This window comes from Daucus carota, chromosome 7 (assembly GCF_001625215.2).
Source record: "Daucus carota subsp. sativus chromosome 7, DH1 v3.0, whole genome shotgun sequence".
Taxonomy (NCBI): Eukaryota; Viridiplantae; Streptophyta; class Magnoliopsida; order Apiales; family Apiaceae; genus Daucus; species Daucus carota.
In genome coordinates, this window is record NC_030387.2 from 5,732,736 (window position 1) to 5,837,223 (window position 104,488).

The following is a 104,488-nucleotide window of genomic DNA, read 5'->3' on the forward strand; positions in this document are numbered from 1 at the left end:
TTGCAGGCAGATACATATAAAAGAGACTATGCGTATAGATAATTGAAATAAGGGTAGAGTTGAGAGATGAAAACTTGTCCGCTCTATTTAGATCTGAATCGAAATTAATTAATGTATCCACAAATTCATCAATCTTCATGATATCGGACTCAAAATAATTCAAGCATTCCTTGTCAAATGGAGAAGAGATCAAAAGAAATATATACAATCGTTTCACCCTCATTTTTGATGACATCCATTATACTTTGAATATTTGTTTCTCTCTCTCGATTGATTATTTTCATTGTAAATAGTATGGTCGAAGTCCCTGTTATGGTCTTCCTAATATATTAGGACGCAAAAAGTATACGATCCTATGATTTCCAAAAGATAAGGTTAGTAAAGTGTGGAGTGCTGGAATGACAAATTAATTTCGAAGTCAGGAAGAGAAGTCTTAATTAAATCAGCTGCTTAAACACTTTCCAGTTACACAATGAGTGTGTTTCTACTTCCATTGGAGATTACAAAAGATATAGCTAAAAAGAACAATCTTTAAATATTGGTGGAGCTCGAATACTGGTTATGGAAAGGGAATACACCGGATGAGTTGGGACTAGGGCTGTCAATGGATCAGATATCCAGTCTAATTCAATCCACGAGCTAATGGAGCGAATATGGATCATCAAAAATAAAATCCAACCCGAAAAAAATCCGATCCAATATATATAGGATATGTATTTAATACGATCGGATCCGAAAATAATCCGATCCAAAAAAAATCCGATCCGACTTTTACACACACATATTATATATATTCACACACACACACACACACAATACTTGATTAACATGTTATATAAAATTTAATAAATAAAATCCAGGATAGAGCATTTGAATTTGAGTAGTTGGGTTTTTTAGACATTTGATTTGAGGGTTTTGTACTGTATTAGCAAGCTGTTTAAATTTTAAATTTCCATATTTTATCGGAGGAGGGTTTATAATATTTTAAAGTTATTATAGTGTTTCTAAATTCTAAACTCTTAAAATTTATTAATGACCTGTAATATTTGAACTGATGTGTTTTGTATTTTAAAACGTTGAATTTTGATTTTATAAATTGTTATTATAGGTGACTTCAACCGATTGTTTATAGGTGAAGAATTTGTTTTCGTTTAAATATAAACGGAGCGGAGCTCCTATCCGAAAATCTGTGATCCTACGAATTAGGATATGGATCATGTTATAAACATTTTAGCTAAAATCCGATCTGAATTTGAATCCGATAAATTAAACTGATCAAGATATGGATCAAGCCTGATCCGATCCATTGACACCCCTGTTTGAGAACATATGAGTAGGCACAAATCTATTGGTGGTATAAGATTTAGGAATTTTTGGGATTTCAATTTAGCGTTGCTTGGCAAGCAAGGATGGCGGTTCCTTACTAAACTGGATAGCTTGGTGAGTAGACTATACAAAGCTCGATATTTTCCATCAAAAGAAAGCATACATATAATTAGCCAACCTTGGTTGATTGAAGAGCATAATTCATATATTACACCTGTGTCACAAGCTTTTCAAAGCAAGGAAGTCTCCTCAATGTCTATGGATCGCAATGTTAGAAAATGAAAAGTTTAAGGCATATTTTTGATATGTTCTTGATATAATTTTCGGAAAGTAATAGTTGGAAGTTGTTCCTTGCTACGAGGACTTAAACTTTCATTTTTGGATCTAATTTTCTTAGTGAAATCAATTAAAAAATTGAGATGAAATGGCTAACTTGAAATGAGTGTGTGGTTGATTAAGTTTTGTAAAAAGTTGAATACCACATAGATTTGATAATTAGAGCTGAACAAAAGGACCGGCTTGCTAGGCCCAGGACCGTTCCTAAAAAAGACCAGGCTTTTTTTCAACAAGCTGGACCGGGCTTTTCCAATTATCGGGCCGGGCCTGATAAATTATCAAAAATGAAGGATCAGAGCCAGCCTGATAGACTGGCCCGGTCTAACCGGGCTTTAACCCGGGCTTTTATTTTGTAAAAATAATTATAAACATATCTCTAATATATCACCGTTTCACCGACTCAAATACAGTCTACTCCGCTTCTCGACCTCCACTCGTCCGCTCACTTCCAGCAGCGTTCCGGTCACTGAAGCTCCGACGAAGGGCGATCTACTAGGCTTGCGGTCACTGAAGATCCGACAATCCACCGACAATGAAATGGGGCGATTCATCATGTCGGTCGAGCTGATAAATCACCCGATCTTCATCCAATTTCTCAACAAGTCCGCTCAAGAGCACGATTACGAGCAGAAAGCCGTGCTTCGGACCCCTTGCGTCGTCGTCGACCACCTGTTAAATTAGGGTTTGTTTTTGTGTTCATTTATCACTCTATCTTTTCTAGGGTTTTATTTCTCTCTTTCTTATTTGCTGATTGTTTTATTTAGGGAGTTAAGAAGCTGAATGCATCTAAGTGAATGGTGGGATTCTGGTGTGCCATTTAGGGATGGGCATCGGGTCACTTCGGGTCGGGGATTGCTATATCCGGCCCCGATCCCCGAATCCAATCCTAATACCCATCCCCGGCCTGATTCCCATCGGGGATTATTTTTCGATCCCCATACCCGGCCCGATCGGGATTCGGGGATACCCGCGGTGATTCGAGGATTTTTAATTTAAATCAAAATTTATATTTAAATACTTAAATTCATAATTTTTATTAGTTTTTAGTATGTCTAATTAATACCTAATTTTTAAATTTAAACAAATCTTCAATGATTTAATTATAACATGATAGAATTAAATATTAAAATTTATTTCAATAAGCAGGTGATGTGAAAATCCATGACTGAAGTTGCACATAAAGGGGTATATAAACATATTAATAAATAATATATATATATATATATATATATATATATATATACATATATAATATATATAATATAATTATCGGGTCGGGGATCGGGCCGACAATCGGGGAAAATCGGGTAGGGGATCGGGGATCGGATCGGGGGAATGTGAAAAACCGTACCCAGCCCGATCCCTGATTTTTTTCCAAAGTCGTCCTCGTTCCCCGGCCCGTACCCGAAAAAATCCCCGAATCTCCACACCATTCGGTGCGGGGATCGGGTCGGGATCGGGCGGGTCGGGATTAATGACCATCCCAAGCAGCCGTGCACATATTCACATAATCACATGGAGCAGCAGGCCATCAGTGCATTACATGCATTATTTTATATTTGTGTAATAACTATAGACGTGTTATATATTGTTGTAATAACTAATAATTGTAGATTGCACAAACTCGATACAATGTAGTATATTAAATGTAAACAAGTCAATTATTTAAATTGAGCAACTCCTGTTTTTATGATATTTTAGTTTTATTCCCCGGCTTTTGTCCAGGCTTTTTGGGCTTTTACCTGAACTTGCTGCCAGGCTTTAATCTGGGATTTAACTGGACCAGATTATTTTCCGGGCCGGGCCGGATCAGGTTTTTTTTTTTGTAAAATTAAGGCCTTGTAAGGACTTGCAGGCCAGTCCTGGACCGGTTCGGGCTTTTTATCGGGCCTATCCAGACGGGTTTTTTAAGCCCAGTCTTTTTGTTCAGCTCTATTGATAATGAGAGATTGGTTGCTTTATAGTCCATCACATCCTTAATTCTTCTCTCAAGCTCATCACATTTTTATCTGCCTTAGCCTAATTAGAATATACTTGCAAAATGTAAAAGAACTTGGGATAAGATCTCACGGTTATCTAGTACTTTACAGAGTTTAATCTAATGAAAAAGAATTTTTTGTGTTGGTATATACTTGTAGATTGTAAAAGAATTGGGATAACATCCCATAGTTATGTAGTCCTTTCTCGAATGTAATCTAATGAAAAAGGGAAAGAATCTGTTATTTAAAATTTTGTGCTTCCTTAGTTGGATCTTGTAACTGCCTTTAAGAAGAGGGTTCCCAGAATCTATGTTTCAAATTATATTTTAAATAAGTTCGCTACTATGCAATACAGCCTCCGCCCCTCGATAGTATTCATTGGAGACGTGGACACGACACACACTTCCTCTCGATAGTATCCATTGAAGACGGGGACGCGACACACACTTCTTGAATTGTATACATCGGGGAACGGGGATGCGGACATACTTTAATATTCTTGTAAAATATAGTTGTGTAATTTATTTTTAAGATTTTATTTTTCTGAATTAAAATTTCGATGTTAAATTCTTATTCAAAAAAAAAATTAAAATTATAAGTCACGAAAGCATATTTTATAAGAGTATTAAAATGCGTATCGAGCAGTTAAAAACGTATAGAATCAAATGAAACAGAAATCCAAATTAACAAAATTTGATAGTTTGCAGCCAAAATGAAGACTTCATAAACCACACTCAAATAAACACGGTCTTTTATAAACATGTTATCAGCCAGGCCAAAAGTTAAAGAAGATTCAAGTATATCTACACTTCCATCCGCGAAAAATGGAAAAACATCAGAACAATAGATCCCATTACATCTCAAACTTGGTAATTAACCATAAACCGAAGTAAAATAAGTTTAGACGATTCAAATAGACCATTACTGCAATAGTCAGAAGTGATGCCAATCATTGTGGCTGTATTATTGAAGCAAAGTCGCAGAACCATGACCATACAACTCTTGATTTCAACAAACATACCGACACGGCAGACTAATGTGGCTAAATTACATTACAAACCGGACAAGACCCTACAACCATACAGCAAATACAATTATAATAATCAATACACAGGTAATATTTGTTAACAAACTATGATGTTAAAGCTACACTTCAGGTTTATATCCTAAACTTTAGGGGTAATTGTTAAAACGCCCAATAACTGCACAGGCAGAATCTTCAATCCTATATTGTACAACAGTGAAGACACACTTGAGAAGATTCATCATCTTTCGCAAAACAGAAGGATGGTGTTTATTTTACTCCCGTGGTCGGGCAAGCCAGAGAGAGCTAAGAGCTCGGAGTCTAGAGAAATAATCGCTAATAGCTAGGACAGCACGAGCTGACTGCCGAGTAGTTAATATACCATGCAATTGTTGAAGGGTCTGTTGTCTCAAATTATCTGCCTGTTATTAACATAAATCAATTTCATTACTTTTTTTATTGCATTAATCTTTATATCAAAAAGTCAAAAACGTGTGTGCTTGGTGAAAAATGCCAACCTGTCGAATAAAATTTTCAAGAGTTCCTAGCTTCCCCATGGCCATGGCCATTTGCCCCATGTAATTTGCAACATTTTCTGATGAATTCGAGGGTCCAAGAGATCCAGCTAGTGTGTCAGCCAATGACTGCTGCAATGCTTCCATCCCTTGAGATAGAGCATCTTCAGCCTGTTGAGATGACTGCTGCAAGTTGCTGATGGACAATAACTGCTGCTCAGTCAGAGGCTCTAACTGACTTATAAGCAGCTACAACCATAGTAGTTCAGATTTTAGAAGAATGTCATAGATAGAATTGACTCAAGTAAAAGTGGAAAAAGTAAGGACCGTGCAGTATTAAAAAAGGAATGACCACATCCAATTATACACAACAATAGTTACAGTTGACAGTACAATTCTTTGAAGCATACAAGTAAAGACGTAGTAATAGCAGTAAATTATATATATAAGCTAAATGTTAGTAACAGAACTATGAAAGATACAGGACAGACAGTAGGACCTGGTCATGTCTGTATGTTGCACGATATCAGCTTCTGACTTGACCCAGAAGATGAAAAGACTAATGAGGCTTGAAATTTCTAGGGGGGGAAAATGAAGTTTCAAACCACTTGTTCTTCAAGAGCAGGGGATTCACCAGACCAACAAAATGCATAATGAGCAATCCACAAGAATATTGATTTCTAAGTTAAGGAAAATTCCGTAACTTGTACTACAATATTACAAGGAAAGCACATGAAAGGTGGACAAAGAGTACAAGCTCATAGAACAAGACCTAAGAATTTTAAGAGGGATAATTCTATCAAAGCGAACAAATAGAAGGCGTGACGGAATGGCCTAGTGGTTAGGGCTAGGTCATGGGATCAATTCTTGCTCACCCCGAGACATATCAGAATAGATACTAATTTGTAAGGCATACAAGTCCAATTTTCAAAAAATAGACACAAAAAACATAACTTTAGCAGTCACATACAGCCTCTGGAACCTGGCCTACAAACACTCACCTTAAGGATTTCAGATGTACGAAATCCACCAAGCCACAAGAAACACCTCTCAGCAGGAGTTTTCCACATTCCTGACAAGATATGGAAGACATCCGCTTTAGCAGCATCACCTTTTATCCTAAATATCTCATCATAATGTGCCAATACTCCATCAACGATAATGCGAAGTTCAGCATCGCCCGCATGGGAGTTCACGGCTCCTCTCAGTTCATTGACTCGCCTGTTGTGCTCTTCCAACCATCGAGCATATTCTACATCAAATGCTAAGGCTCCTGCAACATGACATGATTAACAAAACCATACATATCAGGAAATTATACGGAATCAAAAGATTTGTCGCTGAAACCATTTTCCATGGTCCAAATTAGAGATCAGATGCTGAAAGTTGTAAATTTCGAAAAGAGACAAACAGATAAACCACTGCTTATTAATTGGCAGTTCAGCAGGAAGGTTGTACAATGGAACCCACTAACTAGATACTATTTCACTATGCCCTAAGGAGCCAAGTACACCCACTAGTACATCATTCTAAGAGAGAGTAGTTAACAATGGTTTTAATTCCTTGCAGAAATAACAGGTGCACTACCAAAACCAATATATAAATTAGAAGATATTAGAGCTTCATATGCGATTAAGAATTAATGGCCAACATCTGAGCATTAAATTCCTATTTGATTCTTCATTAAAAGAAATATTAGACAGCATGAAAAGACAGCACATACGGTATGGATTGGGTGGAGGAGAAACTGCAAAAAGTTTGGAGGGCTTAACAATCAAGGATTTGCCTCTATCTAATAAATCAACGAGTCCATAATGGTTGAAAAGATTCACCTTCAAGATCAACAAGTGATATATTATGGCAACACATATTTGTATAGAGAGCTACTGGTTTCATTGGATTTTCTTATGATGCACACCTCCCAAAAGCAGAGATAGCAGTACCGACACTCATGAGAAAGTCTTGTGCAATAGGACACACCAAACATTTTTGAACTGGTGGATATATTGGCTTGCAAAAGAGATCTATCATCTCAGGTCTCACCTCAGACATTAGAAGATGCTCTTATGTTCACACATATGCAGATGATGACAGATTAAATGATTTTTTGGTCCTAAAATCCTTCGCTAAATAAATAAAAATATACAAAACCAATGTTAGCAAGTAGTCTTCAACTATATTGCATTGATTGATTAAATGTTCATTTGGTATTTTGAAAAGTTATCTTGGTTGCTGTAAACTAAGGTTTTGTATCGGGCTTGATAATTATGTGCATGCCCCTCCCCCTCCACGTCGCCTTCTCAATCTTGCAGACAGGGTGAATATATTGTAACCCCATGCCAGTGATTGGACGGAGCTAATTAACTCTTTAGCACATTTGCAATGCTTGTAGCTTTATTGGTTTTTCCAACTCTTTTAATCTCAAATCCTTACCTATGCATTTCCAGAATCATTTTTGGTGATGAAAAAGGAGGATGGGTAACCATTACAAATACAAACTGTGCAGTGAGTTTAAGCTTAAACATGTCCATATCCGTATTATATTTGTCATGTGAGTACCTTGGTCACAACTCTTTTAATCCTATCCTTACATCCATTCATCTGGATGTTGTTAATATATACATGTCAGCTTTTTCATTGGCTAAAATATATATAGACCATATTATCTAAAGGAAATAGATTATTTCTAATCAAATTCAAAGAAAGGAAAGAAGTTTTTCATACCATTACCACTCATCGTTTGAGATTGATCTCCTGAACTTGAAATGAATATGCCCTTCAAGAAAGAAATGGATGATTGATAAATTAGAAGATAACTTAAGATAGTGAGAATGAAACGAGTTACGAATCATACCTGCTGCCTAGCTCGTTGAAGTTCTTGTTCAAGCTGGGTCAGCTTCATCCTACTGCTCTCAAGCTGCTGGACATAAGCCTGAAATAACAAGAATGTATACATAAGAGGCAGAGGCACATTTCATCACTTAAAGAAACACATAAAGTCACCCACAACACTTTAATTGGATAGCAGATAACTTCGTGAAGCTACACCTTTTCAAGGGATCAGTATTCCTAATCATCGTCATAAAATCTTTGCTGAATAATATTCTTTACACTTGACGATACAACCATTTTAGAATAGTGCATGTATATAAGATTTTAAAATTCAGATAAAATATCCAGGAAGCTAGAAGGGTATAAAGAATGGCTTACTCTCTAGCTTAATGGTTACAATTTTAACCTGATTTTCCCATCACAGTTCAAGCTACACAAATGGTTCTCACTCATTGTATAATTTCTATAACTAGCCGAAAGACACTTACAAGTTAAAACGACCTGTAACGACTCACAAAGCAAACCAGGAAACAAAGAAAGAAATATTCGAATGACAAAGCCAACCATAATGTACTACTCTCAATAAGTAGTGTTAAGATCATTCAGAAAATAGAGTAATCTTGATAAGATGGTGCAATTGCTAAAATTCAATTTCCTGTTCCGTAGTGGTTCTTTTCAAACACACAAGAAACAATATTCTTGTCTGTTCATTCCTGCAAATATGTTCCTTTGGTAACTGACATGTGAGAGTTGTTTTCAACAGCTATTTAGTCTCTACTCTCCTTGCTCGGGTTTAAATACATATTAAGTTAGCTGATGAAATTCTCTCATAATACATGTAAAGGCCTTTCTGTTAACACAATCAAAAGATGTCTAGATGTGCCCCTTGGTACAAGATGATTGGACATGTTAGATGAATTATTGCATGTGGAAAGGACATGAGAGCTGTGTTCTTGGTTTGAAGGGATGATTGCTGAGGTCCCAAAATTAGTTTCCTCGAATATAAACATACAATTTACTCATTGCAGCCTTCTGAGTGGTGTCCAAAACCAAATCTGCACAAAATTGACCCAAAGCATACTGTCCGACTTAAGGTGTGTTTGTAGCGCAATACGGCAATAGACTATTACAAAGGAAAAAACAAACCCTCATGCTTAACATCAGTACTAAACCGGCAAATTTTAAAGGAATGATATAACTTGCTTCTCTAGTAAGCACAAGAACAAAACATTTACCTCGTGGTACCCCTTCTAACCCTGAGTTATTTTTCTCTTTCCACCATGAGTTATAATTCTCTTTCCACTTTCCATCTTCAACTGAATCTATAATTATCGATTTTTCAGATTTAAATATTCTTAATTCCTAGAAAACAGATCTTTTTTATACACAAGATTTTTACTTCCAGAAGATGGATACAGCAATAATCTCCCAGAGAGTTTGTCCCTCTACAGACTATGACTAGTCGACTACAGATCTGTTTGTTCCAACTACGAATGAAACTCGTGCTGACCTGAAACGGTTACTAGTGATGGAGGAGATGACTACTTGACCAAAAAGAATAATAAAAGACTGTGGTTGATCCTTTAATACAAAAAAAAAAAACATGTTTGTAGTCACAAGCGCTGACAATAAAGGTAAGGTGGAAAAGATAAAGGAAGTCTCATTGTTTATAAGTTCACTTTAGCTATGGAGCCGATGACCTTTGTTCTGGTAAAAAAAGGGGTTTGGTTTATGGATACAAACTGGAAACTTAGAGACTTGGAAAAAGAACAAATATAAATCTGTCATTTGGACATGAAGAATGACTTGAGTTGATAAGGGCTGCATGTCATAAAGCTTCTTGTGTGGTCTTAACTCTTAAGCAATTGCATAACATGGTTCACGCGATTCCTGTCAAACCAAAATGATCTCCCGGATATTGGAACCATGGTTAAGATTTGATTTGTATTTCTCCCAAACCAATGTAAATGCATAAATCTCAAGAAACACTGCAGAGAAGGTAAAATTATAGTTTTATGATAAACGTGAATGGTATGAATGCTTTCTCAAGAAACTGTGGCAGAGAGCTGCTCAATGGTATGAATGCTTTCTCCTGTCTTGTTAGACTTTGAGACAGTTCTCTGAATCCTAGGATACCAGAAAGGTGCACCTAGTAAGAGTTTATCGTTAAAGGGAGGGGGTAATACAAAGAAATGCTTGCACAACTGTGTATCAAGCAAAGGTCTATAGGGCAAAAAATCTACTTTTTACGTCAGAATTATTGGAAGCAGACTTGCCACTTGGGGAATTGGGGAAAAAAACTGTAGTGGTAAAACAGCAGTATATTTCATACTAGTTGCTCATGATGACCGGTAGACACTGTTGATAGACTAATAGAAGACGTAAAGATCTCCACACCATCACCTATCAAGGTTAAATGTAATAACTAATAAGGAGGCATCCCTCTATACTGCTCATAAACTGATCTTGCACAAAATAACTACACACGCAGAGATGAACATATGGTTCTACACATAATGGGACAATTGGCGTTCAAAAGAGACAATTGTGTAATATAAAGGGAGAGCCGAACGAGAAAGAAAATTATCACTCCAGCTGGGCAGGAGTGTTCAAACTGTAATAAAAAATACAGACAAATACCAAATTCCTAGAAAATTGCCTAAGCAGCATATAACACAAATCCTAGTGAATGATTACCCAGCCACCACCATATTTGTTTCGGTTCACTCATTTTTCGCTTGAAGCCATGCATGAGTTATGAAGCAATTTAAATCTAAACAGGGAGGGAAAGTAACAGTGACTTTTCCTAGCGATACTGTGATATTTCATTAGACTTGTAATCACTATCCCTATATATTTAATTGTAGTCCCTGCAGAGATGATTCATTTCGATAATAAATCTTGAGACTCGTACAGACATAAATATCAAAGCCAAATAAAAATCTGGGAGTGCAGTAATAACTACAAACTCATGCCTAAGTTACAGAATCAACATCTTTGATGCTCTCTTTCAATGACTGAATAAAATCGTAATAGTAATAACTATTAACTACAGAAAATCAATTGTTGGTTGTAACATAGTGATGGTTAAATATGGGTATCATGCAAGATCTGGAGATGTCTTTAAAAAATAATCCACAATCTTACTAATATTTGGTGAATGGTTACACGCTGGCCATGCAGGCAGAGTGGAACTGGATATAGAAAGAAAGATAAACTTAGGACAAATAATCAAATCCTCGGCGTTCATGTTGCAAAATTATTGACACATACATAGATGTGTTAAAATGTGAGATACAACATTACATTTATGCAGGTACATGAACCTGAATAAAAATCAATTTAATAGTCAACTCTTGACATATACTCCAGGACATATCTTCTAATATCAAGAATCATACATAAAGATCGTGTTTGGCTATGCTTTCTTAAACAAAATAAGAAAAAAGCGCAACACAAAAAGGAATATTTAGTAACATCCTAATATCATCCTGAATGATTAACTAATCACATGTAATATATCAACTAAAAATCACATATAACTGTAACATTTCTTTCCCTCAACACCTGACACCAGATCATTAACTAACATAATATCTTACAAATTTCAAAACGGAAGTACCTATATTAAAAATCAAATCTCTGCACAATTTAAATGCTTACAAAACTACATGCTTCTATATTATTTATTAAAGGATGTGCCTTATTATCAATCAAGGAGAGTCGCAACATTCTACTTATTTAATCCACCATAATTAGGTCATCTTCCTATTAACTACTTTTCCTGTTTTTGTCCCCTTCATTTTTCAACATATGGTCTCAGTTAAAAAAGATTCCTACTTCGGAAAACACTGACATAAATCCGGAAAAAGCACAACGATTTTCAAAGAGATTTTGGACAACAAAAAAACTATATGAACTAACCTTTTTCCGTAACCTGCTTTTTCTTGCAGCTTCACGATTTTGAGCAAGCCGACGAAGAGTCTGCCAAATATATTATTTATTATTTAGCAAGTAATTTGAATTAGTATATAAAGTTATATACTAATGTGCATACATCTATCTATACATTTTAGAGGAATTTAAAAATATACAATATTATAATAACCAACAATGGAACAGCGAAAACCTTTTGATCCCTTGACTTGTCACTGGCATCAGAAACTACAACCCCCTGACTGTTGTGGAACTGAACATGAACATTCAAAATTAAGAAGATTGTATCGTCTATTAGTAAAAAAATATAAATAGGAACACCCAAAATAAAGCTGGAACAGAACAGCTACTCATAATACTGTGATTAATAGAAACATATCTTTAGCAAAAATAGTATTTATCTAAAGCATCAAGTGTGATGCATAACGTTAAGTGCAGGGACCATTACCCCCAATGCCTTATCATCGGTGTCTCCATCTGTAGAAGAATCGCTTCTAGGACTTGCATCTGCCATCATGGATTCAAAAGATAATGTTGCCCAAGATTAAGTGAAATGTCGTAATTAAATCCTCTAAGATGGGCCGAACCAAATCCCAATCTGACTGCAAAGTAAAAAGTACTTCAGGGTTGCTAACTGACTCTGCAAAGAGATGTATAGTAAAAGAAATTACAGCAATAAACAAATCCCTTTTAACTCAAAAGATTCAAGCGTGAATTCAATAATGAAAAACCTGTAGCTAATGCTTTTTCCTTAATAAGTTTGATAAGACAGAATGCATAATCATTTAATTACACAAGGCAGCAACATCTTGAGATTCTCTTAAATGAAGCTAATATAGGGAAACACAATAAAGCTTGCATATTTAGAACAGATGTGGTTCCTTAATTATGCATATAGCGAGGGAGGGAGGGAGGGAGGGAGGGAAGGAGAGAGGAGAGGGAGAGAGGGGGGGGAGAGAGAGAGAGAGAGAGAGGGAGAGAGGGAGAGAGAGAGAGAGAGAGAGAGAGAGAGAGAGAGAGAGAGAGAGAGAGAGAGAGAGAGAAGGTCAGATTGATAGCAGAATCATTTCAACTTACAGAAATATACACAGACTTACAGTTGTGAAGTAAGAAGTAAGCAGAAGGTGAAGAATTGCAGAGGCAGCTCGGGGAAGCACTTGCAGATATTGAATCACCCGAGTATGGTGCCCAATTTTGACTTTTGGTCTTTATTATTTTCTGGATTGCAGTTTTGTATTGGGTGCCTGTATATTACTCCCACTGTTTTTTTTATATGACGCTTTGATTTTTGGCACACACTTTTAAGTGCTTTGACCGGGTAGTTAAAAATATTATTTTTTGAATTTTCTTTTTCTGAATAAAAATTTTGATTATATATTATTATTCAGAAAAAGAAATTTTAAAAAATAATATTTTTAACTACCCGGTCAAAGCACTTAAAAGTGTGTGCCAAAAGTCAAAGCGTCATATAAAAAAAAAACAGAGGGAGTATAATTTTTCTAACCTGCTTCACTGTCATTGAGCAATATATACTCCCTCTCAATTTATAGGTCCATTTTGAAAAAAAAAATTGTCCCAAAATATTTGTCTCTCTCTTCTTTCAATACAAATTTATCTACATATTAATTGTGATTTTTTTGAAATTCAACATTATTCTCATTTCTCAATACACTAAATCTCTATATTTATTGTGATTTTTTTGAAACTCAACTATATTCTCACTTATCAATGTACTAATTAATGATACATGAGATAAGATTCTATCTAACCAACTTTTTTCTTAATATGCGTGTTTATTCCAAAATGGACCTATAAATTGAGACGGAGGGAGTATAACATAAAAATTTTGCTTTCATCCTTCCTCTCTCTTTATTCTGGGGTTGGTAAATGCCTAAAAATAAAAGCTCTATTCATGGGGTCAAATTTACAATTGAAAGTAGTCAACACTTTGACTTTAGATTTCTGAGCAGCTGTTTATCTCCGGCTCTGTAGAGGCAAGTATTTATCATTTTAATTTTTCTGTGTATTCCGTGGAAATGAGTGTCTTTTGTCATTTTTTTTCTCAAAATGGAAACTTATATAAGCAACTGATAAAAAAAGGATTATATAAACTTTTATTTTCAAAATCGTTGAAAAATGTTATAACATTATCTTTTTATATTTTATTATAAAACAAGTATATCTATATCTATATCTTCTATCTATATCTATATATCTATATATCTATATATCTATATAAAGGAAAATCTCGGGCGGCTGACGTGGCTCTTCCCTCCTTGCTCTTAAACTGAATTCTCTCCTCTCAGCATATCTCAATTATTCCGCTGCCTCTTTTCTTCTTATTTAATTTTTATTATATTTTATGCTTGGCTCCCTCCTTGCTCTTAAACTGAATTCTCTCCTCTCAGCATATCTCAATTATTCCGCTGCCTCTTTTCTTCTTATTTAATTTTTATTATATTTTATGCTTGGCTGATCGGTTTCGTAACTGAAGCCTCATCATCTCCTCGGACGGTTGTACTGAAGCCTCATCATCTCCTCGGACAGTTGTTATAAATGATCCTCCGGCAATCGTTACTTTTCGCTTGATTATTTCTTGCTTGAAAATTAGCTTCGCACACACTGTTGGACCTCTTTGTTGGGCTGGCTTGGCTATAGCGATTGTTGCTAACAGCTGTTATTCTTCCGGTGGGCGTCCTCTTCTTCTTCTCTAGCTTAGTCGTGAATCTTCTTCCGGTATTATTTTCTCAGATTTCTACTCTTTCTTTTTGTGATTTACCAAATGTCCATCTCAATTTTATATATTATACATTTCATAGGGTATACTTGCCGAAAGATTTACAGGGTGGTTGCGAAGTTGTTGTGGCTGGAACCCTGATTGATTGGTGTGCTGCTGTTAAGGTCGGTTTCGGGTAGGGTGAGTGTTTGTTACTTGATTACACATAAATAAGATTGGTAATAAGGTGTTCGATCAAATGCCCAACTGACTGTATTATCACCGATTTCATTAGAATGTGATTTTGTTGTGGGCATCAAGTTGAACATGTTTATAAGAGCCACTTTCTTGCATAATCTCTCATTTTTCAGCTCTGCTTTTCTACGATTACACTGATTTTTTATATTAATGTTTCTTTGGATTAAATTATGTTTAGTGATGATTTTAACTCGAACGGGTCACTGCAAATGTTTGTTGTTATCAATTCTTTGTGTTTTTTTTTTTGGCTTTGATTGTGTTTCATTATGTCTTCACCTCAAATGGGTAACTGCTAATTTTTGTTGTTATTGATTCTTTGTGTTTTTTTTAGTTGAATACTCTGATGGTCTTCTGCACCCAAGGGGGTCCCTGATCAAGATTTCTGCAAATTACAGGGTTTGGGAAAGAGTTCGGTATGCTTTTATTTCATATCTTATCATGTTCTTGTGTGTGCTATGGTTTTTTAGGTGACGAGGGAGCAGTTAGGCAACAAAATGAGAAACTGTTTTTAGTAGCTTCTTGTACGAACAGTTTGGTAAATATGATCAGAAGATCCATAATGCTAATTCATTTTGTTTGGTTCTTTGTTCTCCTGCGGCTTAATTCTCCTCACTTTAATTATAATTTTAACTCGAATGGGTCACTGCAAAAATTTGTTGTTATCGGTTCTTTGTGTTTTTTTGGCTTGGATTATGTTTATTTATGTCTTAAGCTCAAACGGGTCACTACTAATTTTTGTTGTTATTGATTCTTTGTGTTTTTTAGGCTGAATCCTCTGATGGTCTTTTGCACGCCAGGGTGTCCCTGATCATGATTTGAGCAAATTACAGGGTTTGGGAAAGAGTTTTGTATGCTTCTATTTATGAATGTTTTACATATTTTATCATGTTCTTGTGTGTACTATGGTTTTTTAGGTAGGTTAATTTATCTGCTTAGGTTAACTTTCAAAATATCCATAAATTCTTGAGGCGACTCCAAATTGATCTACTTCTAAAATGATGCAGCCTGGACATTTGCTCAGGTGTAGTAATTATAATTTAAATGTCTTATAGTCTCTTGCAACTTGGTTTAGCCATTTATTATTTTTTCTAACATATGACCATTAATGTTTCAAGAAATTGCCCTTAATAAGGATATGGAGCTGAACAAGGAAACAAGGTAGGATGTTATGCCCTTTGTGTGTTGTGACCATTTCTTTTCGGTCTGAAATATGTTCTCTGGAAAAACGGCAGAACTAGGATAATCCATTTGAAAGAGAAACTAGCAACACTCTTAATGCTTGATGATTAACAATTTCTTGACTTAATATGTGAAAATTTGCACTGAAAGTTGTGCAACTTACAGGAGTTAAGGAAAGCAGTTGCAGATACATTTTACGGAGATGTAACAGTAAAAGATACTGAAGTTTTTATATCCAATATCAAGACTTTCCGGTATTTATATATTCCTTTATTACTTTAGAAACAATAGCTATAAGTTGCTGGGACACGAGGGAGTATTAGTCAGGAAGGATATATTTGTTTACAGGTACTAAAATCAATAAATTATCAAGAATTTGCTTAGGTGCTTGATGTCACGCAGTTTGGCTACTTTAAGGTGCTGGGGAAGGGCTCAGGGACGAAACCGATTGTGGTAAAGGCCAAGCTGGTGTCGAAAATTGCGGAGAAGAAGATTGAGATGGGCGGCGCTGTTGTGCTTACTGCTTAGGATTGATTGTTTTTGTTTTAATTGAATTGGATTATACTGATTGTAATGGTTATTATTGATTCTCACTACAAGAAAGAGGAATCCAGGGATTACTTTACCAGCAGCTGAAGTTGGGTTGGAAGTGTTGTCAATCAATCGAGTGGAAGTGCAGTGTTGATAAAGAGATTCTTTTCCCCTATTGATCATGTCCATTCCTGCGTGGAATTGTGCTCAAAACTTAAAAAAAACTGTTGTTCTGCTTGGTTTATCTATCCAGTTGTCACTTGTGACACACAATAAAATTTAAGCATTTTCTAGATATAATTAGTGCAGGTGGTGGTTTTACTGATTATGTTTACTATTGCATGCTTGCTAAAACGTGACAAGTATTTCCGTGTTTTTTTGGTCTGTCAAGAGTAGCTTCTGAACAAGTGTTGGGAACTCCTTTCGGATATAGCCATTTAAATAGTGTATATGTGCTGTAGCTGAATTAAATGTACACCTCCAGTTGGTTCATTTGATATCTCTGCTTCATAGTGGAGAACTTGTATCAGAAAATTTTGTATATTATTATTCACCTTTTGAAGTTTTGAGTTTAGCCATGTAAGTAGATTTCTCACTGAAATATAGCTAAATATTATTATTTTTTTTGGAAATCAAAATATAGCTAAATATTTGATACACTCTCTTACACTCTTTATGACTAACAATATTTTTTTATATTTCAACAATAAATAAGAAATTAAAAATTTCAGAAATTATGGACTATATAAAAAATATATTAAGTGCACTCTTTTTCTTCAGAATAAAACCAGTTAACATTATGAGATTATGGAGGCCACTTATATTATTTTCTCTTCATCGCTATCTCACGCGCAACACTTACAGTCTTCATGATATTTTCAGTGCCCGCGCGAAGCGCGGGTTATACACCTAGTTTAGTAATAAATGTCATAAAGTGGAGGAAATATTTTGAAAAAATTATTCTCCACTCATAACTCATGCACTTAACGAAAAGTTAATTTATGAAAACCAAAAAAGTCTTTTGTCGACAAATATTAATTAAGTTCGAGGTAGTACACTAAAGGGATCTTTTTAAAAATACCCATCTGTAAAATTATTTTTTTAAAAATACTACAATCTTTTTCATTGTTTTCAAAAATACCTTTTCATAAATTTTTTTTTTCAAAAATACGGTTTGTAACTGTTGCAACCTCATTTGCAACCTTGGGCGGCGCAGCCGCAAAAGTTGCAACTTTTGCAACTGCAGTTGCAACTTCATTTGAAACCTCAGGTGCAACTAAATGCAACTGAAAACTGTAAGTAACAACAGATGTATGGTGTGCCCCTGGCGGGGCCATTAGATTGCAATAGAATCAACTGAATGCAACCATATGCAACTGAATACAATCATATGCAACCATATATGCAATTACAAATCCTGATTTATATATTTATATATATATATATATATATATATATATATATATATATATATATATATATCGATTCCGAAAATGAGGTCGAAAATGACATTTGAAAACTGGAACTTGAAATCAGGAATTCGGTTGCATATGAAGTTGCAAAAGAGGTTGCAACACGGCTGGCGTCGCCTGGAGTTGCAGATGAGGTTGCAAAAGTTGCAAACCGTATTTTTGAAAAAAAAATTTATTAAAAGGTATTTTTAAAAATAATTCTGGAAGGTAGTATTTTTGAAAACAATAAAAAAAAAGGTAGGTAGTTTTGTAGATTTCCCTACACTAAAGTATAAAAAATGTGGTTCACTGTCAACATAAAACCATCTTTGCAATATTATTAAAATCAAACATCTAAAAATTTGATTATTGTTTATAAGCCGGCGGTGAAGTTTATTATATTTTTTATATTATTTAAGCTAATCGACTGAGAATTTTTTTTAAGCAAATAGATTATTTACATGAATTTTACAAGATAACCGTTCGGTATATACAAAAGTACTTATATAATAATAATGAGTTTTCTCTACCCTAAAATTTTTGGAGTGATTTTTTATCCTAATCCCTAAATCTTGTCCACATAGACTAAATATAAGTAAGGAGAGCTTGTATTAGGGTTGCTTGAAGTACCAACAAGCATACTGGCAAACAAACAAAAAAAAGTACCAACAAGCAATTCATCACAAATTAAGGCCGCGACTCATGCCACACTCCTCAAACTGGAATAAAATTCAAATAAATACTCATGCTCTATTTCACATAATCACATAATATTATAATCAAAAATTTAGGGTCGTTACATCAACAGAGGAGTTGTCTTATATCTCAACATAATAGGAAAATGCTTTTTACTATCATCACCACGTTCTAACATAATGCATTGCACCTAAAGTTTGACACAATGCGCTCGCACACACCTATTAAGAGTTTGACCAACATGCATTTAGCGTTCTACGTTGCTTAGGCTGTGGCCAATGTTATCATGCCTATGCTTTACATAAAAATGCTTTCTAAATTACCTTTACTCTGTGCAGAAAGGAAAGAAGAAGTTGACACAACTCACCTGTTTCAAGGGTTGATTACTATATTATACAATCATAAATCAATGGTCTTTCCAATTGTAATAGCATTACCGGATATCATCTCTGCTTCATTACAATCGAAAGTGATAACTGTCATAATCACAATTGGTTTTGGCATAACATTCTGAATGAAGTACAAACAATGTAAAGCCAGGATTGCAAGGTATTAAATGTTGTTTTCAAGTTTATACATGAACTATGATGCTGATGATTACAAATTGATATACCAATAACCCAATTATATCTACAACTTAAATCCACATTTCTTTTGAATTAATCCTAGGCTAAAGCTCTAGGCTTAACAATAACTGATTATATTTTAAAACTATAAGATGTAAATTAGAGAAGAACCTAATCTTTAAGTTGCCACTTTGTACCGTTTTACTGGAGCTTTTAGAGAGGAGATGTAGTTTTCATCTGCTTTATCGATTCCAGTAAAAAGATAGCTGTGAGGTGGCATTTCTATGTACTTGCCAGACCCCGGGACGACGTTCAAGAAACCGTTATCCCAGACAATTCTTCCACCAGCTATTGTTACCTCAATCTTTCCCTGAGAAGTAAAATAAATATTATATGAACACACAAAAACCCTGACAAAAAACTTTAAAAAAAAAAAAAAAAAACTCACAATCTAATAGAAACCAGATGTGCTCAAAGGAACTAGATACTTGCAAGTGGTAACTAATAATCCTTATGTATCAATAGGTTGTTCTGAGTACGAACAAAGTGAACTGTTCCTATATAATATATCCAATCTATTACTTATAATTGAGGAATCTATCCCAGTTCCAAATCTGCGAACTGTGCTGGATTCAAAACCCATTTTCGGCTTTTTCAGTTTTACATTGTTTATGCAAAAATGTACAATCTTCATAGGGACTGAGACAAGATGGTAAGTTTGCGGGGGCGTAGATATTTAACCTCTATATCACGTTTAAGAATAATACAAATAATTTATGCACTGAGCACGATTGGATAGCCCAGTGGTGGGTTTATCCTCTGTTGACCCGGGGCACCCGGGTTCGACTCTGGCTCACCCCGAGAATTATTAGAACAGATACTAAGTTGTAAGGCATATAAGCCTGCATTGTCAAAAAAAAAAAATAATTTATGCACTCAAAATAATCATAAACTATAAAAATTTACAGATATATACTAATACTAAGCAAACACTCACTAACTCAAAAAACTGCCAAATGACAACTTGAAGAGTTTTTCTGCCTCTCTCCATATTAATACAATCATAAATCCTACATATATTTCAATGATTCTATCTTTCAAAAAAAAATTTATTTGATTCCATTTTCAAATTTTAATTTCCACTTGCTTATTCTAATTTTAAACTAATATTAGCTAAATTTTGTCGAACAAGTTATTTATATTTTACATTTTGTGTAATTTTTTAATATATTTCAATTAGTTACATAATAAATCATATATATGTGTGTGTGTGTTTTAATATAACAATAATGTATATGTATATTTAATAACAATAATGTATTACTAAAATGCATATAATATACTAATGCAATTATAAAAATAAATTTAATAATATTGTGCATGGCACATGAACTAATCTAATATGATACTCCCTCCGTCCCCTCCAATTCTTATCATTTGGAGGGGAGTGTTCGACACGCATTTTAAGACTCATTAAAAATATAGTTCTATAACTTATTTTTAAAATTTTTATTTTCTGAATAAAAATTTAATGCCTAAACTTTTATTCAGAAAAAGAAAATTTTAAAAATAAGTTATGAAGCTATATTTTTTATGAGCCTTAAAATGCATGTCGAGCATTCCATTTCAAATGATAAGAATTGGATGGGACAGAGGGAGTATGATTTGTGGGAGATATATTCAAAAATTACCAAATTTCACTAATAAATTAAGATTTGAATAAATTCTATTAAATAATTTAATACTGCATTCGTAGAAGTTCCAGTGTGGCAGGAGTTCCGGAATTTGGGTGGCGGAGATACTGGCACGCCACCTCCTTGTTCTATGCTCTCAATTGTTGTGTGTCTTTCAATTTAAATCACAATATATAATCCTTCATCAAATATTATGTTGCACCATTTTTCTGTTTTTCCACTCTTCCGGTACAGATTTTACGAGTTAACTACAAGTCTGCAATTACCCCTGTTTGCACTTTAAATATGTTTGCAACATAATTGATGAAAGAATATTATATCTTAAAGAAAATCAAATGCTTACAGGTGTTTGGTGTCAAAAATAAGTGTGTGTGTCAGTGTGAAGAGGAAGGAGATCTAGCTTATAGCCTCTCCCGTCCGTCGGTTACTAGTTTTAAACAACAAAGTGACTAGTAGGTTGAGGATTCAGGCCTAGTCAAAGTAAAGCGTAAGCGAGTATGTTGTTCATATAATAGAAATTAGGAGAATCAAAAAATATTTTGCAATAGTTTCTCCAATGATGCATATCCACACATCAATAAGAATTGAAATCATACAATTGTGGAATCCAGCTCTCCCAATCATGCATAAATAAAACAGGCTTAGGAAACCAACCTTCCCTTTACGTCCGTCATAGACATTTGTATCCGATCTTGAATGGTGGGAACGAGCACTTATTTCAAAGCTTGAACTAGGATTGAGTATAATTATATCTGCATCAGATCCAGCAAGTATTGCTCCTTTTCTTGGGTAGATATTAAATATCCTCGCGCTGGAAAAATGATGTCAGATATATATATATTTAAGAATACCATATACCAAGCATCCTAACAACTTATTTTATAGAGGTATATACATATCTTTATAAAGATTCGACTTTATTAAGTTAAAGATAGAGGATACCACTCGGTGCTTGTTATCCGAACATAGTCAGTAATAGATATTTGGCCAGATTCCTATACGAGAAGTAAATTTGGAATTAACTTAGCAGTACAGGAGTACAATAAAGGTATCCGATAAAGAACTTTTATTGAGAATAAAGCAATCACACTTACCACCATGGTATCCCAAACTAGATGCATCCTTTCCTCAATACCTATCGTTCCCATGAGAGAAATTAATTTGGGTGGAATAACTTATAGGTATCTTAGAATTAGTTTAGAGATAAACATCACGACTTTAAAGTACCATTGACCCCATTTGGTATCTTCCTAAAATCATCAACACCAATAGCTTTTTGTGTGGAATTAAAGGTACAGTGATCAGTTCCCACCAGCTGCAACAAATGAAATAATTCTAAGTGTTAATAGGGCAACTAGAAAATGATTAAGTTATTGTTTTACATAATGGTAACTGGATCGTAAAACTCTTTAAAGCACATAGCATCGAGCCCTTGACTTCCATATTATTAAAGGCACAAATATCATGTGAAATTGCTGCACAATCTATAAACTTCACACTCAGCACTCTCACCTGCAACATATAATCTAGAGGGCATACTTAAACCACATAAATTAGATATAATTAAGATTCAATCTTAAATCCCAAGTCCATTGAGAAGGTTGTTATTAGAATGCTGCTAAGCTTTAATGACTACACATCATTCACTAACATTTCTGACTACTACCTTGCTGCATAATAGGTAATGCACAAATAATATAACATTACAAGTAAAAAACCTGCAAAACCCCTGTTGACAATGCTTGTTGAAGCGCTTTGCCATGTCCTGATTCACGGATAGGGGGGCTCATGACAAACCTAAGACATGCAAAATCATCATAGATTGCAAGGCGATAAAATTAAAAGGATTTTAGTCCTTCTGGAAAATAATAGACGTGCTTACTTGGCAGCCGAGATGAAATCAGGATCCCAAAGGCTGGAATCGTCAAGGATTAAACCTGATACAACTGGCTCCCCAATAACTCGTTGCCCTGCTATCAGAAAATTTTAATCACAGTCAGAGAACATGATTTGTTGTTTTGTTAAATAAGCTTCAAAGAGTATAACAATGATTGATCACAGATATTGAGAATGTTTCTATAACTAAACGGAGGTAAATATCACAAGACATAACTGATTATTTATTTATTATGTGCAAAGACAAATAGCAGGGAATATAGCGTTAATTATGTAGTAATAAATAATTTTGCATGGATATATGACTGTAAAGTGTGATGAGTTGTTAACATGAAATTGACAGTAATTTGAAACCAAAGCACATTTTTTAACTAATATAATGTCAGCATTTATGTGCTCCATATATACTTGCTATGTTCCCGAAATTCAGTTCTGAGAGTAGGACACGGGAATGGATCCATTATATTGGACCATACTTTAATTTTAGGACGTGCATACAAAGTTGAACACGAGTTTGTAAACTGGCATGTAAGAATGGATCATAAAATTATATAAGATCTTTATATTTTTCAGTAGTGCATATATTCAGTTAATTAGATTTAAGTATTTATCTTTGAGTACTAATAGCACTGGATCAAATGTATAATCTTAAAAAAATCCGTATAGATGTTTTTGTCATATGGAATAAGTTGCCTAGAGACCTTAATTTTTACTTTTGGATTGAACAACTTGAGTGTGAAGTGTCCGGTGACTGGACTCGGACTTCAGATTCACGCCTCTGTCATGTCCGATACGGGTATTATAGAAAATTGAAGAGTCTGGCTAAAAGAGTATATATTTAAAGATGTAAAAAGTTTTAGATTGAATACAGACAATATGAAACCTGATTTTCGAGCTCTTGCTATCTCTTCCATCGCGTCACGGCTCATGACATGAACAACATACAAGGGAGTGTTAACAAAATGAGCCAGACGAATAGCTCGAGCAGTTGCCTCTCCTTCTAGCTACATAAGGAATAGAAGTGAACTATTTGCAATAAAAGGCTTACATTGAAAAAGAGAAAATAATAGACCAAAAGTTAAGTGCATCTTAAAGTGTGAATTAAACAAATAATATAACATATCATATTATGAACATATCATATTTATCAATCAGAAAAAAAATGGGAAACATAGATAAATTCTCTTGTAATATTCCAAGAATTTGAAAAAACAAATGTGGAAGTAAAACCATATATAACGCAATCACATTTCTAGGCAGTTTTGGCAAATTTCACTGTGGCATTTATGCTACAATCACATCATCGTAGAGACTTATTTGTCATTATCTTCCCCATTCTTAAATTTGTTTACTTTTTCTATTTGAGGTATAAACAATCGGGATTTCAGCAAAAAAGGCATAAGAATCCATAATATTATCGAGGAGACTTGTTTGGCGTTATCTTCCCCATTCTTAACTTTGTTTACTTTTCCTTTTTGGTCATACATGCTGGAAGAGGCTAGGAGCATCAGGGGAAACCACCATTAAATTTCAGATATGATCCCAAAAGCTAAGATGAACAACTTTTTATGCACTCTATAAGTAGACAACGGGTATGAAGGAAATTCAATGTAGTCCAGAGAATTTAGGTCAAAAAACCAGAACAACCTTAGACTCGTTTCTTTATTACCAAAAGAAACTCAAATCTCACTCTATAACATAAGTTAAAAAGAAAGAAAGAAAGGTTGGATAGCAAAAACAAAAGAAAATGTAATCCTGTAAGCCTTGTAACATAATTGAAGGTTACCACTGGAGGCCTTGAAAGAGCATGTCCCTCTGGACCAGTAATGCCAAGTTCAATCATTCTTTTCTGGCCTTCAAATACAGCGTCTCCATTTTCAGCATGAACCATAGCCAAAGCCCCAAGAGATTTGCATTTTTTGAATCCCTCCAGTAAAAGCTCGTCGTTAATCATAAGAGAACCCTTGTATGCCATGAAAAACTTGAACGAGTTGATACCTTTCAGTCAAGAAAAAATTCCAAAATTTTTAGCAAAATCATGATTGAAACATTGATATAAATGCACCACTGCTAATTCATGTTATACAACTCAGGTCTCAGAATGCTCGAACCTTTTTCCTTTACCATAATTTCCATATCCTTTGAAACATCATCATTCCATTTTGTGATTGCCATATGAAATCCATAATCCATGCAAGAGCTCTTTGCTTTTTCGACATAGGCTTCAAAGCCTGCAGGCAAGCTCCCATTTACAGGAATAACAAAATCAATATGCATTGTTGTTCCACCAGCCAATGCAGCAGCCTGACCACTAAAGTAGTCATCAATAGTCTCAGTCCCCATGAACTCCATGGCCAAATGGGTGTGAGGATCAATTCCTCCTGTCAAATCACAACTAAAAGTAAGGATGCGTACATGCAAAAGTTAAAAGTTACAGAACGAGGCTTGCAGCTAAGGACTTGGCAACATTCAAAGCATAAACATCTTTATTTAGCCGTGAAAGGGTATCTAGGTGCAGTATCCCTAGGAAGAAAGCAAATTCTTCAAGACATCAAAACTCCCCAGCATAAAATCCTATGCTTACATGAAATATGGGTGGGGGGGGGGGGGGGGGCACTTTGTATACATCATGTTGATTTAAAGACAAGAATTATTTCTGAGAGCATAGAAAAGGGCGAGTAGCTTTGGAAACATAGTTTAACAGTCTAGCTTCTCAGACCTGAGAACCATATTGCAAACAATGTAAACAACTTAAAATAAGTCACGAGCCCCTTATGTGTCCGCCTTCATGTACCAAGCTTATCCTGTGAGATAGATCAATATTTTTAACTAACATCTAATTACCAATAATTGGAATTCCAGCAAAAGCACAAAGAAAAATTACACTAACTATCTGAATTCAGGAATGTATTACGAATACAGAGTAGCATTAACTACATCAAGAATGCATAAAAGGATACGTTTTACAGTGTTTAGTGCATAAGAAAAATTAAAGATTCCCATTTTTAAAGTGATTGAACACCATAGATCTTGATGCAATATGCTCACCTGGCATCACAAACTTTCCAGTGGCATCGAGAACAGTAACATCATCCCCAACCTGCAGATTGACACTTATGAGAGTCAAATGTAAGTAACAATGAACAAGAAATGATAGTAAAGCAGGTTAATATGATCGATTCTAGCGAGAAAAAAAAGACACCGAATCTTTCATATGGTAAATATCTGCACATGTATAATATGTGAAACAAGATAGCAACCGTGTGCAACCTGATAAAATAATCAACTCCCTAAGTTTCAACTGTAGGAAATGGAAAGGTAAACAAAATAATGAACAACTAATTCAGCTAAGCCTACTCGTCAAAAAGGCTAATTAGCATAACACAAAGAAACTTACAACTAAGAGCATCTCTAATGGGACTCTTAAATCACTCTTTAAAATATAATATAATATAATATGTGGCTCCTAGTAAGTTAAGACATTGAAAAAGATGACAACTCTAATGCTCCTCCTTATACTTGGTCTCTATTCATATTTTATTCATATAAGTGAGAGGGGAAAAGAAAAAAAGGAGAAACGTTGGAGGGAAACTAATATTATATTCATAATAAAAAGTTAAGAGCTACTAGATGCTCTTTAAAAGAGAGGAGAGATGATAAGCCCTTAAACTTTTAAAGAGCTTCTAGGAGCCCATTGGAGCTCTAATTTTTGTCTTGCTCTTTAAATTTGAAGTTAAGAGCTTGTTTAGAGAGCCCCTTAGAGATGCTCTAAAACCTATCCTAATCTATAAAAATCTCGGCAAAAAGGCTAATTACCTTAACACATAGAAATTTTCAACTAAAACCTTTCTCAATCTATAAGTTCTCAAGGGAAACCCTAAATGCCTATTGAAATGAAATATAATACAGCACCAACAGAGAGGCAAGTAATATTTTTGTTTAGCCACTGGTTTGGTGATACAGTAACCTGTCAAGTCGCAGGAAGTCTTATAAATCAAATTACATGAAGCTTAAATATTCATTTGCAGTATATTTTGATGACAATCCATTACAGAAGATAGGAAACAAAGACTAACACAAGCACGACTTGAAAAGTGGAATTGGCAGTAATGAAAACATTATTATATAGGACTGAAAGAGAGCACATAAAATCAAACATAGTAGAGACAATACTAGGAGTAGCAGTACCTTAATATTGGGCTGAACTGCAAGAATTAAACCATCTTCAACATAAACATCAGCAATTTGTTGATGATAAGCATTGACTACAGTTCCACCCTTGATCAATATTTTGTTTGAGGCTCCACAACCAGATTCTGGTCCATACCCAGTAACCCCAGCATCACAAAACTGCAACATACAAAAAAATTTATATTAATTTATAAAGATATTTATTAGTTGTGGTAGTGAATGTGAGAAAGTTAGTACCGAGTGAGCTTGTGAACAAGTGGTAGACCAGAAGAGGTAGATTAGTGAAATGAAGTGATAATACATCTTGTTGTTTGATTCTACTCTAGTTGGAAGCAAGTGAAGCAGAAGGAGATAGATTGATATAACGATGGTATAATATGGATCAAGTCAACTAGTAGGCTAGGTTGAGAGAATCATCCACGCAGGAATCCTGAAATTTTAAACTAGAAAAGTCTGCATATCTATCACCCAATTAGGAGGAGCCAGGAGGAGGTGGGGGACTGGGGGCTTCTAATTATTGCTTTCCGGATTACGATAATAATTAATATTTGTCTATTTATTTATAAACGGGTTATGCGCTGTTCTAAAAGACGATTAATCACCGATTAATCTCTGTTCCGTAACTCGCCGAACTGATTAAATATCCGATTAATTCTCGATTAATCACTCATCAATTCAATTAATCTCCGATTAATCCTTGTTCCGTGACTTCGCCGATTAAGTCCGATTCCCGCTTTTTACAACATTGGTTATGCGTGAAAATTAATAAAAATATATAAATCAGAGAGAAAATTCCTGCATAAAGATTAATAAATATATATATATAATAATAAGGAAATAGAAAAACGATTAAAGTGATGTGATCTGTCAAATTTAATTGATAAAATTGAAAAAGTGGATTGATTTTGGGATTTTAAAATTTTTGAATTCCAAAAAACTAGATGAGACATTCATAACATTAAGTGTGAAAAATTATTTGGAACAAATTATATCAAACACTAACTTACTAGACTATGAAGAATTGGAAATAAAATTTATCATTGTTATAGTCAAATTTGTGTACTTGACTAATAGGTTGGACGTTGGATGTAATTCCCAAAATATAGTCAAGGAAGGTAGAGAGGACAAACGAGTTGTTTATGAGACATGAGAGGACGTGATTTTTTAGAAAAATATGATCGTTTGTCCTCACGGGTGTATGTTGAAGAAAGATAAGAGAGAGAAAGAGAATCATTCCGGCAAAGACCTCTATACTCATGATAGACGCGATCCAAAAAGGTATGACATCTATGACTGAACTCTTTCTAGTGTTTAAATATTTTGCCAATAGAAACAATGAAAAAGAGATTTATATAAGGGATGGTGCGCCCTTTAGAGGCATTGTCTTTGAACAATCATTGAGTAATTCTCATATTAAGAGGAACAATCATTAAATAGTCTTCTCTCTTGCGAAACGTGTGTACATTAAAAGTTTTCTTGAGTTTGCACGAAGACCGTGACTTCCAAAATATATTCGGTTGTGATGTACAACCTTCAATACTGTATTCTGTCCGAATATCCTCATGCGGGGATTTAAAATGATCATATCATATGTAGAAGGCCCCCCGAGACAATTTGAAGAACGATTTAAAATGATCATGTCATATGAAGTGATCATAGCATTTTTAAAATGATTATCCTTCTTAGAATTTGGTTTTTTCGTTATAATAAAATTGTTATCGTATGCAATACTATACCTTCATCTATACGCACACTACAACATATTAACGAATAAAGGCCTCAAATGTCACAAAACATATTGATAATACCTAGAATAACATAATTGTGAAAATGACCCCAAATACCAGTTATTAACACTGGATAATCTAGCATTTTGAATTTTAGATGGAAACGCTAAATCGTGTACCGTTTTGTTGTTTTAACCCAGTAAAACACTATACAAAGCAGCGTTATGTTGTTTTAACCCTGACAGGACGCTAGACGATGTAGCATTTTTTATGAATATCCAAAACGCTACATTATGTAGCGTTAATAAACGATATTAAGGATCATTTTCTCTAATAATGATATTCAGAGCATTAAAAATGAATATTGTAAAAATGAAGGCCGACACCCCAGATTAACACTGTTGATTATCACCGCCATCACATCGTCTCCAGACATCAAATATGAATAAATCGAATTACCTATTCTTAAAAAGAATATTAGGATGTTATTTTTGTCATCAATTTGAAAAGTAATATTTTGGTGAACATCATCACTGAAGGTCGTAATACACATGTCAATTTTCAACGAAAAGAAAAAGTAATAACAATATGTCATTGAGATACACGTAGTTTCCAAAATGAGCAAATAATATCAATGTCATAATGATTAAATCTATTCAAAATTTTAACAGGAAACATAATCGTATGGATATTAAAGATAAAGACAAGAAAATTTATAGATCATTCTCAAAAAAAGAAAATTTATAGATCAAAGTAATTAGAATTTTATAATACATATACAAAGTTTATTCACATTAAATACTTCTTCTTTTTTTTCAAAACAATTTCTTTTATTTTTTTATTATTCAATTTAGCGTCGCATCACGCTATTTCAGCCTCACAACCTATTAGTTACATATTGCGTAAAAAATTTAAGTGAAATTGATGTCAATGACCTACTTCATATTCATTTTAATGATTTAAGTGAGACCTCAGTCCGAATTCAACGTTGCCGCATGTAATTTACGTGACACCTTAACTACAAACGGCCATTTTTGTTAAAAAAATGGCCAAGTTTGTCCGATGAAAGCCCACTTGCCACCATTTATTGTACCCCTTTTATTCTTATTATATTATATATTTAACGTAATTATTCTAGAATTTAATTACTTAACTTAAAAATCTAATATTAATGAATGAAAATTTTAAAAATATGGTTAAAATAAGAAACATGCCCCTTAATTAAAATCAATAATATTTGTGCTACCAAACGCCGACACTTGCAAATGTGGAGAATTTTGAAAATATGGAAATGGAAATTGAGAAATGAGAATTTGGAGATTGAAAACTAAAATTAAAATTTTGTGTGTTAAGAAAATAAGAATTTGGATATGTATATGAAATTTTGAGGGTTTGAATTTTGAGAATTTGAAGAAAGGGATTATTTGGATTAAAATCTGAATATTCGATGACGTAAAGATTATGAATTAGGCGTGAAAATTATGTATTTGTAATTGGAAATTTTTACCGTTAATTAGTTTACGTTAAAAATATTAACGTTAGCTTCCAACAGTAATATAAACGAATATAGCATAAACCTGCTGCGTGTCACACTTTTTATCACAAAGCTACTGCAAGTTACAAACGGGACGAGCGCACCACCATGGGACTGTCCCGTTTCAATTTTAACCACGCAACGCACTGCTACTCCAATCCCCTTGAGAGAGGAAACCCACTCCACGCGTCTCAATGCTTCAAGCGGAACCGCGTTGGGGCTGGTCTAAAAGACTCCAGACATCTTAAAGAATCCAACTCCTTCTTTTGAAGAAAAATTTTGGAAAAAAAAAACCTTAAGAAGAAAAATGGCAGGGAGCACAAAGCTAAACATCAGCCAGATATTTTATCAAACCGGCTTGTATTCTCTGCAGTACTCTACTACATAATAGGTATTTGAGAGTATAATAGAAAGAAGCATAGAAACTGAAGTAGCATAAATTATTCCAATCTAAACAATGTAAGAGGTCTTGGAGATCAAAATAATCTTATAACTCCTACTGTATGCTGGGAAATTTCCCTAAATCTGAGACGTTTCATACTTTATCACTCCTTCGGTCCTTTTTTCTGCTCCTAGTTCATAGATTGGCGTTATTTCACACAAATTAATGAAATCAAACACATCGAACATAATAGTCAAGAACCCTCAATGGAATTACCTTCGTGGCTGCTAAAAGAAGAAGAAAAGGCTTCACATGACAACTTCACTGTAACACTCTATTAGCATTCTCTGTGAAGATATATGAATCAACATTATACAGTACATGAATGAAAAGTAAATCTCTAACTTGACATAATCCAGTAGTCATTCATTAACTGTTAAAATGTTAGGAACCCTGAAACTTAGAGCAAGTCCAAGAGTGTCCTAGTTGGAGCCCTAAATATAATATAAAAAATTATGTCCTGGTAGTTTAGGACATATTCTACCAACTTCAACTACAACAATGTGCCTTATTTTCACTATATGTTTAATATTTTTTTATTAAAAGTTCACTTTCATCATTAAAACATAATATAAAGTAGAGAGAGAAAGAGAGTGTTGGTAGAAATTTATTATAAAATATGGGATAGGGCAAGGAGAGAGTGCCTCAAAAATAGAGCTTGAAGGGGTTGTCCTAGTGATATAAGGCATCACTAGGACATTGTTGGAGCAACCTTTTTTATCAAATGTCTTAAATTTTGACTTAGGACATGATATAAGGCTTCTCTTGGACTTGCTCTTAGGTTACTAAAAATTCCTCTTCTATTATTAACTCATCATTCTGTACAGAACCATCCTTCTTCATTTTCGAATGAAGGTTCCCTAGTAAATTATAAATAAGCTTTGTGTCACAGTGAGATTTATCACCAACAACAAATACATGAAACCTATTTCCTATTTCAATCCAACTGCAACCTGGCTGCTTCTTCAAGCCTTTTTCCTTCATTTTCATTCTCAAATTTGCAGCTTCTCTCCATTTTCCACTGGAAGAATATATGTTTGCCTGAAGAATATAGGTTCCGGCATTTTCTGCTTCAGCTGCCAACATTTGCTTTGCTACTAGCTTCCCTAAATTAGCATTTCCATAAACATTACAACCTGCAAGTAAAGCCCCCCATACACTTGACGAAGGCTTAACTGGAAGTTTTTTAATCAAATTAAAAGCCTCCTTGAGACTACCAGCTCGTCCACAAAGATCGATGAGGCATGTATAGTGATCTTCATTCACTTGAATGGACCTGTCTTTTGTAAGCTGGTCGAAGTACTGTAAACCCTCTTCTACTAAACCAGCATGGCTGCACGCAGCAAGCAATGCTACGTAGGTCACATCATTTGGTTTGAAACCGAAATTCTGCATTTCCTTAAATAAATTTATTGCATCACTGCCACGGCCATGATGGGCATATGCTGCGATCATTCCATTCCAGGAGACCAGATCTCTTTGACTTCTCAATCCATCATTAAAGATTTTCTTAGCGATTGTCAGTTCCCCGCATTTTGCATACATGTTCAGGAGTGCAGATACAACAAGTTTATCATCCTGATAGACTGTTTTGCTTATATTCTGGTGAATTTGCTTTCCCTCACTAAGACCAGCTAAGCTACTACAGGCACCCAAAAGACTAACAAAAGTCCCTTCATTTGGTTTTACCGAGCCTTCTGCCTGCATGTGCATGAAAATTTTCAATGCCTCTTCGCTCTGATCATCTAACACATATCCATTGATCAAAGTACTCCAAGATATAACATTTTTTAACGGCATCTCATCAAATAACTTCCTAGCCATTCCTAACTCACCATTTTGAGTGAAACCTGTGATCATCGTATTCCAAGAAGGTACATCTTTCTCTGGCATCCTCTCAAACAGATAAAAAGCTTCATCCAATTCTTTGTTTTGCGTATACCCTGTAATCATAGCATTCCACGAAACTACATTCCTCTCCGGCATCCTATCAAACAACCTCCTCGCCTCATCAAGTCTCCCCAATTTCGCCAGTCCCCCAACCATTGCAGTCCACGAAATCACATCCTTCTCAGGCATCTCATCAAAAAGTCTCAGCGCAGCCTCAATCTTTCCACACTTAGCCAACGCATTTATAACCGTATTCCACGAAACCACATTCCTCTCCGGCATTCTATCAAACAAACCCAACGCCGAATCAATCAAACCATTCCTAACATACCCTTCAATCATAGTATTCCAAGAAACCACATTCCTCTCAGGCATCTCATTAAACAACTTCTCAGCCTCGAAAACACGCTTGTTTCTCAAATACCCAGAAATCAAAGCAGTCCATGTAACCACATTCTTCTTAGCATCCTTTCTATCAAACAACCTCCTAGCCTCCCTCATCATACCACACTTAACATACCCAGAAACTATAGCAGTCCATGTGATAACATCTGGGTCAGGCAGTTCATCAAACAGTTTGCGTGCTTCATCAATCCTACCCTCTTTACTAAACTTGGTAATAATCCAATTTGAACGCGCTACATTGCGATTAAGTGTGTAATCCAATCTGGGTAATGCTAGTTGTGATTGAGTGGTGACATGCCGCCGTAAATAAGATGATAATTTATTGACAACAGATGCTCGAACAAACAGTGCTTTCATCCCTCCAATCTTTTTACAAGACAAACTGAGCAGACACGTTAAAAAGAAAAAAACGAGCTCAGATGTTTAGTAGAAGGAAATTAATGCCCAAGTATAGTTTAGAGCTTCCTTTCAAAATCGTCAACCTCTGAATAAATACGGGTTGACAGATGGATACAACTAAGAGCAACTCCAATGCAATACTATACTTGGTTCTATTGCTATATTATAGCATCAATATTTGGATGCATCCATGCATAGATGCATCCTTGGTTCTATATTTGAAACCAAGGATGGATCCATCCATGTTGCCACATCATCCTTGGTTCTATATTTGTTGAGATATTTAATAAAATTTATAGAAGTTAGGTAGTTTAGAGCTTCCTTTCAAAATCGTCAACCTCTGAATAAATACGGGTTGACAGATGGATACAACTAAGAGCAACTCCAATGCAATGCTATACTTGGTTCTATTGCTATATTATAGCATCAAAAGTAAAAAAACTCAACTCCAAAGGGGTGCTATATTTGGATGCATCCATGCATAGATGCATCCTTGGTTCTATATTTGAAACCAAGGATGGATCCATCCATGTTGCCACATCATCCTTGGTTCTATATTTGTTGAGATATTTAATAAAATTTATAGAAGTTAGGTAAAAGTTAATGAGTTGGTTAAATTTGAAACTAGTTATAGAACTTAGCATTGGAGTGCAAGTTTTATTTTAGCATCAAAAAACACTGTTTGGTGCTATATTAGCAATAGCAATAGATATATAGCATCTAGCATTGGACTTGCTCTAACTATACAAGTGTGCAGCCATAACTTGCACTATGCAGAATGATAAGCTGTCATGCTCGCATAGTCACACGTTCTGTCGGGTAGTTTGGTTCGGAGACGGTACTCGCTAAGTCCCTCTCATTTCTCTACGTTTTTTTCCGATACTCGACATGTATTTTAATTTATATAATTCTGTAACTTAATTTTGAGATTTTTTATATAAAAATTCAGACATCAAATTTTATTAAAAAAAACAAAATAATAAATTATAGAATTATATTTTTCAAGAGTATTAGAATGCATGCCAAACTCTCGTATCCCAAGTAAACTACTAAGGGTACAAAAAGAGAAGTACCGGATTGAATTAGAAATTGGGTTATCGACTTATTGTAACATGAGATTGAGGTATCGTTTGCAACATCATGTGTTCGTTTAAAGGCGGAAATGATTATTTTCAACTGAAAATATTTTTAAAAATAATTTAATTAATTAAAAATGTTATTTAGATTAATATTATTATATATCTTTAAGCTATTGATTTAGTTGATATTAAAAATATATATAATGATATAAATATAAATGAAATAAAAAGAAAAATTTTGATTTCCCACGGTCATACATGAAACTCACATCTCATGGATATGAAAAACTCGTATCTCGCGAGTTTAAGATATGAATCTTATCTTATATATATATAAAGGAGGATCTCCACACGGATGACGTGGAGCCTCTCACCTCTCTTTTTTTCTTTTTCCTCAATTCTCATGATCTTTCGTCTATTTTCTCTCAATTTCTACAATCTCAACAATCTCAGTACTCCTGTTTGTTAATTTTGAGATTTCCGCTGCAGAAATCGAAAGGTCTCACTACTCATTATTCAAATTACTGCTCCACACGGATGACGTGGAGCCTCTCACCTCTCTTTTTTTTCTTTTTCTTCAATTCTCATGATCTCTCGTCTTATTTCTCTCAATTTCTACAATCTCAACAATCTCAGTACTCCTGTTTGTTAATTTTGAGATTTCCGCTGCAGAAATCGAAAGGTCTCACTATTCATTATTCAAATTACTGCTTCAGTTACATAACTATTAGGCTTCTAACTTCGGGTTCTTCAGGCAAATGCAATCGCAGACCTACAGCAAAGCGTCCGAGACAGAGAGAGAGGAGATGATTGTATATTGGGTCGCTACATTGATCTCGCCACATTGATTTGGATATACTGATAATCTCGGGTAATTTTTTTTAATTTTTTTCTCTCTTTTTGTTTCTCAGCCTTTATTTAATGGCGTTGCGTTTGTTTTCAAGCACTCTCATGGTTCTCACAATCATGCCACACTTCTTGTGTTCTGCAATTCCCTGACTTAATTCGTTGTGGCTGGGCCTTCATTTCTCCAGGATTATGTTATTTCCTATGCATTTGCTCATTAGCCTCCAGTTGCTCTTGGCGTCCAATTGGGCATCAGTGTACTGCTGCGAAATAGCTTGATATTTGTATGGATTTTTCCTGTTATCAGTTTTTTGAGTTGGGTGTTTAGGTACGTCTGATGAGCTAATAACTTTAGTACGGGCTTGATTGTTTCTTGGTTTTTACATAGCTTTGTGTACATGTCTGTTTTTGTATAGTCTTTGAAATTATGAAAGGGGATTTAGGTTTCAGGGCACGTTGGTTGTTCTATTATTTGAAAGGCAGACAAGTTGATTATGGGGAGGAGCATAGCAAAGCTTCTGGATGCTTGTAATTTGGTCGAGTTTCTGAAAAAGGTTAACTTTTTGGCTTTTTTGCTTTATATTTTTGATTAATTTGTAGTTTGGAGAAGCAAGAGGAGGTCAAAAAAATAATTCAAGAAGTCACTGTCCATGGATTTCTCAGTATGTATTTCCTGCTCAATTTTTGTGTCTACTGCTCTTTTTATTACAAATTAGTGAGGATAATTGCTTAGTTGTGCTTAAATTCGTAGTTTTCTATTTAGGACTTTTTTGCCTTTGGATAATAAGCTGACAAATTATTTATTTTCAACCAGGTTCTGCTTCTACTCAGTTTCGGCCTCGCATTTGGAAGAAAAAAATGATAGGAATTTGTTTTACACTTTCGTCCTCACGATTATGCAGGTTAGTTTTTAGATCTTTGCTTACATATATAGACTATATAGTACGCCGTTGGCAATTTAATTTTTGTATCAGGGCAGTACCAGTAGCTTTTTGCTTATTTTCTGCATGGCCATCACAACACCTTACCTTCATACATTTTCCATTTGAAAAGCTATAGGAACATGCTCCATAGTTTTGTCTTTACAATGATAAAAAAATGTCAGCCACCTCTTTAGGAAGCTAGAAATATCGAGAATCAAAGTCGAGGGTAAAAGGTTTTATATTTAGTTAATCATGCAGTTAATTGCACGCATAGGCAGATAATTAATGTTAAATTTTCTTGACAAGATGATTAGGAGCCCCACATACAAACTTATATAACCTTGCTGCTCTTTAAAGTTCAGTAAACCGATCTTTGTTCAATGTGGATTAGCTCTTAAATAAAGTTATATCTCTGCAATCTTCATGTCATCCTAGGTCTGTCGCGCTTGATCATATTTTTTTCATGATCATGTCACTGTGAGACTCTTTCTATCATATCTGTTAACTTGAAATCTTTGAAAGGCAGGAATCAAATGTGTTATTTGATGCTCACTTACTTGGTGCCATTTTTGTGGTCACTCTTGCTGGTGATTTGACTACTAATTCGTTCTACCTTCTGATAATTAAATCAGATGTTGTTAATCCTGAAGGAGTTCTAAAGAACTGGTCAACAAGTAATGATTTGTGTTCTTGGAATGGATTGGTATGTTCAGAAAATGTTATTCGTATATTGGTTTTGAATCTCACAGGTTCAGGATTATCTGGTTCTATATTTTCTGAGTGTTATATATTCTAATCTTCACATTTTGACTATGAATTAGTTGCATAAAGTATACTATAACATATATTCATAAACAGGTTTCTGTGGCTAAATAAGCTGGTTCTTATTTTTTCCTAATGTTTTTTTAGATGTGCATTCATATAGTTCTCAGAATCTAGATAGGCACATTATGATCAAGCTCTGTTAATGATCTAGATAAATTCATCCTGCGTGAGGCTCGTGGTAGTTCTGCTGAGTTCTACACCAATGGCCTTCTGCATGTTTGCGAGAATGTCTTGCAATGGTTTTTAATTCGATATCAAGGAGCGGAGTTTGGTGGATGTGTTTGTTATAGTAGAAGGTTAAACATGTAGAGAGGCTCGATCTTGTAGGCAAAGAAAAGTTAATATTTTATACACTTATTCATTTGTGTTATATGATGCATTTGATTCTGAAGATGATATGATTTCTATTTTACAGTGGATGTTCAGAGGAGTTGTGGGAGGCGGTATCAAGCTTGATGTATGCTTCTACAAGATATTGCGGAGAGTTTCCAAAGCTTCAAGAGATGCGCGCAATGTTCACATCACATTTTGGGAAGGAATAGATGTAGGTTCCTTTACTTACATTTCCTGCTTGGAATAGAGGTAGACTTCCTCACCTCCACTAAATTAGTTAACAATGGGTTCTATTTTTTCGAGCGCATGTTCAACTCAGGTACGAGATTGAGAATTCCAAGCTCTCGGTTGCATCTTGCAAGTGTAATGTGTATAACTGTATATTGGTGTAATGTGGCTGAGGAGCACCAGGTTTTAGGACAGGGCATTAATCTACAAGTTGTCGAGGAATCCTCCATGACAATAGAGGTAAGCAAGCAATATTATTTCAAATAAACAATTACAGGGGCTTACATTTGCAATCATAGAGGTGCAAATTTTTGAGGTATGCGTGCTAATCACATCCATGTCGTGAATGTGTAGAATTTTGAAGCAGGATCGAATCTAAAAGAGAATTCCTCAATTTTACTTGGGAAAAAAAAGGGTGAAAGCTTCTCTGATTCTATGAAAGGAAGAAAAAAGTACAGAGACATAGACGCAAGACAAGCATCATTTGAATCGGCAGCTTATGCATCAGTTGTCCAGATCATCAAAATAGTCCAAGTACAAGGTAGAAAAAGGCATAGAACACACCTAGGCCTAGAAAGGTTTGGACAGAGAGAAATTTGAAATCTCTAACACTTATCAATCTGTGTACGAGGATAAAGAAAAGGGCTTAGAATTTATAGCTCATACAATTTTTTTTAACTTTTTTATATTTAATATTTTCCTCACTCGCGCGAAGCGCGTTTTTTTCCCTAGTTTCAATATATTATGGACATTAAAGAATGACCCAAAAATGTTATTTGTTCAAGTATTTTTGACAAATTGTTTATAATTTATTTTACATTTTCATCTCGTAGTTAGGCATCATATTAGCTATCGTAGTGGGTGTTTGGCACGGGCTTATAAGCCCGGCTTCTGAATTATAAGTTAGAAGCACTTATTTGTACTGTTTGTGTAAAAAGTCAAGAAGTACTTAAAAAAAAGCCACGATTACTAGCTTTTGTCTCACGGCTTTTAGTTTTTTTCCAAACACTTTTATCACTTATAAGTTAAGACTTGCTTCTAACTTCTACTTCACTTTTTTACTTTAAGCAATAAGCACTTATTTTAATTTCACGGCCCCGTAATATGTTAACATAATACTTCCTCTGTTATAAATTAGATGTCCACTTAAAAAAACACACACAATTTAAGAAAAGTGGTTGTTCACAAATTAATTGCATTAAATAATGAAAATATGTGGGGTGAGATTGATCTAGGAAATATAAATAAGAGATATGTGGAGTAGAATTGACTTTGGAAATATGATTTTGCATTGAAAGTTGAAGTGGACAAGTAATTTGAAACAAATTTTTTTTTGAAAGTGGACATGTAAATTGAAACGGAAGGAGTATCATATAATAAATTACTATATCTTAGCAATAATCACATGTCTGTACTTATAAACATTGTTGTAGAGAAATTAGCTATCACACTCTTTAACATTTTCTTCTGAGAAATTACCACATATATTTATCATCACCGATGTAATGCCTTGGCTTTAGCTAAAATAGAAAATTGTGTACTCCCTCTGTCCCATTTAATTCTATACGTTTCTTTTTAACTGCTCGACACGCATTTAAATGCTCTTATAAAATATAGTTCCGTAACTTATTTTTGAGATTTTCTTTTTCTGTATAAAAATATAACATTCAGACTTTAATTCAGAAAAGAAAAATTTTAAAAATAGATTGCACAACTACACTTTTCAGGAGCATTAAAGTCCGTGCCGCGTCCCCGTCCTCCAATGTATACTACTCAGGTGGACGGAGGGAGTATATGAAACGGGAAATTGACAACTTCCAACCGAAAACTACCTGCCATCTGTCAGATCAATAAATATATTCATTAATACTATTTTATTAATAAAATGCGACCCATACGAAATGATTGTACACCACAAAATTGGCAAAGACTCTTTTACTGACTACCAACCAAGAGTTTCTAGTAGTTCAGACCGCCCCCTCAGACTTGTTGTCTATGTATCACAATGTGAGTATCTCACTTATATTATATATATATGTTGTACAACTCTTCTTGGTTTTTGTCAAACTTGTTGCCCGTTTCTTACCCCACCTAACCCTTTACAATCTCTTCTTGATATTTTCAGCAAGCTCAATCCCAGGTTCATTTCTCATCTCTTATGTCTCAATTCTGACCTTGTTTTTATCAATCATTGTACAAGGAGAATTCTGAACTTGTTTGACTTTTCTGCTGTTGGGTGCTCAAATTTTGTGGAAGATTTGATGAAAGAAATTTTGAGTCCTTTTGTGTTGATGAGAATGATTCATGTGTTAGTAATTTAACGTGGGTTTTTAATATTGCAGAACAAGGATAATTTGTGTTGTACAGGGTAGATGATTGTTGTTATGTTTGTTGTTTTAGAGGTTTTTGAGCATTTTAATGGACTCCTAGGATTTTGATTTTAGGTAATTGATTGAATGTGTAATACTAGTAGTTTCTTGCTCTTGAAGGTAAAATGTTCTTTGGCTTATCGCGATTTTAATGAATGTTACCAATGGAAATGTCAAATTTTCCTTTTTTCCATGGAAATACTATATTCAGCATAGTTGTCCTGTCAGTCTCTCACAGAGTCACAGTATGTTGCATTGCTTGTGGCTGCTGTCAAATGGTTGAGATTGTTGTAATGAGTTTATACGAACGTTATAAATGCTCAATTTAGAAACTTTGGATCCCTTGAAAGTCTCCCTCTGTTGAAATTTTTGTTATTACCCTGTTTGGTATCATCATGTTTGTTTAATCCATAGTTCTAGGGGAAGACATCTGAGTATAGACATCATGTTGTGCTTTTGTTGCAGTTCCTTCCATTGCAGTCGCTTGTACAATGTCAAGTTTGGAGCAGCCCCTTGGTTTGGAGAAGTTACCAAGCCTGAGCACTATTGAGCGACTTAATAGTTTCAGATCTACTTCTTGCAGTCCTAGAGGAGTTGATGGTGGAATGGGGGAGTGCTGGATTGAAGGAAGGAGTTCCGGCTCATCCAATAGCTGCAGGTAAAATGTCTTGCCAAAGCTGTTATATTTTGTTGCTTACGTCCATAGATAGTAATGAAAAAGTGTCATTTCTTTCCGCTGACCAATTGCCCTGAAGTCTTTGAATGCTTTCTTGAAACATAGAGAAGAAAGAAAAAGAGATTGTATTGTTAGTGTTAGTAAGAATGTCATGAATTAATTATTAAAAATATGTTGCGAAGTGCTGTTGGTTACTGAGTGCGATTCAATTGAACATTTTCAAGAGCTTTGAAAATTTACATCCTTAATGATGACATAGTGTTGAAGGCTGCAAGCAAACAGGGTCTTTAGGTGGTTGCAATTACAATTTCAGCCTAGGGTGGGTAAATTGTTTCTTTATCGTAGTTTGTTTGCTATTGCTATGGTGAATCCACTCATGTGGTGGTCATCACAATACTTTTCCGTCACTGCTTAACTATTTAAGGAAGGTGACAAAAACCAATAGTTTTTCTACTTTCATGTGTCCTATAAGCATAAAATTGCTATCTATTTAGCATGTACCATTATATAATATTTAAACATATATTTTGAAGAAAAATGAATGCATGTTTTCTTGTATCCTGCACATTTGTATGCCTCTTGCTTGTTCAAATAGAAATCTATGATTACTTAATTAAATATTAATTATTGATTATGTCAAGGACATCACCGTTTAGTCATCCTATTGGTTAATGGATTTCTCTGTGCTAAAAGTTTAGAATTACCTTTTTAAATTTACATGAAGTCTTAAAGAGTTGTTGCAAATAGACATTCTTTTGTAGATAGAATGAAATATTAAGAAAGCGGACAAGAAATGTCAAATATGTATTTTTTGACGCTCCCAAGATGATTTCTTTATTAGTCAGCTGCTTATGTTTTATTTCTTCAACTAAACTTTTGCTGATCAAAGGAATACTGACCATAAATTCTAGTGCTCTGGTCTTTGTCCCAAAACTTTCTTTAGTTTTATTTTCTCAAGTTATCCAGTCAATATGCAATTCCTTTTGATGGCCCTTTTGAAATTTAAAAACTCTGAGAGTGTTCTATATATTTCAGTGAAGACTTTGAAGAGTACAGGAGAGAGTCTTTCACTTGGAGCCGGACACAGAATGACATCTCTTGTAGGAGTTCATGTTTAGACCACAGTAATGGAAGATACCGAATTGAATGTGATTCGCTATATTTGCCAAATCATCAGTACGACTCATATGGCAACAATGGTAGAGACATCAAGGACATTGTACATAAGGTCATAACTCTGTTTGCTTTATCTAGGTGTTTTAAGTATTCAACCAAATTTTATTTTCTCTCCTACTATATATGCTTGTGCAACAGAAAAAGTGTTTATTAGTGTGATTGTGTATTATGTCGGTGTACATGTTATTAGATGTGGTCATTTGATAATTGGTGGGATGCTTCAGGTGTGCAAAGGTTTACCAGACTATGTGAAGATAGTGGAAGTCGGTCCAAGAGATGGTTTACAAAATGAAAAGATTGTCGTCCCTACAGCTGTAAAAGTTGAACTAATTCGCAGGCTAGTTTCCACTGGTCTATCTGTTATTGAGGCTACAAGTTTTGTCTCACCAAAATGGGTACCTCAGGTGAGATATGCCTTTCGGTCTACTTCTGTTTAGTGTTTTATCAACATATCAATTAAAGTTCCCTTCATATATTTTTTATATCTTTCTAAAAGTCTTGCAAGATCAATCTCCTTTTCTTGGGCAATTGCTCTGATACCTATTTTTAGAGTTAATTATGGTGTTGGGTTTGTATGCTCTATAAATAAAGAGTATGTTAGAATATAATATGATCCTGATAAGCCCTCCTCCCAACACCTTGAGGTTTTGGGAGAATTGGTCACTAAGAGAGTATAATAGTGGCACCTATAGGATCCTGATTCGGCCGGGCTAAGTGAACTATTATGCAATAAATACTGGAATTTTTTATGGTAAGTTGAGCTTCGACTCTTATTGATGTTATTATCTCTTTTCCTGGACTGTATGCAGTAAATTATATTTTGTGTCGTTTCATTGTCTTTGCATCTATTCTCATTAAACGTAAAATGTAACTGCTCGTGGTACTTTCCTTTCTTCACTCTTTGTAACAGCTAGCAGATGCAAAAGATGTAATGAAAGCAGTTAAAAATTTGGAAGCGGTTAAACTGCCTGTTTTGACACCCAATTTGAAGGTAAGTCCTGCTTCTTTTCAGAAAAGTATCTGACACACTGTTCAATTAATCCTAATGTTTTTTTTATACTGTAGGGCTTTGAAGCGGCTGTTGCTGCTGGTGCAAGGGAAGTAGCTATCTTCGCATCTGCCTCAGAAGCCTTTTCCAAGTTGAATATTAATTGTAGTATTGCAGAAAGTCTTGCACGTTATCGTGTTGTTGCAGAAGCTGCCAGAAAACTTTCAGTACCTATTCGTGGGTATGTGCTATTTTTACTTCTAAACATAAGTAACTCTTTCTCATTGTCGCTTTTTTTGATCTATTAGCAAAGGTGTTCTATAATGTATTAGGGCCAAATTTTTTTCCTGTTCATGCTATGACTTAAAAGGTCTTTAATGCACAATTAGCTTGTACTTTCTTATTAATTATAGAAATTGAAACGGATAAATGGTGTCCCGTATCAGGTTGTTAGATCCTAAATTATAAGTTGGAGGTCTCTTTAACTTGGAACTTGCTCCTTATTACAGTAGTAGTTAATTTGGTGAATGCTTCCTTTATTCTGTTATGGTATTTCTAAAAAGACATAAATTAGTTGCTCACGTTGCTGATCTCAATGTTTCAAGATCAAGTACAGAAATTAAATGTCATCTACATTACATTTTATTTTTGTGTTATGTGTTATAACTTATAACATGAGTAAATTTTGTCCGTGGAACACTTGGCAGATATTTGTTTGGTTTATATAGCTGTTTTACTAGTACTTAACTTCGCTGCACACAGTTATCTCCTATTCCTTCTGATTAAGCTTGCACTATTAACACCATATTATTGCTTGCATATGCTGAATTGCTGATCCACATTCATAATAACTTTTCTATCTGAAGAGAAGCAATAAAACAGCAATAATTCATTCAAGAGGGTATATGCACAAAATGATGTATAAAAGTGTCTAGGTAAGTATTTTACAGTAAACTGGAAACCTAAGAGTCGACTAAATTATATCTTTTCTCTGGTGGATGGGAATGGCAGCCTTTTACAATATATAAAAGAGACAAGAACCTGGTATATAGACACATAGGAGGACAACTCCAATATATTACCAATAACTCTCAAGAACATGCCCCAAAACAAAAACAAGGACCTGCAGCTTGCGCATTATCTGGTCAATTTCTTTCCCCGTAAACCATCCTAGAATAGTGTATCACAATCCTGCACCCATGTTCGTGCGGCGAGTTTCTGACAGAGTACTCGTGGTGGGCAAAAAAGGAAATCTGTCACTGTCAGGCAAAACTTTCTTTAAACTTGTTAAATACTACAAGATCCTGTTGGGGCCTTCGTCTAACAAGTTAAGATTGTAGATGGACTCCTTACTTAACATGGTTTTAGAGCTCGGTTTAGGAGGGGTCTCAGATTCAAGTCCCTCGACCCCCATTAATTTAATTTAATTATCAGTTCTGTTTATCTGTAAATATTCTTTCTTGAATGTTCAGGTATATATCATGTGTTGTTGGCTGCCCAGATGAAGGTGCAATCCCACCATCAAAAGTTGCATATGTAGCTAAAGAACTTTATGAAATGGGTTGCTACGAAATCTCGCTAGCTGATACAATAGGAGTTGGTACCCCTGGTAATGATAAGAACCTTATGAATTACATTATGCTTTTAATGTTTACTCTTAGATTTCTTTGGTCTTTAACTATAGTATTGTGGTGTGACAATTGGCATGACATTAGCTATTTACTGAATAAAGACTTGAACTCATTTTCCGGGGTGGAATTGATGGAGCTGGGAATGAAATAAAAATTATCAAATAGTAAAATGTTGGAGAGAATAATGGAGCAGGCGAGAGGGAAAAAATGAAATTTTATTTTTAATGATAAAATTGGTGAATATGGATGGCAGGAGGAATGAACATCCACTTGTAAGTAGAAAGATTGAGCTCCATCTTGAACTCCTGAAATGCAAAGTGCGGAAAGGAAAGAAAAATATGTATAGATGTCGAAAATATAATTATAATTTCATTGCAGTTCCCCAGCCGGTTATTGGAGGGTTTATATACTGAGCATTCTAATCTAATTTGCGAACAGAAACTTTTAATTGCACTTACTTCGTTATTCACTTTGCCTCATTTCAATATTACAGGTACTGTTCTTCCAATGCTCGAAGCTGTAATGGCTTTCGTTCCTGTTGAGAATCTTGCTGTCCATTTTCACGATACTTATGGACAGGCCCTTCCTAACATATTAATGTCCCTCCAAGTAAGCTACCCCTTGAACTTTATACTTGCAGAACAAAATTTCTATAATAACTATTCAGGATTATTCTTTTGTTGAATTACTTCTGCAGTTGTTATATTAAGTGTCTGGCCATATATAATTTTTTGGGATAGAGACCCTGCTTTGTAGGATGGCAGGTCACTTGTGTGGCCAATTGTTTGTAGTTAAATGCCACTATTATCATTTGGAACAAAAGCTGTAGTTCTGCCAAAGTAAAGGAGCATTCTTAAAACTACTGATAGTCAATCGAAAAAAATCAGAAAAGGGAATCTTTTTTTTCAGTGCCTTTATTTTTACATAGATTTCTCAGCGCTGATAAGCACTGGTGAGGGAAAAAAGTAACTTCTCAACAACATCAATGTAATTTTATTGACTGGAGGAATTATTTCCTTGTGACAGATGGGAATCAATGTCGTGGATTCCTCTACTGCGGGTCTAGGAGGGTGTCCATATGCAAAGGGTGCTTCTGGAAATGTTGCAACAGAGGATGTTGTCTACATGCTTCATGGACTGGGCATAAAAACTAATGTTGATCTGGGAAAGCTCTTGTCTGCAGGGGAGTACATAAGCAAGCATTTAGGCCGACCCTCAGGTTCAAAAACCGCCATTGCTTTAAGCCGATTCACCGCAAGCGCCTAAAAATAAGATATCGAGCGGGAACAATATTTCTAGAAGTAAATTTTGCATTCTTGTGCAAATAATCATATACAAATATTTGAATACAGAAGAGTACAAATTTACATATAACTTTCTTAACTGAAGAATGCTTCTTCCACCTGAGACAAATGGATTCTTATTACATAATGATTATGATTAAAATCGAGGAGCCAAGTTCCATGGACTGTACACTTTTTTTAGAGTCTTGAAATCCAAAATCCTTACCATCCATTATATGTGTATCTAATGGTCAGTTTTTTTAAAACAAATAAAAATATAAAAACACAATATTGACAATTTTATTTTCTAATCTGTTAAAACTAACGGTGTTAACATCGTTTATGTGTGGTGCATAATTATAGGAAAACAGTTATATCTGATTATTTTGCCCTCTTGGTTGACCACTTTTGTTATGCACTTTAACTATTTTGTCTTGCACATGACGTGCCCTAATTTATGCATGACACAAGTCATTTTAATATGCATGAGTTGCTCTAATTACGCAGGGCATAAGCAAATTTTTAATGTCGCTTGTTTGTCATTTAAATATATGCAGGACATGTGCTAATTTTTAATGACATGCGCTTGTTTTTCATGTCATTTAAATATGCAGGACATATGTTAATTTTTAATGTCATGCACTTGTTTGTCATTTAAACATACATCACATATGCTATTCAAGATACATACATTGCATAACATGTTGGCATCCAAAAGGGGAATTAATTCATGTAGGAAGAACAAAACATAGATCGTTAATAAATCTTCATCATAGGAATTCCCTTACAAGCTATCCTGCCAAGATTAAACTTTTGATTCTTAACACATATCCTTAACAAAATAAAACAAACATTAAAGTCATGCTGCATAATCAATTAAGCGGTGTTTTTCCTTGCATATATTTCGTCACATTTTTCAAGAACTTTTTCCCTTTTCTCGTTCCCCACCCACGTCATTAGCTGCAGTTTCTTTATGTTCCCTTTTCTTTGTTTTCGTTATCTTCCTCGGTGCATGATCTAGAGTTGCTTCCCGAACAATGAGCAGAGTAGAGACTCCTAGTACTTGGACTTGATTCTTCAAAAATCTTGAAGAAATATGCATATTCAAGTTTTAAGTCTTGTAACTTTTCATTGTCTGGATAGAGGGCAAAAGCTTCGATATAATTTGCCAAGCACTTTCTATAAATGCTATCTAGTTTCTCCAAGTTCTTCTTAAAACCTTCCATGTAAGCCTGCAATACAAAATGCCGTTACAATTAATACATTTATTATTAGCAGCCCTTCTAAAGCATTCTTTTTGTTTTTGTTAGCACAAAGATGAATTTACAATCAACTACTTATTGGTTCATTCGCGAGTTATGAGGGTTAATTAGAGAATTCAAACATTAAATTACTAAACAATGTTTCTTTGTAAAGAACAAAATATTTGTATTGGTGGCAGCCACCACCAATTGAACATGACAAAATATATAGCTAGTTCTCCACTTTTTGATTTTGACACTATTATATCCTACTTTATCAATTTCTTGTAGAAAAAATAAAGTTAAAAACTGTATGCACATATTTGTAAACGTACCTCCTCCGCAAAGTGTCGTTCAATCTCATGATCGACCCTTTTCAGCGTGCTGTGCTTAGCTATACCACTCTTTTTAAAGCCTAATACACATGGAATAAACAACAGCAACACAATTCAGAAGGAGAAGTGCATAACATCTGAGTACGTTCCTTGCTTTTCCCACACTAGAGTCATCTGAGACCGTTCCTTACTTTTCCCATATTAGAATCATCTCAGACCTAATATCGTGTATATTGCGGACACAGCATGGAACACTATCGTCCATACTAACGTATGCACAATCAATAAATTATCAACAACAAGTTCCATAGAATAACTTATTATAGTTCAGTCCAATCAATATTTTATGCAACACAATACATCTTGTTTTACATTTTCCTCCGTAAAATTCACACCGAACGAATTCATCCACAACTCAATGCAGTACAAAAAATCACACTTCTCTAGTTTAAGTAAGTATATCAGCAAGAATTATAGGTCACAAATTACAAACAACTAAAAAATTACATTCTGTATGTCCAAAATTACCAAGCAAATAATCACATATACAATAAGGGTCCTGATCCCTGACAACCAGGTTATCTAACACACTTTCAGGGCGTCAGATCTATATTTCAAGGGTCCAGATTAAAACTTAGGTATCCGCTAAATAGCGGATACAATCTGATGGTAATGGAGTTGTGTGTTAGATAAAGCCCCGACAATCAGTTCTCAGGGACCAAAACCCATACAATAAATACCACACTTGCATAACATTGATTATTCCGATAATCTATATTCAGGACACAAAAGAACTAACCACACGAACACAAAACAACTACCCACACGAATTGATACAAACCCTAATCGGTATATATCAAACAACGACATGCATTAATATTGGATATCTCAAATTAGTTAGTAAAAAACACTCTAATTCATTACCCGAACCCATCCTCTGGTTTTCTGCAAACAAGACGGCGAAACCCCTATTATGAGTGTCCTACACTCCTGTACTTCTTCGAGATCTTTTAATTTAGAGTTTGTTATGGATTATATGCTTCCGACTAAAAAGGGAAGGCTTTTTAGGTGGAGTGACGTGCGGGATAGTGATTTGCACAGATTACAATTACTATCTCCGTTCACTTAATTCTTAATATTAAATTTTTATATAAAATAAAAATTATTTTATAAATACGTGTTAAGTAGTTGAAAAAAAGTATTAAAAAAATGATAAGGACACAAAAGTAGTTATTTTTAGTACTTCTGATTTTTAGTTAGAAATCTATAGGAAAACAAATCTTCGCCCCTTAATTGCTTACAAATAATTGTTGTTGGAAAATGTTATTTCCAATGTTACATTAAATTTATATACGATTTTTATTTTGAGATGTTCCTCCATTTCTCTACATCTAAAAATAATAATTTTTGATAATATAAAACACTATTACTTCGTCACTTTATTTCACTATTTCTCTTCCATAATAATACAAAACATTATTACATCCACTATTTATCCCTATTATTTCTAATTTATTATTAAATACAAATTGGTCTCGCGAGGGATGACAATCGGGTCACTTCGGGCCGGGGATCGCTATAACCGGCCCCGATCCCCGAATCCAAACCCAATCCCTATCCCCGGCCCGATCCCCATCGGGTATTATTTTTCGATCCCCATCCCCGGCCCGATCGGGATTCGGGGATACCCGCGATGATTCGGGGATTTTTTATTTAAACCAAAATTTCTAATTAAATACTTAAATTCATAATTAAGATTAGTTTTTAATATGTCTTATTAATACCTCATTATTTTTATTTAAACAGATCTTCAATAATTTGATTATGAACTTTTTAATTTTAAGACTTATATTAATAGAATTAAATATTAAAACTTATTTCAATAAATTTAATTATATTAAATATATAATAATAAATATATATAATAAATAAACAGGTGATTTGAAAATCCATGACCGAAGTTGCACCTAAAGAGCTATATAAACACATTAATAAATAATTATAATATATATATTAAATAATTATAATATATATATATATATATATATATATATATGTATGTAATATATAAAAATCGGGCCAACAATCGGGGGAATCGGGTCGGAAATCGGGGATCGGGCCGGGAAAATGTGAAAAACCGCACCCGATCCGATCCCCGATATTTTTTCAATATCGTCCCCGTTCCTCGACCTGTACCGGAAAAAATTCCCGAATGCGAGGATCGGGTCGGGATCGGACGGGTTGAGATTAATGCCCATCCCTTCTCACCGCTCTATTCACATTTCATTCAGGTTTTACCCATTTTTTTTGTCTATATATTAACACATAATATATATATAATTAGGTGGGATGATACTAAAATATTATCTCACCTATTTTTTTTACAAATCTTATTTCACATGTTTGGTTATATATATAAAAGACAAGTAGCACTTCTGTGATCTGTCCCATATTTGTTTTAAAGGCTTGACTGACCTGGGTTAAGGTTTAGAATATTTTATATATCTAATTTTATGTTGACAATACATTAAAATCGAAAACAATGTGATAATTATTAATAAGCAAATGCAAATACTCATGCTCATATTATAAAAGTTTACAATTTTGAAATGTATACAATAAAAAAACTGTATACAAATGAATAGAACGAGGGAGTACTACTGTACTACTAATTATTACAAAATAATATCGTTTATTCATAAAATACGGCAAAATATTGTATAAGAAAATTTTATTTTATTTGGAGTAACGATGATCGTAAGAACTGAATGATTTTGATTTTGGTGGCGGCGGCTAGTCTTCATTTAAAGAAAGTTGTTAGAATTTTTAATGAGTGAATAAAAAATTGCAAAATAAACTCAACATGAAAAGGGTCTTCAATGGCCGGCTAGCTGGGTGGAGTATAATATTTAGAGTATGCCGTTGTTGAAATTAATGAGTCACTGGCCATCTCTCTTTGTTCTTCTTCTCGCCTTCTTGTTTGTCTATTTTCTACCATACACATTTCCATCTCTTTCCTTCTCTGCTACAAGAATGGATGGTGAGTCAGACACCCCTAAATCAATCTATAATTTTACTGTCAAGGTAAATATCTTTTTTACGCTTTTCTTTTACTGTTTGCTCAGCTTTTTTCAATTTTGCTTATGCATTTTGATACACTTAGCTCACTAAGTTCTCGTTTTAAGTTGATTAATTTGTGTGCCTTTCTGTTCACCATTGTTATTTAGTTTAGTGCCAGGGTCCTGGTCATCGAATCAAGGACCGTTTAACCGGCCTGTCATTTTCTGACCGTTGGATGAATTTATCCGACGGCCAGAAAATTACAGGCGTTCATCCAAACACCAGAAAATTAAATTATAGGCCGGTTAAACGATCCTGACATATACGACTGTCAGGGACGAGGACCCTTTCATTTATGTATAGTGTTTATATGTGTCATGTCTGATCAGCTGGAAGCAGTTTTCGTGATTTTTTTTTCTGTTTGATTCCAATGCAATACATAGACATACGCATTCGGATAAGTTTGATGATGCATTGCTTTCTTCATTTTTCGTGAAACTCAGCAACTGCAGAGCAATTGCTATACTTTTTGAACCCTAGATGTGTTGTTGTCTTCTCTTACTCTTCCTATCTTTGTATAGATTAACATCCTCATATCTGTTGTGAATCGATTAGAACTATTTGACTTTCTTATGTTGTAGAAAACTCTTTATTGTTTACCAGTTTTTCAGCAATTCCCTGTTTCTTTTCCTCTTTTTCATCTGAATAAACTGAAATGAGCTGCAGGATATTCAAGGAAATGATGTAGCTCTTAGCAATTACAAAGGGAAAGTTCTTCTAGTTGTAAATGTTGCTTCCAAATGGTAATCAACTCACTTGATCTGCTTACTAATGTCGCATCTTATCATTTCTATCAGTTACTGAACTATAGTCTCTCTTATTCTCCTATTTCTGTGTATCTCTGTATATTAAGATGTGAATAGTTTTTTTTAACGATATTCAAAATTCAGTACTGGTGGGCTGGGGCCTGATGGTTACCTCTCACCTTGATTATTATATGTACACCTATTCCATGTGTAAAATAATGATAACTTTTAGTTTAGTTTTAAGTCCCTTTCTATTCCTTTCTTAAAAAAATTGGGTAGGGTTACAGGTTGGTGTGGACAATTACCTGCTGCTGTTTAACAGTAATCGATCTTTTTCCTAAGGTTATGTTAATTGTGTTCACTGTTGATATACACTGTGGAACAGTGGAAACATGTTACTAGTACTTCAATGTCTTAAGCTTTTACTCGGACCTTAAGAGTTAAGATGCAAGTTTATATCCATCACTGTAACCTTGATATTGTAACCAATTGCGAAATAACAATGCTTATGCAACTTGCTAAAGTATAGATGTTTTCAACTGCTAATTATCCTCTTTGTCGTCGACAGTGGTTTCACTCAATCTAACTACAAAGAGTTGAATATATTGTACGAGAAGTATAAAGATCAAGGTCAGGAATTTGGCTTATTCGTAATGTAATTTCACTAGAAAAGTTTCAGTTTATGATCTCCTGTATTCTGAGGGTCTCTTCATTGGCAGGTTTGGAAATTTTGGCATTTCCTTGCAATCAATTTGGCTGGCAAGAGCCTGGAACTAACGAGGAAATTCAGGACACTGTATGCACTAATTTCAAAGCCGAGTTCCCTATATTTGACAAGGTAAGACTTACAGTAATATTATGCTAGGAATAGTGAAGACCTTTTTGCAGATTCTGAAACTGTAAACATAGGCCATTTTATAGATATACTTACAAATCTGAGTAGTGTTGCTTAGAAACATGATTACAATATGTCTTGATGCCAACACAGTGACCAATAGGGTTTATTGAGAATGATTCATTTATGTGTGTGGAGAGCGATTGTGTAGTCAATCTCATCTCAACTAAACAATATATAAAAGAAATAGCTTTTACTCCCTAACTGTAGTTTTGGGTTTTTGAATATTCGGTCAGCACATAGTATTAGCTCACTTTTCTTTTTAAGGCGTGGATCTTAAATAACTGGGCAATGCCTAGGAATAGAATAAAAACTAAAGCTATTGGGATGATACTTGAAAATATGCCACTTGCTAGTGTGGGATTCTTGGTGTGTTCGATAAATAATACAAGAAGAAGCTCTATACAGAGAAAATTCTTGCAACTACCAACCAAAATTAATTATGTAACCTATACGATATAGAAGCTTATAATTTTATGATTCTAGAAACAAGTAAATATCTTGCTGTTTTCCAACATTTATCTCGTTCTAAAATTTAGTTCTTTGGTATGTTTCCCACAATGTGTTTACATTACATTCAATCAAATGTACTGCAAATTTCTCATGCTCAGAAGATGATATAGGTAGAGGTGAATGGAAATAATGCAGCGCCTCTATACAAATTTTTAAAGGCCGAGAAGGGGGGCTTGCTTATAGATGCCATAAAATGGAACTTCACGAAGTTCTTGGTAAACAAAGAAGGAAAGGTGATGGGGCGATACGCCCCTTCAACATCTCCTCTCAAAATTGAGGTTGTACATCCTATTCAAGATATGTAGTATGTAGTTCCTATAGAGCGTACATGGTTTTTAATTATGTATATTGTTTCCTGCTCGCAGGAAGATATACAAAAACTGCTGCAATTGTCCTGATGACCAAGGTCTAGAGACTTACTCCCTTTACTTGTTCCTATATTTTATCTTGTTTATTCCACACAAAAGCATGCAAACAAACAAAAGCAAAGTGATGCTATACTACTAACAAGTAGCACACCTTATGTACCTATAAAGTCGACCCGCTTTCTTTATATTCTACAACTATCGGATCTTGGCATATTCTAAATATGTAGGGAATCGGCAAGATTAGGACAACGCAGCAAGACTAGTGGAAATAACAATCCCTGAATAGGCATGTCATGGTTATACAATTATTTCTGAGGACGAGGGCATATTGTACCACAAATGTTTAGCATTTCTCTATCTATATTGCTTCGCAAAAAAACATTTAAGCACCAAACATTTGTTCTCAGGGTTTCTGTGTTGTCTTACGGCTACACTGCATGTGGAAATTAATTAGAAGAATTGAGACCGAAGCTAAATTTTTATGTGACCTTGCATTTTCTTTTTGGATGTGGCAATGCAGGACATTTGAAAAGCAAGTTGACAACTTCATCAATAAAGCAAACCAGAGCTTTCTGTTCTATATATTTGGAGATGTTACTTTTCTTTGTTGTAATTTGGTTGGCCGAAAATAAGTTTCCGTGTCTCTGTCACTCTATGATTAATTACTGAGTACACGTAACAACTTTAATGCTGTAATAGATTGTATGAAAAACGATAGAAATGTATGATTGTATCTTTCTATGGTGCAAACCTTAATATGCACTTTGAGTGATAATTTGAACATCTTTAGTAGAAACATTTGAGTTATTTGTTTGTATACTGTTCTTTTGATCTCTCAGCTGAGCACTTCACAGGAATAATAAGCAACAGAACTGTCATGTAGGACTGTGCATAGGAACAGAACCCATACAAGCCGATTTCGACTTTTATTTAATGAACCAAGCCGATTCGAGTTTTTTATAAGACAAAAATTGATGTTGAAAATCGGTTTGATAATAAACAAGCGAAGAACAATTGTGGAAGAAGAATTGAGCTTTTATGTTTTTATTTGACTTATATAAAATATAGTTTTTAATATTAATAATTATGCATCAATCTAATTAATTTGAGGTGAGTTTCATGCATATTCACTTTTGGAGATAAAGACCTACATAAAATATAATTTTTAATATAAAATTATGCCTCAATCTAATTAAGCTGAACTGAAACGAATTTGAGATGAGTTTATGCATGTTCACTTGTGAATAATGTTACATATATATGATTTAACTTAGTTGTGATTGTTATGGTCACTTTTTCCATCTTCACAATAAATAATTTCAGAGTTTGCAAAGAAGTTGGTTACAAAAGCTAACTAAGAGAGTAACTATGTTTTCTAAATTCTAGGAATGCGATTTTAGACTGGTTTACCTGATATTAATCATTTATGAAAAAATAATTAATGAAGATATATAATATACTTTGAGACTTGATGATAGATATATTAAAGGAACGAGACCTATTTAGTGGGTGTTTGTGTATGGCTTAAAAGCCCAGCTTTTGGTTTATAAGTTAGAAGCACTTAATTCGTATCGTTTGTGTAAAAAGTTAAGAAGCACTTATAAAAAGTTAGGATTGTTAGCTTTTGTTTCAGGATTTCTACTTATTTCCCAAACACTTTAATCACTTATAAGTCTTAACTTGCTTCTAACTTTTACTACATTTTTTTATTTTAAGCCAGAAGCACTTATTTTAAACTCATCCAAATGGCCCCTTAGTTTCCTAGGATCAAAAAGTTGTCAAATAAGCGATTAGGCAGTGATAAATCATGAGAGACTTATATTTTAATGACAATCATGTGGTAACATGATTTAGAGGATAAGTAAATTATTTTGACGATCTAGAATGAACTTGATTCCATCATAAATGGAATATGTAAAGAGATAGATCATTTCTTGTGGAGTCAAGGACAACATATCCTTCGAAAAACACAATTCTGGATGAGCTTGAATTGAGGTGTAGAACCATATCATGTCGCATGGATCAACAAAAATACCATATCGGTAACTCAATGCTGTTTAGTTTATATTTTCTGGTCATTATAAAGATTCTATTTGGTGTGATGTTGTTCCCATGAATGTTACACACATATTATGGATGAGGTCGGCCTTGGTTCCATGACCGTGATGTGTATCATTGTGGTAGGGACAATACTTCTCATTTTATGTGCAAGGCTAAGGATGTTACTCCCTACCCAAAGAGTAGACCATAAAGTTATACTCATTTACTCAAAAATAAAATAAAATATTCAATATGTTAGACAATATTACCAATCCTAGTTAAATAGACTTTTGTTAAAATTTTCTAATCGTTCTCCGATTACTTATAAGAGCATTTTTAACAGGGTAGCTTGGTAACCTTGATTGCCAATCTATTAAAGTGATATGGTTGCTGGGAGGTTGTCAAAACTTGGCAACTTCCCAAAATAGGTAAAATACATGTATAATGGTAAAAATATATATCGATAATACTTTTTTTAGTTCATAGTTCATTTATAATTTAATTCTGGGACCCATATAGGCAATTTTCAAAGGTTGTTAATTATTGGAGTAGAATGTTGCCAAGTTGATAAAAAATTTGACTGAAAATTAAATATTAATATATGTGATGATTTGGCCAACTTGACAATTATTTTGACAACCCCAAGATGCCTAAGGGACTGGATACTTGCACATAAGAGCTTCTCCAGCAGTTTATAGTTTACTTATATGGTGTGCTGAGCTATTTTAATAAGAAACATGACAAAAACTCCAACGGAATCCTAATAATGCCTTAAAAAATTAGGATGCCCATTTCATTCCTCATTTTTAAGAATTGTGGAACCATTCTTTATAATAATTTAAATAATAAAATATTCACTTCCCTCTTTTTGTCACACTTTCTCTCTTTTTTCTCACCTATTTTCCATCTCATTTCTCACGGCTCTTATTTCACAATTGAACTTTTGGAACTCCGACAATCTTTTCAAAAATTTGCTTCATATTTTTTGTGTCACTTCAAACCACATGATCAACCATGGGACTTTCAGATTCTATTATCTATCCCGCACCAGTCGTTGCCCACTTTTCATAATCGCAGGTCTCAGGTTTCTCTATAGATTTTAATTTTTTTTCGGTTAGTGTATATGCAGCACAATAAAATTATAGCCGTTTGAAAGTAGAATTGGACAAGATAGAATGATAAAGTTATATGCCTATATCGATATGAAGTTTGTAGAAATGGGTGGATTTTGAATTATAGGATATTTTGAATATATAATAATAATAATAATAATAAAATGTAAATATGAAATGTTGTTGGAGTTCTCATTTAATAAAATGTAGGAATATTTTAAAAGAAATATATTTTATTACATATTTAAGGAAGCTGTTACGACTTGAGATGCTCTAAACATGACCATCATATGATAATTAGGTTAACTACAAAATTGCTTATTTATATCGATTTATTTTTTGAAGGTTAGGTGTAAAATAACACATATTCATAAGCAAAACACCACAGCGAAAAATAGCAGGGTTCTCTTTTGGCGTGCGCTAATTTTTAGAGTAATAAATAAAAAAAAATAAAATTGTAGTCTAAAACAGCAATGACGTCACCGACATGTATATATAAACCTAAAGCTCTTTCTGTTTCTGAAATTACAATAGTCGACCTCTTTTTATTTGTCTTGGCCAAAAAGAAATAACGAAATCGAAAAGCGAAGGTAGAAGAAAATATAGGAGAAATGGCGGGATCATCGTCGGCGTCGGAGAAATCGGAAATGGAGAAAGAAGAGATGCTGGATCGAATGCTTACTCGTTTAGCTCTCTGTGAAGACTCCAATCTTCAGAACTTACTCTCTAAGCTTCTTCCCCTTTCTATCTCTTCTCTCTCTTCCAATTCTACTCCTGTCAGAAACAAGGTCTCTCTCTCTCTCTCTCTCTCTCTCTCTCTCTCTCTCTCTCTCTCTCTCTCTCTCTCTCTCTCTCTCCCCCTCCCCCTCCCTCTCTCTCTAACTGTAGTAGTGTTTAGCAATCATTATTACTACGTTTTTTAGGAATGGATCAGTTCTTTGATTGGTTTTGCAATTATATATTATCTACTGAAGATAGAAATTGTATTGTTCTAATTTAAATTTGGGTGGAAATTTTAATCCAGGGTCTTGTAAAATTCTTTACTATCCAATGTCTCTCATCAATTTCAGATTAGCTATATTGATGGGTAATGAAGGCGATGTGAATATATATCAAGGGTCGGTTAAATAGGAATCAAACAGAAACCAATGCAATGGTTAGGGTTGTGGGGTCCGGGATGGACCCAAAGGTAGGCCTTGATGGGCCTAGTGGGGTGGGGCAGGGCCTAGTAAAATTGGGATGGGGCCTAGTCGCCTAGTGGAGGCTCTTGAGTCTGGACCTGTCTTAGACTTAATGGGAGCCTTGGTTAGTCTCTAGTAGGTTCGCGGTGGATTGAGTGGGGCTGGTGGTGGCCTCAGAAGGGTGATGTCATATAAGGGGCATGTGATGCCATTTAGAAGGGGTTCTCTTGATTTTTATTTAGCTTCTATTTAAGTGGTTTTCAATTTAGCATTTTCCTATATATATGTTGTTATCTAGCTTAGGTATATTCGGTGTAGAGGAGAATTGGTTGCCACAACATGAGTAAAATATTCAAGAAGACATCAGAAGTTGTGTATGCTTTACAAAAAATTAAGGATGAGGTTCAATTTGGATTTGGTATAAGTAGGAAACAAGCGACTATAGATTCCAATTTTTTGAAAGAAATGAAGGTTGTAAGTTAAGAGACTTATCTCACATATCTCCATGCTCATTCAAAAAATGTTATTTGTTGTTCTTAACTATGATGGTTTTCACATTCACTAAAACAACCGTTATGCGAACTCTCTTTATCTTCCGTAGAGTATGTGTCTCCAACACTCAGACATTTAAACATGGGCATGACACGTGGACACTTATTCTAGATCCAAAACATGTTAAGAAAATGAAATGTTGCAGAGTACGACACGTATCCATGGTGGACATTTTTTTTAACGTAGGAACCGCAACCGCTACCCTTTGGGTGCGCACTGGGTAAACCCACGAGCTCACGCAATAGCCTGCAAACCACGTGAACCAAGGTAAACCACACTTAAGCGACATGCTCGGTCCAGGAGGCATAATAACAAATTCTCCTCCCTTTGGGATTCGAAAAGGGATTCGAACCTGTGACCAAGAGGATACAAATCTTCTCTTTAACCAACTGAGCCAACCCTTGCGGGCCCATGGAGGACACTTTCAGTCGAGGTTGAGTAACAAACACTAAAACACACATTCAAATAATAAAAGCCTAACACGGAAAATTCCTAATTTTAACACAAGCCCCAATATTAGTTATGCCTCTAAGCTATAAGCTAGGTTATTAAGTAATGTGGTAGTATTTTATTGTCTTTATTATCGGTACTTTCTATTTCAGAAATTTTATTTTATATTTTTATTTTTAAATCCATATAGTTAACCAAAATGTTTATTCTAATTAAATAAAGTCTTTTTTTTTTATGTTAATTAGAAAATTATTGTAAGTTACAAGTGATATCCGCTATAAATATCCGCGGAACAGGAGTTCGTTTTTCCGCTGATAATAAACTTTGCCGGTCCGCGGATATTAATAGCGGATCCATTAAAAAATAAGATTGAATTTGATCCCTTAATATAGATCCAACGGCCCCGTATAGTGTGTTAGATAACCCCTCCCTGACACACGGTTGTCAGAGAACAGGACCCTTTATCAAATACTTCACTGTTTTTATTAGTAAGATTACCCAAGCAAAAAATACTTTTGAAGTAAAAAATTTCATATCACTTGTATGTCACTTATCATCCTTATCATGTATAAGTGAAAGTAAATTTTCAAGATAACTAAATGGCCCTAAGATTGGTGAATCGAGTCTATTGGGGGCAAGTCATATTTTAGGTTTTTCCACCTGAGCCGTTATTAAAGTTGTGTAAAACTTTCTCGGATAAATTTCAGTGTTAGATGGTTCTTGTGTTCTATTCCCTATGTTTTTCACTATGTGATGTTTTTGACTTTTGGCAGATATTATTTTTAGGTGCTTTGACCGCCCCAATAGTTAATAATTTTTTTTTTTTTTGAAGTTTTGTTATCTGAATAGAAAAATGCATCAAATTTTTGAATAGAAAAATTAATTAAAAGTAATAAGTTTTAAAAGTAATAAATTAAAAATTTCAGTGTTGTGTGGTTCAATCTCCTAATATTGTTACTATTATTTCATTTATTTTCTGTCCTGCAGCAGATATATATTATTGATGCAAGTTAATTTTTCTGGAGCTTTTGGGCTGAAGTATAATTGTGGAGTTTAACTTTGATCAACATGCTGCTATATAGTGTTCTTAATAAAATTACGAAGGGTGTACATGGTGATTTATAAATCTGGGTTCATAAGATTGTTCCACTTGCAGATGTTAAATATGATAGTCTTTTCTCTTTTCATCTTCTACAAGTTGGAGACACGTCTGGATAGTGCCTCCAGAATGCACTAACATAATTATGTTTGTGGTGTTAGGTTATTGAGATTCTGAGTCATGTCAACAAGAGAGTGAAACACCAGCTGGATATTGGTTTGCCATTGTCAGAATTATGGAATCTGTACATAGAACCAAATGCTACCCCCATGGTTAAAAATTTTTGCATTGTGTATATTGAGATGGCTTTTGAACGTGTACAAATAGAGGTTAGTTTCATAATCTCTGAACTTGTTTCTGATAGTTTGTACGATGTGCATATGGATGGCTGCATTTTATTAGAACATATTAAGAGTTGATACTGGTTCTTTATACTTTTGATCTAGGTAAAGGAAGATATGGTACCTCTTCTTGTTGCTAACATATCAAAACTCCCTACTCAACACCAAGAGATAATATTGAGAATATCTGCCAAGGTATGTTTTAAATGTTTCCATTCTAGGCCAACAGTAATTTTTCTTTCCCCTGTTTTCGTTTTGTTACTGATACATAAATATGATGGACCAAACGACCCTCAATATGTAGTTCATATTTGTAGCTATTAATAATTCAACGACCCCAATATGTAGTTCATATTTGTAGCTATTAACAATTCTCTAAGATCTGTTTTTAGTTTGATGAAATTTAAATTTATCTCATAAATAATGAAAATATAAATGATCTCTAAAAGAATATAAAACCCCAAAAACTAACTCTCACTAAAATTAAAGAAAAAATTTGTTGCATTTTTTCTAATAATCTTGTAACTTCAAACAAAAAGTTTATTGTTACCTCTATTAGATAATTCAGCCACTTATAAGTTCATCATTCCAAAATCCAGTCTACTATTATTAAATTCGTAATATTTTGAGTGCAATCAAAATGCTAGTAACTTATTTAAAAATTTACAATTAAATTCATAAGAAATTTTTTTATTTGTGTTATTAATCTAATAGTAATTCTACATATATTTAAAAAGTGGCTCATCCCATCTTTGCACGGGTTACCTGCTGCTAGTAGTGTTTAGCGTTTACAAGTGAAAGTGGTGAATAAAGGAATTCATGACAGCAATTTCTTTTTCCTGCCGGCTCCTCGCTGAATAAGTAATATCTTTTTACAGGTAATTGGTGACTGTCACTGCACTAATCTTAGGGATGAAGTTGCTGCCAAGTACAGATCGATAATGGGTTCTCAGGATAGTGAAATATTTCTTGAATTTTGCCTCCATACAATACTTTATCAACCACCATCTCAAGGGTCAGGATTCAGCTATACCCTTGTTTGTATATAATTTATTAAAGCCATTTGTAATATTAAGGAAAGAGCTCAATCTATATTTGTAGAGGAGGTTGCCCAGCTGGGCTTTCCGTGTCCCAAAGCAACCGTGTTTCTGGAAAACAATTGTTGACTAGTGATATACTTTCAAAAAGAAAGGTAAATGATGTATGGGATTTCATCTCTAAATTTACTTTTTAGTAAGTGTAATAGGCAATTCTTTTTGTTAAGTGGGCATGTGATTACTGTACTTATTTTACCTATGTTACTTTGCTTCTAATGTTGCAGTTAGGTATCTTGAATGTTGTTGAGGCTATGGATTTGGCTCCAGAGATTGTTTATCCTCTTTTTCTTGTTGCATGTGTTGACCGGTATCCTCGAAAATGAGTTTCTTGTTTCTTATATTTGGTTACATGCATCAGCTATAGCATGATCAAAACTTCATTTTTTCCCTCAAGGCATGAACCTGTTATTAAGAGAGGAGAGGAGCTGTTAAAGAAGAAGGCAGCTGGGGTGAATTTAGAGGATCAAAGTCTGATAAACAGGCTATATTTATTATTTAATGGTATGCCGATTTAGAACTTCATGTCATCTACCATACCATCCTTTTAAATGTTATTAGAATTCTTGTATTCTTTCTAATCGGATATTGTTTTTGTTTCATTATGCCAAGGTAGTGGAGTTAGTGTCGTAAATTTGGGAGTGATGGAAAGAGTAGCTTTTGTTTATTTAAGTTGCAGTTTTCAGCTCCTACTTTTAATAAATTGCTACAAATAATTGCAGTTAAGAGATCTTGTAGCTAGATGTTATGCAATTGGCATATATGAAATGTTACAATTGTTTTATGCATAGATGAAGTTACACGGATAGTATGTGGGTCCACTAATGTTAAGAAGGAAAGTGCTGTAAAAATTATCCAAATGGTTAATGTGCTCACCGAAGGTTCTACTCACTTCTACAGGTTTACCTTTGAAATTTAATCTAACTCTTTCTGTGCATATTGACCCTAATAAGAGTGATTTGTCCTTGTGTCACAACTTTGTACCTCATGTAGTTACTTGCTAATATTATATTTTTTGTTTGAGAACAATAGTTGTTTACTTGCACAAAGTCAGTCTTTTTATTTAGGTATGTGAACACATATTCTTACGATGTGCTTCTGGTATAGGTAATTTGTGACATTAGTTTATAGGCTGCTGCGAACACAAACATAGCAGTCTTTCTAGTGAATACTTGTGTATGACATGGTCCTGTATGTGCATACAGTGATCTGTATATGTGTGTATATATATATATATATATATGTTGTCTCTCCTACCCTCTTCCATTTGAGGGTCTTTCGAGTTTGGGTGAATATGCAGGTGGTAAAATGTGAAAGTAGTTGGCAGTATTCTGTACTAAACAACATGTGTTAGTTGATTGACCTTTCGTTTGTTTTGACATATCTTTCGTATTAGTGATCACTTGCTATTGTCATTATTGAGACCAAATAGTGCTGTCTTTGAAACCATGGGCTGTTGCTATACTCTGTTGACCATGATCTTACTTGCTAACATTCAGTCAATTATTATGTTTCCATCCTTTTTTATGAGACCCCCTAATGAAGCTGCCTGTCTATTGGCAGGGACTGCTGGGGCTCAACAAATTTCCCTGGATAATAAAGTAACTCCCGGAAGTCTTGCTTTGAGAGCAAAGTTGATGTCCTCTGTCTTCTGCAGATCAATCACCGCTGCAAACAGTTTCCCAGCAACTCTACAGTGCATTTTTGGCTGTATATACGGTAGATAGTACTTCTCTTTTAATCTTTTATTTATATGGCTAGTGATCAGGTTAATGTGCTCATTTGGCGGATTTTTTACAAGATAAGTTCTAGGAAGTCTAGAAGAATACAAATGATTGCTTGCAGGTATAAACATGTGCATGTGCATGCGTGCACACACGTCAACAAGGGTGGACCTAGGTACTGGGCCTTGTAGAGTGTGGAATCCATAACAAAAATTACATTCAACTTACATATAATAAATTTACATTAAAAGTGTTTTTAACATCTAAACCTTGAAGCAATTAAATCAGGAAGACTTAATATAAAGAAATAAAGCAGACCCTTATTATCTATCTGGAAATATGATAACTATGGAACAGAATAAATAAAATAACGCATGTAGGTCGTAGGAGAAACTATTAGCATGCAATTCTTTTTTTGGAAGAATCCTCCAGTATTAGGAAAAATTTGAAGCAAGCAACTGAAGCCATATGAAGCAGGTAAACATCATGTAGTTTTGTTCTTCAGAATGATCTAACATTCACTTAGCATCTGTGGAAGTGGCAAATATAAAGAGTTCACTTCTAAATTGAATCATACTGAAATATATAGGCATTTCCGCATTTTTTATCTAATGTGGATAACCACAATCTCACTTGGTAAAGTTCATTTCTGAGGTGAACTTTTTATTAGTTATGTTTTATTTAAGGAAATATGCATGCTAAGCTGTTTTGTTTGGCGACCTTTAACTGTAAGAACATTTGCATTCTTCGTTTTTACACATTGCAACTAATACATCATCTCCCTTTAAGCCACGATCATCCTTCTCAATAATCACGTTTCTGGATATCGACTTGAATTAATTTCTTACAGTTTTAGTGCGCCCTCATGAAATATATTTTGATCACTTCTTGATGCAATGTGACAGGAAATGATACATCCTCAAGGTTAAAGCAATTGGGGATGGAATTCACAGTGTGGGTTTTTAAACATGTAAGCAGTACACACATGCATTTGTTATAATTGGAAGTTCCAAGGGAGAGTAAAATGTTGGATTAAATTAAAGTACATACTGTTTCTTGAAAAAGGCTAGTATGTAATGTTATTATTGCCAAGCTTATCACACAAAAAATAATGCAGTCTTTGCATGAAATATTTTCTTATGATGAGAAAGTATGATATGAGATATTTTCATGCACCTTTTAGCTATAAATAGCATGGTAGTTGTAATACCACTTGCTGTAGTCCTTTACCTCAACAATTCGCACATGCCCTCACGGGTCAGCTTTGAAATTTGAAATGTTGATATTGAGCAATTACATCTTTCACGTAGCATCCTCGACGGTGCATCTTTTACACTGAAGATTGAATTACAAATATCATGAAATATCTCCCTAGTAGCGTCATTAACACCGAATTCCTGTTGTGTAGCATATTGGGCTACTGGTTGAGTACACTTAAAGGCCCTATTCCAATCAAAAGTAGTATTGATTTTAAAAGTTATGGCAGTTATGATTTCTAGAATATTCTGAAACCTTTTTTAAGTTATCTTTTGGCAATGAGCATTTTTGTTTGCTTAGAGCATCTCCAACCATCTAAAACCCTTGGCTAAAAGATGAGTTGGCATACTTAAAATAAAAAGATTTAGCCAACAGCTCCAAAAACTCAACTCCAACCATGATGAGCTGTTGTCTATAAATTTAGCCAACCTCTTGTGGATGGCTAAATTTGTCGAACCTCTACAGGTCTGTAAGAAAATCTGTAGGAAGATTGTACATCATTTATTACCATATTGAACTGATATATTCTATTTTAACAATTTAAAATATCAATAACATACTATTTTTAAATTATAGCCAACCAATATAGCCAGTACCATTGTAGCAAAATGTCTTACAGGTTCAGCAAATTTTACATAATGTCTTACAGGTCCAATTTAGCCAACGATTATAGCCAACGCCGTTGGAGATGCTCTTATAGCTTTAAGTAGGCCGGCCTAAGTGTGAAATTGTCTCTCAGTTTTTGTCAACTGTCTGCAGAAGCTTAGTTTCATGCTTTAACCTACCTTATATATTCATAATCACTAACCATTGGTTTTGGCTTCTTGTACAATAGGGTTTCTATACTATCTAAGATTATCTCTTCCTGTCCCACAAAATTAAATGATGCAGGACATTAAAAAAATTAAATAGTAGGTGGAGAAAAAAAACTCTGAAGTGGTACAATATATGTGCCCAATAAGTAGAAGTCATAAGTTATTGGATGCATTCTGCAATATTAACAATATATGTTAAACATTGTGAATTGTTGAAGATTGCAACAGTGTATATATAGATATTAAAACATTACAACTTAGTTACTCCCTCCGTCCCCCTCATTTGTTTACATTGGGGGACGGGGGCTCGACACGCATTCTAATGCTCTCATCAAACGTAGTTCGATAAATTATTTTGAACTTTTTTTTCTTCTGAATAAAAATTTGATGTTTAAATTTGTATACAAAAAAGAAAAATTTTAAAAATAAGGTATAGAACTATGTTTTATATGCGTCTTAAAATGCATGTCGAGCAGTGTGAAAAAACTGTAAATAAATGGGAGGGACAGAGGGAGTATTAAGTAATTTCCTTCTTAAAAGACAACTTCGTACAGTTTATATCTACATGCAGATGGAAATCCACTAGCATACATCTATTTACTCTCCTCAAAATATAGATTTCGTTTGAGTAGAAATGTTCTATTTCTATAAATTTAACGTTAGAAAAAATAACCGATAAATTGGAAATTTGCTATTCCAGTTTATTCTGAGCTTGACTGGATAGTTTTCAAACTTAAAAAGGTAGATTATGTGCTGACAGGAATCTTATACTTCATCGTTGTGTATTTGGTGCTTCAAGACTGTGACCACGGATTCTGTTTTAGAAATTTTCAGCTCCTTAGTCAAGAACTTTGACACATATGGATACTCATACATATAATTAGCCAACAAAACATACATGTAGCTCCACTCAGTCTTCATGTATGTGTTTAGCCATACGTATGATATAGTTTTTAATCCCTTTTGTTGGCTATTGACTTTATTAGTTTGTCAATTCAGCGTCTATCTTGTTTTCCATACATTAACCTTCTTCATTTGTCAATTCAGCGTCTTTTCATCTTCTCTCTAACAAATAATTGTACTTTCCCATTCGTTATTGAGACTTTTTCTTGGTAACTCTTTTTGGAGTTCCTCGTGATAGTTTTAATGTTTTTATGTAGTGTAGATTTATTTAGCAGTGGTGACTTTTATATCTTTTACCTTTATTTATTCCTTATGTAATATATTGATACAAACAGGCAAGAGAAGCTCAGCTGAAGCTCATGGGTCCTGTTATTTTGAATGGAATTATAAAATCCCTTGATGGCTATTCGGCATCAGAATCAGGTTTTTGTATTGCATTTACTCATTCTGAAGTTGGTTATATTTTAATGTTTACATACGTTATGTTAATTACTACAATATGGTGCAATGAACTGTATTATATCCCTTTTCAGATACTATTGCTAGGGAGACAAAGACTTTTGCATTTCAAGCTATTGGATTACTTGCCCAGCGCATGCCTAACCTTTTCAGGTATTAATCTTGATCATTTTTGTCAGGTTATTGGTATTCTAGCTTTAACAATATCCATGTTTTTATACAAAAAGCCTCAAAGTAAAAGTCCGTATAGTCCTGCCCTCAATGTTTGTCAAATATACAATCTTTTCCTTATTTTACCACAAATAACTCTAAACAATATGGTCTCAGCTCAGGATATTGCCAGTTTCGATACCGTGTGTCACAAAACAAAAACTTGCAACTCAAACAAAAACATCTAACAGATCACGTCGACACACAAAACGGATGAACATGTGACATGCTCATATTTTATATAGTGTCCGGGTTCGGGTCCAGACAAGTGATTGATGCACCCACTTACCAGCAGATTCTTTCTGCTGGAAGGCATTAATCCTAAACTTTTCATGTGAATATCGGTTTTATTCATCATTATAGGGTTTTTGCCTTTTGGCGGAAGAAAAACGCTGATAGGTTTTTGCCAATAATCGACGGGTAAGACCAATTGCCCGTGTGTGTGATTGTGAGGTGTGTGTGTGTGTGTATGTAAAATGATCAGTAGAGACCATTTAAATAAAAACTAAATAGAAACCGAGATAAACACCTTCTATATGACTATGACATCTTCCACCCCTAATATGACATCACCCACTTAGGGCTCACTCCGACCCCACTCAATCAACTATGGCCCCACTAGAGCCTCACCAAGGCTCCCAGGTCTCAGACGGTTCTAGACGGGCCCAAGAGCCCCGCTAGGCCCACAGCCCTTCCCATTGCATTGGTTCCTTCCCATTGCATTGGTTTTTATTTAATCGGCTTTCATTCGAGTAGATACCTTATATATATATATGTGTGTGTGTGTGTGTGTGTGTGTGTATATATGCCATTGTTCCATAGAGAACCATCTTATATAGAGTCCCGTAGAGAATCATTTGATTCTATTTTAAAATCTCATAATTAATTATAAAATTAATGATATTTATGCATAAAATTTGATTCTAATGTAGAATGTTAACCAAACAAAACATGCACAAACAGTTTAATATATATATCTTAAGCAAAAGTTTTGATTTTTAAATTTGGATCTACTGTAGAACCACTTTGGACGAATATGGTTCTACTATAGAACCAATTTCTATATTATGATTAATTTTCAACGATTTTTTGGAGGAAAATGACGGAACTTTATTTTTTAAGTGACTAATTATATATTTGATGAATAATGAGATTGATACATGTATTTTGTGCGTGTATGTGCTCTTCTAGACTCTATATAAGATGGTTCTCCATGGAGTGTGACTATATATATATAAATATGTATGTAATTATGTATATCCATATACATAGTGTCAGGTTCCACTTAGAACCAAACTATACTTGGAACCTTACAACTAATATATGTTCTCTCGCTGAACATAATTTTGCATTTTATAATTAAATCTATCTTTTGCCCAATTATTATTTTTAAACATTTATATAAGAAAAATGAAGAGATTTGTTATTCAGAAAATCAACTTCGTTAATAGAATTTTTTATGTTATCTACTAAAAATATTGTGTTGTGCAGTAGAACACCATTTTCCATTAGTTTACAAAAATAACATTTTGTTTCCCTTGTGTACTGCATCCAAATGAATAAATATGAGTTATTTCTTGAACACAGTGTTCTAAGTTCTGATTTGTTCCCGACTCCATATTGATATACATGTGTGTGTATGTGCGTGACTGTGTTTATATCATATATGTATAAATGTATGGATGCAAAATTAAGATTTCTTTGTACTTTTCTGTGGTTTTGCTTATATTTGTACATATTTATCATTTTATTAATTTATTAATTGAATCATCAATTTAAACCATTATATTGATTCAATTGACAAAACTCGTGAGCCCTCAATTTAAAATTAGGGTTTCTAGTAATATAGGTTTATCAGAATTAGATCAATTGTTTCAGAGGATACAATAGACAATATACGACTTATTAATGGCTAGAGATATAATTTTTGGTTAGTAGGTTTGGCCGGAAAAATTTAAAAAAATTTGAGGCCGCAGTTTAAAATCGAGGGATTGTAAATACGCTTGTGAGAACGTTACATATAATATAGAGTCGTAGGGGGTATTTCGGAATATAAGTAGAAAAGGGGGCCCAGCATGTGCATTGGACAAAGGGCATGATGTTTATTTTCAGACTTTGTGGGTTTATATGTGCAAATGCGAATATTTTATGGCTAAAATGAATGAGCCTTTATAGAATGATAACTACGGCTCTTATATCTGTTAATTGCCCACTTCATCAGAGATAAGATTGATATGGCCTTGCGTCTTTTTGATGCTCTGAAATCTGAGACACAATTTCTCCGCCTTACCATCCAAGAAGCTACCAGTTCTCTTGCTGTTGCATACAAGGTGATAATATTTTTGTGTCTCTCCATATTATTCTATATTGTTTTCTTTGTTACTCATTTGTTATTATGCTTATATCAGGGTGCAGACAGAAAAGTGCTGGAGAACTTGGAGTTGCTTCTGCTAAAAAGTTCTCAAGTGGTAGTGTACCCTTAGGCTTCTCAATATTTGTTAAGCTATATTCTTCAGCAAGAGTCCCTATCCTAAATTAATTTTCTATAGACATTGCGTTTATGTTGTGACAATCTTCATTGATTTGGTTACTAGGAACAAAGCGAGGTACGTTTTTGTGCTGTGAGATGGGCGACCTCACTGTTTGACTTGGAACACTGCCCCAGCCGATATATATGTATGCTTGGAGCTGCCGATATGAAAATGGATATAAGGTAGCTGCAAACTTACTGTTTTTGGTAAACTTTGTTACACTTATTTGCAACTGTGTTTTTAATTTTTATTGTGCTATATTCCTGTCAAAAATAATAATATGCATGTTGTGAATCACCAGTAGGTACTTGGTGTTTTATTTTCAGTTCCATCTCGTTGCTTGTTAAGTTATGGACATGCGATAGGGCTTTTATAGAAGTTGTTACCTGAAGAGCTAAGGGTTGTAATTTTTAATCATTATCTATTTCTAAGAGAGCCAGGAAACTTCGTGATGAAACTGGTGCCTTAACATCCAAACATGGAGAATCAAGGGAATCCAGGGATGATAATGAACAGACTAGCTATATGTTTTTGGTTTAAAAGGAACTTGTAAACTACAAACCTCAGTATTGTCCATTATGGGAGAGTAGAGGGATCTGGAAATGAGTAGGAAGAGTGGAAAATAAGTATGTCTCCAATTCTCTGACATTTATAATACGGTAAAATTTATAATTTTAATTCATGAAATGACTATTCAGATAATTATGATTGAACAAGGTAATGAGCTAGTAAAAAGGAAGTTAAGATAGAACTAGGTAATGCTTATACTGAGAATGGAATTCAGGAAATGCAATGCTCCCCTGCAGTCATTGCCCAAATTGTATTCTTATACACCTGTTGTTTTAGTATGATAGTAACAGGGATAGTTGTTGAATGTATATTGGTATCAACAACTTTGCATCAAGATGATTTATGAGTAGCCTGAAACACATGTACTGAATTTATTATATCAAAATAGCATTGACAGAAGTATTACATTATTTAACTTCTTTGTAATTTGTGTTCTAGTAGAATTTGATACTCCCTCTGTCCCTCTCACTTTTGTATAGTTTTTTTTTTCACTGCTTGGCACTCATTTTAAGGTGTATATAAAGTATGGCTTTATAAATAATTTTTAAAATTTCCCTTTTCGAATAAAAATTTAAATATCAATTTTTTTATTCTGAAGAGAAAAAAATGTAGAAAAATTTATGAAACTATACTTTACAAGAGTTTTAAAATGCGTGTCGAGCCCTCTGTCCCAAATGTAAACAACCCACCCGGACAGAGGGAGTACAGGAGAGAACAAATTTGTGAGGCCTTCATGTGTTATAATTTTATAAACTGTGAACATAAAGTGTGAATGGGCACAAGAGAATGTTCTTCACAACCGATGTTATAATTATAGTAATAGGATTAGGCTTGGCTTAGACTTGTGTCCACCACCATCATTACTTTCTTCATTGTTGTGCCTTAACCTCAATTTAGTTTATCTAGTATCTGGAGCAAGAATTTAAGGCTTACATAACACCTAATATAAGGGTCATTGGATTTATTCTAACTTTTTTTTGGGAAAATATAGACTATAGTAATTCAATTACCCATGTTTTGTCTCTTTTTGTAGTATTCTATTATGGATATAACTTTTATAGAACTCTTATCCTCAGGGAAATGGCCCTAGAGGGTTTAATTCTTGGTAAAGATCAACAGAGGACTATTAGTGAGAATCCTAATCTAAAGTACCCAAAGGTGGGTAATATGCTAGATTATATAGTTAAGCAGCAGCCAGCTCTGTTAGAATCCACTGAAATGAGAGGCTCGACACTTCTTTTCCCATCAAAATCATATGTAGCTATGATCCAATTCTTGCTAAAGTGCTTTAAGGCTGGATTGGATGAGAGTAATGCATCAGGTAAAATGCCTAATGATAGTATTCCGCTGGAGAATATGTTTTTGCTGTTAGAACATGCTATGGCATATGAAGGTTCTGCTGAGTTGCATGCTATTGCATCCAAAGCACTGATTGATGTTGGAGCTCATGTTCCAGAGGTTGTTTACAATTATTTCTATTTTATCAACCAGAGTGCTCTATATTTAGTTTTACAATAAGTCTTTTCCAATTACAGATGGTAGCTTCTCGATATGCTCGAAGAATAGTTTGGCTAAAGCAATTGCTAGGGCATGTGGACTTTGACACGCGCGAATCTGTAGCACGCTTGCTTGGAATAAGTTCATGTGCTCTTCCTATATCTGCGTTGTCTGATCTTATTACCGAATTAATTTCATCCCTTGGTGGATCCAAGTTGAGGTCTGTGTTCGAAATCTACTCTGATTCTATTGCACTCGAATTTACCAGCTCCGTGTTTCGTTGTATTTGATTTCTAGTTCATGGATTTCTCATCTAAGAGTTTATTTTTCATATCCGTTAGGTTTGAATTCCAGCATGGAGTGTTATGTGCCTTAGGATATGTTACTGCAAACTGTATGTCCAGGTCACCTACTGTAAGTATTATCTTTTACATTTGTCAAGTCTTGATAATTGTTTACTCTTGTCTGTAGTGGAATCAGATTATTAAACCTAATCAATGTATTTCATAGCTAGATCTGTCAAAAAAAAAAAAAAAATCTTTGTTTATACATGATGCTTGATGAGTAATTTTTTTTCATATCGAGTTCTTTGTGGTTTCTGCGAGTCTTAAAAAGTCAATAAAACAGGTAAATGATGTTCTTGATACTCTATGTTACTTTAATTACAATGTTGGTGCTGCTCTAATTTCCTAATATGGAGGTACTTGTCCTGTCGTATGTTAATTTTCTACAGATCTCAGAGTCCCTTCTTCAAAGGACACTGAAATGCTTAGTTGATATTGTTAATAGTGAGACATCTACACTGGCTTCTATTGCGATGCAAGCAATAGGTCACATTGGACTTGGTGTGCAATTGCCTCAGTTACATAGTGACTCAAGCTCAGGTAATAACTACCACCTTATGTACATTCATACATCTTTGAAAGAGGTGGGATAATTTAGTCTTCTTTTTGCAGCTCCCATTTTGACCGTTTTGAAAGATAAATTGAGCAAGCTAATTTCTGGTGATGATGCCAAAGCGACTCAAAAAGCTGTTCTAGCTTTAGGGCATATGTGTGTCAAGGAATCTTCTTTGCCACATTTAACTGCAGCTCTTGATTTAATTTTCAGTCTCTGCCGGTCGAAGGTGTGTCACCATGCTACTTAGTATGAGAATGGACTCTATAGTCGTTGTCCTGATTGTTTATAATTTTTTTTAATAGGAATAAGTAACAAGCTTTCCTTTTTGTGGGCAGGTTGAGGATATTTTGTTTGCTGCTGGAGAAGCTCTATCATTTTTGTGGGGCGGAGTTCCGGTGACTGTTGATATAATTCTTAAGACAAACTACAATTCACTTTCCATGAGCTCAAACTTCCTAATGGGAGATGTGTCATCTAGCCTATCTAGATCTAGCTGCATAGAGTTTGATCCCCATGGAGACTGTGATGTTAGTGTCAGAGACTTGATTACTAGAAAGCTGTTTGATAATTTACTATATAGTAACAAAAAAGAGGAGAGGTGTGCCGGAACTGTTTGGTTACTATCATTAACAATATATTGTGGGCGGCATCCAGCAATTCAGAAATTGCTTCCAGATATTCAGGTTTGTAGTCAACATTTCAGAATGTTTCTTTGGAAGATGAGTAATATATTTAGTCACTTGTTGGGTGTATGCTACTAACGGCATAATCTTTATAATTAAAATGGGATTGTTTAGGGCTCAATCTACTTGTAAGTTTGCTAAAATGATATATAGAACATATACGAATTTTTTAATGTAGTATCATTTGGTATTCGGTATTTAAGTGCATGTACGATTAGTAGACTTGTCAGAATTAGCTAGACACATTGCAGCAGTGCCTCCAAAATTTCTTCAAAAATTTCTATGTTATTATTCGTGTTGGTAATATATATATGTGATGTGTGTGTGTGCGCGTGTGTGTTTACAATAGAAATGCTTATGAATTGTGTTTCTTTAACCAAATAATATAATAAATTATATTAGTAGTCTTGGATAAATCTGATAGTAGTTTCATATTTAGAGATCACGTCATTCTGAAATATTTGATACTCATCCAGTTAGATTATGTATTTCAGACTGAAAATTAATTGATTACGTGTCTTCTGAGGGTGTATGATGGAGAACGAAAGTGAACTTGGAGGAGAAATATTATAAGCATATGTTATTAAATATTTTTTGTAATTTAGAGGGGCTTATTAATGTATTGATACGTAGATTTTCTACCTGGGGTTAGTATTTGATTAAATATAATCTCAGTTGGTTCGGCCTTCATTTTCTTTTTGGGTGAGGTCAATTGCATAAATAAGAAAATGGACATGGTCATCAAGGCATGCCTGTACCTAACTAATAAATGTCCACCTGCTAAACAAAATAGCAAGAACAATCATCATAAAATTGACTTAACTAAAAGAAAGAAACTCTATTCTACCAAGTGATAAACTACATCCACTAAAATAGAAGCAAATACATTATCTTAACAAACTAATAGATAGTCCATATTCATATTTTTGTTTATCTATAATAAATTTAAGTTTTTCAATAAACTTTGAATCAATTTCGAACACTCCCTCTTGATCTGAAGTTCTCTAAGTACGCTCTTCATTACATGCTACAGAGTTAATTTAAGGCATCTGACTTGTTTACGAAGGTACGACAATGGAATCTGATCGATAGTCTTTGAGTCAGTTCACAATCAACTAAGTCAACTAGGCATCATAACAAGCTTGCGATAAGCTCTGCTGTGCCTAATTTCTTAGTTAAACACATCGGTGCCTATTATGCATGATTTGTGTTATACAAGTGCTATTCTTTGAACGCATGTTCTCATATGCCAACGTAATATTGTGGATTTCAATTATTTACTGTTAAATTGTGGACTTCCTTTTTTTTTTTTGTTATTTGGTAGTATTATTATATAAACCTGAGTGCTGTGCGATTTAGTCTATTAATATAGCATTTCTTGTTTATACTCCCGTGCCATTGATATTGTTTTTTCGCACTTGTTTATCTGGCTTCTTCTCTATATGAGATTGCAACCCATTAAATCCTGAGGTTGAAATCCTCTTAGGTTGTGCTTGTTTTACATTCAATAACCCAATAACACTATTGTTGTTTTACTTTTTGTTGTTGTCCTTCATTTGGACATTAGCCCTGAATTATTATGTGCAATTGTTTATATTTATCTCAAATATATTATGTAAATGTTCGAATGATTTTTTTCTTGTTTATATTATGCTTTCAGATTCAATCAAGTGGTTGTGTAGAATTTTGTCATCGGTTAATAAATTAATATACTGCGTTATTTGTTGTCCTTCGACAATTTAGTTCAATGTCTTTAAATAATGGATAAACAGATTTTAGTTTTATTTCACATGGTTGGTTTATTAATGATGTCTATATGCATATATCTCAGTAGATAGTAATTACTCTTTCTAGGATCCTCTTTTGAGTAAATGATGGACTTTGTATGTTTCTCATAATATATGCGATGTGTTTTTAGACAAATAATTTGAATATTGTGATTTAGGGTTTGTGGACTATTTGAGTCATTGTATTTTTAATTGCAGGAAGCTTTCTCACACCTAATAGGAGAACAGAACGAACTTACACAGGAGCTCGCTTCCCAGGGTCTAAGTATTGTCTATGAACTTGGTGATGCTTCAATGCAGAAGAATTTAGTAAATGCACTGGTAGGCACCTTGACTGGATCGGGAAAGAGAAAAAGAGCTGTAAAGGTTAGGATATATAAAAACTCACATTGTTCCTTTCCGTCAGTCATCCATGTCATTTTTTTATTTGATAATTTCATTCTTTTCTTTTTTTCCCTTCTAATGTAGCTTGTTGAGGACTCAGAAGTGTTTCAAGAGGGTGCCATCGGCGGTAGTCCTAGTGGAGGAAAACTTAGCACTTATAAAGAGCTTTGCAGTCTTGCTAATGAGATGGGGCAACCAGATTTAATTTATAAGTTCATGGATTTGGCTAACTATCAAGCTTCCTTAAATTCCAAGAGAGGTGCTGCTTTTGGGTTTTCAAAAATCGCGAAGCTTGCAGGAGATGCTCTACAACCCCATTTACGATTATTGATACCAAGACTTCTGCGATACCAATACGATCCTGATAAAAATGTGCAGGTATGTATTTTATTTCTAATTTCCAGAATTTAAATGGAGTTGTTGAGTGTTGGTTTAATAATTATCATTTAGTCAAGCTGATTTATACATGGTTATGGCATTTATTGCGAGAACCCCTATGGCTTTCTCGATGTTGTTCTGAGTGTAAGACATCCAAGTCACCTTATTGTCCGCTGCTAAGGTTCCTACCACGGATGCCAGTCACCCCACATATGAAAGGTGGTCCCTTTTGACCCGACCTGATATGTTTGGGTTACACACATAAAAACCCTTATTTAGCCTGTTAAGTAACGAAAAGGGAGGCCAAAATGATATTTGATATGATTTGGTGTTGGATGATTACATTTAAAAATTTTATTATATTGTTTTAGGACTAATGGATTCCTTATCATTAGATATAACTTATGATTTATGAGTTACTTTAAATCTATATTAGAATAATATGTTTATGCAATATGTTTATGCTAGCTAGTTTTCAATATTCTATAAATATTTAGTAATATCATGTAAACAGTGTGGGCGCTATGCATATGCCACGATAATTGTTGCATCAATAGATTGTTCATTGTTGTGACGTTCCTTTACCGTCATATTGCTGAGGTGATTGAACAACCTTTGATTTTTAGTGTGCAATTATCATGCACCTTTTTCAGTTTATTTATTTTCTTCCTCTGCATACTTTATAGTAGACGTACATCAATTGGAGTTCTATTCAGTTTGTTGCCATATATTACCTTCCTCGGTATTCTTTTTTAATGATTTTTTGATTGTAAAATGCCTTAGGATGCAATGACACACATTTGGAAATCACTTGTTGCGGACTCAAAGAAAACTATCGACGAACACTTGGACTTCATAATTGAAGATCTCTTAAGTCAATGTGGTTCCAGGCTTTGGCGCTCGCGCGAGGCTTCTTGTCTTGCTCTTGCAGATATAGTTCAAGGGCGTAAATACGATCAGGTGGGTTTTTCTTTATACTGCAGGGTTTCCATATCTTGAATTGATAATATAGCCTAGTTAAATCATTATCTAGAAGATCATTAGCCTTATTTTGTCGGTCAAAAAGTTATTTAATTGTAATTGGAAGGTAATGACTATAAGAGTATATTAGATGCAATGCACGCCTTTCTCTTTATTTAAACCGCATTAGAGCATCTCTAGTAGAGGCACACCCTTTGGGGGTGTTAAACATTGCCAACACATTATAAAGAATTTTTATATTTTTTTCTTTCATGCCATATTTGGCTACTTCTTGCTCCAATAGTTGCACCACATGGCGCATACAAGATGCATGAATGGTCTGCAAAAAAGAGAGCCATGATATAATATAAAAGGCGTGAATAATATATATTTTTTATAGCACTGAGTTAAAAAAAGTGGTTATTTCGTGAGAATTTAGGTCAAATCCTGAGTCTTTTTTGAATATCGGGTCAAGTCTCGAATTCTGAATCTATAAATAAGCCAAAGCACACTGCAACAACTTGGGTGATCTACAAGTCCACCACTCATGGGTAGTAGTACTTATGTTTATAATAGAATTGTTTCCACTCTTCTCGACACAAACTCCCCACTTAAATTCATGACATCTCGATGTGGGACTGGGGTGTTACAAACTCCCCCACTCATGGTATCCTCGTCATGCCAAAACGGATCCGGCCATTGTGGGAAAATACCGTCTGGCTTCGTGTTCCCACCTCTGGCAAATTGACTAATCAAGATTTCGAGAGTTGGCTCTGATACCATATGTGACAATCGAGTCTTTTTCGAAAATCGGGTCAAGTCCCAAATTCCGAATCCGTAAGTAGGCCGAAATACACTAGCCCAAATGCAACAAATTGGTTAATCCACAGGCCCCCAAATTATCATGATTTGTTGGTGCAATTGGTAATAATACATATGCTTATAAACTGATGTAGTGTCTCCACTCTTCTCGATGTGGGAATGTGGCGTTACACATTTACTATGATGTCTAGGATGATTCTTATCACTATTATGTAAGTCGGTTCTTGCTGTGATTCAGATTTCATAAAATATTTGTTACATAATTATGATAAACTTTGATAGATATCTATTATATCATATTAAGGATTAAAAACATTAAATTTTGTAATTTAAATTATTTTAAGTACACATGTGAGACAAAACATGAAAAACAATTTACCATGCCGGTCTTGTGACCAATTTTATATCTAAAAATTAACATTAAAGGATAAGTAAGGTTTTGGCAATTAAACATGTATGAATAATGAAAAAAGTAAGATATTAGATGTTGTTCTGCTAAGATGTACTTAATGAGGTATGATAAAAATAAGGTACTGCTAACATGTGTCATAAAAGTAAGCTGGTCCTAGACCTGCAGGCTGGGACTGACCAGTTTTGGTGATATATGTAATGCGTGTTTCGGGGTACAGCCGTTCCCTTGTTGCCAATAGTTTAAGGGGTTTGATTGATACGCGTGCTAATTGAACTTTGAAAATATTGATTTTATATCATTACTTTAAAATGGTTAAATTTTCTGGCGCACTGACATCATAATCTTTTATGTTGCATATTTATGTGCTTCATGTATGTCATATAGGTAGGAAAGTATCTGAAGAGAATATGGACTGCTGCTTTCCGTGCCATGGATGACATAAAGGAGACTGTTCGGAATTCTGGTGACAGACTATGTCGTACATTAACTTCATTGACAATTAGACTCTGTGATGTCTCTCTCACTGATGTTTCTGATGCAAGACAAACTATGAATATTGTTCTGCCTTTGTTGCTAACCGACGGCATAATGAGCAAAGTGGACAGCATTCGCAAATCGTCTATTTCCATTGTTACAAAACTTGCAAAGGTGAACATGCTTGAAGATCTTACTACTATATATTATACTACTTTTGTGATAGATATGTTGCTTGTACTTCACAAAATATTAATCTTAGCTGCATGATGAAAAAATTTCTGGGTGCCATGATGAATTGAGAAAGCTGACTAAACCTAGTTGATCTTTTTTTGTTTTTGTGTGAAACTAGTAAACCGCTGGTCTGTATTTCTTTAAAATGATTAAAAGCCACCTTCGTGTTGCCACTTTTTTAATCTCCAGACCCCCTTGTCGTTCTTGTTTTATGTATATTGATATAATGGTCAAACAATATTTATATCACGTGGGCTCAGGCAAACATTCCATCACAAATAATGCCATTATCCGTAGAGTGAGGCTACTTAGTTATATAATTTTGATGTACTTGGACAGTCGGAGTCCCTTACTATGCTGTTCCAGTCTGCCTGTCATCTATATGCTTTGTGTTTTTTATGGTAGTTCATGTCTAATTATTTTTTGCCCTTGGATTCTAAAATGCACTGTGCACATCATGAGTCAGTTATTTGCGGAGGTATTCTCAGTTCTTCTCTGCTGTGTAGTTTATTTTTTTCCTTCTTTTATGATGTTTTAGTTCAAAATCAGCTTTGGAAATCGGGAATCTGTTATTTCTAGCATGTAATCTTTACTGATGTTTATATATATATATATATATGTACACACACACACACACACACACACATATTGTTATAAGCATATCATCTATGTTTGGGGCAACATACAAATTTGTACATTCTGTTTAACAAGCTTGACATTATGTATTTAATCTAAACGGGATGGACCAGCACATATAAAAAAAAACTCAACAGTAAAAGACCCACTGAAACTTGATTACAAATTGATGAGTTGTCTTGCTTATGTTTATTTTCCTAAATCTAAGCGCTTAATTTTAGTATTAATAATGAAAAAACGCCATTCAAGATTGACGATGCGCAGACCTGGAAATAACATTCATTTTTTTTTTCACTGTTTCATATTATGGGGACGGGTAGTTGAGTATTAATCTACAAATAGAAGATGCCTTAATGCTTCTTCATCTACCTACAAAATTAGTATGAAATCAACAATGCGATATGAACTTGATTTATTATATACACCATTTTTCTTTGGAGGGTTGTTGTTCAGGCAGATGATGTTTAAAAACGATAAATCTATTCTTCCAGGGTGCAGGTACTGCGATACTTCCACATCTATCAGATTTAGTTTGTTGCATGCTGGAAGGTTTGTCCAGCCTTGAAGACCAGGGGCTCAATTATGTTGAGGTCTCTCTCTCTCTCTCTCTCACACACACACACTTGTGGCATAAATATATAAAGCCATAAAGGCATATATGGGAGAAGGAGAACACTCTTATTATGAGATCATGTCCATGGTCAATGCTATCTTTATTTATTCGCTGAACAGTGTATCATCATTCAATTCTATTTTGTTTTATAGTGTGTAATAATGCACAGTTTTGTTGTCTCAGATGCACGCAGCGAATGTTGGAATACAAACCGAAAAACTTGAGAATTTACGTATTTCGATTGCCAAAGGTTCTCCAATGTGGGAAACTCTAGATCTGTGCATAGATGTTGCAAATTCCCAAGCACTAGAACAGCTAGTACCTCGTCTCATTCAGTTGGTGCGCTCTGGAGTTGGGCTAAATACAAGGTATATATGAAAAATGTCTACAAGTAACATAGAGAATATGTAGCTTATCAGAGTGAGCTTGGTCCTTGAATCAACATTTCTTAGCTTAAGTCTTGCTGACACTATAATAAAATACAGTGCAATTTCTGTTCATGTTTTTTTTGCATCATATATCTTTATCATTACGAAACACAAACTAGCAACTACAATTTTAATTTGAAGTGTTTCTCGAGGAACCTTCATACGTGTTATCCCTGGTCACCAAGAAATCTGGTTGTTTTAAAGTCCCACGACTCAAATGTATTTCCAAATCATCAAAATGGTGTGTTGATATCACAAATTGTTTAGCACTTCGGGCCACCAAGAAATCTGGATGTTTTAACTGATCTAATCCTGGGACTCGAACATATATCCACATCATCAAATTGGTGTGTTGGTATCATAAATGTTATTTTGCTGTCATCCTTTGTTATGATACAAATTTTGTATTGTCTACCTGTCCTTGGAACAGTCATTTTTTGTAATTATCTTTGAGCATAACACATTTTAACCCAAGGAAACAAACAGTTATAACTAACCAATTGGAAGTAGGACTCAAAGCCGAGATCCCTGCTAAACCGTGCTCTGATGCCATGTTGAGTAACCAACTCTCCCAAAACCTTTAGGTATTAGAAGATGGCTTAATTGAATTATATACTATATCCATACACGTCATGGTTGTTACGTCGGTAAGTCGAGTCGAGTCGACCGGAGTGTCCGGCAAGTCGAGTCGTGACTAGTCGTAGACTAGTCGACACTAGTCGACAAAGTATAAAATTAGTAATTTTATATATATCTACATATTCTACACTTCTACACACAATTGACAGCACAAATAGGATTATAGGAAGCAAAGTAAACTAAGACAGAGATGCAGAATACATACATGGCCAGCAGAAAACAGTAGGCAGAGAAACAGAATATACAATCTAGACATAGAAAAACGAAGAATTGCAGAATCTGGGCTTTTTTTAATACCTTGGGCTGGTTTTTTTGCAAATCTGGAACCAGTCGGGCGACTGGGTCGACCAGTCGGGTCGACAAGTCGACCCAGTCGACCAGTCATGAACCAGTCGAGCGAAATACTTACAAACAGCCAGTCGAGGAGGCCAGTCGACCGTCCTCCACCGACTGCTCGACTAGTCGTCGACTAGTCGCGACTAGTCGAGCGACGTAACAACCATGATATTTAGCCTCACTTGTCTAATGTATATTTTTCCATGATATATATATATATATATATATATATATATATATATATATATATATATATATATATATATATATATATATATATATATAGGGGCTTACTCCACTAGAAACTAAATTAGCCTAGAAACTAGAAACTCGTCCCTGGCCAGTTTTTCATCACTGTTCTTAAATACAAAAATCACTCATTTGTATATCAGAAATCACTAATTTATATATGCAAAATCTGACAAACATAGATATATAAATACACATATATACAACGTATATCATCATCATCTTCAATCATACTACATTGATGAAACTCCCGGCATCATTATCAACCCCTTCCACTACTGCCGCCTTCACTTACAACCATGATTTGACTATCACCGTTTGTCATCATAACTTGTCACTACTAATGACTATCTACCATCACCACACACCTCATCCCATCTTTTGCTAACATCATAGACATTCTACAACTATAATTGATCATCAATAATCGACCACCAATGTCAATCATAAGTAAATTTTCTCAATTATATTAAAAATATAAACTGATGAATACACTGTGTAAAATTAGTGATTAACAACATAGAAAATAGTGGTGTATATGGTTATCAAAAGAGCTATTTTAATATGTGTGTGTGTGTGTGTGTATATTTACACACACACACACATATTAAAATAGCTCTTTTGATAATAAAAGAAAATGAGAGGGGTCTCACTGATCTATTATCACACTATTTTTTGGTGCAGGGTTGGCGTGGCAAACTTTATAAGCTTATTAGTGCAAAAAGTTGGTAGCGATATTAAGCCATACACAAGCATGCTGTTGAAGCTCTTATTTACAGCTGTCAAGGAGGAGAAAAGTGCTACATCCAAACGTGCCTATGCAAATGCTTGTGCAACCATTTTAAAATATTCAACTCCCTCCCAGGCCCATAAGTTGGTTGAAGATACGGTAGCTTTGCATACTGGTGACAAGAATTCTCAAAGTTCATGTGCGCTTCTATTGAAAAGCTACTCATCAACAGCCAGTGATGTATTGAGCGGATATCAGACTATAATTGTTCCAGTTATATTTATATCAAGGTTAGTAATTTGTACCATGCTTTTCGGTAGAACTGTATCTCAGTTATACACTGTTTTGGCAGGAGAGCTGACTGTTATGCTGTCTCAATGCATTGATTTGATAATTATGTGTGTGCTATTATCCGGCAATTATAGCTCACTAGATTGAATTTCTGTTAAATTTCACAATATGGTTCCTTGTTCTCCACTTGATAAAAATTGCACTCGTTATTGTTATGGAGTCGACATGTATGCCATTGTGATGCTGGAAGAAGGGGTTCAGGCATCTAGGTGTCGTGTTCTCCATTCCTCATCTGGTTTAGCCCTACAGTTTTACGTGGGAAAATTTATTTAGGCTAGACCTTTTCTGAGACGTGTTAGAGTAAAAAATCTTTTTGTTCCTGCTTCCTCTTCTCCTTCCTCTTCTCCTTCCTCTTCTCCTTCTCCTTCTCCTTCTCCTTCTCCTTCTCCTTCTTCCTCCTCCTCGTCTTCCTCCTCCTCTTCCTCTTCCTTCTCTTCCTCTTTTTCTTCTTCTTCTTCTTTTTGTTTTTGTTTTCTTCTTCCTACCTTTTTCATTCTTGTATCCATTGTATTTCTACTCTTTATTTTTCTTTAGTTTATTTATACATCTAAACTTCATTAAATAAATATTGAACTATATAAGCTCGTTGACATGTGAGGTTCTTGCAGGCCTGATATTTACTGAAGCCTCTTTTCGTAGATCCCTGGCCAGAAGTGGCATTATATTTGTAAAATGTTAATGTTCTTGCCAGTAAAATAATTATGTATTTCTTCAGTATCATCTGATTCTTGTGATTTCGAGATTGTGTTATATAATTTATACATCTACAGATTCGAGGATGACAAGAATGTTTCTACTCTATATGAGGAATTGTGGGAGGAAAATATGAGTAGTGAACGAGTTACTCTTCAGTTGTATCTAAACGAAATCGTTACTCTTGTGGACGAAGGAGTTACATCATCATCATGGGCAAGTAAGAAAAAGGTATCTTAATTAACTCTCACTTTCACATAAATAAGTCCTTTTTTTACTTACTATCATGTTTATTGATATTTTCTTTTCTTTTTCAGGCCAGCCTGGCAATTAGTAAGCTTTGTGAAGTCTTAGGTGATACAGTATCACCACACCACCATGTTTTGCTTGCATCTCTTATGAAGGAAATTCCTGGTCGTTTATGGGAGGTCAACTATTTTCTTTTGATTGTAATGCGAGCGCAGAACACACACACACAAATGCAAGCATTGTTTGTTAAGCTTAAATATCTGAAGATTTATATGCAAACTGAAGTGTTAAAGTGAATTTGTGTGACCATGATTTGCCTCCGAAACAAGTATCAAATCTTGTCTTGTAAGTTTTATATTGTTTTCACTTCCTAGACAATAGCGAACATCAGATTTTGGTCAAGTGTATCTAGTATGTTGGTTGACAAAAGTCGTTTAAAATAATTTAAAGACCAACCCATTTTCTCTTGGATCATGTTTTCTAGATTTATGTCTTATGACCAGGAGTTTCTGTTCTTCCTGCAAAACTTATATCGATTTTATCGGAATACCTGAGTTCCATCCTGGTGCCTACTTCCATGTCAGTTACTCTGCAGCTTTCTCATTTAAGGCGTCAACAGCAGTTGTATAAATTAGTAACAATCGTCACGTTTTAGTAACGAAGCTTTCAAAATGAACATTATAGTGTCAAGCCACTTTCGTTGATGCCATGAAACAAAGAAACTGGTGATATTTGAAAACAATAAGCCCTTGTAGTTATATACCTGTTATCGTCATTGTCTGAGGCCCCCCCCCTGTATACATGTATCTTACATTTTTTATGCTTAATTTCCCAACAATTATAACTATCCTCCAGTTAAGTTGGTTGGGCAGCCTACTTTGTCAATTGAGCAAGGAAATAAATTCAAAATTTGTGTCTAGTAAGTATCTTCTTTCTAATGTTGCTTCAGTTTCTCAAGAATATCAGTTAACTTGACAGGGAAAGGAAGCTTTATTATGTGCTTTGTCAGCTCTTTGTGAATCCTGCCATATAGCAATCGTCAATTCGGATCCTGCAACATCAAATGAAATTTTAAGCTTGGTATCTTCTGCATGTAAAAAGAAAGACAAGAAATATAGGGAGACAGCTTTTTGCTGTCTAAAGCAGGTAAATATTAATTCTGCTTTTGAAGTGCGTACTTGTAATGTATCCTTTTCAACTTTGGTAACTAAATGCAACTGCATTTCTGCCTTCAGTCCTGAAGAGGGCTTCCAATGATACTTTTTATGACCGCCATTCACAGTTCCTTTTATAGGGAAGATACGATCCTCTTGATAGATAAAAGAGATTCGAATGGATGAAACCTCATCCTTCAAGTTAACAATATGTATAAATTAAGTACAGTGCAGTTTGGCATCACACTCTCCTATAGCAATAAGGAAAGTTTTCATTCTTAGTAATAAGTAAATATGAGAACCTGGTACCTGTAATGTAACTCATTTCATGTTATTAATCATCTGCGTAACATGAGTCCATAGGTTTTTAGCAGTCTTAACATGCCACCCTTTCAAGTGCTGTTCTATCATAATACTTCTGGCTGTCATCTTAATGTTTTTGAGGAACACCAGTTTATACTTTTCTGAGATGTAGCTTCTTTATGTTCAAAATGTGTGTTTCCCGTATATGAGCAATATGTTCTCAAGTTGTATCAGATTATTCCATGTATGTATCTTCTAAATGTTCTGTAGTTATGATTGTAGTACTATAAGGATTATATTTCTCCTTTCAAAAAGAAGTATTATATTCCTCCTTTTAATTATTTCTTTCTGTTTTGGTGTTTCTAGTATGGTTCGCTTCATTGAGCATCCCTATAAAAAATTTTGGGGCTTAAGCAGGTTCTGATCTAGATATAGTTATTTGACATTTCAGTTTCTGTTACTTTCCTATTCAGATTATCAAGGCATTCAGTAATCCAGACTTCTTCAATATTGTCTTTCCAATGTTATTTGAGATGTGCGATTCAACAATTGTCTACTCAAGCCAAGTACCTTCTAGCAATAACATTGTCAAAGAAGGTAAATACTACGGATTAGATAGATGGTTATAGCATCGACTGACTGATTTATTCTTTCTAGTGCTTTGATAATGAATACATGATGATTTTTTACAAGGCATAACACATACCAAAAGACTCGTTTGACTATTAAACTATATCAAATTGTGAGACTGCGGCTGTGAATTTTTTTTTTTTTTTTTTTTGTGCTCGCTCTCATTGGCAATAGAGTAACGTTTGACAAGTGTGTCTGAAGCTTCTTATATTAAACAATTATCGAAGCACCAAGAGAGAATCAATCATGGAAAATTCTGAAGCAGAACAAAATCATGGCATGAACCCAAAAATAAGAGGGCAACTTTGTAATATATGTATATTTTGAGCTTAAGCTTCTTTTCGTAAGCAAATGTTGATTTAAAACTCTGGATGTAGCTATCAAGTCATGTGATGGAACCAAATATATGTTATGATTTGCTTTCTGGACAAATTTTAATATGATATTATGAGATTAATTGATAATATATCCATGAACCTGCATGTTCCGAAAAAATATACTAAAATGTAACGAAAATAACAATTAATCTTATTAATCCATCTACATTGCAGAAATAGATGAAAAGAAAGATGTTGTCCCACATGATAAAGTTATGGACTGCATTAATTCTTGCATCTGTGTGGCTCGTGTAACTGACATTATTGAACAGTGTCAGAACTTGCTTCATGTGCTTTCAATCTCACTGGCTCCAAGTGTTGTTTGGACAGGTAATTTTCATACTTTTGTTTTTCCAGAATATCATCATCATCTTGTTTTCTAACTGTATGTTCTGTTTTGGGCAGTTAAAATGTCGGTCTTTTCAACTATAAAAGAATTATGCTCCAGACTCCGTAGCGATACAGTTGAAATTTCGCAACATGTTAGGATTGCAGCTCTAGTTCACGAGGTAACTATCGAATTGCCTAGTTCTGTGTTTAATATCAATATGTTACATCTTACAAGTCTGCAAGTTTTGTCTTCTCTCCAGCTATTTCTATCAATTTCTCCCAAGGTGGTTGACTGCATCTCGACTGTTAAGATTGGACAGGTATGTCAGCCTCCTCAAAATTTGTTACAAGTAAACCTTGTCTACTTTATTCTGTTTTACATTATTTTTGCATGGTACTTGTCATTTACTCGGCTGTATATGGTTGCTTAGTTTGAACTTTTGGCTTCTATTTTTGTGGTCGCTTCTCTTTCTTAATTTATACTATATCTTGCCTGAAATCTGGTTTGGTATTTGAGTAGTAAGAAATTAGGCCTTGATTTGATTGTAATCACCACTTGACACATTCTCATTCCTTTGTAATTAGGTACATGTCACAGCCTCAGAGTGTCTCCTAGAAATTACCTTGTTGCTTGAATCACTTCCAACATTTCAGAGGATAGAAATTGGGTTTAAGGGTGAGCTTCACCATCAGTATGAAATAGAAAAAAATCAAGAGGCCAAGTCGATATTGAAGAAATGCATGGACATCATTCAAAGCTTGGAAGAGAAAAGTCTACAGAACTGCTAAGACAAAGTTATTTCGGAATTTTGATAGCTTTACACATATTGTATAGATATACTTTACATATTTAATTTCAATGAGGGGGGATAATGTTATGCAATTTCCAATTTTTTGTACCTTCAACTAGCACTTTTCTCTTTTCTGGTATTCGCAACCGACTTTTCTTCCAGTATAGTGAAGATATGTATTGCGAAAATTATTCTCTACTGGCTGGGGTTGTTGAATGTGTCCGTTTAAAGGCTGATGAAAGTGAAGAGCTGTAATTCGAGTCGGGCTACTCGCGAGCTCGCCCGGCTCGAACTCGTTTAATTGGGCTCGGCTCGACTCGTTAAACCAGCCGAATTTGGGACCGGCTCGACTCGATTCGTGAAATTAAACGAGTCGAGTTCGGGCAGAGATTTAGGCTCGATTAGTTAAACGAGTCGGCTCAGCTTGAGTCGATTAAACTTAGTTATTAGGCTCGGCTCGAAACTCGATCGGCTCGGCTTGAATTACAGCCCTAGATGAAATTGAAAAATGGCTCTCTAGATCTCACAAAACCAGGGAGTAATGCCCGGAATAACATAGTTGGAATAAATGGTCCCAAATACCAATTATTAATGTCTGATATTCTAGTGTTTTTAATTTGGTAAGAAAATGCTAGATCATGTATTGTTTTATTATTTTAAGCTCATCCTAACGGTGTAGAGTTAATAAATGATATTTGGGGTTATTTTTTTGGATCATGATATTTAAGGTATTAATGATGGATAGGGCCAACACCCAATGAAACCTCAAATTATTATTTTTTGTCTTTTTTTCAAAAATATCCAATTTACAAAAATTATTTTCAAAAACACTTTTAGAAAAAAATATATTCAGAAATATGGTTTGCGTTGCAACTGATCAATCACAATTAAAAAAACAATGCAAAAATATCAACTTTTAAAATATTTTCAAAAATACGATATGCAATCTTTTGCAACTGTTTAACCAAAATCAATCACAAATATAACTTTAAGAACTACTTATAATTTTAGTTGTCTCAACCATATTTACAATCAAAATCAATCAGAAATACAACTTTAAAAATGAATATAATTTTAAAATTTTAATATGTAAATAATATTTGATCACATACAATATAAACATATATCCAAAATGTCCGACTTGCGCATATCAAGTCATTACTAAAGCCCCTTCTTCAAAATCATAGATTGGACCGGACAAAATCCCCAATTTTCAGCAATTCCACCTCACAAATTCTTCATTTCTTAATTCCTTGAACTAGGGGTGAACAAAAAACCGAATAAATTTGAAACCGAAACCGCTGAAAACCGTTTAAAACTGAACCGTATAAAATCGAACTGAAAACTTAAAAATTGAAACCGGGACCGATTGTTCGGTTTCGGTTATAGCTAGGAACCGATCCGAAAAAATCCGAATCGGTCCGATTTTTAAAATAAATATTATTTATATATATTACTGATAATTTTTATAAAATTAGAAATTATAAAAATCAGAAATTACATGTATGTCATTCTAATCTACCTACTACTCCCTCTGTCCCATTTTAACTGACGTTTGACTTTCTAGCACGTATATTGAGATGTAAAAAAATAATATCTACATAATTCAATTCTTATATCACATAAAAGTTTAGGTTCTAAACTTTTATTTGATATAAATTTTATAAAGAATTATTAAGTTTAGATGTGATTTTTTTAACATCTTAAAATACGTGTAAAAAAGTCAAAAACAGTTAAAATGGGACGGAGGGAGTAGTTTTAATCTGTTAGTTTGGTAAGTTGTTTGGTCTTCTGTTATTATAAAAAGGTGTTCTGTTGAGCATTATGTAGTGGCAGATTACCACCTTAAAATTGATGCTCTCGGTACAGAATGCGGATAAACAAAAACAAGTGTCAGAACTAAGAAAGATTTGATCTTTATTACGGTGTGTGTATTGATTTTACAGGGCTTTATTATTTGTAGACAAAATTAAAATTGTTGGAAATACTTTTTGATACTTGGACATTGATGATTAGATTTTAAAAAATAAGTGTAATTTTTTTTATATTTTGTGCGATTTTAATCGAAATCGAACCGATAGAAACCGAATTCGAGATTTCCGAATCGAAATTGAAACTGACGATGAGATTGCAACGAGGTTTTTGATTTTTAAAACTGATGATATGCGGTTCTGGGTGCAGTTTTATCTAGAAACCGCATCGAACCCACATCCTCTCTCCCCTGCCAAATTCTTTTTATCTCATTTCTTCGAAATCCTAGATCATACTTTGACAAAATCCCTAATTTCCTACGCCAGCCCTATTTTCAGCACAAGTTTTTCATTTCTTAAATCTTAGAACTTTTTTATCTCCCATCGATTCTCAAAAAACACACCTCTCTTTTCTCCTTTGTAAGCTCCAGAACTCTTTTATTCTTTTATTTCCCATCGATTCTCAACAAACTCACCTCTCTTTCTCCTTTGTTCAGCTCTATACACTGTCCATCCCGTACTGTTAACTCTCCTGTGCTCCCGGTCCCGGAGACTGTCTAGATGTTTAGGTACGTTAATGATTCACACATTGTGTCAAATTGGAGTGGGACCCATAAAGTGCATACGTGGAATTTTATGCGGAGGGTTAGAAGCAAGCATTATCCATGCCATAATTCTGCATGTGTGTGTGTCTCGAGAGATGATTGTACAATTTGTATCAACATGAGTCTGTTTCTCATTTTCTCCGCTCAATAGTTTATGTTTTGTTGGGAAAGGAAATAAACCCATAAATCAACTTTTCTCAAAAATTAAATCAAGAGTTGATTTCATGGCAAAAATTGTCAACAATATTTTTGAAATAAAATTTAAATATAGTAATTTGGTAAATCAATTTCAAAATGATAGTATTTTACAAATACTTTTAAAAATGTAGCATTTTGAGTAATTTCCCAAATGTTTTTATACATGTTGGAACAAAATTTTGAAAATATTACATTAAGTTATAATCTAATCAATATAAATTTATATATATGAAATTCGTGAAAATCACTTTTTTTGAATATAAAGGTTTCTCCAACATAAAAAACTATGGATAATTACAAAAATATATATCATGATAAGAATTTATAGAAAAAAGTCAATTATTAGAAAATGGACAGACAAGTGGTAGTTGGGGACAAATACATGTCAGTATGTCACCATTAAGTACACTGTCTCCACCATTTTTGGAACCTAGATAGAGATGCCTAAAGTAGCCCGGAAATAAGAGAGGCATATTTGCTCACGTTTGTATATAGACAGCTTTTTGGGCTTTAGCTAAGCCATGATATTTCATATTTCCTATTTCTCTCATTTTTTTACGTTATTTTTTGACATGTTTTTTCACATTTATTTAAAGTATAATTTCATAATATATTTTTTAATTTTTTTTCTCTGAATAAAATTTTGATATTTAAACTTTTATTAATAAAAGAAAATTTTAAAAAAAATTTATAAAACTATACTTTATAAAAGGTTTGAAATATGTGCAACGTAAACAATCACGGGACGGAGTGAGTATAAGTCGGTGTCCCAAAAATTTCCTTGCGTACAGTTCATAGATTTGATGAATCTGGTTCACACTGTTAAACAAAACCAGCTCACAAACCACATTTCACAAACTCTCTGTTATTGATATTGCTATTGGATAATCAAGCACACTGGATACAGGAAGTAATCACTTAACATGCAGGCATCAAGCCACGCCCCTGAAAGTTGCGTTAACTAAATACAAGTGCTTCCTCAACTTGATAAACAATATTTATGGCAAATGGAGGGGAAATGGGAGGGAAAACAGATGAAACTGTGAAGTTCTAGTTTGTCAGAAGAAGAACCAGTTTGTCTAAATTAGCCGATGATGAGCCATCAGGACCACATGCCTTTTCCGCCAGTTTCTTCCACTCCATAGCCTTGCTCTTCATCTTATTACCCTCAATTCCATCCATTAACAGCCTAACAAGCTTCTCCACATCATCTCTGTTTGCATCATTACGAATCTCCATTCCACACTCCCATTCGTCACAAACGTACCTACAATTCGATATCTGATCCCCAAAATGTGGCCAACACAGCATTGGCACACCAGCTGATAAGCTCTCCAGTATCGAGTTCCACCCTCCATGTGTCAAATACCCACCCACAGAAGGGTGGCGGATGACTTCGTCTTGAGGGCACCACTTTGCAATGAAGCCTCTCCCCTTGATGGTTTCCATAAACTCGAGTCCCAGAGTTGTTTTGGAATCACCCACAATCATATCAGGCCGGATTATCCATAAGAAGTGGTGGTTGCTATTAGAAAGCCCCCAGCCAAATTCCGCCAATTGTTCTGGAGACATGACAGTTATACTTCCAAAGTTTACGTAAATAACAGAGTTGGCTTCTTTAGAGTCTAGCCACTGAAGACATGTTTGTTCCTCCTCCCATAGACTATATCCAATGGCCTTAAGTTGCTCAACCTTTTCAAACGGTTCTTGGTCGAGGAGCAACTGTTGAGGACCTATTGTGCATACATTAGGAAACATAGTAGAGATGGCATTCACAAGTTCTGGTTCCAAATCGTCAAAAGTGTGAAATACATTCCCTGTAACATTACGAGCTCTGTCAGTAGCTTTTATTATGTAGTTGAGGATTAAATCGTCTGGATCCGTGGTCCGGACATAGCCGGGGAGATCCCTTAAGCATATATTTGGCATTCCTGGAATCCAATCAATGATTGTGTCCAAATATCCATTTGTAAGGCAGCTATCATCTGTCCTGGACAGAAAACATGGTGAGAATCATATAAAAATTATATTGTTTTTAAAAATATTTATGTATAATCTTAGTTCCTTCAATTTTTAGAACTAAAAGTTGATTTTACCTTCTAGTTTTTCACAATTTCTAGTATGATCACCTTATACTACATCGTTCCTCCAATAGAAAACTCTAATCTTTAATTCACAAGCGATAAACTAACGAAAAATGACCCCAGATGGCCAGATCTCATAAAATTCAGAAGGAATGCCAGAATAACAAAGTTGGAAAAAAATGGCCCCAAATATCAGTAAATGCCTGATAATCTAGCGTTTTCAATTTGGGAAGAACAGGCTATATCATCTAGCGTTTTGTTGGTATTTGATGAATATCCAAAACGCTAGACGATGTAGCGTTAATATAGTGATAATGAGGGCCAACGCCTTAAACTAACAAGGCCTACTGCCAGTATGTCAAAGATACATAACACTAAACAAATAAATGAAGAAAAATCGAACCTTTCAAAGGTATTAGACCTTTTTCAAGAAGATTGCGAGACTGACAAAATCCCATAAATGCACCAGCAGAAACGGTCCAGAGAAAAACCACGGGTACTCCTAATGACTGTGCAGCATCAGCTGCGAAGGGCATGAACCCATCCGAGAGAATGGAAGTGACCGGATGGATTCCTGCATTGAGTTTTGCGAGGAGGTTCTGAAACGGAAGCAGCATCTTATTTTCTATGATGGAATGGCTTAGTGCAGGTATGTCTTGGGTTGCATCAGGATCTGACGGAGGTAGGCCATCAGGGATTGCTTCGAATCTGAAACCGGAGAGACCATCCAGAGATTCAAGTAGTCCTAGTTTAAGGAAGCGTCTGTGGTTGAACTCTGTATTAACAAATGTAATGAAAATGCCTTTGCTGTTGATAACTCCAAATCTCGTCTAGGGTTCCAGTGCACTGTTCCGGGAAGCTTCAGGCAGGACCTAACCTGCAAAACAACGCTACACGGGGGGTGACATCCCGTGAGGCGCCTCCGGCGTGATAATCAGTGATTTGGATGTGCTTGACAAGTAAGGGAAATCAGAGAGTTTTCACTCTAAATGTAGGGTGCGAGATGCTTTTTTGAGAGAGTTTTGGGAGAAATTTGCACTTACCTTCCACTTTGGCTGGGGAGTGCTTTATATAGGCCCTTGGCCGCCACTGTTGCTACAGTGGCGGGAATGGGTCTATAGCCACTCCCCAGCATGGGTGGCTGTTTTGGTGCAACTACTGTCCTTTTTCCTGTCCTTTTGGGATTTGCGCGTGCTTATTATCCTGTTTGCCTTGTACTTGGTAATGATGAGGTCTGACTTTGGGGATCTCCAAGTCCTGTAGCGGGGGCGGGTACTGTTGGCGGTCACTGTAGCGTGGTACCTTATCATTGCCCCCCTACTCCTTCCATCTGCTTTAGCGGGTGGGGGGAGTAAGTAAAATCCTTCCCGCAAAGGTGCACTTCCGGGTTGTATGCGGGCTAGCGTGTTTGTTGTTAGTGGCTGGGCTGAGGTGGCGGGTTATTGGCGTGATTTACCCGGGTTGTGTTTGCTGGGCCATGGATTTCAAAATTTTCAAAAGGTGTGAAGCCTTTTGCCGCCTGGTCTTGTCGTTCCGTATGGGGAATGTACGGTTTTTCCACGTGGCGTGCTGTGAGTGGTTGATGTCGTATCTGCATGCCAGGTTAATTTGACTGATGGTATGTTGTGCGGATATTTGTGCCAATTAATTACTGGCACAGATACATGTATGAGGCTTTTGACGGGGGTGATGGATGTGTATTTTTTGGCGCTTCAACTGCCTAGGGAAGTAACGGCTGAAGTTCAAAGGGCTGGAGTGCTGTCTATATAAAGGGAGTTTTATCTTGGCGAAAAGTGCTCAGTTCATCGCGTATCTTTGTAAAAGCTTGTCTCTGCAATATTGGTGAGTGTTCGAGTCTAGGCCTGTCGGCGTAGTGATCATCTGTTTTCTTGCTTTGCTATCTGATCGGAACTTTTAACCGGTCGTCTTGCCTTGGTTTGTTTTGTGCAGGTGATATGTCTTCCGACAGCTCTGCAGCTAGTTCTAACCTGTACTATGGCCGGTCGAGCGAGTGGCGCCGGCGTCAGGACCTGATCAACCGGATTCGCCGGTTGCCGGCCGAGCTTATCACGGTGAGAATCGCAGAGGCTTTGGAGGACGAGGAGCAGTCCTATGAGTCTGCTCTGGAGATTGTTTACCATGAGCTTCTGCTACCGGGTCGCGCCCGGGACGCGGAGGAGGTGGACGGGCGGTTGATGGTGCCGATTGACAACCCGCCGGTTCCTCCTGGTGTCACGGTGCGGGAGCGTTTGCGGGACGCTGAGGTGGAGAGGGACGGCCTGCTTACCAGGCTGGAGGCTGTAGATGAGCGGATTGCGGAGTTGAGGGCTCAACTTCCTTAGGCAGTTTCGACGCGGGATTAGCCCGCGTCCGATTGTATATTTATTCCTGTCTTAATGCAAAACTGTTGATTAGATTCGCATATCGCCTTGTCTTGTCTTTGTTGTGTTAGCTCCTGCGATAAGGTTTTAATGCGAACAAAACACGTAGTAAAAGTGAGTTTGGTAGCCCCCAAATATTGGGTGCGGCCAATTATGAGGGAAGATAAAATGTTTTGAGTAAAAATGAAAATGTGCCCCCCAAGTATTGGACGCGGCCAATAATGAGGGAAGATAAAATTTGTTGAGTAAAAATGAAAATGTGCCCCCCAAGTATTGGACGCGGCCAATAATGAGGGAAGATTAAAAAATTTGAAGTAAAATGAAGATGTGCCCCCCAAGTATTGGACGCGGCCAATAATGAGGGAAGATTAAAAAATTTGAAGTAAAATGAAGATGTGCCCCCCAAGTATTGGACGCGGCCAATAATGAGGGAAGATTAAAAATTTGAATAAAAATGAAAATGTGCCCCCCAAGTATTGGACGCGGCCAATAATGAGGGAAGATAAAAATTTGAAGTAAAATGAAAATGTGCCCCCCAAGTATTGGACGCGGCCAATAATGAGGGAAGATAAAAATTTGAAGTAAAATGAAAATGTGCCCCCCAAGTATTGGACGCGGCCAATAATGAGGGAAGATAAAAATTTGAATAAAAATGAAAATGTGCCCCTCAAGTATTGGACGCGGCCAATAATGAGGGAAGATTGTAAATTTGAATAAAAATGAAAATGTGCCCCCCAAGTATTGGACGCGGCCAATAATGAGGGAAGTTAAAAATTTGAAGTAAAATGAAAATGTGCCCCCCAAGTATTGGACGCGGCCAATAATGAGGGAAGATTGTAAATTTGAATAAAAATGAAAATGTGCCCCCCAAGTATTGGACGCGGCCAATAATGAGGGAAGTTAGCTGGCGGGGTGGTACTAGGAGTGGCAGTGTTGCTGGTCGCGGGTAGTTGACTCGGGTGACCGTTAGGGGTGTGGGTGTCCGCGTGCATTAAACGCACTGCACAGACATTCACTGAGGAGACTGTTGACCGCTGGTTTTCCAGGTGCGTTTGAGTTGTAGTTGACCTAGGGAACGCCTGTGGGAAGTTTGAACGCTTCGGGAACTCCATCTGCTTTTATTACGGGGCTGTGGTTGTGGCTATATAAGGGCTGGAGAAGTTCATTTGTGCACTTCATCTGTGCGTTTTATCTTCTTTTCTCTCTTGTAATCGTTAAATCGTTCTTTTTCTTGTGGAAGTATCGTGAAAAATGTCTGACAACTCTTCAGCGTCTGTTAGCAACGGGAGTGATGTGTCCAGTGGGAGCTATAGGACGCAGATGCGTTGGATGAGGAGGGTTGAACTTCTGACCTTGTTCAATGATTTGCCGACCGATCCGTTTGCTAGGAGGTTGGCCGATATGCTGGAGGACGGCCTTCCCTACGACGACCTCCTTGAGGAGGTGTATGAGAGGATGCTGGTCCCGGGACGCGGACGAGCGGCGGTGCAGATCAATGGGCGGTGGTATGTACCCATTGACCGTCCGGAACCCGCGCCGGAGGCTACGGTGGCGGAGAGGCTGGCTGCGGCCCGGGAAGAAAGGGACGAGTTGCAAGAGAGGCTAGCGGATGTCCAAGCCCGCATTGCGGACTTGGAGGCTCAGCTGTAGAGTAGGGCTTCCTTGTCGCGGACTGAGTCCGCTTTGGCTTGTATTAAAAAAGAATCTTAATATATATATGTGAAGTATTTTGCTTTCCCGCTGGCTTTTGGCTTGCTTGTATTTATGTTTTTTGTCTTCGACCAATTTATGACTGGTAATAAAGTGGGTAATAAATGGGGAATAAAATTGAATGCGAGAATGTTGTGGGTGAGATTTGATAAGTAGAGTGGCGTATATGTAGTTGTGTACATGGGTAATCGAAGAGACACCGGTTTTCAAAGTTGGGGGTTTTTTGGGGATGAAGTACGGTTTATGCGGCTTTTGAGGAGGGGTGGGTGTGATGGTGCAGTTTCTGAGCCAATCGTGTGTGTGCACGTGGCCATGCAGTTAATGCATCTCTTGGTAATTGTGGGAGTATATATGTATGTCTTAAAACCCAGTTTTGAGTATATTTGTCTGAAGCTTTAGTTTTTCCGAAGTGCTCCGCTTTTTCACCTGTAAGTTGCGAGAGGTCGTCCGGCGGAGTAAAGTGCACCCGTTCTCTTTGTCATTTCCGTTAACAAGTAAGCATCGCCGGCGATCCTTCGAGTTTATGCTTGTCTTTTCTTTTAATGTTGGGGCTGAATCGTATCTTGTTGATGTCTGTGTACTCTGTTTTGTTTTTTGGTTTTCATCGTGTTGCTGCTGCTTTTACTGTGCTTTATGTGTTTGGTTGCTTCGCCGGCGTTTCTGAGTGTCGTAATCTTGTGTTCGCGCCGTAGTGTGAGTAGATCTGTGTGTTAGGTCTTGCCCTTTAGTTATGTCAATCGTCTGAATGCGTGTGTTTTCGTCTTTGATTTGTGGTGGTAGTAGTGAAGCTTTTGTTGCCGTGGCTGCCGTCTTTACGGTGGCGTTTGCGGTATGAGGGCGATGTACCGACCTCGGGATTGTCGTCTCGGGTTGTGCACCATTAGGGTTAGGTCGAAGTTTTAAGGTTTGTAATATGCGGCGGTTGCACGTGTTTGTACTGTAGGTGTTTGATAATATGTTTGTATGGGGGTTGCGGGTAACAAAAAGGGATTGTTTGTGAAATGTGTTTCTGTCTGTCTGTATGCCGCCGTTGTTGACGGGATTGAGACGATGTATGTAACGGGCTGTTCTCTGTGTGGCCATCTTGCAGGTAATTGATGACTGCTGTGGCTGAAGAGGTGCGTCTGGAAGCTATTCATCCGGGTACTGAAGAAGAAATGGCTGCCATGCCTGGGGAAGATTGTTTTGATCCCGTGACGCGGGAGGCAAAGCCGCTGATTAGCTTGTCTGGTCGATGGCGGGATTTTCCGCGGTTTACTATTCCGCTCCCGCCGAAGGACCTGCATTACAGGTTCTTTGAGGATCAGAGTAGTTTCTATCGGACCTTCAAGATACGCCCAGTGGAGATAAATAATGCCAAAGTGGAGCAAGAACTGGCAGACTGTGATCATCTTCAGAGGAGGAGCACGTTCAATGTGGCGGAGTATGGGCCGTATATGTCGAAGCTTTTTAGGTTTGGGAGTGACTATAGCTGGAGGCCTGCCCGGGAAGAGGAGAGGTTGCATCATCGTGGTGCTGGCGGGTCCATATGTGTGACCCTCGAACAGCTGAAGGCGGGCTTGAGGTTCCCGATGCATCGTTTTATGTGGGACCTTGTCTGCGTGCATTTGAAGTGCTCTATCTCGCAGATCACGCCCAACGCGATCCGGGCTATTAACTGGTTTATAGCGAGCTGTACTGCGCTAGCGAAGCAGCCTACCCTGAAGGCTTTTTTCCATTTGTTTAACATCAAGACTAGCACGGCCAAGCCGTTTGTGGAGTTGCCTTTTGCCAATAAGAGCAGCGTGATTGGCAGAGAGCTTGTGGATTATATGCCTTTTGATTTTCCAAATAGCATGACGGACTGGCAATATGAGTTTCTGGTGGTGGCGGGCGGCGAATTGGCGTGGATGCCTAACATGGCTCGGAAAGTAGAGAAGAGTTATCGCGCGCCGCGGGATCAATTGTCCGCGGTTGACGTGGAGATACTGGTTGGTATTACAAAGGCGTTGGGGAGCACCTGGACCAAGAGTGCATTCTTTGAGAACGGGAGGCTGCAACTATACTTGCGTAAGTTTTTGACTCTACTAAATGTGGGGGGAATTTGCTTTGTGTTTGGGGGGTTTTTGGCTTCATAGTGTTGTGATATGTTGCTTGAACTTGCAGTCCTGGACCCGCGATTGACGGAGTTGCCGCCCTTGGAGGGCATGACTGATGAAGAGGAGATAAAATTGCTCACGGGCCTGCTAAACCGAAATCCCCCCAGGTATAGGGGTGCTGCCCGGGTTGAAGGTGAAGGGCGGTCGCAGGCAAGGCGACGCACGCCGGCGCAAAGCCGAGCGGGACGCGCGGCTGCTAGGGCGACACGGGGGGCGGTGGTGCAACCTGCGGGAACGGCCATTGGTGCCTCTAGTTCGGGGACGGCGTCCCGAGGCCGCGTGCTGCTCTTGAGGGATGAACCGGAACCCGTGACTGAGCAGGAAGAAAATGTTCCAAGTGAGGAGGTGGAAAACCAGGATGTGTTTGGGGATGCGGAGGATGATGAGGAGGTTGTTGAAAAGAGCCCGGAGATCCATGAGATTGCGGACAGCGAAGAGAGAGAAGGTGGCGGTCATACCACCGCGGGCGAGTTTGACGATGGTCTGGGCGGTGAGGGTGAAACCGAGGTCAGCACACAGGCTGGCGGGAAAGCTGTGGAGGCGGGGTCGTCCCGTGTAGTTGAAGAAAAAGAAAGTGTTGAGGCTGGCGGGACGCCAACTGTATTGATGCTGGAGAACCCGACAACAGAGGGACAGACCCCCGAGGTTCCCAGACGAAGGAAACGGGTTCGCAGTGCTGGCAGTGGTCGGAAGTTGACCTTGAGTGCCCAGATTGGGCGCCGTGTGAAGCGCCGTGGCAATGTGGATTTGATAGCAGGTGTTAGTGCTGGGGACGCATCCGGGACCGAGGATGAATTGGGACCTGTGGATGCCCGCCGTGTAGGGCGAGGGAATTTGTTCGGGGCCGGGCCACCAGGACAGGTTGGCCTTACTGAAGATGATTTTGAGAAGTTGGATGGGTTGGGATGGAAAAAGCTGGTGCGTCGTTCCGAGCTCCATCACAGGAAGGTATGTGTCGTGTAGTTGCTTTTGCACTTAGCGCTGTAATTTTTTGTGTATGCGAGTTGTGATATGTTTTCTGATGGTTGTCGCAGGCTCGAGGGTATGACTTGGCGTTAAGCACCCGGGGAGAGATGTTCCGCCAGGACAACATTGCACTGCGGAAGCAGGTCGCTGACCTTGAAGGTCAAAAGAAGACCTTGGTGGAGAACTTCCATGCAGTCGAGGATCAGAAGAAAGAACTTGCCCAAGAGATGGAGACTCTCAAAGCGGACTGGCAGGTGCTTTCGGATCGAAGGGGTCTTGTGGACAAGGAGTTGGAGACCCAAAGGCTGTTTTGGGAGGGGAAGGAGGCGGCCTCGGAGCGGACTTTCACCGAGCTGCGTAAGCGTGCCGAGGAAGCTGAAGCTATGGTTGCGTCGCGACCCACTGAGGAGATGGCCATCCGGAAATATCAGGCAAGTGTTGAATATCGGGCTGCCTTGGCCAAAGCTTTTGAGGAGGGAGTCTCTTCTGTGAAAGAAAGTGCAGAGTATTTGAGCTTAGTGGCGGGCGCGGGTGGTTCTTCTTCCGGTGTTGACGCTTTGGAGAAGCGGGTAGCGGATCTGGCGTCTTCCTTGAAGAAAGCAAAGTCTAAGGCGCACAAGAGGAAGAAGAAGAACAAGAAGCTTGCTGACCGGGTGAAGGAGCTTGAGAGCGCGAGTGGCAGCTCTGGAGGTAGCGCTGGGACAAAGAGTCCAAAAGCTTTGGAGACCGTGGATGAGAATCCCGCTGCTGAGGAAACAGAGGTTTCCCGCTCCGCAGCTGAGGAAAGGGAGAATCCGGACACGGTCATGGCTGATGCAGAGAAGCAACCCGGAACCGAAGCTGCCACCCCGGAAGGAGATGAAGAACTTGTTGATGACTCGACCGAGACCCCCACCATTTAACTCCTTTGTCTCTAAACTGTTGCTTTTGAAGTTACATTTGAACTTGGCTGGTTAGACTATTTGAACTTATTCTTTTGGGATTGTAATTTGCCGTATAATGGCGGTTGACTTGTGTGTGGATTTGGGCTGTGCGTGTAATATGCTTTTGTTTTGCTTTTTAGTTGCGTGTATATGCATGTGCTTTGTGTTGCTTGCTCGAGTTTACAGGTTGGAGCCTTGCCGTTGTCAGGGCATGGTTGCGGATACGCGGCCATGCTTTGCTATATTTTTGTTGTTGCGTGTGGATTTGGTCTAGGGGAGGGATGGTGGTGGTCGTCCTTCCCCTTAGGTTATATGCTTGCTTTGTGACAGGTGGCTGCCAGGCACGTGCGGGGGAGTAGTATAAATAGCCTGCGCCTGAAACGGAGGTATTATGCTCCTTCACACCTTTGTTGTTTCATCCTTGTGTGCTGCAAAAATTGTGTCAACCATGTCCAATCTTGCAGGCTCTCGCTGTTACTGTGATCGTCCTGTGGTGATGAAGACCATCTGGAGTGGCCGGAATGCTGGGCGGCGTATGGAGGCTTGTGTTGCGGGTGATTGTTACTATGAAGTGTGGATTGACGAGCCGCTTAGCACCCGTGCCCGAGGTGCCCTTGAGGAGTTGATGCAGAAGAACAAAGACCTACATGAATCTTATCACAAGAAGATGGAGCGTGTTCGTGCCCGCCAGGTGAAACGTCGTGGTGCGATTTGGGCGCAGTTGCAGCTTATTCACAATGAGCTTTCCGCGAGTGACTCGAGCGAGGAGGATGAGGCGTTTTAGATGTCGTTACCGCCATGCTAGTTGTTGTATTTCCTAAGTACCCCCGTTGTATGTTTTCGGGGGTCCATGGTTGTTTGTGTTTTCCGTATGCGTGTGTTTGTAATATGCTTGGTACATGTTGATGTGGCATGACCCGGGTAGCGTTGTTCCCGCGGCGGTCGTTAGCTGATCTTTGTAAACTATGGATTATATATTATGAGTTGTCCTTTTGTCTTGTGCGTAAATGTGCTTTTATGTGCTTTTGTTGAGATGTGCTTTATATACTGTGCTTTTTATGTGCTTCTTGTTGGATGAATCATCAGGATGCCATTTAACGGAAAACATCGTTAATAATATATATAAGTCCAAAAGGATGCCCGTTTACATGCTATGAATCATTAGGCCATGTCTGCTACTGATAATATTTCTTGAGTTTTTCTGCATGCCAAGTGTTGTTGACCTCCGTGCCATCCAAGTGGGATAGCTTGTAAGAGCCGGGACGGATGATTTGTGCTATTTTGTATGGACCTTCCCACTTAGGCATTAGTTTGCCCGTGTGGCGCGGGTCTGATGCCTCGGTTGCTCTGTTGACTAAGTCTCCCACCTGGAATGCCCGCATTCGGACCCGCTTTCCGAAGAAGTCCCTTGTCTTTTCTTTGTAAAGCTCCATTTTCTGGACTGCGTCTGCTCGGACCTCGTCCAGTAACTCCAAGTTAGTCCGCATTCCCTCCATGGTGTCGTTGATGTTGAAATTTTGCATGCGGAAGGACGGTGATCCTATTTCCACTGGTGCCAGTGCTTCTGCCCCGAATGCTAGTTTAAATGGTGTTTCCCCTGTGCTTGTTTTCTGCGTGGTGCGGTAGGACCATAGGACTTGGGGTAGGTGTTCCGGCCATTTTTTCTTGGATTCCGTGAGGCTTTTTTCTAGCCCGCGAAGGATGATGCGATTTGTGACCTCGACTTGTCCGTTGCTTTGCGGGTGGCATACTGATGCTTTTTTGTGCTTGATCCCGTGATCAGAGAGGAAGGTGGTGAATTTCTTTCCTACGAACTGTGTCCCGTTGTCAGAGATGAGAGTCGTGGGGATACCGAACCGGGTGATTATCTGGTTGCGGACAAACCGGATTGCGTCTTCTTGGGTGATGGTCCTGAGTGCCTTGGCTTCTGCCCATTTGGTCATATAATCGATGGCCACCATAACAAACTGGAGTTCCCCGCGGGCCTTGGGGAAAGGCCCCATAATGTCAATTCCCCACACAGCGAACGGGATAGGGGAGAGTATTGAAACTGGGACTGCAGGGGCTGCGCGCGGGACGTTGCTGAAGAGCTGGCATTGGTGGCACGCTCTGACAAAGGCTTTGCAGTCTTTTGCCATGGTTGGCCAGTAATATCCTTGGCGCAAGATTTTATGTGTAAGGGCCTTGCCCGCCATGTGATCCCCGCATATGCCCTCGTGAACTTCCCGCATGCAGTATGTTGCTTCATCGTCATCGACGCATTTGAGAATGGGGGAGTCGAAGTTGCGACGGTAGAGAACATCGTCTTGTAGGAAGAATTTGGCTGCGTTTGCCTTGATCTGCCGGGCTTTGCTATGCTCGGTTGGCAGAGTTCCGTTCCGGAGGTAAGCGATGAGGGGGGTCATCCAGTTGTCCTCGTTGAGCGTAATGCTGAGCTGTTCCTTGACCTCTGTTGAGGGATGCGGGAGAGATAGGAAGTAGACGGGACCATCCGAGGTCGTGTATTCTCCCTCTAGGAGTTTGGATAGGCTGTCAGCCAATGAGTTGTCTTCCCGGTCTATTTGGTGGAGCTGGTAGCTTTTGAGTGTGGACAAGCGGGTCTGCACTTGTTGTTGGTATTGAGCTAGAGTTGAATCCTTGACCGCGTAGTCACCTGTTGTTTGGCGAACTACCAGCTGGGAGTCGCTGTATATGGTAAGACTTTGCAGTTGTAGAGTTAGGGCGAGGTCTAAGCCCGAAAGCAGGGCCTCATATTCCGCCTGGTTGTTGGTGGCCTTGAAGTTGAGCTGAAGGGCTTGTTTTATACAAAAACCATCCGGGCTAATGAGTATTGCCCCGGCTCCGCATCTGGTGTTGGTGGCGGAGCCGTCCACGTAGAGCTTCCACCCTTCCGCTACTGGTAGGGGTTTTTGGTTGTCCGGTGCCTCCTCGTCTGGTTTAGCAAAGTTACACTCCACGACGAAGTCTGCCAAGGCCTGTGCTTTGATCGCGGTTCTCGGGATATAAGTGAGGTGGAATTGGCTGAGCTCGATTGCCCAGTTAATAAGTCGCCCTGACAGCTCAGGCTTGTGGAGGATTTTGCGCAAGGGTTGATTCGTGATGACTCGTATCTCTCGCCCTTGGAAATAGTGACGAAGCTTCCTGCTTGCCATGACAAGGGCTAGGGCTGTTTTCTCGGTATTGGGGTAGCGGGTTTCTGCGTCCTTTAGTGTTTGGCTGACATAGTAAACTGGTCTTTGTACCGTGTCCGCTTCCTTAATAAGCACTGCTCCCACCGTTTTGTCAGAAACTGCCAGATATAATGACAATGGTTCGCTAGGGGACGCGGTCGTCAAGAGTGGCGCGGACGCCAGGTATGTCTTGAGGTCCTCAAAGGCCTTTTGGCATTCCTCTGTCCATGTGAGCTTTTTGGTTTTGAGTGCTCCTTTGAGGGTGTCGAAGAAAGGGAGGCATCGTTCCGCGAGCTTGGATATGAACCGTCGCAATGCTGCGAGGCGCCCAGTGAGGCGTTGAACGTCCTTGATGGTTTTTGGAGGTTGCATGTCAATGACGGCTTGGATTTTCTCCGGGTTAGCCTCGATCCCGCGTTGGCTCACCAGGAAACCCAAGAATTTTCCCGCTCCCAGGGCGAAAGTGCATTTGTCGGGGTTAAGTTTCATGTTGTGTTTTCTGAGGTTTGCGAAGCATTCTCGCAGGTCGGTCAAGTGCGTCTCTTGGAGCATAGATTTGACAATCATGTCATCGACGTAGACTTCCATGTTGCGTCCTAATTGTGGTGCGAAGATCTTATTCATCATGCGTTGGTAGGTGGCGCCCGCGTTGATGAGGCCGAAAGGCATGACCTTATAGCAATATACCCCCCTATGAGTGATGAAGGCAGTTTTCTCGCAGTCTTCCGGTGCCATTTTAATCTGGTTGTACCCTGAGAAGGCATCCATGAAGCTGAGCATGAGGTGCCCGGCCGTCGCGTCAATGAGTTGGTCTATGCTTGGTAACGGGTACGGGTCCTTAGGGCATGCCGCGTTAAGGTCTGTGTAATCGACGCACATGCGCCACTTCCCGTTAGCTTTCTTTACGAGCACAACGTTTGCCACCCAATCCGGGTATGAGACCTCGCAGATCAAATCTGCGTCTAACAGTTTATCTATTTCCGCGTCGATTGCTTTTTGGCGGTCAGGCGCGAAGTTGCGCCGCTTCTGCTTTTTTGGCGCCTTCTTGGGGTCGACACTCAGTTTGTGCATGGCCACGGATTCATCGAGGCCGGGCATGTCTTTTGGGCTCCATGCAAAGACGTCCGCGTATTCGCGTAGCAAGTTTGTGAGTTCCTTTTTGAACACCGATTCCAAACCTGCCCCGATACTGATTTTCCGCGTAGGGTCGGTGGGAGAGAGTTGAATTTGCTCTGTTGCCACGGCGGGTTTTGCCACGGGTTGCTCATCCCGTAACAAGCATTTCTTGAGCTCGGCGTCCATGCGCGGGGGCTCTTCGTGCGTGGGATCATGGGTTTCTATGACTTGTACCTCTCGGTGCCGCTTGTTCTTTCTTTGGAGGTTTTCTGCGCGTTTCTTTCGCTTCTCCTGCTTTCGTTTGTCGGCGTTTTCCCGCTTGATGTTTCCGGGCTCGGTGGCCGCCAGGACTAGGGCTATCCCATAGCATCGTTTCGAGGTTTCAGAATCCCCCTTGATTTCGCCTATTCCTGTGGGAGTTGGGAACTTCATTTTGAGGTGTGAGGTCGATGGGATCGCTCTGAGCGCATTTAGGGTTGGTCTCCCCAGGATCATGTTGTACGAGGAAACTGCGTTGATGATGTAAAATTTGATTGTCTTGGTGATTTGGTGGGGGGGTGAGCCGAAGGTGACTGGCAGATGGGCTACGCCCGCTATAGGCACGGCGTTGTGTCCGAAACCGTACAAAGGTGTCTCTTCCAGGCAGGGCTCGGGAACCGCGTTGTTCAGGCGCAGCCGATCCCAGGTGTGCTGGAAGCAGATGTCCGCAGAGGAGCCATTATCCACCAATATTCTTTTTACCTCATTTTCT

The 104,488-nt window shown here is 36.4% G+C and overlaps 8 protein-coding genes and 3 long non-coding RNA genes across 19 annotated transcripts; 6 read left to right on the forward strand and 5 right to left on the reverse strand.

The window, feature by feature from the left end:
- Window positions 1-4,566: 4,566 nt before the first annotated feature.
- On the reverse strand, window positions 4,567-13,202 carry LOC108196625 (transcription factor TGA2.2). 2 transcript variants are annotated; one of them, XM_017363994.2, is made up of 9 exons: window positions 13,046-13,202; window positions 12,397-12,550; window positions 12,142-12,201; window positions 11,937-11,996; window positions 8,035-8,112; window positions 7,905-7,956; window positions 6,182-6,453; window positions 5,184-5,429; window positions 4,567-5,087 (listed from the first exon to the last, which is right to left on the reverse strand). In XM_017363994.2, the coding sequence occupies exons 2-9, from the start codon at window positions 12,463-12,465 to the stop codon at window positions 4,941-4,943; spliced, it is 984 nt and encodes a 327-aa protein (XP_017219483.1). In that variant the 5' UTR covers window positions 12,466-12,550; window positions 13,046-13,202; the 3' UTR covers window positions 4,567-4,940. The 2 variants fall into 2 exon arrangements, with proteins under 2 accessions (XP_017219483.1, XP_017219484.1); XM_017363995.2 differs by having other exon boundaries at window positions 12,397-12,588.
- Window positions 13,203-14,190: 988 nt separating this feature from the next.
- Window positions 14,191-17,105, forward strand: LOC135148042 (uncharacterized). 4 transcript variants are annotated; one of them, XR_010285875.1, is made up of 8 exons: window positions 14,192-14,684; window positions 14,768-14,865; window positions 15,254-15,335; window positions 15,688-15,770; window positions 15,859-15,943; window positions 16,038-16,080; window positions 16,267-16,355; window positions 16,433-17,105. It is a non-coding gene; the product is annotated as an uncharacterized LOC135148042 (long non-coding RNA). The 4 variants fall into 4 exon arrangements; XR_010285874.1 differs by having other exon boundaries at window positions 14,193-14,684; window positions 16,055-16,080; window positions 16,450-17,102; XR_010285872.1 differs by having other exon boundaries at window positions 14,194-14,684; window positions 16,450-17,101.
- A 2,151-nt stretch (window positions 17,106-19,256) lies between these two features.
- Window positions 19,257-27,662, reverse strand: LOC108196693 (dihydropyrimidinase). Of its 2 annotated transcripts, none has more exons than XM_017364096.2 (13): window positions 27,364-27,662; window positions 27,124-27,285; window positions 25,984-26,035; window positions 25,047-25,316; window positions 24,722-24,933; window positions 23,819-23,939; window positions 22,922-23,009; window positions 22,758-22,836; window positions 22,267-22,354; window positions 22,134-22,174; window positions 21,982-22,034; window positions 21,694-21,850; window positions 19,257-19,715 (listed from the first exon to the last, which is right to left on the reverse strand). In XM_017364096.2, exons 1-13 carry the CDS (start codon window positions 27,427-27,429, stop codon window positions 19,524-19,526), a joined length of 1,581 nt encoding a protein of 526 aa, XP_017219585.1. In that variant the 5' UTR covers window positions 27,430-27,662; the 3' UTR covers window positions 19,257-19,523. The 2 variants fall into 2 exon arrangements, with proteins under 2 accessions (XP_017219585.1, XP_017219584.1); XM_017364095.2 differs by having other exon boundaries at window positions 22,922-23,012; window positions 27,364-27,627.
- A 3,681-nt stretch (window positions 27,663-31,343) lies between these two features.
- Window positions 31,344-33,808, reverse strand: LOC108194297 (pentatricopeptide repeat-containing protein At2g35030, mitochondrial). Its single transcript, XM_017361246.2, has one exon. The coding sequence runs from the start codon at window positions 33,479-33,481 to the stop codon at window positions 31,607-31,609; it is 1,875 nt and encodes a 624-aa protein (XP_017216735.1). The 5' UTR covers window positions 33,482-33,808; the 3' UTR covers window positions 31,344-31,606.
- Window positions 33,809-34,928: 1,120 nt separating this feature from the next.
- Window positions 34,929-36,997, forward strand: LOC108193192 (uncharacterized). Its single transcript, XR_001801108.2, has 5 exons — window positions 34,929-35,284; window positions 35,357-35,473; window positions 35,637-35,776; window positions 35,892-36,110; window positions 36,263-36,997. It is a non-coding gene; the product is annotated as an uncharacterized LOC108193192 (long non-coding RNA).
- Window positions 36,998-39,643: 2,646 nt separating this feature from the next.
- Window positions 39,644-46,066, forward strand: LOC108193232 (uncharacterized). 4 transcript variants are annotated; one of them, XM_017359811.1, is made up of 10 exons: window positions 39,644-39,764; window positions 39,883-39,897; window positions 40,592-40,784; window positions 41,838-42,030; window positions 42,203-42,382; window positions 42,889-42,969; window positions 43,044-43,207; window positions 44,439-44,575; window positions 45,091-45,206; window positions 45,624-46,066. In XM_017359811.1, the coding sequence occupies exons 1-10, from the start codon at window positions 39,659-39,661 to the stop codon at window positions 45,861-45,863; spliced, it is 1,425 nt and encodes a 474-aa protein (XP_017215300.1). In that variant the 5' UTR covers window positions 39,644-39,658; the 3' UTR covers window positions 45,864-46,066. The 4 variants fall into 4 exon arrangements, with proteins under 4 accessions (XP_017215300.1, XP_017215301.1, XP_063936966.1 ...); XM_017359812.1 differs by lacking the exon at window positions 39,883-39,897; XM_064080896.1 differs by having other exon boundaries at window positions 39,689-39,897.
- A 545-nt stretch (window positions 46,067-46,611) lies between these two features.
- LOC108194195 (uncharacterized) lies at window positions 46,612-48,538 on the reverse strand. Its single transcript, XM_017361114.2, has 3 exons — window positions 48,381-48,538; window positions 47,457-47,536; window positions 46,612-47,112 (listed from the first exon to the last, which is right to left on the reverse strand). Exons 1-3 carry the CDS (start codon window positions 48,388-48,390, stop codon window positions 46,852-46,854), a joined length of 351 nt encoding a protein of 116 aa, XP_017216603.1. The 5' UTR covers window positions 48,391-48,538; the 3' UTR covers window positions 46,612-46,851.
- Window positions 48,539-50,287: 1,749 nt separating this feature from the next.
- Window positions 50,288-53,915, forward strand: LOC108193598 (probable glutathione peroxidase 2). Its single transcript, XM_017360318.2, has 7 exons — window positions 50,288-50,540; window positions 51,243-51,319; window positions 51,891-51,952; window positions 52,042-52,160; window positions 52,841-53,008; window positions 53,096-53,136; window positions 53,619-53,915. Exons 1-6 carry the CDS (start codon window positions 50,373-50,375, stop codon window positions 53,126-53,128), a joined length of 627 nt encoding a protein of 208 aa, XP_017215807.1. The 5' UTR covers window positions 50,288-50,372; the 3' UTR covers window positions 53,129-53,136; window positions 53,619-53,915.
- A 2,851-nt stretch (window positions 53,916-56,766) lies between these two features.
- LOC108195992 (uncharacterized) lies at window positions 56,767-86,591 on the forward strand. Its single transcript, XM_017363037.2, has 35 exons — window positions 56,767-57,038; window positions 59,694-59,861; window positions 59,979-60,068; window positions 60,752-60,888; window positions 60,975-61,065; window positions 61,195-61,277; window positions 61,365-61,471; window positions 62,531-62,686; window positions 63,597-63,661; window positions 66,002-66,089; window positions 66,200-66,278; window positions 68,557-68,665; window positions 68,744-68,803; window positions 68,930-69,048; window positions 70,513-70,894; window positions 70,972-71,153; window positions 71,275-71,347; window positions 71,667-71,817; window positions 71,890-72,059; window positions 72,169-72,516; window positions 74,502-74,669; window positions 74,772-75,065; window positions 75,849-76,025; window positions 77,644-77,907; window positions 79,095-79,193; window positions 79,400-79,584; window positions 81,553-81,888; window positions 82,720-82,873; window positions 82,960-83,070; window positions 83,870-84,037; window positions 84,822-84,945; window positions 85,530-85,685; window positions 85,761-85,864; window positions 85,946-86,005; window positions 86,271-86,591. Exons 1-35 carry the CDS (start codon window positions 56,862-56,864, stop codon window positions 86,472-86,474), a joined length of 5,439 nt encoding a protein of 1,812 aa, XP_017218526.1. The 5' UTR covers window positions 56,767-56,861; the 3' UTR covers window positions 86,475-86,591.
- Window positions 86,592-90,098: 3,507 nt separating this feature from the next.
- On the reverse strand, window positions 90,099-92,087 carry LOC108194536 (7-deoxyloganetin glucosyltransferase). The gene is made up of 2 exons (XM_017361497.2): window positions 91,737-92,087; window positions 90,099-91,234 (listed from the first exon to the last, which is right to left on the reverse strand). Exons 1-2 carry the CDS (start codon window positions 91,948-91,950, stop codon window positions 90,300-90,302), a joined length of 1,149 nt encoding a protein of 382 aa, XP_017216986.2. The 5' UTR covers window positions 91,951-92,087; the 3' UTR covers window positions 90,099-90,299.
- A 62-nt stretch (window positions 92,088-92,149) lies between these two features.
- LOC135147652 (uncharacterized) lies at window positions 92,150-93,755 on the forward strand. The gene is made up of 2 exons (XR_010285340.1): window positions 92,150-93,175; window positions 93,284-93,755. It is a non-coding gene; the product is annotated as an uncharacterized LOC135147652 (long non-coding RNA).
- Window positions 93,756-104,488: the final 10,733 nt, after the last annotated feature.

Excerpts from the sequence above, each read along its gene's own strand:
- LOC108194297 (XM_017361246.2), bottom strand. The coding sequence starts at position 33,481 with ATGAAAGCACTGTTTGTTCGAGCATCTGTTGTCAATAAATTATCATCT.
- LOC108194195 (XM_017361114.2), bottom strand. Across the intron at positions 47,113-47,456 it reads AACGACACTTTGCGGAGGAG|GCTTACATGGAAGGTTTTAA; the intron begins GTACGTTTACAA and ends TTTGTATTGCAG.
- LOC108194536 (XM_017361497.2), bottom strand. The coding sequence starts at position 91,950 with ATGCTGCTTCCGTTTCAGAACCTCCTCGCAAAACTCAATGCAGGAATC. Across the intron at positions 91,235-91,736 it reads AGGTCTAATACCTTTGAAAG|ATGATAGCTGCCTTACAAAT; the intron begins GTTCGATTTTTC and ends TGTCCAGGACAG.
- LOC108196625 (XM_017363994.2), bottom strand. The coding sequence starts at position 12,465 with ATGATGGCAGATGCAAGTCCTAGAAGCGATTCTTCTACAGATGGAGAC. Across the intron at positions 6,454-7,904 it reads TCAAACGATGAGTGGTAATG|GAGCCTTAGCATTTGATGTA; the intron begins GTATGAAAAACT and ends GTCATGTTGCAG. Across the intron at positions 5,430-6,181 it reads GTACATCTGAAATCCTTAAG|CTGCTTATAAGTCAGTTAGA; the intron begins GTGAGTGTTTGT and ends CTATGGTTGTAG.
- LOC108193232 (XM_064080896.1), top strand. The coding sequence starts at position 39,753 with ATGTATCACAATGTGAGTATCTCACTTATATTATATATATATGTTGTA. Across the intron at positions 39,898-40,591 it reads TTCAGCAAGCTCAATCCCAG|TTCCTTCCATTGCAGTCGCT; the intron begins GTTCATTTCTCA and ends CTTTTGTTGCAG. Across the intron at positions 42,031-42,202 it reads TCAAGGACATTGTACATAAG|GTGTGCAAAGGTTTACCAGA; the intron begins GTCATAACTCTG and ends GGGATGCTTCAG.
- LOC108195992 (XM_017363037.2), top strand. The coding sequence starts at position 56,862 with ATGGCGGGATCATCGTCGGCGTCGGAGAAATCGGAAATGGAGAAAGAA. Across the intron at positions 76,026-77,643 it reads AAGGGCGTAAATACGATCAG|GTAGGAAAGTATCTGAAGAG; the intron begins GTGGGTTTTTCT and ends TATGTCATATAG. Across the intron at positions 86,006-86,270 it reads CGACTGTTAAGATTGGACAG|GTACATGTCACAGCCTCAGA; the intron begins GTATGTCAGCCT and ends CTTTGTAATTAG.
- LOC108193598 (XM_017360318.2), top strand. The coding sequence starts at position 50,373 with ATGCCGTTGTTGAAATTAATGAGTCACTGGCCATCTCTCTTTGTTCTT. Across the intron at positions 51,953-52,041 it reads CGAGAAGTATAAAGATCAAG|GTTTGGAAATTTTGGCATTT; the intron begins GTCAGGAATTTG and ends CTTCATTGGCAG. Across the intron at positions 52,161-52,840 it reads AGTTCCCTATATTTGACAAG|GTAGAGGTGAATGGAAATAA; the intron begins GTAAGACTTACA and ends AAGATGATATAG.
- LOC108196693 (XM_017364095.2), bottom strand. The coding sequence starts at position 27,429 with ATGTATTATCACTTCATTTCACTAATCTACCTCTTCTGGTCTACCACT. Across the intron at positions 22,837-22,921 it reads GATTTCATCTCGGCTGCCAA|GTTTGTCATGAGCCCCCCTA; the intron begins GTAAGCACGTCT and ends TGCATGTCTTAG. Across the intron at positions 22,355-22,757 it reads TGTCAACAGGGGTTTTGCAG|CTGGTGGGAACTGATCACTG; the intron begins GTTTTTTACTTG and ends CATTTGTTGCAG.